This window comes from Scomber scombrus, chromosome 20, assembly GCF_963691925.1.
Source record: "Scomber scombrus chromosome 20, fScoSco1.1, whole genome shotgun sequence".
NCBI lineage: Eukaryota > Metazoa > Chordata > Actinopteri > Scombriformes > Scombridae > Scomber > Scomber scombrus.
The window spans coordinates 6620907-6765085 of NC_084989.1; the positions used below are offsets into that span (position 1 = coordinate 6620907).

A 144179-nucleotide genomic window follows, 5' to 3' on the forward strand; every position below is an offset into this window, starting at 1 on the left:
TACAGAGCCAAAAAGACAACAGTTTTTCTGTTTTCTCGCTTAGCAGCATGACAGACCTGGGTAAAAAAAGTTAAGCGAGCAGGAGTTTTTTTGCTAACTGGACAAATACAGACAGCGAAAAGTTATCAGACACCCTAACTGACCTTCCAAGTTCGTGAGTGGTCACAACAAAATTATTATTCATATTTTTCTTGTTTGCCAGCCAACAAACCCAAGGTTTCTTAACTGCATCCATTGAAGTTCAAGTAAACCAAAGTGATTATTTCTGCCTCCAGAGCAGGAGCTCTGCCTCTAACTAAAACTGGAATCTATAAAAGCTAGAGGGAAAGCTTTTCCTCTCCAAACAGCCAGATCGGGGAGCTTCTCCTGAATTAAGAAGTGGAGCTACAGCAGCCCATACCATTACTGAATGGAAAAGTAATGCCTGTGTGTATTTTAAGAGCAGAGAAAAGGGGGCCTCCATGTTAAGATGGGCAGAGTGTAGACAGTGGAAGCTGTCAAAACAGCCTTTAAGACCATGCTGGGGAGGTTTGAAAGTGCTTTTCCATCTTAGCAGCATTACTAAAAAATATTGTCGGCCCTTTCTGCCAGAAATGCCTTTAATTCAACACCTTGTCAAATATTCCATTTAAAATAATCTAAATATAGGTTATGATGAATGTCATCTTCCAACCCATCCAATGGTAATACCAGCTGAAAACTGTGCTAATATTTTCTTTCTCAAAGGTACATGTATTTCTGGCACCTACCCCACAACAAAAAAAGGAGAGGGTGGTTTGAGAGTACAGGATACATTTTCAAATTGACATTTTCTCAACTCTCCATCAACAAGCAACTGACCTGCATCAACTTGCCTCGCAAAAAATGAAAAAGCCAAATTATTGCCATAAATGCAGCAGAAAATACGATGGGGGAAAATAACTAGGGGTAAGAGAAACAATAACTCATCTAATGAGGGGTTCAGACTTAAGATCATAGCTTCTGTTGAACCATAAGCTGCAGGATGGTTGTATATAACAAAAGATTACTACTTATTCTGTCATGTCCTACTGCGTTTCAGTTGGCTGTGTTAAGGCTCATTTCCCTGACTCCTAAACACAGCCTGCCATCTATTCTTCAGTTCAGCAGAATTACATGAAAGGAGCTTAATGGTAACCTTTCCCATAGCAAACCACGGATCTGCTGGTGACTAATCTGTGAAAACAAATGGAAAAGTTAAAGGTAAATAGGGGTGGAGTTCGGGGGTAAGAATGAGTGATAAGGGAAAGAGATGGGAAACACAAAATTAGGGTTGTGACAATGGTTGTGCAAATAAAGCGTCAATACAGAATGTCATTGTCATGGGTGGAGACCTCAATGCAGGTCAGAGATGTTATAAACAGTATAAATAAGGCCTTGTGGCGCAAAGGTAGCACGTCTGACTCCAGCTCAGAAAGTTGCGTGTTCACGATAAACGATAAACATCTGTCCATTCACATTCCAACAGATCTCAATTCGTATTTTTATCAATATCTGCTAATGTTATGGGACAGACTTCAGGAAATGCTGGATATGGAAGTAGAATGCATGTGCTGTGGAGACCTCGTGGCGCAACGGTAGCGCGTCTGACTCCAGATCAGAAGGTTGCGTGTTCAAATCACGTCGGGGTCAGAGCTTTAAGATACACATCTGTCCTTTGACATTCAAAGATCTCCATACCATTAAAAGCAAATTCTGGGTAATAAATTACACCTAGCTATGTTGTTCATATGCCTGTCTTCCATAAGTGGGTCATTAAAGAATGTGTAAAGTGAATTCAGACATTTTTTCTAAACACATTAAATAGGTCATAAATGTATTTCTAAAAAAGGTGTAAAAAGCATTCCAACCATTTACATTTGAATTTGGAGCTAGGCTTCACAAACTGTGTTTCAAGATTTCTGAGTTCAGGATTTAGTGGGCGGGTCTGAAAATCACTGCCGCGTTACGTAATGCGGCGGTGATTGGCATAAACACGCCCCTACTGCTGTAGAGGTATAAATACATTCAGCGCACACTACTACTACTACTACTACAGTCTACAGTTAGCCAGTTAGCTGAGTTAGCCGCCGAGGTAGCCGCCGGTCTAGCAGCTGGGTTAGCAGCAGAAAGCTCTCAGACGTAGCGTCCATGTTTCTGGTAGAGGTGGTGACTTTGATTGACAGGCGACACTTGGTAGGGGGCGGGGTTTCAGCAAACTCAGGGGGCACTCCCACAGCGTTTGGGAGTAGAGAAAGAGGCTGATTTTTACAGAACTTTGAAGCCTAATTTGGCGATTTTTTTAATCATTCAAATTTGGCAGGGTGGTTAACAACACACTTTTCTGTGGTATGTCAAACTCAGAACACATATTTATTCTTACTTTACACGGACTTTAAGCTCAGTTACCTGGCAAAAACTTCCAATACTCTTCCATCCATTAACAGGACAAATATCAGAACAGATCTCAACTTGTATTGTTATTAATATCGCTTAGACCTCTGAGACTTCGTGGCGCAACGGTAGCGCGTCTGACTCCAGATCAGAAGGTTGCGTGTTCAAATCACGTCGGGGTCAGAGCTTTAAGATACACATCTGTCCTTTGACATTCAAAGATCTCCATACCATTAAAAGCAAATTCTGGGTAATAAATTACACCTAGCTATGTTGTTCATATGCCTGTCTTCCATAAGTGGGTCATTAAAGAATGTGTAAAGTGAATTCAGACATTTTTTCTAAACACATTAAATAGGTCATAAATGTATTTCTAAAAAAGGTGTAAAAAGCATTCCAACCATTTACATTTGAATTTGGAGCTAGGCTTCACAAACTGTGTTTCAAGATTTCTGAGTTCAGGATTTAGTGGGCGGGTCTGAAAATCACTGCCGCGTTACGTAATGCGGCGGTGATTGGCATAAACACGCCCCTACTGCTGTAGAGGTATAAATACATTCAGCGCACACTACTACTACTACTACTACAGTCTACAGTTAGCCAGTTAGCTGAGTTAGCCGCCGAGGTAGCCGCCGGTCTAGCAGCTGGGTTAGCAGCAGAAAGCTCTCAGACGTAGCGTCCATGTTTCTGGTAGAGGTGGTGACTTTGATTGACAGGCGACACTTGGTAGGGGGCGGGGTTTCAGCAAACTCAGGGGGCACTCCCACAGCGTTTGGGAGTAGAGAAAGAGGCTGATTTTTACAGAACTTTGAAGCCTAATTTGGCGATTTTTTTAATCATTCAAATTTGGCAGGGTGGTTAACAACACACTTTTCTGTGGTATGTCAAACTCAGAACACATATTTATTCTTACTTTACACGGACTTTAAGCTCAGTTACCTGGCAAAAACTTCCAATACTCTTCCATCCATTAACAGGACAAATATCAGAACAGATCTCAACTTGTATTGTTATTAATATCGCTTAGACCTCTGAGACTTCGTGGCGCAACGGTAGCGCGTCTGACTCCAGATCAGAAGGTTGCGTGTTCAAATCACGTCGGGGTCAAAGCTTTAAGATACACATCTGTCCTTTGACATTCAAAGATCTCCATACCATTAAAAGCTAATTCTGGTTCCATAAAGCAAGCTCTAGATAGTTCAAGCTCAGTTACCACAGCAACTTATGCTAACCTGGTCCAGACCAGGCTCATTGTCAGGCTTAGCCTGAGTTGCTGCTTATGCTGAAAGAAAAGAGATGATTTAACATATTATATGGCTTCATTAATCACCATAATTTAAAAAAAAATAGTTAACAAAAAGTCAACTTGATAATAGCCTAATCATATAAATATACACACATATAGTCAACTTAATACTCATATACATTCATACATAACCCTATATAGTCGAGTACAAAGTCAACTTAATTATATATATATATATATGTATGTATTTGTGTCTGTGTGTTCATAATATTGAACATTGAGGCCTGACAGAATAACAGCCTCATAAATATTGAACAACTGCAAAGATATTTGGACAAGAGATGTAATATTTAAATCCTTATGTCTTTAACTGGGAGGAAGCGCTGTTTTAAAAGGTATTGGTTATTGATTAGTACATTTAAAATAATGTCTAAAAAGTAAACTAAAACGTGTTTAGTGGATGCATGTCTCGGCGTTTCCCTTTTTCTGTTAATTGATTAAGGTCTAGTCTATATAACGACCTCAACCCATGCACTGTTTCCCTGTTAGTCAAGGCCCGTCCCTTGATTGAGGAGCTTGAACCAGGACAGAGCTGCTATAGTCTGCAGGGCACTGCAACAAGAGCGCACCTTCAGAGACAGATCAGACCCATTCAATTGATCAGCTATTTCCTGCCAGCCTTTCTCTTGGATTTTATTTATTGACAGATCTCAACTTGTATTGTTATTAATGCCTCCTAATTTTATGGGACAGACTTCAGGAAAGGCTGGATATGGAAGTAGAATGCATGAGCTTTGGCGACCTCGTGGCGCAACGGTAGCGCGTCTGACTCCAGATCAGAAGGTTGCGTGTTCAAATCACGTCGGGGTCATAGTTTTAAGAAGCACATCTACATACAAAAAACTGATGTTAGCAAGTGCCTGCCATTTAATATCAAACATGCAGGATTAGGAAAACGAAGCTTCTGATGCACTGATGAAGATCCTTCAGAACTCACGCACATTATTGACTTAAAATCTGCAACAAAACACAACCGAAAATATAAGCAATTCATCCCAGACTGCCTCTCCTAATCATTAACACCTGCCACGTGTCAAAGGATGGGTTCAGGATGGTGCAGATGTTAAATTGTAGCTGTCAAATGTTTCCCAAGCATCACACCAGTGTATCAGTTCATTGGATGGTTAAAATAGAATCTATAAAATGTCCATGCTGTCAGAAAGTCTGTGCCAACCATTAGTTTCAAACAAACCTATGATTTGAGTTTCCTTTCATTTGTCAGGATGGTTAAATCTAGTGTAAATGTGCCTAATAGTACTAAGAGGGCATTTCAAACTGTCAAATATAAATGATGGATAAACAAATAGTTCTTGGTGATATTTGCTTCTTTTTTGGCACAACAGGTATTCACCATCTTGAATAAACATGGACAGCAATGCTATTTCAAGCATTCCAGAAGCTATAAAGAGTAGCCTTTTAACACAAACGTGCATCTAAGTTATGTTAGTTCATGTGTAGTGCATTGGCTCTATTGTCCTGCTTCTAACGGTTCAGGCTAATGATTAGCTGGATTATCTGAACCAGTGGGTTAAGATAACAAAACGGGAGTCCCCACCATCACAAGGCTGTGGCTGGGATAGGAAAACACAAGCTGACAGCTATCAAGAACTCATGTTTGATATGTCCGTTTAGTCACACTGAGCTATGACTGAATGAACACACCTAGAAATTCAATATGTGCTACATTGTATCAATGCCTGCTAAATTTGTGAATGATTTGACAATAAAAGGAATTTCCGTAATTTAGCTTTAGGGCCAGTGGACAACGAAACCAGAAAGAAAACCAAAAGACCTGTACCACATCAGCAGTGACAACAGAAACTGTCCCTGACCCTGAATGCCTCAACATAGGGTATATGTAGCCGGAAAACACCAATCATGCAATGGTTTGGCATGGCAATAGCATATTCAGACTTTGGCAGTTACCATGATGGCATGCAGCCTGCTTGCATTGCTGTGTTTAGCAACAACTGCCAGAAATTCTCCCACTTTTGTATGCAGCACTCAAGCTCTATGCTTTGAATTCAAAATGACTGGTGTTTTGATCTCTGCCGAGTCAGTCTTTGCATGCTTGCATGCGTGTGCCCTCCCTACCATTTACATACCATATATCAGCACCTGTATGTATACCTGAGTGGCATTAAAGCCAGTGGAGAAGCCCTAAGTCATCGACCCTGAAGAGATACACTGTTTGGGAAAGATAAGAGAGTCAGTGTATGATCATTGTCCTTGGTGCCATTCACATGAGAAAGAAAAACTGGCCAGACAGCCATTAAGCCAGACAGCCAGACAGGTTGTTCAGCAGTAGTCTCAATTTCGCTTTGACACTGATTCAAATGCCTGGCCACACAAATGTAGACCACAGTCTATAGTACTAACAGTGCAGTCCTTAAACCTGCAGTGCAAAACTTTTACATATAAATGAATGTCCTCAGGCCCTTGCCAAACGAGTTTTCATAATGCTGATTAAGCCTATGACCACTAGGTGAATCTCTCTGTATTTCACAGTATACCAGGGTTTTTAATCTGGTGTTGGGTTTGGCATTCTCATGCCTGCCAGATGAATGCATAATGCGTATGCTCCATGGGCAGAGCATGCACACTATGCTTCTGCCAGAGGCGGCCAACTTCCAGTTAGCTCTCTTGAGTTGAATGGGGATAAAATTAATAAATTGTGCTGCTGTTCTAGACTTTCCAACCATTTGGTTCTTTTATATGTATTTCGATATTGACAGTTTTTCGTTTTGTTTTGGCTCTCTACTGCACTAATTAGTTTTCAAATGAAGTAACAACTATGACATTAAAGTTGTAACTTTCAGCATGAAATGAAATACAATCAATATGTTCAACATTGAAAATCCTTTGCAATGAATGACTGAAGTCTATGACCCACAGATATCAGCAGGTGCTTGATATATCTAACCTGGTGATATTCTGTCAGGCCTGTACCACAGCCAACATCACTTCTTACTTGTTTTGGGGTTGTGCCACATCATGTGACTGACTTTACCAGTTAAAACAATAATGAGTCATAAAACATCTTACCATGATAATCCATGTATAAATGTATAATGGGTCTATGTGTAAAAGTCTTGCATTGTTCACCCAATACAGACTAACACATTCAAACACCCTAAAAATTGACAGTCAGTACTTAAACGTCATAGTCATTGTGCCTGACTTGCTGAAATAAAGAGCCAAAGCTGCAAACAATGCATCACAGTGCGACAACTCATGGACTGCACTGTATGTTTGTACACTGACCTAACTAAACTTACCCTGCAGTCATTTCTTTGAGGTCTCTTCCAAATTTCTGTAAAGCTAGTATTTAAGTGCTGCTTCTGCATCTGCACTATACAACTAAACATACTGTTATCTCAGTGTGAAATTACAGCCTTTTTGCCCTGCACTGCTGCATGCTCTCTTATTGCTGCAGATTTTTGACATTGCATAAAGCACCTGGTGTGCTTTCAAAATAAACTGTGACATGATTTTAAGTAAAGAGCTGCAGAGAAGGTGAAGTAAATCAAAGTCTTAAACCTCAGTAAACAGATGGTGAAGGAGTGCAGTGCAGGCCGGGGTACTGAATATCTTTTCTGGATGCTTGGGCAAACTGCAACTCGTGACTTTTGGAGCAGCGGGTGTGTGATGTTTTACTCAAAGACCGGTGGGCAACAATTCCCCTGGATGGAGTTAGCACGAAAGCAAGGACAATGCTCAGTCAACTGGAAGACAACACTTTGTCAGCCAGCTGGAGAGAAAAGGATAAAAAAAGACAAGCAATCCAAATACAAAAAGAGATGTAAAACAAATGAAGAATAAACTGAAGTCAGAGGGGAACACAACAAGGAGATGAGGTTATCGAGTTCACACTTCTCTTATTCTACCCCTGCTTTGCTCCCTGCTGTGGTAGAAATGAACTTGAAAATCACTGCCACTTGACCACAGTTGAACCATAGCCCCAATCCTACTCAGTTACCATCAATCACACAGCGTCCCATCATCCTACAGGACCTATAGAGCTCAGCCTTGTACAGTCCACGGACATGATAATCTCCTCAATTATCTTCCACTTCTGTAATATTCCTATGCACATACAGCAGCCCTCTCTATTACATAACCACTGAGCCGCTGAGTGTAGTGAGCTAATGATCTCTGACAACCATTCCTGCGGCAGTTCCCACTTTCTCTTTGCGGTGTATTTCTGTACAGCTGTACTGGCATGAGACTCGTGTTAGATCCTTACCTGAGAGTAGATGGCCATTAAAACCTCTAGTTGTGCCTTGAGTAGAACAGAGAACAGACAAGTTGTGTTTTAAGTGATGCACTTGGAAGCAAATTCAACCGTTATCTATGTTTTTTTCACTTTTTTTCCAACAGTGATAGAGAATCTTTACCTAAGATCACTTAAGAAATGTCAGTACATGCCAAGACAACACTTCACAACTCCCCTCTCAATGTGCCACTATTTTTTTTTAGGCCAACTTCAAGATATGGATTTAGAAAACTTTCTCAGTAACGACATTGGCTGTTCCTGCTCTGAAAATGTCTACAGGCTGGTTTCTACAACAGAAGCCAATGTATCCAACATATGATTTAGAGGCCTTTTTGTCATCCACTTTCCTCACAAATCAACATCTAAACATTGTCTCACAAACAGATACTAGGGTTTCAAACATTGTCCTGCGGCAGGAAAGCAACTATCTTGAGTTCTCCAACTGTGCTGAAGGGAGCAGCTTTACCCTTCTGTGTGTTTGGCTCTCATGAGGTATAAGTTAAAGTTACTCAACTGTCAATTTGCTTTGAACTGACAAGGAGCCAGAGAGACTGGTGGCCCTAAGACAGGGGTCACCAGTACGCAGCTGACTGTGTGTGACTGTGTGTGTATGGGTCCAATGAATTGTATGGCAGATTATCCTATGATTATTATTTAGTATTATTTTTCCAGACCAAGGAGTCAGTTCTGTCCCTGCGTGTAATTCTGCCATCTGGTTCTTCTAAGTGCAATAAACATGTTACATTATCCAGTATTATATGGAACAATATCCACGGCTCCATTAACATGGTTTACAACTTTTCACAGTGGATGAAATTACACTTCTTTGATAATAATTAAAAGATCAAAACATCACGATGAAAACAAAACCATGGTTCAGTGGCATTCGACAGGATTTATGTCCGACCATTAATAAGAACATGTGTGGCCTCTTTTGGAGGAAGCAGAGGGTGAGAAAATAAACCAAAGCACACAAGAGTGGCTTGGTCTAGCATAGTAATCTGTTATAAGACGTCATCATGGTATACTTTCAAATAAACCCATTTAACTGGCACATTGAATTTGCTCTTAAAAGATGCAGTTTGGTTTGACTTTTTAGGAAATGTGCTTTTTTTGGCTTTCTTAGAAGTTAGAGCAAGAAGATAATTAGCTAGCATTAAGTTTAGCATTAAGACTGGAAGCCAGTCTTGTCTCTGTCCGAAACTGGTAAAACATTTTTTTTTTTTTTTTTTTAAATCTAATGAAATAAATCACCTTAATTAACTCATCAACAGCTCAATAATTAACACATTGTAACTTTTTTTGTATTTATACAAAAAGTTGAGTATGAAAAATCATCGCTACCAGTCTTAATGCTAAAGTAAGCTAACAGCTGGCTGATTTACAATATTAAACAGACAGATATGAGAGTGGTATTGATGTTCTTATCTATATCTCAGTAAAAAAAAAAGCAAATAAGCATAGGCCTATTCCCCAAAATGTTAAGGTATATTATCAATCACAATGAAAGTAGGGGATTTCAGCTTAACTGATTTTATGGTGTTATTTGTAGAAAACGTGCAGTTTGGAGCAGTGCAAAGGAGCAACACAGCGACAGCAACAGTACTAGAGACTAAATATTCCTAAGAAATGTTCCCAATCAGTGTGTAGAGCTGCTATTTTGAGTGGTAATGACAGACAATAGTGTACAGTCTCAAATTAGATGGTCCTGTACCTGTTCCCAGTAATACCGCTGTTTATATCATTCGGTTCCAAGACTGAATTTGACAGCAATTTTCATCATTTTCTGCTATGGACATGTCACCGTTATGTCAACAAGCCATTTACCATTTTGTGATTGATGTCCCATGCAGTCTGTATGTATAAAAATAGATATATCATTGAGTTCATGGTCTTCAGACATTCAGGAACCAGAGGACACATACTCATTATATGCCACTGATACTGTATAACCAAACAAGGGGTAATATGGAAATGTGGGGTTTTAACTGTATTGTTCCCTGGGATTACTCTGCATTTGTGTATTTCAACAACTAAGGTATGTTGTGACTTGTCTGCAAGTCTGAATTTGTGGAATTTTGGGAGGAAAAGGGCAATTATGTTAAGCTTTATCCTACATTTAGCTTTCTGTGGGAAAGTAGGAGTCAAATGGGTTCTTGGGATGCATCTCTTCAAAGAGTTGGAGCCACAAATTACGGTTTTAGTGATTGAGTGCTTGAGTATTCTGTTGTTATATATCTATGACAGTGCACCAGATGTGAGTGAAACCAGACTGAAACAAGATGAGCAAAGACCTGAGCCTCCCAGTCACGTCCACGTGGTGTTTTGTATGCCAACGGGAAAGCCCACAAAATATTACTCCTGCTTACATGACTAAAAACGTGGTTAGTACTCAGTTATTATGTGACTGGCCAAGTGCAAAAAACAACAGCTCTGAGAACAAGAAGGCAGGATGAGAAGCGCAACAAGCCAGTTAGCATTAATCCTTCATGACTGTGCATACTGTTAACCAGATTGACTCTGAGGTTAATGGCGCTTGAGTGGGTGATTGATGTATACTTCCTGGTCCCACAGAGACTGTGACAAAGCCCTCAAGAGTCCCCAGAGAAGATCATGTACGCCAGCACCAGCTTGTGACTCTGTCTGATTATTCTGCACCACCGTTACAGCTAATTCAAAGCCTCAACAGAGGCATGAGAATATGTCTAATTTCACAGATCACTGACATTACAGGCAGGTAAGAGCTCAGCATTGCCATGACAATACATCCAACAAATATCTAAGCAATCCAAGGCAGGTCATGTGTATTAAAGAGGTAGATAAAACATTCAAGACGGAAGGTAGGCGGAAAGAGGATCAGCTGTAAGTACTGAGGAGGATGGTAGAGAAGAGGCGGACATGAAGCAGCTGTTGAAGTGATGAGAAAGGAAGGGCTTCCCAGAGAGAGCACATAGGGATGCATTCATACTGCAAGGCCTTTGAATCTTAATTGCATCTGATTCTTGGCTACCAGCACAGTATTAGGGATGGAAATGATGGCTAATCAGTCTACCACTTTGGTCCAGACTGAAATATTGCAACAACTCCTGGAATGACTGACAGCAACCCCCTGACTTTTTATCTAGTGCCATTACCAGGTGATTGTTTTTTATGTGTCCAATACTTGAGGTTTATGATCAAATGCCAGCATCGTGATTATGAGCATGTGAGCACACTGACCTCAAAGTACCTCAGAGTAAAACTATACTAAAGTACAGCCAAGCATAGCGGTAGACTTTTAGTCTTGTTTTAACTTGTTGTCTAGCATGTCGCCCATATTCTATATATGAACTGTCAGTGATGTACCTCCACTCTTCTGTAGCATTTTTTTCAACTCTTATCCCTTACAGAATGTGTCTTTAGAGTCTGAAGTGCCTTTTTCACTTTCACTTTTTACTTTCCTCTTCCTCCTAAATCTGCATCACCCAAGTTGACTTTGTCAGATGAATTATGTATGATTTATGTATTCTTTTATAGCAACAGTAACAAATTCTGATTTGAGTGTTTGAATACATATTGCATGATACAGAGTCTGCATACCTTTGGATACAGTTTTGTGTCAGGTCTTTTCATATTTGTTGCAGTGTCCTGGTGGGCTATGGTTAAGACAAATGCTACATACATTCAACGTCAAGGGTTGGGTTCTTTGTTACATGTCATACTTCTCTCTCGCCTTCCAGTAAGGGAAATAAAGAGCAACTTTTTCACCCAGGAGTTAAGGGTTAAAGCAATGCTTTGCTGCTGTCAGGTGCAGGGATATTATAAAACTTAAGTGTCCAACTGTATATCTGATTACATCTTCCGGTAGTCCAAAGGTCTTGGGTGGCCTGTGATACAGTAGTTAGTGTTGACTCAGATCCAAAGAGTTCTCCAGAGGGGAAGCCTACGCTTCTACATTTACAGTACTTCTGCATGGATCAATGGGCCAGTCGCCTCCATTCTGCTGAACCGTGGAAAACCATCAAGCACTGGTAAACAGAGGAGTCAATGTGTGTGTCATTGCTGGTGTGTGCCTAAGGAGGAAGTTGCTTTTCAAGAATGAGTGTTAATGTTGACTTACTTTGTCACTGTTTGCCTTCAGTGACAACATCTACTACTGAGCTATGATAATGAATATTCATCCTTTTCAGAGTATTTTATCAGTGTCTACGTTGCTGAGCATACAGGTGTGAAGTTACTGCATCTCTGTGAATGCACTGAAAGGGAAAAAGGATTTTGTTAGATCATATTTTACATCTCACCCTCACCCAGGATCTTTCTGAAACCTTTCAAAAGATTACTGGAATTGCATCTCTCTAAAACAGAGAGGATGAAAGGCTCTCTGAAGCTTAAACGCTGAAAAGAAAATACTTGGGAAAAAACAGCTTGGATTCATGAAGGTATCCAGAGCCAATGAAGAAGATCTTCAGCATTAACCTGACTCCAATGATAATACCACCCACTGTCAAATAGGAGAAAGTGCTGTCACTAAGAATGCGTACCAAACTTTCATTCATTCATTAGTCAGTTATTGGGCTTTAAAGCGCAGCCACTCGAAACCCACAAAGGGAAAAGCAATCAGTGTCCTCATTCCAATTTGGCAGAGGGGTTTCACACAGTCATGTGTTCCATCCCTTCATAAATGAAACTTCTATCAACTGTTTTTTACAAGCATGTAATTGAAAAGGCAGTGAGTGCAAAGCCAGGTTTCTCAAAAAACAAGGGAAAAACCCTTTGGAATATTACCACTTATTCCATAAAACAGATTAACTGTGGTGTGTTGTACAGACATGAATCCTGACTACATGTGATAAACAGTTAATTTAGAGTACAGGGAATGGCACTTGTACCTCAGGTGTGACTAAAATTCCTACTAGGATTGATAATATGTGTGTCATAGCCAGTGTTCTATGTTTTAAATTGTATTTTCATTGTTTTGTTATGTTGCACACGTTTTACTGCAATTTTACACTGCAGGTATGAGACACACACACACACACACACACACACACACACACACACACACCGCGGGTTATCCTGTTCCTATATCACCCTCACTGCTCCACACTCTCTCTGGGTGAACTCTGCGCACTCTTGTGCACTTTTCCGCCACTACAGCTATTGACTGGGAACTTTTAATAGTCCTCACACCAGGGTTTTGCCAACTTTTTCTTGGACAACCAAACAGATCCACATCAAACCCCACTTAACCTACTTCAACGCAGAGACACAACTTTATAAACCGCGATCAAAACAATCCCTCTGTAGCCATTCTCTTGAAATAACAATGGAAAGTTTCCCTTAAGTGGACTCCCCCACACTCTTCCCACCAAGGGCCCCTGGGGGTCTTCACTGGCTCTAAATTTTAGGGTCAGCCACCGGCTCTCTTCTATCTCTTCTACCCACTCTCTCCCTCTTTCTCAGCCCGGTGAAAGCGCCATGTTGAGGATCCAGTGTGGGTGCAGCGTGCAGCTCCGCGCTCTCGGGAGGGAATCGTTACAAAAAGCACACCGGAGCAGAGGGACTCACCTTTGCGATCGCCTTCTTATACCTCATGGCAGCTTTCTCCACAAGACTGTGGACTTTTATATTCCCATCTCCACACGGAACGACCACCCGGGTCCTCCCGAAACACACCGTCACTTTCATTTCTCCTCCGCTGCGTTAATTCCAAAGAGGAAAAAGCCGCGTCAAAGCGACAATAACCATCCCCGGCGAGCGAAGGTGAAAAACGAAAATAAATCCCCAGCTGCTGCGTAGAAATCGGAGTGAAGTTGTCTTTGTGTCCTGCGTCCTAGGAGGAGAAGACAGAAGCCCAGCATTGGATCCAGCGGCAGGGCTGGGTGGCGTCCTCCCTGTGCCGTGTTGACTCACTTACAGAAACTTCCCAACACTACGCTTCTCCAGCGAGAGCGCACCACTGGACTGACACTGCGAGCGCGCACACATGTCAGAGCAGGCACTAAGAATGTTTCCAACAGCAATCAACACACTGCAGGTCGTGTCACAATTTACCTGACACGTCTTTGCCTTTTGATCTCCAAAACTTGCGTAATGTTCTGATTTGCAAGTCTGTTACAGTTTAGATTGGAGATATGTGAGTATGGTTGAACTTGAAAAGCCTTTAAAATAAAGTCAACCCAAATATATTTTTGTTATAGTGAAGAAAGAGAGAGATTATGACTAAATAACTTATATTATATTTTTACCTCCCATGTCACCAGTGGCTACAGCATATGGTCTGGGATTTCCAGGAGTCCCTGAAGCCCTAAAGCCAGGGCCAAATTAACCCACTAAATGTGACCCACCCAACCCTCACCCCAAAAACGCACACACTTATGACAAACCCATTTTGATAGTCCCATCTGGAATACTATCCTCACCAATATCAAAGGTAACCACCATATAGGGGTCCTACCATTTTCATATTTACTGTACTTTTATGGTGCATATAACCAAGAAGACTTAATTACGTAATTAATCAATTACCACTAAGTAGTTGCAATGCAGGCAACCTGAGGCCTTCCAGTGCACACAGGGTCTGGGTCAGGCACAGGGTCACTATGCCCAGTAATCCAGTCTCAAATTCACACTCACACATTATCAGCACTGTATCTGCACACTATCCAGTGCAAACATGTGGATCCTTTAGTGATGCGTATCTATCTTATGTTCAATCATCTCATATGGGATTCCCATGGAGTCGGACGTTATCTTATGAAATGGAGATCTTTAAGTATGGTAAGTCTGGGAACTGCTGCACACTTGATATGATTGATCCATTACACAGCAATGACTACCTTGATGATTCAGCACCTGAGACATATGAACCAATGTTGTCCTTGAACACATGAGACAGACTGAATAATGCAGCAGAATGAGCTGCAGTAATCTTATGATCTCAGATGTAGCTGCTGGGAAAGTCAGGTTTGTGTATATCTGTTAAAACCCCCTGTTCCAACCTGCATTTATGCTACTGATTAATGTAGTATACGACTGAATTATTAAACTGCAGTGCAGGATAAGAAATGAGCCTAAGGCTGGATCTACAGTGTGACCCAATTTACCGATAAAAGCTGCAACCTTTCTTTGGAGCTTCACTCTCTCCCTGCAGCTCTTATTCTTTATGAACTAATGTGGTCCGAGTGAATGAACATGAACAGGAGTGCAAGATGGTCAATCTCTTTATCAAACTATCTCAATGCAACACATAGGTGGACTTAATGGAAATAACTCTACTTAGATGCTTTCAGTTGTGTCTTTATAGCTCGATCTGAACATGAGTCTCACTATTCCTTTACTTGTCATTTGCTCAGATGGTGCAAGGATAGTGTGTCTGATTCTGATGTGAGAGGTGGTTTGTTCAAGTCACATTAGGGTCATGCAATAGGCTCATGCAAATCTTTTGATTTATACTGAAGTGACAAAATATTTCAGTAGGAAAGTGAAAAGCAGAACCTATTCTGAACTTTTTGGAGGCCTCTTTTTCACTTTGACAACTGCAGCTGTGACAGATTCCTTCTTTCACACATCTATTACTCCCCCTAGAGGTAAAGAGAAGGAAAAACACTTCCCAAAAGAGGACACTTGAACAGTTTGATGACTTTACACTAATTCTTTCCACATTTTACTGCATCTAAAATATATAAAACAACGCACCCTTGATGCCTGATATCTGTTCTTTAAGGCCGATGGTGTTGGAAATCCAAACCCTCGAGAGCTTTATACAAAAAACATCCATGAGCAAGTCAATGTTATTAACCCCAGCTGCTCCAGTGGAAGTAAGGCTGGATTTTAGTCTGACCACTGCACATCAGGAATGCAGAGAGGAGGAGAGAGAGGCATCGCAGCTTCACTGGGGTCCGTTGCCCACAAGAGCGGGCCCTATGTGTATCACTCACTGTCTCACACAACATTGCTAAAAAAAAATCCATCTAAATACATAACTTCTGTTCTGACATCAAAATGTTCCGTCCGCAATTTACTGCACTGCATAATGAGACTGTGTTTGTGTGGTAAACAAAGGTTTTTGAGGGAAAAGCAGTAAAAGTGCCGGCCATATTTTCTCTGCTACTAATTTTGTTCACATGGAAGGAAATTCTAGACCTAAAAATAAACGTTTCATGCCATATGAGTCTGTTTATTGTCTGTATTGAGTGACAGAAAAGTTATAACATCTGATGAAGTTGCTCCAATTTGGTTATATTCAAATATCAAATGACATAGTAACAAAAACAACACAATAATAACTGGTGGAAAAAAGATGATGAGTGGTTTTGAGTGTCCATAAAGTTTGATTTTAATACTCCTCCAAGACTGTGGTAAAATAAAGCATGTGTATCTGCATCTGTGTGTGTGTGTGTGTGTGTGTATGTGTGTGAATGTTGTCAGTTCACAGGGTGGTGTTTGTTCCATGGCAGGCGTGCTCCAACATGGTCCCCACAGTGTAGGAGGTCATTCCTGACATAGCCCCATGTCAACACATTGTTACTTCACCACTGGATAATACCCCACTCATTCATTAACATACTCAATCTACCGTATCCTTTCTCCGATGCCACTACCAGTCTTTGGTGTGTATCTCAGCATTGATATTGTGATCTTTTATTGGTAAAACTCAGTGTGGATTTGGCTTTATTCATCCATAAAACCTTTTTTTATACAAGGCGGTCCAATGAGAGCAGTTTACTGTCTTTTTGTACGCAAGCCCTGTGTACACAATGCAATAAAAGCAATGGCAAAAATCCAACTTTAAAAACGTACAAAACTGCAAATAAAGAATGAATTATGGAACGGGCAAGAAAGGATCATCAACATGGCCAAGTTAACCTTAAAGATGGATTCTTCATAATTCTAAAAACTGCAGGTACAAGAACATCAATAGTCACCTGCTCCATTGGTGAGCTCTCAATGGTATACACTGTATGTTCATGAGCTGACATACAGACTGGCTAACATATCATTCTACAAAGTGATGACTTGTGTTTATTAGGATTTCTGTCACGTCTCCTTGGTTGGTTCCTTGTCTTGCGTGTCGTGTGAGAACTTGCATGTGGAGGGCAGATCCAAGAAAACAGAGAACATATTGTGTGATATGCTAATGTATTGTGCTGCTGACACTGTGTACTGAGTATTATTAAAATACAACCAAATTTCACTGTTGTTTGGGCTTTGAGTGAAGTGAGAAGAGTAGACGCATTTTTATCAGAGCTGAAACAGAGCCAGGGAGTTATCAGGCTCACTTACTGTGCACATAATCATGAATAATCCACGGCAGTGCTGTGCGACACATAAATTTAATATCATGTATTATAGTTTGAAGTAGACGTGTGGTGCATTGGTAGAGCATCTGATTTTTGAGCAGAAGGTTAAGTGTTCAAATCACATCAAGGTCAAGCCTGCAGTTCTTTTGAAAGACTTGTTAAAGAAATAGTTGAGAATAGTTTCACACTCAGCACCCTGATGGGATGCTTCATGAGACGTGAAAATACAGCTCTTTCTGTGATGACAGCATTGCTAATGTGTTTTTCACAGCTGTCTGATATGATTAAGGCTGACATTTGCACGTTTTGTAACAGATCCATATTCCCTGCCATATCAAGACTCTATGCTGGTAATCATCATTATATCAGGACTTTGGGGGGGGGGGGGGGGGGGGGTGAGTGCATGGTGACATCAGTATTTTGTAACTGCTGACTTGTTTTCTATGTTCTCACCATTATTCATCTTTGCCTAATTCTTGCTCAATTCCCCACCAGGCGGCTTTATCTCAGTCTGTACATGAACATACAGTAATTAGTTGATGTTAGCCAGTTGCCTAGGTTACAGATACAGCTTTAAACACTGCCGTTGTGTAATTGAATTCATGCCGAACAATGCTCACAGACAGATGATTGTGGCACTGCTTACATCACTATTCTGATAGGCAAGAACGATAGTGAGGTTAATTAAATGTCACAGTCGTACATTTGCAATTTTTACTCAAATGCATTGACGTTAAAACCATACAAAGCTCATGTCAATCAGAAACCTGCTTATGGCTTTCACTGTGTCATGTAATAACTTGCAGCAGCCCGTAACTGTTAATAAAATAGCTACTCTATAATTTTAATATTTGCATTTATAATTCACTTAATGTCTCCTTCAGTGACCTGCAGTTAAATGTCCCACAACCTGTAGCTTTAGTGAGCACCACTGCTTTCTGAAAGTTAAAGGGCTCCATCTGCAGACACTAAAGAGTATTACACCTTGTCTTGTCTTCTCTCCAGGAATCTTCTTTGTTTGGATTAAGCGTAGAGCCTTTAATTGCCATGTTTGCGGGGATTGGGCCCAGTGTGTGCTGTGAACACTGAGAATGGTGTTAGCGCAGCTTTAACACTCTGATTTCATGGATTAGCCCGTGCTGCCAGCTGCTGTTTTGCATACACTTTCTGTCTTGCAATGGGGATTCCTTTTAGTCCAACGATAAAACAACACAGATTTAGCTGGAATGAAAACTTCCTGGGGTGCATATTATTCATACCTCAGCCTAGTAATCCTGCTATAGTCCAATAGATAGTCCCATGTGAGATCTGTGAATTAAATCTTGACAGATATCAGAAGGCTAATGCACAACCATCTGCTGAAAATCTACATATTTAGAAAAAAGAAAGAAGGCAACTTTTATTGGTTTGATCAGTATAAATAATGGGATGAGGCTGGAAAATCTTGCCTTGTCTGATCACAGCTCATTTTAGCTCTTATCTGATAATTTTATACATTGACATGTTTTAATACCCAGATATGATATCAGTAACCCACTTATGGTCAGCAACAAGGTTTTATAATTAAAAGTGGGGACAAGAGAAGGCATTTTCATTAATGTGTAATAATAAACATAAGTCCATAACTGTGTCCTTTATTAAAATCATGGTTATGCACATTCTGTAGTTATGGCTGATGAACTGTTTGCCACAAGCTTCCTGTGGAATTTAGAGGAAGAACGCTTGTACGGAGTGTACTTTAGAGAGTATTTTAGGAGAGAGAGGAAACTCAAGACGGCACATTTCAAAAGCATCTTAACTGGACACCTTGTGGGAATGGGACCAGTCAAGTTATGACAGCCTCTGCTGTCCACTTAGTCCATTTTAACAATCTCTGAAAAACATCAATGGGACAAACAAGCCTCCAGCAGGTTATATAGATGATGGGTATTTATTGCACAGTAGCTCCTACAGTCATTACAGATAACACCTCAGCAGCATATTGACAGAACAAAAATGAAGGTGGAGTCAAAATTAAGTGTCTGATGCCTGCTTAAGATTGGTTGATGATTATGTTTATATAGTGGATAATAAATCTATCAGAGAAATACCATTATTGGAAGTAATTTGCTGTGGTAAGGAACAAGGAAATTAATCAAATGATAGGCCAGGTCTAACATTAGTCTCAATATTAGAGATAATACTCTTATGTCACCAGACTGACATGACTCTACTGGTCACTGGTTGACTGTGACAAGTTTCTGGTCTATTTCAAATTATCAAAGACCCAGAAAAACAATCACGATCCAATAAGTAAAGGTGCAGTGTATAGAATTTAGTGGCATCTAGTGGAATGGAAAATAAGAATCACTGTGTTTTTTGTTACCTTTACAACCCTGGGACAGAGGGAGTGGGTCCTCTCCCACATAGCCCACCATGTTGCACTGCCATGTTTCACCACTAGATGCTACTAAATCCTAAACACTGTTCTTTTAATAATTTTTACCTGGTGGGAGCATCCAGTGGGTAAATCTGACACTGCCTGAATGCTGTTGTGTTTGTAGCTTTAGATTTCTTACTTCATTATTCTTCACATAAATGCAAGTGTCATAGGAGACAGATCACTACAGATCAGAAGGTAGTGTGTTTAAATCATGTAAGGGCTATGCATTACAAACTCACTTAAGTAACTGAGACGTGAAACAAATTAACAGATAGGCCTAGATTATCCCACTGCTTCCAGTTATCATCAGATTAGTGTGAAAACAGCAGCTGATGAGACAGATTGGGTGCTTCGCCTGCCTGCGCTTCATGCATAGTAATTCCTTTGTAGAAGCCCTCGATGTGACAATCTTAGCAAAGGCCCTCTTTTGAGTCAATTCACTGAAGTGGCACACTGCCATCTGGTGAATGTACAAACACATTTTTATTACAGCCATTTCTTTAATTGATGTTTAATTTAAATCTATTGCACTTGAATGAGGTTGTCTCGCTTGCTGCTGAGCTCTATCAGTCAATGTGGGGAGTGGAAGTAAGGACTGCTCATTTTGAGATATGGGTGGAAAAACTGTTTATAAGTACTTCACGTTACTGTATATACAACTTAAAGTATTGTCTGAAAAAACATTATTTTAGAGCTGAACTGGCAGCACTAACACACTCTGAACAAAATACAGGATGGAAGAAAATGATATGCTTCAGAAGAGTATGCTAGCATTTATCTGTTATTTGATTTAGATTCGGTTACATTTACGAGAATACCTATTCATGACGCAGTGTTTATTTTGCGTTATATATTAAATGTACCGATACATTAAAATGTTTGACCCCGACGTGATTTGAACACGCAACCTTCTGATCTGGAGTCAGACGCGCTACCGTTGCGCCACGAGGTCTCATCGCCCCTAATTGTGTAATTCAAGGGATTAGAAATTTCTCAGTATGTAAACTATAGTAGGCTACGTTACTCATTTGTTTACTTCTGTGCCGCTATTTGGTATTTGTAATTTTAAGAGGCGATTATGAATTTTCAACTCCTCTTTACTTTCTGAAGCCCACTAAAAAACTGAACCATACTGAATGTTTTCACCTTTACATCGTAATTCATCGTTTTCTCACCTCTCTGCTCCGTTTTGCCTGCGTCAGCACCATGGACAGCTGTCGGCACAACAGCTGGCTCACCTAGCTTTGTACTCAATGCGCATGCGTACTTACTTCTTTCAGTCCCAAGCCAATGCATACAAATATTTGACTATTTACTACTTTATTATTTAACTTACTCTTTATCGTGCCATTATTGAATTCAGTACAATCTGTAGTCCTGTGTGCAATCATTTTACATAAGTGATTTATTTATCCTTTATGTCAATTTGACTAGCACATTTCTTTCAGTAGTTTGAGCTCTGCTTGTGCCTCTGTATTAAAGTCTGTGTGTTTCGACTCTTTCACACTGCCAGATTTGTATATATATACCCGGTGTTAATACCAAACTATAAGTCTTGTTTGTGGCCCAGCCCAGCAGCGTTTGTATGGTTACAGTTGTTCTGTAGCTTCTAATAAATTAATGATAGGTTAAAACCTGCTAGGTGAGCTTCTCCTTATTTCATGCTTTTGTTAGATAATTAGCAGTGTTTCTTCCACTACTTCATCACAACTCTGACAGCACAGTTACAGAGGAGTCATACATTAAATAGCAAGAACATGTAACTAATCAGAATATACATTCATTTTCAAACATGGCGAAATTGTTTATATGGATACACATGACAAACGTTTACATAAAACCCTTCAGTGTTTTTATTTATTTATTTGACAAGCAGCAGGATCATGTTTGTCACCTCATTTTTTCTTTACATTTGAAAGTAGATACAATAGTCAGTATACCAGTTTTATTACAATATTTTTTTTTCCTAACTTCAGTACATTTAACAAAGAAAAAAAATAAACACACAACAACTGCAAACGTGAGAAAAGAAAGCATGTTTTTTTAATGTGTAGCCACCAATGTCTCATTGATGTCATACCTAGACTCCTTCCCACTTTTCTTATTTTTTCCTTTATTTTGGGTTGACTAGTATGTTTATCAGCTCTTTCCTCTCGAACAGCTATAGGCATTTTCTTTTAGTTGTTTGACGCACAGGTGCGTGGCACTGGTGATGTTGTAAACAGCTTAAAATCAGAAGGTGGGTGGGGGGGTTGGGAGGAGGGCCTTATGGATGGTGGTGTCGGCTTGCTGTCTGACGTGACGCGGTGACCTTTCTCGTTTTCAAAGATGGAGGCACCAGTCCTGCTTTAGTCACCGCGTGGGATCACAGCAGACAGCGACAGTCCAAAACCTAAATGGATGAATGAGTCTGTTTTTGTTGTTTACTTTGTTTTAAACCTGTATCTGCCAGTCAGTCACACAGGAGAGTGTTTGTGTGTAGGCGCTCTCTGGCTCTTCTGCCTATGCGACGTAGCTGTACTCGTCTGCAGAGGTCTGGCTTCGCTCGATGTACTGCTTGTCGATGAGGACCTCGATGCACTTCTTGATCATGCTGATACTGGGGTTGAACCTGGCTTTGGACTGATTGATGACCTGCACACATGACGAAGAACAGTTAATGTCATGATACAAACACAGATGTTGTTGAAATTATATCGGCAATATTCATGTTGTTAATTGAGAACATTTGAGTCCAGTTCTGCAAGAGGCTTTGAGGATGAGAACTACTGTTAGTATCAAGGGGAAACTTGTCAAAGTGTTTCATATCTTCTCAAATTATTTTTCCAAAAGAAACAGCTGGAAATGGGGCAGGGGTCATCTTATAACCAGGGTTGCCCTAAAAGTGGGCCAAGCCAGTTACAACTTACCACAAATATTATGAATTTACATTAACAAGAGATACGGACAGAGCAGGGGATTTAACTTTGTGTATATTGCAAATATGACTCTATCGCACATTAGAATCTGCACATATATATGTGTGTGTGTACCAACATGGTCCCAGGAGTAGAGTTGGTCATTCCCCACATCATCCCTCTATCATAGCAGTGTTATGTCACCACTGAAGAACTCACTACTCACATGCGCACCACAGGACTGTCTTTATTTGGATTCATTCATGCACATGCTCAGTTTAATGTGTCCTTCCCTCTACTCTCACCACAGTCTCTCTTTATACCTTTGTTGTTGGTTAACATTAGTTATTCTAAACCTAGAGCATGGTTTACTGCCAAGGCAAATCCCCTGTATATCACTTTCATATGTACATCAATAATAAAGCCTGCTGGATGTTGTGTGTCATGTCACTCACCTCCTGTATGAGGGCGTTGTGTCGGAGCACTTTGCGGGCCTTCATAATTCTCACTATAGCAGCTTGTAAATACATTTTGCGGTCCTCGTCTACGGCGCTCCTCGTCTGCTCTATCTCCTGCACATCAGACACATATGTTAGAAGTTTACCTACACGGTGAGCACAATCTGAGCTACACATTAGTTGACAGCAAAGCTTGAGGAGTGGATTGAGATGGGCGCAGAACAACTTGTCTGACCTGCGGTGTGTCTTTCTGCATTGATGTTGTGATCTTGAACTTTGTCCTTTTACTGGTGAAACTCATATTTAGTGAAAACGTGGACTCGGCTTCAATCTCCTCCTGTGGGCAGAGGTTAGAAAAGAGATCACCACATATTCTACATACATTTTACAAACTCAGAAACTCCTGGCTCAGTCCATAAATACTGTCCTGTTCATATTTACGTATGCTTAATCTTCAATTCTGTAATCGCCAGCTCCAACCTGCAGCTGGATTGTTATTCTGACAGTTTCCAGTGCGGCCAGTCACATGTTCAACCCTCAGGTCAACCAGTGGATGTTTTTCCAGTGGGCGGATTTCCAGCGCACTGCGAGCATTGTTACAAAGTTTCTGTGGCCGCATTGTCTCAAGTTACTGTGTTGGAGTCTCTCTGCGATGTTTTCAGTTTAAATTTTTCACACAAGCAAAATAATTGCCACAAATAGTCCACAGGAGAAGGAAAAGTGAGGCAGGACTGTCCACTAGTTAATCAGAAAGAGAGCTGTGTATTAGGGAAAGACTAAATGTGACATTTTTCATTGGTGAACCATAAAGTCCTCATATCACTGTCAGACACAATAACAAAAAAGTTCATGATTCACTAGTATTTCCAACATAAACCACACTGAATAAAAACTTGTATATCAGGTGAAAGTTGTGGGCTCTTTATCTTGTTCCTCAGACCTTTTGTGAGTCGTGGTTGAGCATCTTCACGTCCAGCAGGGACTTGATGGTCTTCTGTAGCTCCTTCTCGTTCATCTGGGTGCCGTCCTGCAGCTCCTTGCAGGTCACCGTCTGGCTGTTGTTGAAGGCCAGCAGCACGGCCATCTGGTAGGTGGTCACCATGGCGACGTAGGGCTTGGACAGGTAGTTCATCTTCACCTCACCTGTTGTTGTGCATAAAATTATACTGTCTCTCCCAAAAACAAACATGATTCTGTGTGGTAGCATTCATTTTATTGGCTATTTTAATACAGTGCTCTGCAGCTATAGTCACACACAAGCTTTTTTTACATTTAAATCTGCCAGAATTCAGCTTATGTGTGTGTGTGTGTGTGTGTGTGTGTGTGTGTGTGTGTGTGTGTGTGTGTGTGTGTGTGTGTGTGTGTGTGTGTGTGTGTGTGTGTGTGTGTGCGCGTGTGTGTGTATTAGTGTTACCTGTGCAGAGATAATGCAGCCAGGTCAACTTCCTCCCACTGAAGTGCTGATTATAGAACAACTCAAACTGTAAAAAGGAAGGTGAAAGCAAAGGTTAATCCACAGCTCCTTTAATGAACACAATAAAAAAGAAAAACTGCTGCGCTCACATGAGAGCAACTCACCATCTGCACGCTCTTCTCTAGTTCTTGAGGGATGGCGAATGTGGAGGAGGGGACGTGTGTGAGAGGCCATGCTCCAGCCTGCAATCACATGACATATCATATAAATTACACATATATACAGAAAATATTGGAACATAAACTGGTTGGTTAACAGAACAAATAGTGCTTACTTTTACTTGTTGGGCATGGATTAGGATGATTTATAAGGCAAATAGTCATGGTCAATCCAACTCTAATAAATGTGCTGTTAAAGTGTGTCATATTAGATAAGAACATATCCACAGTAGTTGTAGCTTTAATCTAGTTCAGTTCATTCTGTTAAACTGAGTCTTTATAATCATTAACCTTGCATTGTTCCTGCAGTTGGTTCAGATCACTTATCAGTATGAACCAATAAAAGGGGAGGAAGAATCAAGACTTCTTGGGGCATTTAAGTCTTATTTTGTGCTGCCTCAGTTGGAACACAAACATGCTTGAGTGCACAAACACACACTTAAAGAATTTAGCATTCCTACACTGTTGATTTAAAAAAAAAAAAAAAAAAAAGTCATTACAGTTTGGCTGATGTGGAGGAAAGCATAGTCTGTGCGTGTTATAAATTCAATTTCTATGACCCACAAATACACAAATGCCAGTTTTTGTAGGGTTTTGATAATCAGAGATAACCTAGCCAATGGTCAGCTCCTTGTGAATTTAGTCCTATGGTTTTAAGGTATAGCTGAGGCAGGTCAACCATCCCAGAGTCATCCTCACCTGTAATACATAGATCTGGAAGCTGATGCCCAGGTCCACCACGGTCTCCTGCGTCTTGATGAAATTGTTGAACTTGTTGTTGAGGTCGGCGCTCACGCTCATGTCTGTGTACATTCTGTGGAGTTTGCTCGTGAACTCATAGCCACAAGCTTGCTGCAGGATTGAGAGTGTTGGGACGCAGAGGGAAAAGAGAGAGATGTGGGAGATTTAATAAATAAAAAAGTGACAGGATATTGAAAGATTCAGACGCTGCAGCATTAAGATGAAGCGTCAGGGTCAAACCAGTCTTTTTTATGTTTACCTTTAGTTTGTTGATCATGGCTTCTTCTGAGTCCATTGACAATGATAACCCGTGTATTAACCTCTTTGCTAGCATTCTGGCATAAAACTGTGGAAATCAGACAAAAACAAGACTTAAAACAAACCAAATGATTAATGCAGGGTTTGATGGACAAAGATTATTCTTAAACTGGGTATTTTGGGACAACTGAGGATACTGAAAAGGACACAGTGAGGATAATATTTCTATTACATAACTGTTTTAAGCTCAAAACTACCCTGCTAGTCCAGACTTGTGCATCAGAATGTCATAAGATATCATCTGAGGAAACATTTGTGGTTTTGTTTAATTCCAGCACAAAAAGAGTTGTGGTCACCTTTTGAAAGATGTCCTTGTCGTCTATGTACTTGAAGACTGTGATGAAGCTGGTCAGCTTGTCTTCCACCTCGTTCTCTGTCATTCCCTTCGCAGACTTCTTCAGCAGATTGTCACAGTATTTTGCCAGCTGCACAGACACACCGGGGGAGACATGACCTGGTCAAGGCACTGTGTATAATACTCTGAGTGTGTGAGTGTGTGAGTGTGTGTGTGTTTACTCACCAGTTCAGGGGCTTTACAGATGGACTTAGGCTCCCTGAAGTTCACCACAGACGTCAAAGCCTGAGAAAGAGACACAACATAAAAACATTCACTCAGACCATTTAAATGAAAAGGCAATGACATTTTACTTTTAACATGTTTAACTGTAGCTCTACAGTAAAAGGAAGTGCACTACTCTGTTATGACTATGCTCTTCAGTGAGGCACCATCCATTAAAGTCTAGTGTTTAATACCTTATCGAGTGCACTCATGAAGTGCTGATCTCCATTTAGAACTGTGTTAATGAGCTGAACAAATTTACTGTGAACCTCCAGCACTGACTCCACAAACAGGGTTGGCATCTAGAGGAGAAAGATAAAGATGTATTAGTAGAGGAACGATTTGCAAGTGAAGCTTAATAGACCAAAATAACATTTTACAACAGTTGAGATGATCAACATATGTCTATTTATAGCAATTATTCACAACAGACAGGATGCTGCAGCAACCAATAATAACACTTTACAAATATAAGACACAGTTTCACTTAAAATGTGTTCTCATAAAAATATCTAACTCATTAGTCAAATCAAGATTTTTTAGCTGTGCAGGAAGCCATGATGAAACTAAAATAAATAAAGGAAATGAGAGTAACAGTAATTTATACCACTTACAGGTATCAAGTCAAAAAGGGAAATGCACTTTAAAAGAAGCTCGTATCCACAAAAACAGGCCAACATGAAAATCACCTGAACTGTAGCTGCAAGTACAGGCATGCAAGTGAGGGCACACACACGCACGCACGCATACACACAAATATACACAGTGTTGTATCACTAACGTTTTCCTGAGAGAGATTACTGGTGCCTCGGATGCCCTCGCTGTTGATATGGGCTTGCAGCTCCTGGATCATGTGGGGTAAGCCACTGGCCACGGCCCGCAACAGGGTGTACATGTTGGCCATGTCTAGACAAAACAACACAATAACACAGTTTTACTCCAGTTCAACACCAGCATGCACGCGCTTTATGTATGCTTCATTAGAATTATAAACAGATAATGAGTTACAGTACTGACCGTCTCTCTTCTCCTGTCGAATAATGCTCTGGCACTCTCCGTGGAGGAACTGCAGATGATCTGCCACCATCCTCTGCTGGCATTCATGGATGACTTTGGCGTAGGAGCTGGGGTGCAGGTACTTCCGACATCTCACCTCTTCGTCTTTCAACCGACCCAAAACCTGGAGGAAGAGAAAGGTGGGAAGAGAAGGGCAGGAGGGTCAGTTTTACTATTTTAGTTTCATGAAACTTAAAAAAAAAAAAAAAGCCCAATAGCCAAAATGAATTTAGGATCAAACTGAGATTAAACGTGTTGCATATACAGAGTGGACACAGGTACATGTGGGTTAAATTAATCACTGTAACCAAAGCAAGTAGTAAAACACAATAGAGGAGAATAAAAATAAATGCCACTATTCAAGTCTCTCTCTTTTTTGGAGATAATTATTTTTATTTGCACATTTATATTAGTTGATGAGACATGAAGGGCCAAAAGCCTGTTTTTTCTCCCTTCCAAAAAAATACACAATATTTCTATCATTTTTGAAAACCACAGGTATCTTAAACAAACTCTGTTGTATAGAACACACACACAAACACACACATAAGCACATACACACGTAGAGCACGTAAGATAACTAAGAAAAAAGGACAAAAAAAAACCCCTCCCACCAGCTGTAAACTGGGTCAGATAAACAACGGTGACTGAGCCTGTCCAGACAGGAGAGGACTTCATTGTGCTGTTTCTCTTTCTCAGTCATATCACATATCAATCTTTATATTAACTTGGCGGCACGGTCACAGATCAAACAGGAGGGCAAGCCACACTTCATTAATGCCTGGTAAAGCTTTAATGATGATCCTGTTTAGAGGCAGGGGGGATAAATCTATCGGAGAAATCTGATTATTGCCGAACGAATGAATGAGAGCGAGAGAGAGAGAGAGAGAGAGAGACACAGTTGCCCGGAGGTCTGTGATCTCTGCCTTAGCGGGTTAATGGTAGAGCTAATACTCAGATTAAAACTCTTATGTCACCACACTGACGTGACCTGACAGTTCACACACACAGATACACACAGGCCCGGGGTGAACATGCAGCACACACACATATAAACACACACTCATCTCTAGCTGCACACACAGAGTTAGTCATCAGAAACCAAACACTGACTGGAAGCAAAGGAGCTGTCTTATTATTTGCAGGTTCTTTAATCTGTGCTGCACAAAAACCCAACTGAATAAAAAAAAATCAGAAAGGTGAAACAGGGTCACGTGGCAGCATTCACATACTTGCATAATCTGTCCGTTTCTCTTACCTTCTCCATATACTGTGAGCAGTTGGATTCTTGCAGTAGATTGGAGGCTTCCTGTTTGTAATACTCTCCTGTTCTTGTCAGAAATGGCCCTTCGAAGATTTCCTGATAAAACTGCAACACAGGAAGAGAATGTGGCCAGAGGAGGATTTAGCATATGTGCAGTTACACTATATGAACGCCTGCTGAGCATCTTGTGGTCAAATGCAAAATAATCAGAGGACGCTGCACGTTAATCACTGGAGTGATCAGAACAACACACAAACAGGAGATTCAAAGATTAAGCAGGGAAATAGTAGTTATATGCACTAAAACTACAACATGAGATACACACCCGGAGTCTCACCTTTAGTGGAAACTTCTTCTTGTACTGTTCAACATGAACAAAGGAGTTGATGACCCCGTGGATTACCTTCTGGTTGGGGTTCTCACCGCAACGATCACTGCATGACAAGAGGAAGTTGTTGTTAGGTCTGACGCTTCTACAGTACTGCTGCAGTGACAGTATTACCCTGGATGGATGGGTTTTTTAAAGTGTAGGGATTTCAGATTGTGTGTTTCATTTTAACATTTGTGTGAGAAACATACTTTTTGATTTCATTCAGCAACATCCGGATCAGGACAGCCTGAAGAGGCTCAATCATGAGCTTCCTCCACATATCTAGCGCCAACTGCAATGACAAATAAAACAGATTATATTATCACAAAAGTACAGACAGTGCTGACTCTTGAGCTGGATACTGGATCACAGATCATCTCTTTATCATTCTGTGCATGAGCTGTCCTCCCTCGCTTCTTATAACCCTTGTGGATGTGCGGGAGAATAATGTTGATACAAGTACGTATGAATCAGTCAGTACCTCTCCGATCTCCATGAGCGGCTCATTCATGTCCACTCCCCCGTAGCCGTACTGTAGGTCTGCTTCTGTAAGTTTGTTCTTCTTGATGAACTGAGTGTTGAGATACCTGTACAAATCAGAGAGGGAAGGGGGGGAGAAGGGGTAAAGATGTTAAGATAACAAATACATCTCATATAATGTCTAATGGGAGTGTGTCAAGCAGCACAACACTGCTGCTGCCAAGCTGAGTCATTAATTCACGGAGGTCATGTGAGAGGGTCGTTCTGTGGTTACCCTGGCCTACAGGTCACTCACCTCCCTCTCCCTATGTGGTTATTTAGTATCAGGTTAGCCAATGAAAACCAACACTGTCCAGCAGTTTTTGACCCATTAATGAGGCAGTGGCAGATATGAATGTTTTATTTATGAATATTGTGAAAAGACCCTCTGAGGAGCTGCATGTTAAGTGTTGTCTGGTAAATTCCTTTTTGTTTCAATGGTTTTAAGCCTGTTTTTCACTAGTGAAAATGAGCATTAGCATGATCACAGACTGTATTGTGCTAACTAAGATAGCTAGCATTAGGGTCAGCTCCACACTCAGCTCCAAATATGTTCACTTCTGGCTCCAAAAAGCCAAGATGGTAACAGTCATAAATCAAAGTCAAGGCTTCAAAACAGGAGTCCGTAAATCAGTGGGTGATATTACAGTGGCTACGTCTTTTATCTTTTATAGTCTATGTTTTTAGGTAACACAGAGTACACAAGCTGATATCTGAACTCTTTTATCTGAAGAATACAACTACAAATGTTTTCATCTGGCATTCCAGGCAATAGGAGGTTAATCAACATACACCATCTATAGTTTATGGGTTTATGAGTGCAATATTCCTTTCAGCCAACTTTATGGCTCATAGTTTAAAAACATAATTCAGAATCATTTACCTTTGTTGCATTCATGTTTTAGACCCAACACTAGTACTGAAAGAGTATATAGCTCTGCAAAGCATTTTAGGTCAACATTTCAGTTAAACTGTGTGTATATTTACTGTATGGTAGTGTCTTACTGCTATTCAGCCCTCTGCAGCCAGCAGCTTGTAGCAAATCTCAGCTACACAGTCAAAAATCCACACATAAATCTCAATGATTTAGAGGTGTGAGTGTATACGATGGTGAAACGATCTGATAGTAACAGTACTGCCAGCTATTTTTAATATCGTCATTACTGTGGCTTCATTAGCAAGCTTCATTACTACCAACTAAAGAGAGACAGAGACACCACGGCAGGGTCAGTAAAGTCTTGTCTATGTAGTTCTAGCTGCAGTTACTGTGGTCATGGCTATGCTAATTTTAGCTGTTCCATGTGCTGGAGTACAGCTACTTTATGAGCCATGAGTTGTAATATTAAGCGAGAAAGAGGGCCCTCTGTCAACAACAAAACTTGCTGCCTTATAATTGTGGACATGATGTCTGTATGGGGCAGCTTCAGCTCAGATACCCATTGCTATTTGTTGGTAGTAAAGTGGGAGGTTACAAGTCCATCTCCAAATAGCTTGATGTTCCTGTGACCACTGCTGCCAATACTATTAAGAAGTTTAAGCCCATGTAACTGTAGCCAACATCCCTGGACGTGATTGCAAGAGAATATCAGGCCAAGATTGAACAGGATTGCTCCAATGATAGAGAAAGAACCAAGGAAAATGGTTCTCTGCTGCTGTCTGAATGAAAATGGGCTCCAAGGTAGGAGACCCAGGAAGACCCCACTTCTAAGAGGGAGAAACAAAAGCCAGACTGGACTTTGCCAAAATGCGTGTTGACAAGCAACAGTCCTTGCAGAATGTGCTTTGGACAAATGAAACTAAATGAGAGCTTTTTGGTAAATTAGCCCAACCCTGTATTTACAAAAGAAAAAATGAAGCCTTCAAAGAAAAGAACCATGCCCAGCATGAAACATGAAGGAAGCTCCGTGATGTTTTGGGGTTGCTTTGTTGCTTCAGGCACTGGGTGCCTTGAATCTATGCACAGCTCAATTAAATCAGAAGACTATTAAGGCATTTTGAGGCGAAAACATACAGAACGTTGTCTTAGTCACAGGTCATGTGTCTTCCAGCAGTATAATGACTACAAACATACATCAAAAAGCACCCAAGAGTGGATGAGAAGAAAATGTTGGACTATTCTAAAGTGGCCTCCCATGATCTGAATCCCATTGAACATCCCTGGAAAGAGCTGAAAGTTGTAGTTGGGAGACAGCACCCATCAAACCTTAGAGAACTGGAGCAGTTTGCTGAGGAAAAGTTGGCAAAACTACCAGTGGAGAAGTGTAGAAACCTGATTCAGAGTTACAGAAAGCGCTTGACTGCAGTTAATTACCTGAGCTACAAAATATGAAATTAAGGGTACCAATATTATAGGCCATGTCATTTTCATTTGTTTTATTGTATTAAATAATATGTAGAGTTGTAAATCAAAGCAAAGGTTCAGTTATAGTCATTGTGAAATAAAGAACGATGAATACCATACACTTCGATCAGTTTTAACTTAATACAGAGAAAATGTTGTTGTTGGGTTTTTTTTAAGATGGAAGGATACCAATATTTTCAGTCACGTCTGTAACTGTGCCACGGCCCATCACTTTATGTGTATGTTTACACGTGTTCTACCTTTTCAAAATGACTTTAATATAAACACACAAAGGAAATCAAAATGTTGGCCACAATGATCACAGTATGAAAATGTGATACGAGCACATCCGTAGTAGTCATTAAAACTTTATAAAGCTGGTACTGTGGTAGCTGGGTATCTGTCAGTTTGTTTCAATGCCTTTATGCATCAGATTGGGCAAAACTCAGTTAATGCAGCTTTAATATAAATTACATTTTGACTGCATTGCTCCTCTTATGTACCACAGGCTAAATGTAAAACGGCACTATTTTAGCATTTTTACATCAGGAGTCATTTTCCTCTGACTGGGAAAGTTTTATATTGCACAAAACAGTGCTGAAGAAGATTAATTTATCAATCAAAGAGGAAGTGCTTAAAAGTGCCACTAATTCATGACAGACACTCTGATGTTGAAATGCATAAACTGAAAGTGTATTACAACACACGTCTAATGTGTTTCAAAATTCTAAGAAGGCAAAGACAAAGTTAATAGCAGAACAGCAACGAGAACACTGACAGACAATGCTCACAATATGATGGCCATCATCAAGCTGTGATCTATGTTGACTGATTCTAGCTTAAATGACATGCCATTTTCACAGCTGTGCTATTTGCCTGTATCAGCAGTATAATGATGCCACTCCACCTGACTTCTGTCATACACTCCGGCTCGGACAGGCGTCAAACACCCGCATGACAAGTTAAAGATCTGCTAATATAACAAGCGAGTGTTGAGTACTGATAAACACTAGACTGAGAGTGTGAGATGGTGACTGAAGGTGTAAACAGTCTGTCTCCATTCTGTTGGCACTTCAAGTCCAGCCGCCAATGCATGATGATGTTTGTTTGACAGCATCTATATTCACATAGAGATCTGTTGAGGATAATAAGCCACCCTCCTCTATATAAAGAACTGAACTTTACGATGGCACTACTAAAGTCTTGAGCCTCACATTCTCTTTCTGTTTCACTCTGACATAATAAATGACAAAGGCATACGTATGCACAGGCAGTCTAGTGGGAAGTACACATAAAAATAGATCTGAAATCTCTCCAAGGGGGGTATTGATTTAGAATGAATCAGGACACGCCAAATGTCTGTTGGCACTTCACAAGCTTTTCAAGGTAATATTTTAAATGTGAAAAAAAAAACACTGTAGGCTGGCACATTGTAGCTTGTGGTAGAATTGGTATGCTCTGTATTTAAGGACCCTCACACACACACACACACACACACACACACACACACACACACACACACACACACACACACACACACACACACACACACACACACACACACACACACACACACACGAATTAGCCCTGACGAAGCCACCTCACATCTTCTGTTAGAGTTGTACTTGAACTCACCACAGTGACTACATCCAACTGTTAGCTGACACATTCTTAACACATGCACATGTTAGGTTTTACTTGTACTTGAAAAAGCATTACAGAGACAGAAAACAAACTAGTCGACAGTCTCAATATCAAATGCTTAGAACACAAACTGAGAAAAAAAAAACTGGTGCCGAAAAAAGGAGAAAAGGTGAAGGAGCAAAAAGGACAGACCTCATCAAATGGTGAGTCTGCAAATACTACATCAGTCTAATATCAAGTGGAAACAAATGACGTCGAAGGCAACAGCGTTACCTGTACAAGCAGTCCATGTAGTCAGCTCCTTTGCTGTACTCATCCCAGTATCTGTGGTACATGACTAAAACCTTCTCCTCTGATTCCAGGACTTTCTACAATACACACAGGTATGACAGGTGTTATGGAAAGCAGCACAATGCAGTTACATCTGAAAATGCATTCTACAGGTGAGCTTTTGGGAGTGCTTACCTTGTACAACTGCCGAACATGATTCTCAAGAAATATCTTGGTCTCTGTGTATAATTTTTCACCCAAAGGCTCTGGGTATGCAACACACAAGGCATAAATGTCGCTGGTGTCAAAGTTCAGGAATCAAAAATGTGGAAAACATGATTACATTATGTGACATTATGTGTTATGAAAATGATGGTAATATAAATACATTTAATAAAAACGTAGTAAGGCTGTAAGGATTTTGCTCAGTGATTCTCTATGAATGAATAAAAGGTTTTAGGTGAATTTGATGTTTAGTAATGCTTTTCTATTTTGAGCGAGTTGGCAAAGGATACGAGAACCGATCATTCCACGTTGCTCTCTCCACATAGTCAAGCATCACAACAGCCTTGATTGTCGTCAGTAACTTGTTCCATGTCTCGTCAAAATCCACCACCCGCGGCTTCAAGGACATTGTACAGTTTCTCTTCTAGCCTGATGGAAAAAACATAAACACAAAAATACAAGAGTGAGTAACAGAATTTAAGAATGAACTTGGCTGAGGTATAATTTAATTTTTCCACATTTTATGATATACCTTTCTACCAAAAACAATACTCCCTAAGTGAAGGGATAACATTTGAGTGTGTAAACCAGACCTATGTAGCAGTATTAGTCATTACACACAAATGAAAAACACAGGTATATGTTGTAAGGAGGCAGAATAAATATGAGAAAACACATTTTTGAGAGTATTTTTTATAAACCTATATTCTAAGTATACATTACTAACACAATCTAGGGATTTCAATCTGTAATCATTTGTAAAACAAAACACATCATTATAAGAATTTGGACTTAGCATTGACAATAGGTATCAAGCTTAACCATATTACACAGCTGTCAGAATGCATGGACATCAACAGCAGTTAGTTTTATGATAAATAGTCAGATTCAAATGTGGCACTGCTGGCCTACAATGACAGCAACAGATGAGATAAACACTGTGCTCAAGTTCATGGGGGCAGTAACACTAACGCTGATCGACACATTGAGTTAACCATCAGTCACCGATTGTACACTATTGTAACTGAGCTAATAGGCCAGGCGATTCTACTGCATGTAACCACATGCATACTTTCATATCACTGGCTTAAGAATGATAGATCACCTGGAAGTAAAAGACACAAGGGCCCTAGTGTTGTTTCTCGTCATTATTACCAGTTGATTTCACGTCAGAGAAAACATTGCAACATCATCATCCTCATCATGCACAGCTTTTCACGCTCGCCACTTCACATCAACCGATTTCAGTTTTTTAATAAAAGGAGGTGTTGACGTGACTTAATAAACACTCTTTTTACAGTCACGATAACGGCAGCTAAGTTAAGGTTACTAGCTAGCGGAATGCCAATCCCAAAATAGGATGGGCAAGCTAAAAAAAGGCTAACTAGCATCTATCTACCTAGCATGCTACTTCTTCCTGCTCCAGTCCCGTTCTGTGTAATCAGCTAGCAGCTAGCCTATAGCAGCTAGCAGGAAGCTACCGCTAGCAAGTGGTTATCTTCTTTGCAATTTTCTCCCCCACATTTGCACTGACAGCTCGGCAAAACATGGCGCTGCTGTTAAAAAAAACATGTTACCGAGGTCAAACCGTGGACTTTTGAATAGTACGTACCTCTGTACAGTATTTACTTGTTATAAAAGTCAAGTTTGTCCGCTGTCACAGGCTTGATTTGTCTCACTTACAGGGCTTTCCTACCTCTTGGACTCTACCATTGTGTTACCTGGGGGTGTATTATGAAGTAGCGTAAATGAGTCTAGTTCTTTAGCTTTTAACCTCAGTAACCCGTCTCCGAGATATTTCATTATATCAAGCATTGTGTTCTGTATTTATATAAACTGATGAAAATAAGACCAAAGTCACTTGTATTTAAGTCATAAGAACATCCATGTATTCATGGTATCGCCTGAAACTACGGGAAGCTCTAAGGAATCGAATATTTTAAAATGACAACCAAAGACAATCTGTACAATGTATTTTAATGCTTGTTATGATAAAATTATGATAAAAAATGTTTTTCTTATCAGTAAGTAGGCCAACATTTCATTTAATCTCGTATATATTTACAGTGATCCACCAAGCAGCACTTTTAATGATCATAACGCCTCCAGACTCTTGAATACAGTGAATGACAGTTGTGAGAGCGAATATATATATATATTTGTTATATTTGAAACGTTTTTGGGTTTTTTGTTTGAGTTTTTTCAACAGGACCTGATTTAAAATATGAATCCACACAATATTGTATCATATTACCTAAGAAAGTAAGAAAATAAGAAAAAACAACCAATCAGAATCCAGTAAAAAATATCCTAACGGTTAAGATTCTTCAATAAAAAAACAAAAACTAATTTTCAGTTGACGTTTTTAACTGAAGATATACTTTTTTCTGACTTTCTGGACGTCGCTCCAGCTCATGAAGTTTCACAGCATAATAATTATAATTTAATGTGAGTACACTGCTAATTCAAATAAATACGTTAGCTTACTTTACTGACTGATTTTACCAGGCTAACGTTAAACAGTAACGATAGCTAAAATGTCAGTTTAGGTAACGCTAAGTTGTGATTTATAGTGATTTTATATCCATTGCAATACTGAAAATAGTTAGGACATCTTTATTAGCAAATGAGTTATCAATTAGCTAAGTTGTCAACATGAGGGTATTGAACATTTCATGGTTATCAAACAGGAAACTTTGCGTTTGGTTAAAGCTAATCTCAATGAACGAGAGATGACCTGATTTAACCAGCAGAGGGGGCACCGCTGTCAAACTGGAAATGTCCCTTTCACTAATACATTATTGAAATGATTTTGATATCATTACAATACGTTCATTGTAATCAGCATTAGGTTAGTGTCTGCCATTTCTTGGACTTAATCATTCAAGCCACAGAAAGCAGGAAAGAAGTTGACAGCAGCTTGTGTATAGCTTTGATGTTTGTACATTCAGATATTGAAGACATTTATTGTTTATGGATTATATTTGGGGGGTTTTTGCGTAAGAATTTGGATTTGTGAATGTAAAATGTGGTTAAAACAGTAAGCAAATGAATCAAATAACTGCAAACAGAGATGGTCAGATTCAGTGAATCTAAACAATACATATGAGGGTAAATACAAGCAATAAATTCTGACAATTTATTCCACAGTTGTTTTGTATGTGGGCAAGACCAAAATAAATGTTGTACCAGCGTTTCTCTGAGCTCCCTACAAAAGGTACAACTTACACAAATGTCCTTTTTGAGGTTCTGTTAATAATAATTAGTTGGATAAATCCTGTGAAGCATTTTAAAGTCTTGTTGACTTTGGTAGTCAAAAAAACACATGTGGCAATAGCTAAACCCTTTCGCAACAAATATCTCCAACACATGTGGACCAGCACGATAAGGCGGACAGTGCACTTATGATGTCCTGTTGAAAAATGGAAAAAGAGTGTGTCACAAACTCCAGTAACTGGTTGAGTCAGCATGTCTGAGTAATTGCTTTACTTTATTGATTAAGTTATTAATTTACTGCAATCCTTTACCTTTAAGTTTCTATTACCTGCCATATGCTGACATACATTTGCATTGTCTTACCTAACATTGTGTTACATCTCAACCATTTAGGTCTGAACGAAAAGAATGTTGATCTCCAGTCACTAAGGAGATCTCAGGCTGAACACCACTCAGCAGTAGCCACAATCAGTGCCTGTCAGGATGAACCGAGCAAAGAGAGGAGGGAAAAATCAGCCATGTGCTTCTCCGCCGTACACACAAGTCCCTGTGTATCACCCCGGCCAAAACCAACACTGTAAGCATGTCTGAAAACACATGTACATTACACACCTTCAACCTCTGCTATTAACAGTAACACCACTTCTACAGCTGATAGAACTTTGACCCTTATGTTTCTCTATTTTGGCCGTCACCAACTCTTTGGGTAAAATAGCTGGGTCTTTAGCTTACTACATATACAAATGTGATCATTCCACACTACAGCTAAATTATTTTGTATGAAATATTGACAAATGTGTAAAATAGACAACTTGCATCAGAAAAGTGGTCCCAAGGTGATGCATACAAACAAAGATAAAGTATAATGGACACAACACGATGTTGACATATACTGCTAAATGTGTTTTTGTTTGCTATGTTGATGTAATTATTTCGAAGTCATTTGAATCATTTATTATCTCTTCTTATTTAGCCTTGTGTATTTTAGAAAGTTGTATTTTAACACATGAATAAACAGGGTTACATTAAGTAAATTATGGCATAATGTATAATAAAATAAAATAAACTTTATCGGTGCCATAATCACCACAGTGTTATGTAAGTAAATAACCTGATCTGTCTTTTCTTTTATCATTTCACCCCTCTTAGATGGGTATATTCAAAGAGGTCCCATGAACTTCATGCCTGAGGAGATAGAGAGGAGTCAAATACAGCCCTCACCAAACACTTTTCATTACTATGAGGAAACAGCGCGCTGCCAGCAGCATTTTTGTGTATCCACACTGCCAGGTGACACCTAATTTCCAGACTTGTGTGTATTATGGATACATGGAGCCTCTTCTTATGTCTGTGTTGTTTTCTTTGGGTGCTCCAGTTTCTTCCCCATCAAAAGAACAGTAGTCCAGCTGTATCTTACAGTTAATAAATGAATATTATATCAGGCTAATTATTATTGGTATGTATAAAAATAGAAACGAGGAGTAGATACTTTATTGTTGCCATAATCACAACCAGGCTGTATAATGAAATTACCATATCTGTTTTTGTTTTTTTTAAAGAGGGTCCTGTCCAGTTCCAGCCTGGGGTCACACAGAACCTGCCGTCTATGCCAGGCACCCATCCATACTACAACGAGAATGTGGATGTCCCGCAGATGCATAGTAATCCAACATTGTCAGGTAACACTTGATTTGCAGACCACTGTCATTAAATAGTCTGGACCATCAGGAAAAAGACAAGCTAAGGTACTAACTCACAAAACAAAGGACGTATATCCAAGGATCAGATGCTGAAAATGCATCTGAAACTGCTTCCGTCATCACAGCTTACCACTCCTCTAACAAATATCCTGTTGTCTGATAGAGATGTCAGATATCTATTTCATAAAATATATTTGATCAAATATTTTATAGTCTCATAAATGTATTAATGCTATATGAAACGTGCTGTATGTATGACTTTTGTGGCAGGACAACAGCATATAGGAGTGAATACAATCTATTAAAGTGCCAATATCTTACAAAATGCACGCTAAAAATAGATAAAATATAAACCAAATCACCAAGAAGAAAGAACCAAGTAAAATGTTTTCATAATTGGTCAAAAATCCAATATGCCAAATGTTACACTAACAGGTTCAGTCAGTGCTTCATGTAGCTTTGTAACACCTGCAGAGGGAGCCAGCTCCCTTCGTTTTGAGCGTGAGATGATTCAGTTGAGGGTTCATGTTTTGCAGTGACAGTGAGTACATGAATAACTTGGTTATATTCTGTAGGTCGTATTTGGGTCCATGTATTTACACAAGCTTTGACAACCAATTAGTCTTCGCTTTGCATATTACAGGACTTCGCTTCTGCCTTTTAAAAAGCAACAATCATGACGTGTCTAGTCCCGCTGTGACGTTAATTCAAATATACCATTTTTGAATTATAGCGATAAAAATATACTGTGTGTTAACAAATGTTATTGCTGGCATACAAAAAAATAGTTTTTCTTTGTTTGTTTGTTCAAAGTCCAAAATGATGAAAGTCTCCACTAACTGTAGAAGAAAAAATCCTCCCCAAAGACAAACAGCAGAGCCCCTGACTCATAGCGCTGTGTCAGGGAGAGAGCAAACCATACTGTTGACATCAGGAGGCCAATGATGTCATGGTGATGTCAATGCCTCTAATTGTAAATTGCACACATAGCGTCGGCTGTTGGTTGTGGTAACATTTCAGTCAGAGAGAAGACTCTGAAGGGGACAAGTCTCTCTTGGAGAAAAAAGCCTGGGAGTTAATACAGTATGGCTGTAACTGGGGATGAAACAGAAACAGGTATGTTTTGATATCTTCTTTTTTATTGACAGATCTAAAAACAAACCAAAAAAAAGAAAAAATGTGTCTTTTTCACTTTGTTGCTCAGTTGTAGAATTCATTTAGTCTCAATCATTGTAGTGGATACTTAATGTCAGCAATCAAAGTGGACAAATTCAGACTTAATTTGTCACAACTGAAATAGAAATTGAATGAGCATTGTGAGCTTTTGCTTTTCAAACATGACATTGTTTACATTTGTCAGTGGGTATATCCCATCAGAAAGCTCAATAATTCCCTAAAATAATATCACAAGCTGTCTTTTGTAAAATGAAAGAAAGCCGCTGTTGAAATATTTCATTTTTCCACAGTCAGTTGCAACAAGCTCACTTAGATAAGCAGCTTGTATCCTCAGTCATGCTCTCTCTCTCTCTTTTTATTTCTCACTCTCCCTTCACTACTGCTCCCTCTCTCCCTCCCTCTCTCTTTCTCCCTCGGTGAGATGCTTCAATGCTCTGCCCACTCAAAGCACATAGCAGCAGTGGTTGACGTCACTGCTCTTCCTGGAACAGGCCCCCAGCAGCGACATGTAAATGCAAACCGGCGAATAAGATGCACACTGACGTCAGTCACCGGTCATGCTGTGATTATAAGCAGTTCCCTTTTTTTACCAGATCACATGATAAGAAGGGCAGTGAGTAAGTTCTGGCACGAGCGTGCAATGAACAGAAGGATAAGGTGTCACTCATCCATTTAATTTCCTTTTTGTGTCAAGGATTATTACATTGGGAAGACCTTGATTTAGCTTGAACTTTGACCTTCTCTGTGTGGTGGTGTTGAAAGAAGAGAAGAGAACATGTGTGATGAGTCACTTATACTTTCAAGAAGATGGTATTTTTTATTATCACTTACTGTTGTAACCGAAGCGGACATTTACGAAATACTAATGTAGAAATGATCAAATATCATTCATTAGAACTACGTGTGTACTTCTTACTCTAAAACAAATATTACTCAAAATATGAATTATAAAAAAATGAGGTAATATCTGCATTCACAAAGAATTGGCATTTACAGATCCCCATCACACATGTTTCATGATATATAAAAATACTCTGCTGTGTCTGCTATTTTTGCACTACTGTACTTCTGCATTGTCTTGCCAGTCATGTATTATATTGACTATTTATAAGTATTGTCGTGCATTGCTTGACTGCAACTCTGTGTAGCAATTTTGCTCAAGACAAATTTCCCTTGGGACATTAAAGTTTATCTTATCTTAGAAGAATTAAATGACCTAGTTCCCTTTCTTTTAAAGTCTTTAATTGACATCTAATGACATCTACTCCTTCTCCCTCCCTGAACAATCCAGTGAATGATAACAAGCTTAAATTGCATATCGGGCCACGTGTGGTTCCCAAACTAGTTGTGATGTTGCAAATCATGCTCGATGTAGGTAAATGGCTCAAACTCAGGTTTTAGCTGAGCACACACTTTCTGCAGATGAAAGTGAAAACAGCCATCTAGTGTCAAACAACAATAAAATGTTGTTACAAAATAACAATAAGGAAAACACATTTTTGAGTGGATGCAGACTTTAAGTCGAATATGTGTGCACACTAAGAACCAATGAAGCTTAGTGATGGATATCCCAAATAGCTGATGAAACCCAGTCCTGTTGTTTGACATTTTTTGTGTCTCTGCAGCCTCCACGGGTGACCTGACTGCCTGTCAGCTGCGGAACAGCAGCTCCAGCCTCCTGCAGGCTGCGGTGGAGTCCAGCGCTCGCAGCTCCCACACACCCACGGGGGACGCCGTACAAAAGAGAGAGCTCCGCCTGATGAGGAACAGGTAGAGAGGAATACTCACAGTCATCAGCCTGGATATTAGAACCCTGACGATAAATTGGCCACATCAATATTATTAGATTACCACAGATATATTGGTGTTAGTGATTGTCAGCTGTTACTTAAAGGCCAGGTCACACCAGAAGCTCTTTCCTGCATGTCTTCACTATATATTTGATTGTAGAAGCTTGGCAGTGTAGTGACTCACAGGATTACAATTTTAAAAGCTGGCTTGACAGGGACACTAGAAACATTTGCAGTATAGGAATGCCGAAGATACGTTCGAAGAGCACAGAGAACAGTGTCTCTGATACATGCTTAAATCTTCATGGTATTGGCCTAAAAATCTTGGATCAGTCTGGCTCTTGTGGACATATTCACTGCCTAATACACCACCACCTAGCAATTGACAGTGGATGACAATAACTGCACGTAATGATAAGATCCACAAACCTATCATCACCTCACCGCATGATTCTCCTCCATCCAGGCCGTTTAGCTGATAATTCTTAGGTTGCCTGCTCATAATCTGCACTGTAACATACATTATGTTTGGAGCGAAGAGTGACTGCGAGGATGTGTGTTTTAAGACTGATGACCCTCTGTTTTTTTTTAATGTGCTCTTTTTGCTTGCTGTCTGTAGAAAGCTCTGAATTGACAGTCTGTTTCCTGTAAACAACTGCTGGTGCTGACTCCCACTTTCTCATTTGCATTCTTGCATAATTTTTTACTACTATCAATCACTGGTCTATTGTGTGAAGTCCTCTCCCCAAAACGATCTAATATCACAAACATGCTCGACTTTGCTCGTAATCCTCCTGAATATGCTGCACCCTCATGAGAAATTGTGAGCTCTATTTGTCCCTTGGCATAAACTGATTCATGTCCAGAATGAGTTGCTTGTTGTATCTGGGAGAAAAGCCAAGATGTCAAGGCTTCCTTTTTTTTTTCATGCAAACTGTGATTGTTGCTTTTAGGGAAGCTGCCCGCGAGTGTCGACGAAAGAAGAAGGAATACGTCAAATGCCTGGAGAATCGCGTGGACGTGCTCGAGAATCAAAACAAGACTCTGATTGAGGAGCTCAGAGCCTTAAAAGACATCTATCGACACAAAGCCGAGTGATTCCTCCGGCGAGAGGAGGGACCGTATTGGTCGGCTTGAGGACTCCGCTCACACTCGCGTACAAACACCCGCGTACACACACATGCTCACACAAAACACTCCTTGTCCTTTCTGTTAAATGTGTTTACATGATGATGTCAATGTTTCTGGCTCTGAGTTATCCACGCGCTGCCACAGCCAAAACAAGAACCCTTTTTCACGTTGGGGTTATTATCAGCGAAGACCTTTTGCACTGGGCAGCTGAAGGAAGGAATATATGGACCACCTGCAGACTTCCAAAGCCTTACTAGAGATGGAGAATCAGATGCTGAAGGCTCATCTGCCTCTATATGTCACTAACACCTTCTCTGAACTGCATTTTACATTCCTTGATGCTCAGTTTTGTCTTTCAGCTCTATTAAAAGACACAACTTGATAGTCTTTGTGATGGTCTATTTTTCTACAGATTTTCATCAGGCTGCCAGAAGCTAAATGTTCAAAGGGAATCGGAGCATAAGGGCCTCTATCTGTGTATTTAATTTGACTCCACATCAAAAAGGAACTAACACCGCCTGCATTTATCACGCGTCTTCCTTCATATTTAATGTAGAGACCTACCAGCATCTGTTGCGCATCACTTTGAGGATTTTTCTTGCTTCTGTCCTTTGGCGTTCATATTTATTTAGAAGGAATACCCTGAGTTTTTGGATGTTTGGAATACCAGTGCTTGATTTGTGTAAAAAAAAAAAAAAAAAAAAAGTATTAATATGAACAAATGTATATTTAGTTAACAAAAACACATTTGTGAAAATGTTATGAACTTACACACTTAGTAATTTGCTGTTTCGTCTTATTATAATTGGCTAAATTGAGAAGTTATTTATTTATGTTTATTTTTGAATAGAGTAATGTTACATGATGAGTTGTATGTAGAAATGCTGCCTTTTGACTGTCTTCTCTGTTGGTGCTTTTACTATTGTCTTGTTATGATCACACTATATTTGTAAGTTGTATACACATTTTCAATATTTATTTGCTTCAATAAAGTACTTTCTCAGTCTCTTTTGGTTGTTTTCACACACACTATAAGACCTACATATGATATACAGCACATTCTTCAGTGTTAAGCAGTGGCTGGACTGCAAAAACTACTGTAAGAAAGATGGAAAAGTTCTATACTGTAAGGCTTATTATCACCATGCTGAGTCTCAACCTTGGAATTGTGCTCAGAACATGGTGTGCTGTCCTTTAGATGATGAGTCAACTTGATCGTACCTCCATTAATGTGAGGACACGTAAAGCAAAGCAATACTTCGCCTCGTACATCTTTTGTTGCCTCTCGTAGATGACAGATGTGCTGTGGGAAGGCCACACTGTCATTACGCAGTACACGCTGGAAGAAAAGAGGGAAGTAAGATGAGCATTTAAAAACATTTTCCATAAATCACATCCTAAGGAATGTGCACGTGCTCAAAGGGAAGGAACGATTGGCCATTCTTTGATTTAGTGGATGAAGTTCCTGAAATGAAACAAATACTTAAGAATGTGCTGCTGTAAAAGGAAAAGCCAAAGATGTCAGCCAACTTACAGTAGGGAGCAGGAAAGACTAGCAAAGAAAAAAAGGAAAGACTTTCTAGAGAGTTTTTGGAAGAGAGTATATGATTATGGGAATAGGATTTTGTTTTCCTTTTCCATCCTTTTCCATGTTTTAAGTTGACTGGCTTAAAATGTCTACACTACTTTTTAAAAATGTATTTGCTGCTCAATGTTTGGTTTCAATGATGTTAAATTTCCTGCTCTGTCACTCCCATGTGCAATTTGTTAAGGAGACAGCATGGAAACAAAACAACTGAGGAAAGAATCCAATACCACAGTGACTTATCCTGCACCTGGGCCTATTGTGAAACATTATTCCTGTCCAGTCTTTAGCAAAACACAGTCAACTTCCACCCTGATACAGACAAAACTACACTGTGGAATGCCCCAAGAGGGAACAGGAAATGCTGAAAGTTTTCGGTCAAACTGCGTATTGGTACCATAGACTACACTACAATGAAAGCAGAAATGATTTGTACCAATAGACTATGGATTTTGCCCACGTGTCATTTTGAAATCTTTAGAGGTTTTAAAATATGAATCAGCAAGTTCATGTGAGGTAGACATAACATCTTACTCTGCAGAATGTGTGTTTGACATTTGATGACTGATTTCATATTTGTCTGCTGTCAGTGGAAAGTTTAAAACAAATTTGAGTTTAAGGCTTGGGCCAACAAGCATCAATAATTTGTGTATGTGTATTCATAGATTCTGGAATTTCTAATGAGGAAGAAAACATTTGAATGATTTTGATGAGATTTATACTTTTTTGTGTTAAAGAAACATTGGCTACCAGATACACATTATTGTTTCAAGCAGAGTATTGTCTTAATATATGTCTGGGGGGGATATTTAAGGATCAGGAGAGATATTAACCCCACTTGAGTGAAAAAACATCTTTCTGATCTAAAATGTGTTTATTTAACACCTGAGGCAGGCAGTGATGTTACAAGTCTTAGCCTTCTTCTTTTATTAAATGCAATGCAGCTACAGTACCAGCAGGCTGCACTACAGCACCATGTCTGATTATGGAATGCAGCATGTCAACCAGTGTAATAATTCAAAAGACATCTCTATCACCACACATCCTCTTGTCTCCATCATCATTAATGATAGTCTGAGGCATCAACATGTGCACATTGTCTCACATTGTCCAGGAACATCTTAAAGGATTAGGCTATTCTTCAGGACTCCGCTTTGTTTGCGTTGACCTTTACTGATCCGGCCTAATCCTGCAGTGAGATTTAGTATGAGAAGCTATTTTACTCTGTCACAAGCAATGCAAAGCCCCTATGGATTTGTCAGTCATCAGTCAAGATCAAATAATTAAATGGGGAAACAGGGGAATTGGTAAGAGGGAGATGACAGATCTTTAGGTCCATAACAGGTCATAAAGAGGGCTAGACAGCAGTAGAGCTCATCCACCTGATACAACAAGAAGAATATAATCTATATGTTATATATTCTTAGGTTATTGGTATTATACTAACTATAAAGCTTAATAATTGGTGTCTATGACTGACTCCAGCAACCCTATTCAATCATTAAGAGGTTTCATTGTATTGTATTGTATTGTATTGTATTGCGTTGTGTTGTATTGTATTGTATTGTATTGTATTCCATGTTTTTTTTTCTTATTTAACTATATTCCCCAAGAGACAGTCACAATTGTCCATTTATTACACAGTTGTACCCACCCACTTGAACCGGAACCTTTTTCATTACAGCCACAGTGCTGTGGGTTTTTAAGACCCATTTACGTGCTGCCAAAAAAGTAGTAATTCAGATAAGCTATATGTTTGAACTTTCATTCACAATGTGGTAAAACACGCTATGACAAATAAACAGCAGGAATATGGAGTCAATGACTGAAAGAATAAAGAACGCTTTTTTAAATTGCTACGTATCATTTCTGTGCAACTTGTTTGTGTTAGGCTAATATAGGACAAACAGAGTGCAAGGTTATTACTCCCAACGCTGTAGTAGGCTACGTATCGTTGTTTTCTTCTCCTAAAATATAATGAATCTGCGTTATGAACGCGTGCACATCAAGGATTTGGTGAGTGTAAAACAAAGGTAGCGCATTAAAAAAAAGAAGTGGCGATCCGTTTCTAAAATATCGGAGCTTTCGCGATGCATGTGAAAGCAACACGGCAGCGGATGTAGCAGCAGCGGCAGTCTACAGTACATCGGCAACCATGTAGCGCCGAGAGCAGAAAATATCGTTCCCAGACTAGCTAAAGTATCATGTCCTCAAATTCATTCATGTCGCCATAACGTAACAGTGTATCACAATGTGTTTGAGAAGATAACTGGACGCTTGGACGGGAAACACAAGGCGGGGGAGTCGACAGTGAAACGAAGCCTGTTAAATTCAGTTATATAGAGGCACATACGTTGGGTTACTCTACTTATTTATTATCCTACCTTAGCTTTTATTTTTATTTTTTTTATCAGCCTTTTAAATGGCTCCGCTTGACCAGCTAAGCCTATTTTAGACTAGGGGAAGGGCGTGTAACGCTAACGGATACCGGGGCCAGTTTGTAGTTTTGCACCAGGTCTTGTCTATCTGCGTTACCGCCCCGTTTTCTCTCTCTCTTGTAGTAACGTTAAGAGCAAGGAGAAGGCTAGAGATTTTTTTTAAAGTGTCTTGCGAGGAATATCGCAACAACCTTCTTTCACCATGGGGAATACGACCTCTTGCTGCGTGTCGTCGAGCCCCAAACACCGGAGGAACAACCACTCCAGGCTGGAGCCCTATCGGCCAGAGCCTGAGCTGAGCCGGGAGGACACAGGCTGCAACCTCCAGCACATCAGCGACAGAGAAAATATAGACGGTAAGATACAGACATGGCTTATTCCTCATGACTGACGAGGCTGAATGCGATTTAAATAATAGTAACGCCAACACACAGGCTGCCAATTTACACAATGTTTGTTATTATGTTGCAAAGTAGCTGAAGACGGTGATTTATTGTCCTCTGAAGAGTTAGGCTGGTATTAACAGATAATGAGAGCTTGCAACATCTGTGCAAAGGACCCACCCACCCGCTCCAGCACTAACTACAGTAGGTTTCCCTTTTATTGGATCTAGAGCAGTGGTTCTCTAACTTTTTCACGTCAAGGACCCCTAAACTGACACAAATTACACTAGGGACCCCCCACCTGATGAGATTTTTTTCTCTTAAGATGTTTTATTAAAGGAAATGTATGAAAGCAATGGCCAAAATAGTAATAAATTATGTCATTGTGGTTCTTGGTGAAAATAAATCATTCCTCTTTTTGCTGGAGACCGATTAAAACCCCTTAAAAGACCCCTTCAAATTGGGAGCCACTGATCTAGCTCATATTGGAAATCAACCTTAAGATTGTAGTAGATTGTAATTGTCCAAACTGGGGTGTCAGGGTACCATTCGCTGCAGGTCTGCTGTGGGAAATGATCATATGTTTCTGTTAACTTCCATCCTTATTATTAAGAGCTTACAGGTTGGTGCTGCATAGGATAAAACCTGGTAATTTGGCCATCTGTGGTCAAGCTTTTTTTATCCCTTGCTGGGCTCTTTTACTCAAAAGGAAAAGAAAAAGGGGAATCCCTGTCTGATCAGCTTGGACGTCGTCTTCGTTTTTTCTTACAAAAGTCCCGAAGGCAGTTTGAATGAGTCTGCTGATGCAGGAGTGACTCAATGTAGGATCTCAAGCTTGTGTCATCTCGACCACGTGTCTGTATGTGAATGCGCTTGTGTGTGTGTGCGTGTGTGTGTGTGAGGTGGTGACAGTGTATAGAAGGGTGAGTGTGAATCTGTATTATAGTGGGAGGTGTTGTGAGAATGACGGACGGTGTTTATGGCAATGGTGGTGGAGGTTCATCTACTTCCTCCGGGGAGTTGGATAGGAAATGTACAGCAACACATTTCAGCTTTCCATTAACACCACAGCACAGTCACACTCGACTGTACATTTGAGTGGATGGCCTGTTGGGAGGTTTTAGAGAGTGTCCCAGCAGATTGAAGACTAGTTATTTTCCCCAAAACAAATACAACCTTTTATCCAACATCACAGAACCTTAATGAGATTCTCTAGTGCACAATTTTTGTATCATTTTCGTCAGGGTATAATGAAATCTTAAGTGTCTAATTAAGTATTCTTGATACAAAAAAAATCTAAATGCCAGTAATTAGCAAAGAAATAGGAAGGAGAGAGACAAGGAGGGAATACAAGACAGACAATTACCTGTAATGCTGGAGAAAATAAACGCCACACAGGTCGTAGCATAACACCCACCTTGGCATTGCATCCTCTAAGATTGGATTCTTATTGAGTACAAACAGCCCTTCACAGGATGGAACGATGTCAGCCAAAAACAGGTCAAAATGCCACTTGGAACCATGTCTGTCTCACTTTCTCTGACACGACAGGTTTCTTCCCAAAGCTATGTTGCTCAGTGGAAATGATGCGCCGCAAAAAAAAGGGCCAGTCGACCTCACTGTACTCCTCTCTGTCATGATTAGGCTCCCTAGAGTGAGTAATCAGGAATGCCTCAGGCCTCTGAGCTGTGCCTCCTTCAGGAGCTCTGTTTTCGTTGTGGAATGGGTGACTTCACCAGGATGGGTTTTGAAGACGGATCGTATATTGGTGCTTTCTTTTTGGACTGAAGCTGCTGAAATATAGACATTTTGAGTCCATCTGTCCACCCATCCGTCAATCCATCCATTTCCTGTCACCTGGGTCACTGTAGTAGCAGCCTCTAGACATTCCAAAGCATGGTGAGATATATAATCCCTCCAGCATGCTCTGGCTTTGCCCTGAGGTCTCCTACTAGTTGGGCGTACCTGAAATACCTCCACAGGGACAATCAGATGTTAGAACCACCTTTTCCAGGTGAGCCAGACACACTAGAGATTTAATCCAGTTTGGTTTCTTGTGTCAGTGATATGATTGTTTTGATAGTCACCCACATTTGGAACAATCAGTTCATCATTTTTGAACCCTTTCATGCCAGAAAAAGGTTCCAAAATTAGTATTAATGAACCCATGAGACAGGATTTATTTCAGATCATCATTTAATACTAAAAGTCTCATCATGACCTCTTGATAAAGGGTTTGTAGGTTAGTGAGAAGTTTCTTTTGATAAGTCTCATTGCAGTTTTTAGTTGGAGCTTTCAGTTATATTAGGTATGAACATTCACCGACTCACTGGTATTGAGTGTTGACTGACAGGCAAATATCAGCTTAACATACTAGTTAACATATCCTTGTAGTCAGTGCATGTAACAGGAGGTTAGTCTAAAGGTTAATTCTTCTCTCATCAACTGGTTCAAAATCTTGTGAATTGTTTCTTTTAGGATAAATGTGATCATTAAATAGCTGTTTTTTTTTAGTATTTGTCCTAAGCTAAGGAAGCAAGTCTTTAAGTAACGACCCTTTGACCCTGTCACCAGACCTCTAATTGCATTCCAGAGGCAGACTCCTGCACATATCCCCGCCACAGCTCGGTCCAGGCGAAATGAGGACATGGGAAAGTTACATATAGGCCACCGTGCCCGAGCCTCCCTATAGTAAAGATCTGGTTGTAATCTTGACTTTGCGAACAGTAAATATGGAAATCATGCGGTGCGGAGAGATTGGATATCTGTCCTATGAAAGAGTGAGGAAATAGACGCTCCGGTGTTTAAACTAGCTCTTGTAGTTTCTCACTTTTATTTGATTTGGCTTTAACAGAACAAATAAGAAAATTTTTTAAACTGCGTGTTTCGTGACTCTGCATTAATTTGAGTGTTTTAATGTGTGTGACCTCGGCTGCGTTGAAAAGGCGAGAAAAAAAAAAAGACAAAATGAGCCATGAAAACTGCTGACTGCGGTGACCAAACACACCACTCACACACTTTACATTACATGTGCACAAACTAAACACACACAGTGGTCAGTGAACATATGAGCGTTGAATAGATATGAGAAATGACCCCTTGCATAAATCAGCAGTGTAATGATGTAGTGATTTGCTCTCTATACGTTCCTCTGTGTGTTCTCATCAGATTTATGCTTCTCCCCGACAGCTTCTTTATCTCCATTTATGCCTTTTTGTTGTCAGTCTGTCATGCTACATAGATTTTACTTCACAGCATGTATATCTAGTTGTAAGTACACGCCAATACCATGAGACAGGTCTCTCTGGGTCAAGCCCATCACTTGTCTTTGACTAGAATATAAAGATTACACAGGCGTTAAGGGTAGTTAAGTTTTACAGCTGTTCTCAACAAAAAGGTTAAGTAATTGATTCTCAAAGGAAGGGGGCGGAAATCACTTGTGAAATACTCCCTCTCTCTCCCCGGCTAGTGTCTCATTTCTGAGCAGATGCCACAGTTAAGATGCTTTCCACTCTGTGTTTGATATATAAAAAATGTATAAGAAGTTAGATAGAAAGTGTTTTCTAAAGTCTATGAAAGGTGGCTCTTGTAGATATTGGATGTTAGTGGGTATAAAGGTTTCAGCATGGCTTCACAAGGCATAAAATACCTTTTGACACTTTTATTAAAACAATCACAATCTAACAACTAGGGACCGACCGATACTGGATTTTTGGGGCTGATGCCGATACTGATATTAAGGAGTTAAAAAATTCCGATAATTTTATATATAAAGAATTATGTACATGAATATACTTTTTTTGTAATGATCCCTTAAAAACACTTGTGAGAAGATATGTAATGAAGGCATGATGTTTTACCATTTATCATTAACCTTTATTGCATAAAATGGCATCAGTGCACTGAAACAGTAAAGTTCAAAGGGAATTTAATAATTATAAATAACTATAACTAGCGAAACTAACTAAATAAAAAACACATAAAACAAAAAAAAACATGTACATATATATAAAATTTGAATTAAGAAAAAGAATCAAATATACATGAAATGCTGCCTATATGACTTCGGCACATATCGGACAACATATTCGCCGATACCAATGTATCTGTGATATGTCAATATCGGCCGATAATGTCAGCTGACTGATATGACTGATATATCTGTCGGGCTCTACTCAAAACAATGAATAGCATCATATTTTGTCATTTAAATAGAAAGAAAATGCAGAATAATCGCTTCTTTTCTTGATCACACACATATTTTCAACTGAGTGATCTGCTGTGTTTATATTTTTGGTAGAAAATCAAAAAAACAACTCTGTCCTTTATCTTCTCTTGAGAGAAATAAGCTGTCTGAAAAGACTCTTGCTGAGATGGAGATTTTAAGTCGGGATGCAGAAGAAGAAGGCTCGTTCTGGAAGATGAGGAGGAGAGGATGACGGAGGTGTGTGATGCTCAAAGATGAAGATTAAAGCTCATCACACATGGAAGTCATGAAGCTCAACACTGCAGCGCTCAATGGAGAAAGGGACATTCTTTGCAATTCCCAGAGCTTCCAAACCAACAGCCGAGCTATTTTTATCCTAATTCGATCAGAGGGCATTATATTGTGCTATCGCCACACAGCATCGCTAAGTAAAGATAAACCGAGGCCGCTCATGATGCTCAGAAACAACAGAGAACGGGATGAAGACGAAACAGATGGATCTCTCACCCTGTTTGGGTTTTACTTAACACAGACATCTGTAAATGAGCAATGGCTCCAGGCTCAGCATTTGTCTCTGTCTCATCGGTGTTAAAGTTAGTTATTTCTGGAGCGCGCAGACACACTCACACACACACACACGCACGCACATGCACACACACATATTGATGAGTCTTGCTTGCAGGCTAATTGAAATCTGGACATGGATTATTCATGCCTGGTTGATGAGCCTGGGGAGTCTCCGAAGTATGAATTCCAGACAAGTTGACCTAGATGTGCGCTATATGATACTATGCTGTTTTGATTGACGGCGAAGTGAAAAAAAGCTTGAGTTTTGTACACATTTAGATTGAGATTTAGGTGACAGCATTCTCCTGCATGCTTCATAAATAAATCACTGCAATACATTTCTTATTTATGTATCATCTCTTGTGCTCAAACACAGTAAAGTTAGTGAAATAGACTTGGGGGGGGCGGGGGGACTCAAGCAACGTCAAATAGATCTAAAAATAGGATTTCCACCCACACGGTGTAACCAGGGCAAAAGAGGTGAAGAAGAACTTGTTCAACCACAGTATGAACCAAGTCAGCTGTGTTCCTTTTCATCCTTTCATGCATTAATAAATGAAGATCCAGGAAAACTCTAAAGCATGTGAGCAAATTGGATTTCAAACAAGTTATGTACTAAATGTTCGTCACGCTCAAGATGTTCATTAATAAAGGCGTCAACAGCTAAATACGAGAAAAATAAGAGAAAACTTGAACTTTTCAACCTGCTGCCGTTTTCCATCAATAACACAGCTCCACCTCACATAGCAGGTGCCACATTTGGCTCAAGCATCTGGCTTTTTTTTTTGTAAATGACCTATCATGTCTGAATAAAGCCATAAAAAATGCTGTCTAGGTGTCAAATACACCGCGTTCCAAATTATTATGCAAATTGGTTTTAAGTGTCATAAACATTTCATTTTTCATTTTTCAATTAAACTCATGGATGGTATTGTGTCTCAGGGCTGTATGGATCACTGAAATCAATCTCAGACACCTGTGATAATTAGTTTGCCAGGTGAGCCCAATTAAAGGAAAACTATTTAAGAAGGACGTTCCACTTTATTAAGCAGGCAACAGGTTTCAAGCAATATGGGAAAGAAAAAGGATCTCTCTGCTGCCGAAAAGCGTCAAATAGTGCAATGCCTTGGACAAGGTATGAAAACATTAGATATTTCACGACAACTTAAGCGTGATCATCGTACTGTGAAGAGGTTTGTGGCTGATTCAGAGCACAGACGGGTTCGTGCAGATAAAGGCATAATGAGGAAGATTTCTATCAGACAAATTCATCGGATCAAGAGAGCAGCTGCTAAAATGCCATTACGAAGCAGCAAACAGATATTTGAAGCTGCTGGTGCGTCTGGAGTCCCACGAACCTCAAGGTGTAGGATCCTCCAGAGGCTTGCAGTTGTGCATAAACCTTCTATTTGGCCACCCTTAACCAATGCTCACAAGCAGAAACGGTTGCAGTGGGCCCAGAACTACATGAAGACTAATTTTCAAACAGTCTTGTTTACTGATGAGTGCCGTGCAACCCTGGATGGTCCAGATGGATGGAGTAGTGGATGGTTGGTGAATGGCCACCATGTCCCAACAAGGCTGCGACGTCAACAAGGAGGTGGGGGAGTCATGTTTTTGGCCGGAATCATGGGGAGAGAGCTGGTAGGCCCCTTTAGGGTCCCTGAAGGTGTGAAAATGACCTCGGCAAAGTATGTAGAGTTTCTGACTGACCACTTTCTTCCATGGTACAAAAAGAAGAACCGTGCCTTCCGTAGCAAAATCATCTTCATGCATGACAATGCACCATCTCATGCTGCAAAGAATACCTCTGTGTCACTGGCTGCTATGGGCATAAAAGGAAAGAAACTCATGGTGTGGCCCCCATCCTCCCCAGACCTCAACCCTATTGAGAACCTTTGGAGCATCCTCAAGCAAAAGATCTATGAGGGTTGGAGGCAGTTCACATCAAAACAGCAGCTCTGGGAGGCTATTCTGACATCCTGCAAAGACATTCAAGCAGAAACTGTCAAGAAACTCACAAGTTCAATGGATGCAAGAATTGTGAAGGTGATATCACAGAAGGGGTCCTATGTTAACATGTAACTTGGCCTGTTAAGATGGTTTTTTTTATTGAAATAGATTTTGATTTCAGTAATTATGACCTCCTAATGCTGCAAATTCAACAAATGACCATTTTCAGTTCTTTACAACCTATAAAATGTTTTGAAACTGTGGTGCATAATAATTTGGAACAGTGCATTTTGAGTTTTTTATTTTTGAAAAAAATACTGTTATCATTGGGATGTTTGTTCAATAAAATTCGAGTTATACACTAACGGTTGATGACTTGAAAATTATACTGACTGTCATTCTCATTGACTATTTAGGAAAATCTGAGAAAAATATCATTTGCATAATAATTTGGAACGCGGTGTAATGGCCGTAAAGCTATTATTTGACTGAAGCGAGGCCAATAACGCTGGAGATGAAATGTTTGGCTCAGTCGTGAATGGTTCCTCTAAACACTCAGCCTCTCTGCTATGATTTCCTCTCTTCTCGTTGCACTTAGCTTTATCAGCTGCATTTATATGAACTGTGCAGGTGTATGAGACCGGAATGCTTCGCTCCACGGCCAGGTCTTACTTCAGTGTGGATACCTTTGGTTGTACTACCTGTCTGCTATTTACCACGTCAGGTTGTATTTGTGTTCATGGCTGTGTCTGCACTTGTCTGCAAACCCATTATGCAAAAAAAAGCATTGAATAGTAGATAGCAGAAGAGGTTACGGTTGTTTGTGAGATTGTAAATCATATCAGGTTAAGTGACTCTCAACCATCTCCCAAAACAATACATCTATTTTACCCCATCTCATCTTTGGCTCGCAAAATCCAGCAATCACCCCCCCCCCAGAAGGAATAACCAATCATTTCAGAGGGAGCAGCTTCTATTGTAAAAACAAATCAACTGATTCTACTACGTGTTAATGAAAATGAAATTGCCTGTGACGATCTCATTCTGCTGCATGTGGGAAGATGCATCCACAGCTCCCAAATCACCTGCTCGCGCGTTCACTCGTAGCGCCGCTGTCTCCCGAGAAATAGATGTTGTAATGTAATGGTCCGCTGCCACGTCTGATGAAGAGAAGGGATGAAGGCTGTGAATCACTGACGGGGAACATTCATTCAAATAAGAGAACGTATCTCTGTTTGGAGCTGTCGAGTTGTTCCAGCTACCCGCGCTTCACACTAATCCTGAAATCATTTCAAAGTGATGCCTTGTGTTTGGGGATCATAGTGGAGCGTGACTGTGGCTGATCACTTGGGTTCATGATTCACAGTCAAGTTCAACAGTTGACAGTCTATATTTGTAAAAACAAATAATGCTGCCATTGTGCTTAATACCAGGAATAGGAAGAAGAGTGATAAAAAGAAGTCAACACAGTGTTTCCCCGAAGATTTGTTTCAGCAGCGGGGGCTGAAGGGTTTTTTTGTGCCTGGGTGTTGCAATATGTCAGCAGTCAGAGTAAACAGCAAACTAAAGAATATCTTTATTTACATTTTATATACATAATATATACCCACAGTTTTAGAGGGAAATTGTAATATTTTAGTTTAAAATGTCCAAAAATGAACAAAAATGACTTTGTAGGCTATAATTGTATAATTCGTAACATTAATAATTAGTTGTGGATATAACCAATTTTAATAAAACATAGCAAAAGACTATTTAACTGTAAAATACATCAAAACTTACATTAGCTGGCTAAATCTATTCTTTTCTCTCTTCTCTTCTCTTTCTTTTTCTTCTTTTTTCCCCCTATCCAAGCTGTATACTGAAGGTCAGATGTTACCACTCCATCCAGCTGCCACCTCATTTACATTTTTGGAGTAAATGAGGATGTGTCATAGTGATGAATCCTCATTTTAACTAAATGAATCAGCTGTTTTTCCTCCATGACACGCTGCTACTGAATGAATGTATCGGAAACACTGCAACATGGAAAGGATGTTTTCTTTCCCTCAAATTGATCACAATTTGACATTTTGGAGATGAACAGTAGATTATATGTTTTTATAAGGTTGAGGTCCATCCATGTTCATAACAGCTATTAATATGTGTGTTTGAAATCAGTCCTCTCTACTGGGACTAAGAAGAGCTTGGAAAAGGGCTTCCCCTCATTATTCTGAATATTTTAGCTCCCCCTCTCTGATGGTTGGAGAAGGCTGACACTGCTTCAGAGAAAAAAAAAACAACCTCAGGGATTTGTACTGTAAAATTGTTTAACCTCTTTGTTTGTTTTGGTTCTTTGCTGTCTAAGTGTTAAGCTTAGGCTTTGGCAAGATGGCCGAGTAGTACAGCGTGGGAATGCCAGTAGACTCAGTGATCCAAGCCTTCACCTCATCGTTTGGACTTCATTCCCCAGATCCAGTTTGTTTAGATTGTGTTGCTTCTTGGATGCAGGAAGAGAACAAAACACAGTGAATGCCCTTCTGTTTAGCGTCTAAGTAAATTCCCACTTGTGCTCTTGAATAGTGTAATCAGAAATCAGCTTACATAATGCAATCTGTCAGTTTGCTCGCTGAAGTGATGCTTTTTCAGCTACGTGCACGCTTGGGAACGGGATTCGGTGGCAATTAGATGTGGTGTTTGGCGGCTTAAGAGATCATTTGGGCACAGCTGTTAGGAGGTCACTCACATTACCGACAAATTTGTGTTGTGAAACGATAGAGAAGACTATGTGTTGCTTTTGAGCTAAGAGGACAGAGGGGTTATTTTTGCGACCGTGTTTGACCTCAAGCTTTGTATTTATTACTTTAGAGCCAATTCTGACCAAGTGAAACAGACAGTGTGGGTAGCTTGTAGGTACTGGTTGCCTAAAAGTCATCTGTTAAATCCTGGATCAGGCAGGTAGATCTGGATGAGAAAGTAGACAAGCAGCTCTTTCTCTCACCCCCATTAACCCAATGTGGTGATGCCCTCGTGCCAGGCACCTAAGCCCTAAATTAAGCCGATGGCACCAATATGTGGTTAACAGATTGGTGTGGTTAACCGGACCAACTGTACATACAGGAACAGTGTGACAACTGTGGTTGATTGTAACGATAGAATAGGATGAATGTGTCTCTGTTTTGTGGTTTAACCTGACTTAAGAAAAAAATAAATTGTCTGCTCCATTTTTTCCTTTTCTAAAGTTTCAAACTGTCTGAAGGAAAGAAAATACTGTACACGGAGGCGGAAATGTGCAGATTCACACATTCATTCTTTTGACATGACATCAGCCCTACAGCTGCTGCTGCTGGACTCGCTACATAAAAACAGCTATGTGTGGATGAAGATTCATATATTAGTTCAAACAGGAACATGTAAGTCACAGGATGAACTCAAACAGTTTCTTCACATTAAAATCTATATTTTTTAAAGGAAATCTATATCTTTTAAAGGAAATCTATATTTTTTAAAGGAAATCTATATTTTTTAAAGGAGGCATTGTGTTTAAAAATCTATTGGAATATTTTATCATTTTACAAAAGGAAACTGACACAAATATACACATTAACAAACTCACACCTCCACAAATGAACACCAACATGTGCTTTAACACGTGGGCTTTTTCATATGGTTAACTTGAATCACATGCAGCTCCCCCCTATAGAAAAACACATGAAGCTTGGATAGATCATTGTGATGCAGTTTGTGTGGTGTCAGGGCTAATTTAGCATGCATCCATCCAATGGTACCACTGCATTTGCTCGTGGTGTTTCGGTGAGCAGGTGCAGAGCTAATTACCATCACTGCTGATTGGCTGTTGGAACTGACCTGGGCCCACATGGCGCCATAACACCTGACAGACGATACAGTCAACAACAGGCAGTTAGACTGGACATAATGGTTCATTGAAATGACTTGCCTCAGTGTGATTATGGCGCAGCAAATGCTACACTTGATCTTTGAGGGTATACTGAAACCATCCCAGCATGGATAATGTGAGAGGTTGTCAACCTGTGTCAACTATTCAAATATCTATGGTACATGTGTGTGTGTAGCAGTGGTTTTATGCATCATTGATAAAAAGCTGTTGTTATTCCAGAGTGTTTATTTGTATAAGTGGGCATGTGTGTGTGTGCCAGTATTTGCGTGTGTGTACTCGTCGTGTGTGGAAATGTCAACACAGACAGAGTATGACAGAGCTTGGCACAGATGGCCTTCCTGTCATCCTCGGCTCCTTCCACAGCTTGACACCGGATGAATCTCACACACACAGCAAGAGAAAGAGAGAGAGAGAGAGAGAAAGAGAGAGAGATTAAAGAAGTAGTTGTGAGGGGACGATACAGGGTGGTGTCAGGCTAATGCATCATAGGGCAATCAAAGCTTTAACTGGCAAACACTTGTCTTAATATTTGTGTATCTTAACCTTTAAGGGCCAGAAAGCACTGTTTTGTCTATAGGCACAGAAGCAGCTGTATTCAGAAGAGCTGAGAAAAGAGTGTTTAAGGATAGAAGCAATGAGAAAAGAGTGTTTGAGGATAGCAGCAATTTTTCTGGTTTAATTCCTTTACATCTCAGCTTGTACAGCAATAGGAATATCATTGAATGTTGGAAAGACGAAACTAAAAGCCAAAGTAGATTAGAATGTCATCTGACCGTAAAAAGAGATTATGAATTGGCAGAATATTTCTGTACTGTCAGAGATAGAAAGCAGAGACACATCTCAAACAAATACCCACAAAATAAAATAATGGCAACCAATAGAAAACACAATATGTGGTCATTTTTCGGCAGGCTGAGACAGAGATGCACTTCCTCCCACAGTATAAAACATGCTCTAAAATTTTTGATTTCAAAGAGCTTAATGACCTCTCATAATTAAAAAATACTCTTAGGAGAAGGAGACAGGGCTTATTTTGCTGCCCAATAACATGCTGCAACCTGAGGGACGGCGAATGACCAACACATACACACACACACAAACTAATTTAGCATAGGATATACTGTACATACATATATGTATACAATATTTAGTGAATATATGTCAATCTTAATGTTATGTTAATGCTATTTTGATGCTTTGGCAATATTGTTGTTGTGACATTTTTGCCTAATAAAGCTAATTAGAACTTGAACTCATGCTCTCTCCCTCCCTGCAGACACAGTGATATTTTCAGACTTTTCTCACAGACGTAACTCATGTAGATCCCCACGTGTGGTGCGTGGATCGTGTTCTGCAGGGACAGATGGTCAGTGGCAGGAGAGGAACACAGAGGGGGTCATGTTGCCTTTTTAAGCATTACATGTCTGTTATAATGACACATGCATCTTTATTACCCTCATGTTAACTACGATGCCAGGAATGAAGCGTAATCTGAATGTGTACATATATGTAATGTAACTTTGTAATGCACATGCTACTCATAACTCTTGTTCCTGTCTCATTTCTTTATTTTTAAATCTCCTTATTTTTTTCCTCTAATTGGCCATTTCCCCCCTATGTGCCAGCGCCCTGCTGTCTGTCCACCCATTTTTTACCATAATTGCTGTCCCCCAGTGTGTCCACAGTCACACTCAGCTCCCACACATTAATTCAAACTGTAAAATTTGATGTTTTTCCTACTTTAATCTCTGTCATTTCACCCTGAAAAAAATGACTTCCCTTCTCCATCAGTGAAGCATTGAGTTAAGGTGTGCACACTGCATAAAAAGGCATTCATTGTCCTCTTTAGTAGTGCTCCGTGTAATACATTGGCACTACTTTATCAGGCTTGGTAAGACTCAGCAGCAATTAGCACGGCGTAGTGTACAAGCAGGTGGGAGAAGCAGAGCAATAGAGCGATAGAAAGGAAGAAGAAAAAAAAGATAGCAAGGCCCAGGCTGTCTGTCTTTGCCTTTGATGGGCCTGCCTCTACCATCTGAATCGTTTCAAGCCAGCGTTGCCTAGTTACAGCGAGCAGAGGATGCAGGGATGGGAGGAAAGAGAGAGCGAGAGAGAGGGAGAGAGAGAGCAGGAGGGTGGGTGGGTGGGTTTATGGCTCTCAGTGGGGTGCACAGTAAATGAGTCCTCTCCCTTCCCCTGGACTCTCCAAGCCCCTCACATCCTTCTGTTCTAAGCTCTCTCTTTATCTCACTCTCACTTTTTCTCGCTCTTCTTTTTCAGCAATTTTTTTTCTTCTTTTTTACATGTCAGTACACCACAAATTATGCTCACAGATGTACAGGAAAAAAATAAAGACGCAGCAAGAACTTTTTTAAAGTTTCCCAAACAAACTGTTGTTTCTTGCCAAAAGGAAGCACAGCACTTTTTCTTTCTTTCTTTCTTTGTGGAAAACAGGACGGCAAATATCAATGCTTACATGGACAGAGTGTAGGCTGAGTGACTGTAGTGTTATATCAGCAGACAAGACAGAATAGCACAGTCCACATTTAAGTGGGGCAACTTGAAATCTCATCATCATCAATCACCGTGTAGCCTTTGAACACAGCCTCGATAATCAGATGGAAGAGTAATGGCTGATGTAACAATGCTGCGAGATTAAACTTGAATGAGACTTAAGTGCCTGCATGAAGGAAATGTCAATAACTATTTGGAGCCACCATTTTACTTGCCTTTAGAATATTTCTTTATATCTCCATTTCTCTCTGTGTATTTAGTTGTATGTGTTCCATCAGCAGCTTTTTTGGGAGAACAGTCCTCCTTCTCTCCTCTGTGCTGCTTCATGTCAACTTCACCTAATTACAGCCATCCGTCAAGTTTGAAAGTAATCAACAACAGCGCTCCAGCTCCATGTCTGACACATCAGTACACAGGGCCAGGTACACTGTGACACGTCACTCTGATGGATGGGTAGACATTCTTTTTTTTGGGGGGGGGGGGCTGGGTGGATGTTTTAATGTAGTCCCTCCAGCACCGGTGCCTCCAGGCTGTACTTTTATTGTAGTTCCTCGTGAGGTTTTTCCTCATGTGATACCAGGATGTCTTCCCCGTTACAGAACAGGATATGGCTTGCACAGGCAGATAGGAGGTGTGCTGTTTGTTTAGTACATCATGTGTAAAAAGTTCACCTACCTGATGCAAGTGTGTGTGTCTGTGTGTAAATAGGAGGGCTCCCTCAGAACCTTGAACCAACATGGCAAAAGCAAGTGCAGATATTTTAGATTCATGTGACTCACCTTTGTGAAATTGATACATTATTTAGATGAATACTGAATACTTTAGATGAACTGTCATAACTCTTGATCGCATTGTCCAATTGCAAGCATATTTGGGAATACTGTACAGACATGGATACTGATAATTCTGTGCAGTCGGATCCTTTTTCAATCATTGGTGTCATTACAGTAAAAATAAAATTGCAGCAGCTGGCAGCAATCAAATGCATTTCTTCTAGAAATGTACATTGTACTTTGGTCGAGTGTTGTGTAGGCATCTTTTGGTGTTTTTTTGTGGGCACTTTTTAATTCAGAAATACCCTTGAAAATAAACTGAAATCACTTATTGTAATCTTGTACACATATGCTTCAGTTTGAGACACATTGAAGTGATGAAAAGACAGACTTATGCTCCTTGAAGGAAAGCACAAACCATATGATATCCCATACTATATGTGTCGTAATGCACCGAGAAGTGAACTGACTGAAAGGGAACAAAATGTCATGACAGACTTTTTTAAGGTGGAGTTTTTTCAGTGTGTAAAGTCAGAGGCATAACTTATTACTTAGTACATCCTGTAAGAGAGGAAATGTGTTTTTTGTTGAATTCAGGTGAAATGCCCTCAACTAATTCCCCTCCCCTCTTTTTGTCCTTGTTGTTTTGTTTTTTAATAAATAGCTCAGCTCTTTCCCTCTGATGAGTCTGCGTCATTGCGCTGAGTTTGGCAGATGTTGCCGATCAATGATTCAAGCTTAATGGTGGTTTAAGCTGTTTGGAAGAGCTGTGATGATGCTGCTGGGGTTTTGCTCACTTGTTTTGTGTGTGTGTGTGTGTGTGTGTGTGTGTGTGTGTGTGTGTGTGTGTGTGTGTGTGTGTGTGTGTGTGTGTGTGTGTGTGTGTGCGTGCGTGCGTGCGTGCGTGCGTGCGTGTGTGTAAAGCAGAAAGGACGATGAGTCATTAAGCATTTCATTCATGTGGTTTCTCTAACCACCTTTACATTTGTCTCTTTGGAATTTCAGAAACCTGGATTTTTTTAAACTTCAGCGTGCGACAGGAAGTGAGAATGTTTATTTTGATTTGTCAGAGAGGTATTCAAAACAGAATTATCATATTGTATCTTTCATGATAATATCAGTATCATTTTTAATATGATAAAAAAAAACTATCAAATATCATGATAATGTCAGTGTTCCAACTTGTTAATGTCATGACATCATACCATTGTGCACAGTAACAACAAGCATGGCTGAAAGTGAAAGTAGCAGTTGCTCTGCGGTGGGGGAGTTAGTTCTAAACAGGGGAGCAACTTCAGTCATGTGGAAGTGGTTTTGTCATAGAAGTACAGATGCACAACAAATCACAGTAATGTATAACAAGTGCAGGAAGACTGGACCATTAAAAAGGAGCAATACAACAAACTTATTTCACCACCAAAAGTAGAAGCACCTTGTTGAGTATGAAGAGTTTGTGATTATCGCAAAAATACCCTGAAAAGTAGCCAATTTGTTTTAAAGCCATATCCCTCATCCCTAATTAAGGTGTTTTTTTTCATAATAAATCTTCTAATCTCATCTCATAAATCTCACCAGTGCAGCTTTAATTCGGGCTTATCACACACACACACTGCTCAAATAAAAACACAGCAGTGGTATCATAAAGTAATATAGTGATAAATGCCGTAGCACTGATAACACACGCATAGTTAGTAGAGTGGAGTTAATAGAACAGCAGAGCCAGTAATGAGTTCCTTTGTTATCCAAGGTGAGAGACACTTAACTGTCAATATCTGCCCTTATTCACTAACAATGACCACTGAGCATGTTGTAAGCTGTGTTTGTCCATCACTGACTCACACAGCGTTTCATACACAGTCCAACCATAGACCAGGTTGTGACCTTGCTTTTTTTTTTTTCTCACTTTTCTCTGTTCTCACATTACAACACATACACAGGTGTGTTATCAGGTTTCAAATCACAGCATCATGCGGTGCAAGCGGTCATAAAGTTTGCGCTTTGATAAGCATCAGATGAAAATTGTTTGGCTTCTTTCTGCTCTGCACTGCACTCAGGAGGCTGTTTTACACCACAAAGCATCTGGCTGACATTCAAGGTGAGACAAAGAGAGGCAAACAGGAGGCAAATAGGGCAAGAGCTTCTGTCATTGAAGGTAAATTCAGACAACAGCATGACGCTCCAACATACTTCATGGATAAACTGAGGGATGGTTTGTTGTTGCTTTGCCGCATTCGCTTCACTAGAATTTACACTGACTCCTCATGATAAAAAAAGTTAGGTAAAATCCTGATAGAGTGAATTTAAAAGGCCAAATAAATCAAGTATGAGCGGTTGAACCAGATTGCATCATTTCAAAACAGCAACAGAACACTTTTTAGCTGACGTTTTAAAAATAGCATCCAGTGTGACACTTAACTAGAACCACGCAAACGCTGTGTCCCTTTTAACGCGTCTATTTTCAAACACCAGCTTACATCTTGTGCTATTTTCTCAAACGCTCCCATTACAAGACGTGCTGTGTGCTTCTTATCTCCACCATGTGGGCGTACTGTTTGATAGCATGCTGTTGACAGCCGGGCAGCGCCTGGCTCGCACCATCTGGATTCCTTCAGGCTCGCACCTCTCGGAAGGGCGGCCAAAAAACCAGTAAAGGGTCTTCCTTTTTGGGGCTGATGTCGCACCCCCCCGGCAGCCAACCTCATTACAGACTACGAGGGGCAAGAAGACAGAGTGCCAGCGAACTGTTCACTACAGTCATACAGCTATTCTTGTTCCCTGTATGACCACGGGCATCAGTTTCTTTTTTAGGTCAATCTTACAGAGTTTCTCATGGCTCAAAGGTGGTATGTACTGTATGCGACCTACTGAACTTTGATTCATTCTTTTTAATGAACAGAGTTAGAAGACAACTTATACCTATCTGTCATGAGTCTTTATAACATGACATCTTAACATGCTGTGCTACCAGAATATAAAAGATGGAGTCATGCTGGAAACTACATCTGCTTACTATGAAGCTATGGAGGAGGATAAATGAATTCAACCAGCTTGATCATCTATGAAGGCAAACAACTGGATTCATTTTCTGTACTATTAATCTTCTGGAGAAGACAGCATGGATGCAATATGAAATGTAGCTCAAAATTAAGCCAACAATTAGTTATGACAGAAGTGGCTGATGAGATGCATGCAGGAGTACATAGTTCTTATTTAAAAAAGTTTAAAGTACCTCCCCTGTGTATTATGAGCTGTCATTACCAACACTTATTAGAGGCTGTGACACATATTGTTCATTTGAAATTAATTTAAAATCATCAGTCATTAAAAGACAATCAAGTGTGTGACCATACTCTGTAACCTATTTAAATACCCTGAAGCCTGCTTTGCCACACATATTGCTGTTGCCATTTTAATGTCTTTTATGTGTATTTTGTAGCTGTCATTACACCTGCACATGGACTGCAGTTGAAAATATGTATGAAAAATGTCAACTTTCCACTGATTAAGCTGATCAAGCTATAAACTCACTCAGATTCCCACCTTAAAGGAAAATAATTAAATATATGTACAGTGATGATATAAAAATTCATCAATCAGCCCTACTCATTGATTTGCATCATTGCCCACAGTTGCCTAATACAAGCAGAGATATTACAGGGAGCGCTATTGGTATAAACAGAATATTAAAGTCTCTGACAGTTGACAAATAAATATTGTCTGATAGTATACATCATCATATCACCCAGCTTCTTCTCTGTATTTATTATTGTATGATTGTGCAGTCTTACATCATCGTCGCTGACAAGACAATGCCTGGGTGATAGATTTATATTCCTTTTAATGGAACGCTGGCAGAAGTGTATTCATTTATCAGAGAATTTAGTAGAGCAACGAGACAGAGCCGTTTTAGCGTCGTCCATCTTTCCCATACTGTAGGTGTGTTGGCGTGTACTCTGCAGGGGGATTCGGCAGGAGCGTAAATCCCTCCACTCTTTGTTCTTAACGCGCACCTCCCTAACAATGCGTAACCCCGCCAACCCCCTACTTCATTTCCTCTCCGCTTCCTGAAACGCAGGAAGTTGGGTGCTTTCGCCCACCCTCCGATGAAGTTGGAGTAAAAAAAGTCTGAAAAAATATGGCAGGGTGGAACCACACCAAAGGTCACTGACACCATCTCCGAAGAGGGACGCTGCTTCCTGTCTTGAAAATGTTACATTATGAGGAAGTTATTTAAATGCATGTTTAAAAAAAAAAGTTACCTAATATCCTGCCTCTCAAGATTGGAGAAATTTCAGCTTTCAAGTGATGTGCTGCAGACGACTGTGTGTGTGTGTGTGTGTGTGTGTGTGTGTGTGTGTGTGTGTGTGTGTGTGTGTGTGTGTGTGTATAGCATCATTAAACCACCTTCAGTTCTTCTTCACTACTCTTCGCTTCTTCCCACACAGCCGTTTTGTATTCATCATCGTATGTTACTTCCTCCTACATCGTGACAGCGTGCGTGTGTCCTTTGAGGCTCTTCAAGTGGCTCTCAAACACAAAAAAGACAGTAGTTCAAAAGAGTTGTGGACACAATAGCTGTGGCTCACATGCACGACCTGCTGTGTAGTGAGAGAGAGGCTCTGTGAATGTGATCTCAGGTATGCTCTCTACTTATAAGCACTTAGTTTGTTTTAATGATGCACTGAAACTCGAGTTCAACTCATTTCCAGGAGGTTTCACACTGTAGCTGCACTCATCCCCCTTCTTTCGTTTCTCCTCATCTTTGCTCTCATCTCTTATTCTCCTTTTCTCATATCCTCTCCACCTCTACATCCCCACTCTCCCTATTATCTCACTTTTTTTTTATCTCCCCTCTTCTCCTCTCTCTCCCTGTCAATCACATTTCAAATATATCACTCTCATCACTTCATTTTCTGCTGCCTCGCCCCCTTTGCCCCTTCCTCCCTTATTATCAGTCCCTCTCTCTCTCTCTCTGCATCAGTTTCTCACACTCTCTGTATGAGTAAATCTGGGTGTTGGTCTTTTCTGGCCCTTCCTGTTTCAATGACATCATCTAAGAAACCAGGAAGCTGCTGATGGGGTCACCACCCCCACGCTGCTTGTCTGTGTTGAATTTTAGTTCAGTTTCCTCCCCCTTTATTTCATTTTTTTCTCCTTTTATAATGAGATTTTAGGAAGTTAGGATTACAAGTTGAGAGTTAATGCTTAACTTAGACTGGAACACGATAATTATCATTACCTTATGTCAACAAATGTTTCATAGAAGGTTGTTCAGGATATTAAATCCCCTCACTAGAGCACCATAAAATTCAAGCAACCTTGAGTACATAGGCGGTGCTATTAAGAGGCTAGGGGAGGCAATGCCTGTCCAAAGTGATCATGGAAATATTATGCTGAAACATTTAATGAATTACTTGGCCTGCAATTTGGTATTTGGAGGCAATAGGTAGCAGGTTATTTTAGTGATAGAGCGCTGAGAGGAGAGACAGAAGCCTTTAGTTACTGATTATAACGATCGACGCAAGCAGCGCTCTGATTGTTTCCTGAATTTGTTTTGCTTGTCTGTGTGTTTTGGTGCCAAGCACAGGCGTGCACAGGTGGGAGGAGAGGAACAAACAGGTGTGTAAAGGAGGAAGGGGGGCGGGGGTATTCAGGTGAAGCAGTGCAAAGCGAGTTTTAGCAAATGCACAGAACTAACTGAATAATGCTTCAAATATAAAGAAAGTATATCAAATCAAACACTCCACAGCCAATAGGCATGTTTAAATCAGCCTATAGAATATGATGTTTAATGTGGTTAAAGCTGTAAAGTAATGATTTCTAAATGAATATGATTGTGACAGCATCTGTTGTCCACAGTTGCTTCATACTGTATGTGAAACTTCTCCTTCAGGTCATTAAATCCCTGCAGACGACTGAAGGCACCAGCAGAGATATGCTAATTAATCTTCAGCCTCATTATACTTCAGACTGGTCAGTCTGGACTCGGCATTGTGCCTGTTATGCTGGAGACATCAAATCATCCGAGCTCTTAAATCCTGTGTGTCATGAAACTTCTATTCCAACTTTGAAATCTTGTTGAAATGCCTCACAATGCTAATACTGCTGCGTCATATTTTGTGATATATTGTGACAATTTACAGCATTAGAGTAGAATTAAGACTGAAAAAGCATTAGATTGATGCAAGCATATAAACAGCTTCATTAAAGTATTTTTTCATTTTTTATATCTTTAATTAATTGTAAAAAAAACAACAACAAAAAAACAACAACTCATTATGTTGCTGACTTTCAGCTTCACCAAGCATGATGTCCTGGTGCCGCCTGTGCTTCAGGGTATAATACTAATCCACTGTTCAAACACTGGTTCTCTGTTTCTGCAACCACAGCTATGAAAAACTACTGACTCACAACTGCTCTTTGTAAATTTCTTCTTTTTCAACTAAATAATAAGACAGCTCAGCAGCATGTTGTGTCCTATGGGATTTAATCAGGGCAAAGAACAAGGACACAAGATTGATAGTGATGTATTCAGTGATTTCTACATAGCAGGCATCTGCCAGGCAGCAGTGTCTATGACTGGTTCTGGTTTGGCACGTACACATCAAACAACGGAAGGGAAGTGTGTTACAGGACACATTGAAAGTTGAAAGGTGATTTTTTAAAATAGATATCCGTGTTGTAATGTAGAAGTTCAGGTGAATATAGCAACAACCACCTTTACCTGGAAAACAAAAAAAGAAAGGAAGGCCTTGACAAGTCCCTGAGTTAGTTCAGAATGTGAAAATATTGTTCACATGCTTTTATATCATCGTAAATTTGGTATTGTCGGTTGGACAAAACAAGCAATTTGAATGCCTCTCAAAACTATTTAGTGATCAATTTCTTTTCAATAGCTGCCATGAGCCCCCAATTCATGGAGTCAGTTTCTTGATCCGTTCATGATCAGCTTCGGCTGAAGCAGTAACCACAGCCTCCCAAATGGTGTTCAAACAGGTGTATTGTCCTTTGAGAAGGGCCCAAATGTTCTCAATAGGATTTAAGCCAGGCTAGGAAGCGGGCCAGGTCATTATTTGATCATCTTTTAGGCCTTTGCTGGCTAGCCAAGCAGTTTAGTACTTGGATGCATGTGTTGGAGCTTCGTCCTGCATAAAGATCAAGGCCTTCTTGAATGCTGAGGACCTTTTCCTGTACAACTGCTTGAAGAAAGTATCTTCCAAAAACTGGCAGTAGGTTTGGGAATTGATTTTCAGTCCATCCATGAAAGTAGCCCATACCAGTACCCCTTCTTCATCTTGCTGGCACCTGACTCGAAGCGGTGTCGTATCCATTAGTGAACCCGGTCTCAGCCCATCCATCTGGTCCTCTCATTTTCACATTTTGAAAAATCTGCAATCAGGTATTTCTTGGCCCAATGTTGACACTTGTGAATCTTAGTCAGTGGCGGTCATGTTTCACCCTTCTTAACCTAAGCCTTGTACCTGAGCACTTCTACTGTACTTCAGGGCAGTCCATAGAAGTTGCAGTGCCAGTGTTGGTACTGGAGGATTAATTTTGATTGTCCGGTTGTCATACCTCAATTGTTTAGTTTAGTTTATTTCAACAGTGTTGAATCCGTCTTAATGGCTTTTTACGATTTTTGACTTTTCAGTGTCACTTCAATATTTTTTTTTGGCATTTTTTGTAACCTGAGGTAATCAAGCTGCCTCATAATTATGCACACCTCAATACCTTAAGATGTTAATCACTTTAGGCCACACCCTTCCTCATTACACAACCAGAAAACGATTAAATCCAACAAGCATTCAAGTTTATATGGTTTGGAGTTGGAAAATGTTCATAGGAATAATGGTAAGGTCAGAATCATAAGACAGAAATTGTACAATAAAGGCTGTCGTCAAGTTCATCAGCTATTCAATGTTCAGATCTTTTTACCTTTGATTTATTGCTATTTGTGCCAGTTGCTGTTTAATCTGGTGGTTGATCCTAGGTGGTACGTGTGTGTACAGACAGTGATCTAAAACAAATCTATACCTTTCTGCTTTGTTTGCTTAGCACATCGATTTACAAACTGTTGTTTACACAGTGCTGGTGCAGCTTTACTGTCAGCTGACTGATTGTTTTTCCATTTAGCTAAGAGAGGTGGTTAACCCCTAAAGCCAGTCCCACACATTTAACCTCAAATTAGAAAAAAGAAAAAACCCACCATGTGTTGTACTGTAGTTATTGTGGTAAAACATGATGGCCTGATGTTCATTGCTTAGTATAGCAGAGCTCTGCACATCTGCTGCTGCTGTAAAGACATTAAGAACATCAAGAACTTGTTCGGTACGCTGACTCACACTCAAACTGATTTTATACGAGAAGTGTAGCCTGGTTGTCCTCATTTTTCATAAGATGTAGAAATCCATTTGAGCTGAAAAACAGGCGCTACTTGTGAGAATTACATTTTCTTTCCTCTATTTTCAGATCTGCCCATGGAGTACAATCCCTCGGATCATCCCCGGGCCAGCACCATCTTCCTCAGCAAGTCACAGACAGACGGTGAGCACCTCGCCCTTTCTCTCAAACCTCTGCATCTTTAAAAACGTCACACGTCTCGGCTTGCAATAAGATCAGTACGAGGACTGTGATCTGCTATTCATCTTGTTTGGCTGATGAAATTCTTATAGCTTATATCTGATGGCTCTTAGATCAGTATGTGCATTCCATCTGAAGTCTGGAGAAGAATGCTCTGTGCAAATTTAAAGCGCTGTGCAATTATGCATGCTTTATACATTTTTAATACCTTGATGAAATGGCACGCAACCAGCACCAGTCTATTATAAAATAAGTAAGCAAACTCAAATGTCAAACGACTTAATTGATTGTACTTTGTAATATTTGTCATTGATCTTCTAAAATGTGAGAGGTCATTCAAAGTGCAGCTCTTCCATATGTGGAAGATTATGCATCAAACAATCAAGCACTCTGTGTAAAATCATTTCTAAGTATCTTTTTCTTTTAAACTCAAGTCAAGTGATGTCATGTGCAGCTTAATTTTGTGTGAAAGCGATCTTCAGCATGGATGCAGGGATTTCAGAGCACAATACAATTGACCCACACCTTTCATCCACCATAAAGGCGCTGCAGACTCCAGTGAAAACTTCACACCGGCAGCCTTCAACAGTGGTGTTTTGATCATTTTTGTCTATCTACTGTCAGGCAGCGAGACTGATCCTGTAGCAGTCAGCACCCCACAGAGTGGCAGTAACATCATAGTTTAATCAACTGAAATGTGATGAAGTTGTTTTTTGAGATTAATTTTCAGTTTGGACGTAATCTCTTTACTGTGACGATAAGAGGCTTAATATTGTTGCATTTGCACACACTGTAGAAAAGCTGCTTCAACTGAAGAGTTCGTAGCCTGAAGGCTGATGTATTGATCTGATATTAAGTGCTCTTTTATTAAACTTATCAAGCTTGTGTGTGAATGCCTGCAGGCCTATTTTCTCAGCATATTATACATAGACCCGACAAGACCTGATTCTAAAGCTGAAAATATTAAACTGAGTAAGGGTGTAATGCTTCTAAAACTGAGACCGAAACCTTTACACACGACTGTCTGACTGGTCTGGAGACACGGTTAAGTCTTCCGTGTTGTGGTCCACTCAAACCACAGTCATCTTGTTAACCTCTCATTACCTTAGTAACAAGTGCATTGCCCTTTTCAAAACACCTGTCCATTTTGCATGTCTGTATATGTTAAAAAAACAAACATAGAGACAACTTGGACTTTGTGTTTTTTCAGTTCCGGTCTCCAACAAGAGAGGTAAGCATGAATGTGTGTGCTGTCAGCAGGCAGGTAGCGTTATGTCGTCTCCAGCTGTATCGTATGCTTGTACTTGATATCTATTTTGTCTTCTGTTCTCAGGCGATGTGTCTTCGCTGCTGATATCAGTGTGTTTGTGTTTGTGCTTACGTGCATGTCGGTCTATGAGGTGTATCATTATGTATAAGACTATGTAGTCTTGACCCAAAAACTGTGTTTTGGTTACTAAAATGTCAGCCTTTTATCTTGCTCATTAGCAGTACTTGAGAAGTCTTTTCTATTGAGGCCGTGTGAATAATTGATTTGACAGGAGCATCACAGCACATTGTCTAGACAGATGTTATTATTAATATTTTTATTGATTGTTTGTGATGTTTGTGTTATTTTTGCACTAAATTATACAGCCCTAATTATGTCATAAGAGACTGCTGCTCTTTGCTAGAAAGCAATACACACAGTCACAACTGCTAAGTGGGAAAAAAACGAGTCCATTAGGGTGTGTGTGTGTGTGTGTGTGTGTGTGTCAGATAGGTGAGAGACAGACAGCACCAGGTTGATAAGTGCCAAACAGCACACTACGTCACAGTCTGTGTGTGTGTGTGTGTGTGTTTGTGTGTGTGTGTGTGTGTGTGCGCGATGCCGTGTGCTCTGCATCTGCTCCAGTTTGCTTTGCCAGCGATCTTTTCCCCCCCGTTGTGTGTTCTCCTACATCAGAGCGAACATATACACACACACATAAACACATATGGATACACAGACAGGCGCTGTCACATTGGCGCTGTCACACAGCTGCACTCGTGTGTCGTGCCATATTTAGCCTGACACAACACTGCACTCAGTGAAGTGAGCTCCACAGCATAAAACCAACAAATCATTACGTCCGTTAAGCTGAATTAGCCTTGCAAATGACCAGATTTGTGTGAGCAGAAAGAAAAGTGAAACCAGACAATCTCCACTTAAATTAAAACAGTCACTATACTTGATTTAATTTGGACTCATGTAGGCCAAAAATGATGAATGGATAAATTCATTAGCCACATACTCATTCCCACACATTAAGACCAATTTTTCAATTGAAGAGGAGAGGAAAAAACATTTACAGGCTTTGAAATGTTCTTTTTTCCATAAAAAAAAGCTATTTGCTGAAACTGGTTTGCTGTGTGTAATGTAGTGTTGAATCAGAGGGAAAAAATTGGGACGCCCTCCCAATATTTGCTCAAAATCTATAATGAAAGAAACTTATGAACCCTGGATAAATGCTGCTCCCTGTCTGTCAGGGTGTGGTATTGCACTGGGACTGAACTTGAAGCATTTGTTGCCTGGCAGCACTGACACCTGTCTCTCCATCTTTCCTTTTCAGTCCGAGAAAAAAGGAAGAGCCTTTACATCAACCATGTGAGTAAAATGAAAGACACATCAGAGGATACAAAGGCTAAAAAAGTACATTTAATTATGCAACTTTTAGTATATTTAACCTCTTATCTTTTAGTGTAATACATTTGTGACTATCACGAGCGTGCAAATGGTAATTTTTTAATGTGTTATGTTTTTTGCAAGTTCACACACATTTCGGAGAACAAGGTAAAGTCCTTAAAAAGTAACCCATCACTTTTTAAAAAAAATCATTGTGCTTCACTCTTTCAAACCTATAACTCCATTTATAGTCTCACTCATCATGTGTGTGAGTTAGATGTCATTATTTAGACGTAGCAGTAGTTTCATCACATTATGGTGCAGCTCATCTTTGTTCACCTCTCCCTCAGGAATTTGGTGCAATTTTTAGAATAAACATACATTTACTTCCTGAAGGAAAGAATGATCTTATCAATAGTTCTAAATGAGCAAAACATTTCTCTAAATGATAGAAGAAGCACTGGAAGACAGAAAATGAACAGGAATTAAATGCTCTTGACTGGTTTAATAATAGAAAGAGATTTAGAATGAAATGAGCCACTAAATGGAAGTTTGGGGGTTGTTTAAAGATGCACTCCACCATAAATTATCCACCATTACTACATTCAACCATATCAGACACTGACAGAGGACGGACAGAATTAGTTTGTGGGCTTACAGGTGCCCTACTTTCCATAGCTGTTAACAGGCCTTTTGGCTGGTCTAAGTATGACAGAAATAGAGATTGATATGTGTGTGTGTATTTGTTTTGATGTTTGTGTGTCAACTCCAGCATCATCTGGGCCCAGTGAGACGGAAATACAGCTCATGTTCCACTATATTCCTCGATGACAGCACTGTCAGTCAGCCCAACCTCAAATACACCATCAAGTGGTAACTAAAAGCGTCTCATTTAAAATATCTTATTATTTAATGTTTAATCTCACATTGAAGAGTGGTTTAAATGTAGTTTGTAATTCTATTTTTATGTCTTTTTTTTGTCTTAACAGTGTATCCCTCGCAATATACTACCACATAAAGAACAGGTATGATAACTAGTTTCCACAGTTCTGCATCAAATCAACATCAGAGGTCAGCAGATAAAGCTAAAGCTCTCATGCAGGGCTCCAAGCTTCAGTTAAATGCCCATATATGGCTTATTGAACAGGCGATATCTCAGGAGTACGTTATTATAGTCATATCTTACATTTTTTCAAATTTATAATTCAGACTGATGTTCTCTCTGTTTGTCATTCCAGAGAGGTCGACGGAAGAATGGTGTTAGACATTTTCGACGAGAAGCTGCATCCGCTCTCGGTAAGGCCTGAGCCCGAGATACATTTCCATTCCGGGAAAAGCTGCAGAGCTGTCAGGATTCATCAGCGCGGCGAATCACACAGGCTGATGAACAGCAAATAAGCCCGCGTGGATCAAGTAGTGGGGGGGGGGGAAATCTGTCTGTCTCTGGAGCCATCTGGAGCTTTCACATGTGTTTTCACTTCGATTCTCCCACTTAACAATTACGCAGCTTCACTCAAAAAATCGACCGCAGTGCCTTTTAATGCTCATCGCGCCATATCCAAAATTTGCAATTACTCAGTTTAAAAATAAGACTGATTTGTAAGAACTGTTGTGAAAGCCTGTTTCTATTTTGACTAATGATGTTTTTGTTGTTGTCTTCTATTCACTGCAGAAGACTGAGATTCCTCCTGATTATGAAAAACACGATCCTGAGCAGAAGCAGATCTATCGCTTCGTCAGGACGCTGTTCAGCGCCGCGCAGCTCACTGCTGAGTGTGCCATTGTCACATTGGTGAGTGTGTGTGTGTGTGTTTTTGTGTGTGTGTGTGTGTGTGTGTGTGCTGACACTAGGAGGGAGTGTTGCTTCCTTATTCTCTCGTGTCATGCGCTGCCATCTTCTTGTTTGCCTTTTCTCGCTCTCTCATTTTATTTTTGGAACACGCTTCCTCTCTTGAAGCATATGAAACGCTCAGTGGATCCCTCTGGAGAATTTTTCCCAGAAATGTTTAACAGTGAGCTAATTCTCTAGAAAATTGGAAGGTATCTCTCAAGACTTGTGACGAGATCAGTTTGAGCCGTGCAATTTCCTTTCGGGATTACTTTGGTGTGAAGTATGTCTGTGCCTGTAGCAAGGATAATGATACTTCTCTATCAGTAGGTTCACTCTACACAACTTCCATCTCATTACTTTCTTCGGACTTTTTATTTTTATAGTAGTCACAGTTTCATCTAACACATTAAACCTGCCAGCAATAGAAATATTAAAGCATATAAATGGAACAAATGTTATTTATATATTTATATCTAGTTTTACAATTGCAGTATATTTGAGGGATGACTGAAATAAAATATAGCACTGTCTAGCACTGTCTAGCACTTTCTAGCACTATACTGTATTTTCATTCACTTGATTCAGAAAAACATGCACATACACTCTTAAATTACTTAAATTTACTTCTTATAAATACGCAGTAGTTTCCCAACTTTAATCAGCCATGTTCAGTTGGAAATAAACTCCTCTGCCCAGAAACATCTCTTTCCACACCTTATCGCTCTGGCTGACACGCCTCACGTCTCTGGAGACTGGGAAGTGCAGGGTTAATATGTCCGGCCTGATAGCCTGGTATTGGGTTGCTCTGCTTCCTGACAGATGCACAGATGTGTGAACTACATATATATATATATATATAAATGTGGGTGTGTCCAGACATGTACAGGAAAGCAAATACACTGATATACTGTGTGTGTGTCTGTGTCTTTATCCATGTACAGGTGTCCTTAAGCTCAAATATGTCAGACTTAGAGAAGCACACCCACACACACACACACACACACACCACCTGGCACATGGCCTGACTCTTCCAGTCCCCCCTGAGTAAAGTTTGGCATGCAATCAGTAATTGAATCGGGCTGGTGGCTGGTGGTTATGGGCTTAGCTTAGCTGATGCAGCTAACTTTAGACAAGGGGAGGGGTGCAAATTGAAGCTGGGTGGCTTTCTTCTCATTCCCAGTCATTACATCATAGGATAGGAAAGAGAATGTCTCTGTTGAGGATGTGAGGATGGAGGAAGTCTTCTGAAGTCAGAGAACCAGAACATGTCTTCTTTTGTTAATCATCACTCAGATGTTTGAGCAGAAGGCACAGAGAACATGACACACAAAGGAACATGGTAACAGGTGAAGCTAAAGCTCCTCTAGAGCCATTTCCATGGGTGGCAAAGGTCATTCATCGGCGTGTCACATACTATTAGTTTAGAAACATTTATACCTATATTAAGATAATTATAGATGTTCCATTTTAGACCTTTGTTTTAAAAGAAGGACTGCTGCATTTAGTTCACCATCTGCTCTAACTGAATAGTCCTGCACTGGTAATAGAGTGTAGATGAATAGTACAAAGAGAGTTACTACATTGTATGCTATTATTACTGGATCAGTCTCATTCTCAGTGATCTCAGCAGAAGATAGGTCAGAAAGTGATTCATAGTGGTTCATTGTTGAAATGAAGAAAAAAACTGCATGTACAAAAAAGGATATGAAGCCATGACAGCAGTGTATATATGAAAGATGGTGTGTTATTTAATGTTCCAGAGCTCCACGGAGTCCCCGCTGCTATGCCCAGTCCCAAACCTCATCTGTGGCATTGCCCTGAGAAACACAACATTAAATCATTTGGGTTTCATCTGGTTGCTTAGGGCTCCTGTTTACCGACCACAGCGCCTCTGGATTCTTTGTTGTGCTTGTTTGTATAGTTTTTTCTCTCTGTACTGTTGCATTCATAACACTCAGCATGTGGTCCAGCTCTCATTTCATGCAGGCTTTTTTTTCTTTTTTTTTCTCAGTGTTTTCTGCCTGCTGCCAGATGAGTGTATATGTGGTGTCTGTTGGCAGGCTTAGAGCCACAACAGCGATAGGTTAACATTGCCTTCAGGCACAAAGCCCAACCCAGCATGACTTGTCCAATTAGCCACCTGAGCTGTGCTAGTGGGCAAGTCAAACCAGGTTGAAAAAAATAAAAAGGATAAAAGAATATTTCACTCCCTTCTCTTTGACTTTGTGTTTGTCCAAACCACAAGCTACCAGTACAGTGTAATAATTAGATGCTAATGATCGTCCAGCAGATGACCGTATACTCTCCAGCACTGTTCTAAGTTTAGGGTTTTGGTTTTTTTTTAAGTTACTTAAATCTGACAGTTCTGACACGGTGCATAGTCAGCCAGAATGATAAAAAGTGAGATGTGCAGTACATTCCCCCGCTGGAAAAAAAAAAAAAAGTACAGCATCTCTGCAAACCAGATTTATTTGTCAAACTTGTCATTTGAGATGACAGACTTCAAATCTCAAGGCTATTTTAACTGGTCTGAATTCAGATTCCTGTCAAGCCTGCAGTTCATTTCACTTGTGGAAAATTTAAAAAATGCAGGATGCAGGGGAAAATCACAAACTTTGAAAAACTTGTTATAATATTTGAAATAGTTTAAATATAAAAAACAAAAGTGGACTGAGGTATAAACAACTAATTAACTCTGAAGTCAACTAAAGTGAAATTGAAATAAAAAATATATAGAAAAAGGGGGAAAAAAGCCTAAGAAGATTAAACATTATGAGCAGCATGTTTGTGTCTCCAGGTGGGATAACTTAACACTTAACTGCACAACAGAAGAAAAGCATTTTATTATTTGGGAATATGTACTGTGACATATGTGAGCTGTTATGAGAAAACAGTGAGGTGTCGCTTCCATTAGCAAACTAGACATTTAGTTGTCCCCATTGTAGCAAATCACTACAGCTTCAGAGCTCGACAACAGCTATAAAATCTAATAGGGTACACTCTCTCTTAGATTCCAACAAAATGATGATCAATGGATAAAAAGCATCAGTACAAGTACTCCGACATGTGAGGAGCAGGTGCCCGCGGGCTCGGTACGCTTTGTAATCTGTAGACTGTGGGAATTTTGGCTACTGAGAGACAGAGGAATGGAAATGCTGAGAAAGGCAGAGAGACGGAGGGGTTCTATCGACATGGATATTTTATGAGGGAGCTCCAGGGAAGTTGGATTTCATCAGCCTTTGACATCTTGTTATTGTGGTTTTTACCTGGAGGAGGACTAGCCAGGAGACTGCAAAACAATAAAGCAGCACAATAACTATACAAATAAATGAAGACTTTTAGAGCACAGGGTAAATAAACACAGAGAAAAATGCTGATTACTTAGAGAATGGAGGAAACATTACCATTTGTTTATGTATTTTAATGTTAGTACCAGCATGATGGCATTAGAAATTTAAAGGAGGCAGGCCAAATGTTAACGATAATGCCATCTGAACCCATGTGTAAGACATTTTAATGTATTTAAATGAAATGCTGCTGAGCTATAATCATCTTGTTCTGTAGATGTTGAGATTTTGTATGTTCTTATGAGTGGAAAAAATACATATTTACATGTTCTACATTTCTTTATCTAAGGTGTATTTGGAGAGGCTCCTGACCTACGCTGAGATCGACATTTGCCCCTCCAACTGGAAGCGTATCGTGTTGGGAGCAATCCTCCTGGCATCCAAGGTCTGGGACGACCAGGCGGTCTGGAACGTCGACTACTGCCAAATTCTCAAGGATATCACTGTGGAGGACATGTGAGTTGTGGGAAACGCACCCAAAACACTGCACTTTATTGATATGAAGGCAGTCAAAACTACACGTGAATGCAGTGAACACACACAACAGAAAGACTAGACGGGGAGGAGACATTTATAATGTTTTGTTTTCTATGTTGAAGATGTCAGGAGATTTGTTCTATCATGCAAATATATTTTTATTCACAATAAGTAACTGGCCAGGTTTTACTTAGATTCCATAAAATGTTGTTTTTTAATGCAGATTTCACTTAAGTTTATGTAAGCCAAGAAGATTTGAAGTGTTAAATGCTATTAACACGCATTTTAAAAAACAAAGATCTAAAAGATATAATGGAAAAAAAGAGAAAATATCTGATGGGGTTTACTGACAAAACAGATGCATTATACACTATCACTGCTGTGTGGAAGCAGCTGGCAGCACCAATCAGCTGACTTCTCTCTCCTCTATGAAAGTGCTGCTCTGAGACACCGCGCAGCAATGATCTTATGATTGCGAGAACAGTCTGGACCGCTTCCACTGCAACAGCTTCTCTCAAAAGGGAAGCTGGTGTCCTCTGTGTGGGAGGCGCACAGTCACATGACAGAATATACCATACGACGGCTTCAATAAAAGTAGCACGGGAGCACAGACTATAGCATATTTTCACTGCCTGTTTCTCTGGCTGCTGGTGAATGTAAGAGACACTTCACACAGTCATATTATAGCTGACACTGAAGGACCAAATGAAAGATGTTTTTGATATCACATACACAAGATAGATGTGACAAGAACAGATCCTATCTCCATTTCTCTGCCACTCTCATTCACCTTTATTTGTAGCTACAGTACTTGCCTTAACCCACATTTATTGACAACAATCACATTCCTTATTTGCTGGGAATAGCTTGTGTTTAAGAGGTCATCCTGAGTTCAAGAGGTGTTAAGAGGCACATACACGGACCTTCTTTTACAATCACAGTGCTCGTGTTAAGGTATGAAGCATCTTGAGCATGAGGACTCCCCACGCTGCCCTATATTCCACATCCGTCCTCAAAACGTCAGGAATTTGGGGCGGGATTATTCCGAGGAGGAACACGACGCCTCAGACGTGTTGCCACTGCTACGACCTCTCACCCCCCTCTGCCTTCACCCTCTTTCTACACCGGTGGCTTTGTATAAACCCTGTCCTTGGGCTCAGAATTCACACAGCCATGACTGCAATCCACCTGTTTGGGACTCTTTCCCAGTGAGAGGAGCCCAGCATGCAGCTCTGAATGTGCTATGCTATGCTGCCCATATGACACAATTTCCCGGACAGTGACTCAGTATTTGACCACAGATATTTTTTTTTTAGAAGATCAATTTTAAACCCCTTCTTGGAAGCATCGTCTGCTGAATTCCCCCCACATTAAAAAACAAAAAAGAAGTGGATGAGAATAGCTGGGCGGGTTGCCGTGGCGAGATAAAAAAGCAGCAGCTAGTTATAAGGCAGAGTTTGGCTACAGCGGAGTCTAAATTTAGCCCGTGTGTTACTGCATGTAGGAGCGTGCGTAGGAGGCGAACTAAAAGCTAAGAAAGAGGAGATGGATGGTGCTTCTTATGCAGGTAACAAGGCAAAATGAAATGGTCATGAGCGCAGAGGAGCAGATGAAAGCGCCTGTCACCACACTGAATAAGGGATCACAGGGCTGTCGAGCACGAGGCAACTCATCACAATGTTATATTCATGGTGCGGGATTAATATTTTCTTACACATAAAGCTCAGAGCCGCATTACTTACATATCACTCCCTTTCAGTATGAGGGGAGGCTTATGTTTAGTGGGTGCACTGGGGATTTATTTTAGTGTATGTGTGTTGGTGCTGTACATGTGATGGAGGTGATGGATTTGCCAGGATGCTCTCATGTGGTCTAACGCTAACTAACTCCACTACTTTTGTCTTTCCTCTGCATTTTCTCAATTCAGCATTTCATTGCAGACAGAAATGAAATTTTAATGGTCTCAGTAACTTTATTTCAGTCTCAGGTCTCAGCTGTGCCTGCTCCCCCAGCTTAAAATCAGTTTTTTACTTTGCCTCTCACTTCACATTCTCTATTTCTAATACAGGAATGAGCTGGAGCGTCAGTTTCTGGAGCTGCTGCAGTTCAACATCAACGTGCCGTCCAGCGTCTACGCCAAGTACTACTTTGACCTGCGCTCCATGGCTGAGGCCAACAACCTCAGCTTCCCCCTGGAACCCCTCAGCAGGGATAAAGCCCAGAAACTAGAGGTGAGTAGTACACAGGAATACTGCAGACAGGTTTTTCTGATTTTTGGAGTTCAGATCATACAAAAAAAGAGAAAGGGATGAGAAATAAACCTTGCATGTGTCATATTTAATGTATCTGATCTGAATCTAATTTATCGTGAGTCCATGTGGGTAATTAGTATTTTGAAGTGCCTCGGCTTAACGCGCATGCGCACCAAACACGTCCTCTGCTGGGTGAAGGACAGGATGTAGGGCCGTGTTGCTGTGTAATTAGCTTCCCTGCCTCATCATCTGTCTCTCCTTTTGTCCTTATGCCTTACTGCAGCTCATTTCAAACAATTCTCAGCAGCAGCAATGATGTGTCATTGACCATTTTTCTCTCCTTTGAAAATACTCCATCAAAATTGCATTTAAGTCTGTTTTTCAATAAGAGATATTTGCATGTAGAACTAATAACATTACAAATGGCTGAGGAGCTATTGGTAATGTTATTAGTTCCACCTGTGCTTTTCTTTTCTCTTTTAGTGTATTTCAGTTTTGCCAACAAGCAGAATTGAATATAGTGTTGTCAGTGCAGGGAACAGAGGCACTCAAACATTTTGCCAACAACATCTAAAAGAATAAGATGAGGTCATTGGTTAATGTGTTTGTTACATACAGTAAAAGTAGCTCCAGCCGGGGGTTTAATGTACTAACAGTGCAGTCTTTGTTTGATATGCCAACAGTAAAGACGGCACTTTGTTGAGACCTGTACCTTTCTTATGTTGATAAGTCAGAGTTTCAGCAGTGAAAAAGGTGTGATTATTTATCCAGTAAGTGTGTTACTAGAGTAATGGTGTTTACTAGGTCATTTTGGTCCTGATGATTTTTAGATTCATATCTGAATTTCTAACAGCCATGCTGTTTATCCTCGAGGGCAAAGAAAGATGTCCAACAGAGATTGATTGATGTTTGTTTGTGTTCTTCAAAAGAGGATCAACAAGGATTTAAGTTCATTTTCTTTTAATATATTTTTTTTTTTTGCTTTTGGCTGTTTAGGTTTTGCTCACCCTCACTTTATGTGGTTAGCACTTGAATCTTAAACAGTGATATCAGATAACAGTATTAGTCTCCTTATAAAGGTTTGTCTCACTAATGTCAAGTTATATTGAAAAAAAGATTCAGGAGAGAAAAATCACTCACACATTTAGATGAAAGAAAGAAAGTAAGAAAGAAAATGATAAAAGTTCATGGCAAATAAATGACATGCCTGGTATAAACCCAGTCCATATCTCAACTGTGGTGTCATGAGCATACTATTGATTTACTGCACACATACTGACAAAAAATGTACCTGATTGTTTTAAGTCAAACAAGGATAAAACTTCATTTTTGTTGTGTTTTGACTTTCAGGCCATCTCACGGTTGTGTGAAGACACATACAAGGACTTGAGGAAACTAGCCAAGAAGCGGTCAGTGAGTGCAGACAACCTGACGGTGGTGCGGTGGTGTCCAGCCATCATTTCCTAACACTGGCCGCCGGCAGTAGATAGACCTGTCAGACGTACTGCATTTCTGCCTGTTAAGCAGGCAGACCAGGTGGGCAGCAGTCCTGTGGATCAGTGGGTCTGTCTGCCTGATAAAACAGGAAAAACACACACAATCTGGCACTTTTTCAAGTGTGATCGCCCCCTCGTTGGTTGTTGTACATAAAAGAGGTCCCACTGGCTACCTGCACTGAACCAAACAGAGCTGAGCTGAACCAAACTGAGGTGTGTGTGAGTGAAAGATGTTGCAATGAAGACTGCGGAAGAGAAGAAGACGCCAAGTGGAAATACAGCTGGCCGTATGAAAGCCTGCTTCATATTAAGGAAAGAAAATAGGAACAAGCTTAATAAACGTAACGGAACACACACGACAGCGGTAGCAGCATTATGATATCCCCTCTGAGGCTCAACTGGCTTGAATGGTTGACTGAGGGAGGCCGTGTACATTCCTTTAATTTTAATCTTCTGGCTCAGTGAGTTTCTTAGCGGAAACATGAGCTGATTTTTTTTTTTTTTTTTTGACAGCTTACAGGCACATTGAACATTTTCAATGCTCAATTCCTCAATTTGTTTCAGTGTTTTTGTTGATGTTTCTTTTTTCTGTTCATGTGCATTCCCATCCAGCAGAAACCTCTGCTAGCAGATCCAAGCAAACGCAAAGAAAAATACATGTACATTCCACTGTTAGCCTGAGTGTACAGTTGACACATTAGACTGCATATTATAAGCCCTCCCTGATAAAATATTCATTTACATTACAGCCATTTAACTGAAGTTTTCATTCAGAGAACCAACAATGAAGCAAGTCAGTGTTTGAGTGTGTTAGACTCGAGGGCGCTTTGACAGGACCTGGGAATTCACTCTGTCTTCATTCAGATTCAGCCGTTCACTTAAAGCAATATTCATGCACCGCTTCCTTGTTGCGATCAGATACAATGAAGCCTGCATACTTGGGAAAAAAAGACCGAGTGGAAGATGAGGGTCCACCACTCTCAGTCAGACGTGAGACATACTGTAGAGCTTATGTTGTACTTTATTCACTGCCATTGTCCTGACCTGTGGTGCCTGTAATAAGCTAGTTTAACACTTCTTCTCCCCCTCTCTTCAGGAGGAATAGAACAAATGACTGAAGTATTTTTTCCACAACGTTTTGTATGGTTCTTCCAGCTTACAAAGAAACAGCACAAATGGAATATCAACATTTACAAGCCACTAAAAAAAGCATGATTCTTCAGGGTTGTTTTTGTTGTTGTTGTTGTTGTTCTGGAGAGGACCTAAATGAATGGAAAAGCATTATGTGATGATTCAAAACACTGCTTACGAAAAGATAGATTGTATACATTTTGCTAAATTGTCTCTGTATAGTGTAAATACAGTGCCAGTGTGCAAAATGTGTAGACTGAAGTCGTACTGTAAAAAAACCCCATAAAAACAAACTAACAAAAAAAAAAGAAACAGAATGATGTTAGGATATTTATATTGGATCAGTTTTTACTGTACATGAGCAAGAAGGTAAATATGTTTGATTCCTTCTTCCTATGACAAATCATTTAAAGAAAGGTGAAGTATTAAGATTTCAATGGGAGACACCACTTAAGATTTCTTGTCTCTTCTCTTGTTACAATGTTTTCGCACTGCAGGAAATGCCAAGTTTGTATGTGTTACATACTGTATATGATATAAAAACAGTACAAGACAATTCAGGCTTATTGTATTTGTTTTAGAATTTTTAAAAAGATTTCTAACTCCACTCTGAGGAAACATTGACTGATTCATACCTTTTTGATGTACAGTAAGCGAAGAAGCTTATTTCTATGGAGTCCCGAAACTGACAAAATGCAGTAAAAGGTTATCAGGCAAGAAAATGAATGGGATCCATCAATAAATGGTATAGTTGGTTAAATAATTATAATGTGGTGTAAAAAGAAATGTCAAACTTTAACCTCAAATCATTTGTTAATAAATCAAAACTTATTTTACTTGTTTATCATTTTATTTTTCAACTCCCTTATCTATGTTCCCCTCATTCCTTTTCTTTACCACCAATTTTCTTATTTCCAATTTAGTGTTTATACAGTGATGCTACAGCAGTATGCAGGTCAGTACATGGATCATTAACATTATAGTGGCTGGTAGCTTTTTTTTAGACAAGTCGAAGCTAACCACAGAATCAGCCACACATTGCTCTAGCATGATGTAACACACAAAAACCCTGAACCAATGACTGCTCTGGACATTCACAACCAAAAAAAATATGAACATTAAGGGAGTTAAAAAATGAAAACAAACTAATGCAAGTCAAAAGAGGAAAAATATAACAAAGTTAGTTGTCAGTTTTGGGCTTCCATAGATTCTGGCATTTACAGGAAACAAGTGAAACTATCAACTGTTTTTTTTTTTCTCAACATTTAAGGCAAGAAGTCGGAAATCTACAGGGATGCAGTAATCTGTATTCCACTAAAATAACTGAGTTTAATTCATTCTAGTTTTTACACTTTAATGGGAGGATTAAAGCACAATGATGCTTTTAATACATAGACTATAATATTGGTTGTATGCCTTATGATAATCAATTCACATTAATTAATTAATAAACTGAACACTCACTTAAAACTATCATGACATCTGGGAATCTGAAGTTTTCTTCATAAAAACAAATTTCATAAAGAACTTTCAATTCCAATGTGAGATCAAGTGATCCTCCACCACAATGTACTCGAGTTTCAGGCTTATTTTGTGCATTTTAGTGGCGACTTCCACATCTGTGATATAATTTACGTTGTCAGGCTACGAGAGAATCGGAGTCAGATCAGTGATATTTCTCACTCTGACAAGTAGGTGTAAAGGAAGGACAGAAGCGTACCAAAGTCGTGGAGAAATGAAGGACGATCCTGCTGGATGTGTTGATCTGACCCAGCACCCTTACACATGAAGTACATGAAAAAGGGTGTCTGGATTCAGAAAGTGAACTGTTTCCCCGGTGCTTTGAATGAGTGGAAAGTAAAAGTGCAAAAATGTGTCTTTTTAGGAAAAGTAATGTTACTGGAGTTGCTGTTGTAAGTTCAAACTGTTAGAGGTTATTCAAAAGATTGTATATCCTATTTATTGTATGTGTGTGTGCATACAGCCCAGTCTGGTGTTCTCTAGACAGTCTCTAGTTTTAATGCCATGTGGTCAACTATGGTGAGTCCTGAGGTGGAAAATGCAAAGACGTTTGGCCTGTGGCGTCCTGTCGGCTGGTGACAGTAGGTGTGTGTGTCATAGCCTCGTGCACTGAACTCTACCTCTGCATAGAGTTTTACTTTTCTCTCTCTATTCGACTGCAATTTTTCGGATTCAGCTTTGGTCATGACGATTTCCCGTGCTAACGTCAGTCATTGCTGTAGCTGTGACCTTTTTTTTTCTGTTGTTTTTTTTCATTGATTGCCATTTTCAACAAATTGTACTGTATTCTGTTGTTATTGTCACTGTCAGTGTATTATTCCTTTTCAGTGAGTCGCAACGTTCTTGTTCTCAGTTTGCCAAACTCAGATCTCTCTTTCTCTTTGTTCCCTCTGTATGTTCTCAACTATGATTTTAAAAGAAACTGCTCCCAGTTCTTCTCTTCTGAAGCAATGTTTAGAAAAACCTGTGCGAGAATTAAACTTTAAAACCTTGCAATAAATCCAGTGTGTGTTTCTTGTCCATTTTAAACTCATTTTGGATGGGATGTAGTATGAGACATCAAAGCATCGGTCATGGTCTTATCACTAGTGCTTTCCACTTGGTATCACAATATTTCGATATGTTCTGTATTGTGCTACTGATGTGACTCGGAGGGCTTTCTTCTCCCAGAAAGAACCATTTAAATGGCTTAGAGCAAGTGTTAATACAGAGATTACACTCTGCCATATTGTCACGGAGGGACACATTTAATCCTCCGTATTAGCCTTGATTTGCATTTCAATCGCCGCTCTGGTAATTGCTATACAAGTCAATTCAATGCAATGAAGAGGTGCTGTGAGCTTGAGCGAAAGCAATAGCCAAACATCTCTTCTGAACTACATCAAACATGGAAAATTGATGCACATACACACCAAACATACAAACTCACTTTTGAAACTGTTTCACTTGGATGGCAAACACACGGTTGAATAAAGCATGGGAGCGCTGTCAGTTCATTCAAGTACAGCTTCATTTTTTATAAAGGCTCCTCGCTGTCTACATAAATTACACGCCCACAGCCTCTCCTGAAGTTCAAAGTTATATGTATGTGTGGATAATACAGTTTTAATGCAGAAACAGGACACCATGCAAGGTATCTCCGAACGGCTCATTGCTTCTTTGCTCCTAACCATCCCTGAAACTGTGTATTTCTATAAGAAGACTGACTAATTATCAGCTTCATGTGCTAGAAATTGGAGGAACACATCTAAAACGTATGGATTGCTTAAATATTCAGTTTAAAAAAACAATTTTTTTAGATTCAAGAAATAACCCTAGAATTATTAGGTGTTTTCTATGTGAAAAATTATACATGCATTTTTAAAAATCAAACTTAAAATCTACACAGTTTAACTTGTTTATACTGTTTTATCATGGTCTGATTGTATTGCTTGTTTAATATAGTTAGGACAAAGAATTGTGAGACATTTTCTCCTTTTATTTTCATAGCAAATTTACTATGTATTAAGTTTTTTTTAATCCATTTGTCAATTCTTTTTGCTGTGCTGGTAATTCAGGTGAAAATTATCTGTTGAGCTAACCCTGGCACATTTTTCATGGACTCATAATTTTCCCTGTAAACAAATAATCAAATAAGTAAATATATTCTCTCAGCAATGGTTAGGAGTAAATCTGAGGACTTTCACCATTCTCATGGAAGCTATCAGACGTTTGTGTAAAATCCTTTACTCAAGAAAAGCCTCATTTATCAAGGCTGTTCTCCTGCATCTCCTTTTCATAAATCCCATGTAAGACATTTTAATTGATTGGTTTCAATGCCCACCAGACCTTTGGTTCATCTTCACAGGTGTTTTTTATTTTATTTTGGCTGATTAAAGCTCCTCTCATGACTATGTGGGCTTGTATAATAAGCCTTCACTTTCCTTGTGTTTGGTTGGGACAGCCTTAACATATGTTTTTTTAGGAGATTAGGTTTGGTAGCATTATGTTCCCAAAATGTAAATGTCCACCTATGATCAATCTGAACAGAAGTCCAATCAGCAAAATAAACAGAAAACACTTGTGTGGTTAATAAACAGCACAGGCTTTATGGGAACAACAGAATCTTAACTTGTGCTTATGCTAATGTTCCCACTGCTAATGAGGAACAGCTGCGGGATCAGGTGTCTGTAGTCAACGAGAAACGGAAAGAGGGCAGAAAACTCCTTTCGAAAGTTTTGATATTGCCAGTATATCCTTGATCATGGCTGTGAAGGGCAGTCACACTCCATTACATGCATAGTAATCCATGAGCTGAAAGGCATCTATTCCTCCCCGAAAATAAACCTGGCTCAGATGCTGTAGGGGAACTGTGATTACACTTCTGGTGACCTTTATCTGTGATGAAAATGAGCAGAAGCAGATGAGACAGAAGAAATCTCATTGTGTTGTGTAACAATGTGGATTACAGATCAGTCACTATTTTAACTCCATTATTACAAACTGTAGAAAGAATCTCTAACCAGTCACAACAGGAAGTATATAATCCAAACTTGGCTAAGGACACACATATGTTTAAAACTGGAAAACAGAAAAGCACACATTTTAATAAATGTAAAGAACATAGTATCCAAACATACTGTATGAAAATAAAATTGGGTGTACATAATCATAAATACACCAGTTCAATTTTAAATGAATTAAAAAGCAGTAGCCGTGTATGGAGAAGGATTTACATATAAAATGGTTTGGCGTGTAGTTTCAGGTCATCTGCTCCATCAGTGAAATTGAAAACAGGTGTGCCTCATTATCCAGTAAACAGTGACTGGGCACTCTCAAGTAGTTGTGTGAATGGGTCAAACTGTTTGTCAATGTATTAAAGTTGCTTGTATGTGAGATTGGTTGTGTTAATAGCCAACTTTAAATATATTATTAAGTATATTATTAAGTATCTTACGTTAGTGTTTTATTTCTTATTGAGCATTCCTAGAATGTTTGCACCTGTTTGGATAACCCTGTCCCAACCTGAGCAGATGGTATGTTCCGGTTTAAATGTAGCCCAGAAAGTAGGGAAGTCAGTCATTTCTCTGTGGAGGGGAATTAGGGCTGATGTGGTTTTTTGTTGTTGTTGTTGTTGTTGTTGTTGTTGTTGTTGTTGTTGTTGTTGTTGTTGATAATAAACTTTTGCATTCAGTTGTTGCATTATCATCATCCCTTTCAAAGTTTCCCAATGCTAAACACTCAACTGCCCCACTATATCAGCTCTACAGTGTAAATGTATTAGACATGAAAATTCTTCTCTATCTTATATTACCCTGTCAAAAATTCATTTTCACTTACTATTTATTTTCAGCTATACTCCTCATCCTACCCTTGTAATACTTCAAAATGATTCATGTGGGAATTTGACTGTGTCAGCATTGAAGTGCTAATGACCATTGATCTGTAGTGGTTAAAAGCCAAGCCAACTCTTAACCATGTGGACACAGCAGGTCAAAAAGAATCTGATTAGTTCTCTGTAGAATTGAATTGAGATCTGGACTATATGATATATACTAGTATATCACAGAACCTGTTTAGAATTGATCTCATTTGATTTGAAATTGAAAGTGTTCATTTGATCATTTCTCTCACATTAAATGACCATACAAGAGTTCCTTATCAAAGTAGCATCAGTTGTGGGAAAATACAGTTTACCACCTACTTAACATTTCATGAGAGCTAATCCATTGTCTGCATGTCTACAAATGATGATTTATCACTAGCGTGGTAGTTTGCTTGTTTGAACATGCTTGCTTCCGTGCTTGAGAACTTAATACAGCAATTTAGAGTAAGTCAGGAGGCTTGTTGTTCTCCTGTAAGGATGACCATCAGCACCAAAATATCTCTGCAATGCCAGGATAGCAACGTGCCTTTGGAAGTGTGTTAAGAATAGACCCACAATGGGGCTCGCTCCCGTCTTCTGTTGTCTGAGGACAGACAGTTGTCTGCAGTGGACAGAGAGAGAAGTAAGACATGATTTCACACACAGTCTTCCAAAGACTTGGGTGACTCAAAAGGATCAGATTGGATGTTACCCACCGGGATCTGGCACATGTTCTTCCTAGATGAAGATTGGAGAGTCAGATTGCAGTTGGAAACGTTGTGTCATCCTGGAGGTTACTGTGCTATTGGAGGTTGCTGTGGTCCTTGGTAGAGAGGGCAGAGGTGGAAACAGGAGAAGAACAGGGGCGGCTGGACAGAGAGTGGGGTGCTGGCTTAAGGATTTAGGACTAGAAGATTTTGGAGGGCCTTGAGCACAGCAAGCATGGCATTATCAAGTGCTTCCGAGGTCATCTTTATCTCTGTCAATCACAGCATCACCTTGATGGGTGAGTTGACTTCAATGACATAGGAGATTAATTGGTTTCTGGTTTCTGATTTAATTACATGTTTAAAAATATTCTTGTATCATGATATGATGATTTTTTTTTTTGGATGATTTTTTGACTGATTTCTACAGCCTTGAGTTCTTTGCAAAGTCTGCAAAATGTGCTACACCACACACACTCAACTCAGCACATTTTAAATTCCAATGTGCTTATATTTCAGGAAAGGTGTGGTTCATTGTGATGATCTTCCTTCGTGTCCTGATCCTCCTCTTTGCTGGTTATCCTCTCTACCAGGATGAGCAGGAACGATTTGTATGCAACACCATTCAGCCTGGCTGCGCTAACGTATGCTACGATCTGTTTTCCCCCATCTCACCTTTCCGCTTCTGGCTGGTTCAGCTCATCACTTTAAGTCTCCCCTACATCATTTTTATCATCTACGTGGTCCATAAGGTCTCAAATGGGCTCACCCTGGACCTGAACTCCTCAGGTCCAATCAAAACTATGCAGGTGTGCAAGATTCACCAGGAGCTGTTCAGCAATACGTCTGAAAACAAGATGCCTCTCTGGGCTGAACGAGAGTGGGCCCGGTGCTTCACAGGAGCCTATATCCTCCATTTGATGTTCAGGACGTTGTTAGAGGCAGGGTTTGGGGCAGCTCACTATTATCTTTTTGGTTTCTACATCCCCAGGAGGTTCCTGTGCCAGCACACTCCCTGCACTACCCAGGTGGACTGCTACATCTCCAGGCCCACTGAGAAGACTGTGATGCTAAACTTCATGCTTGGTGGGGCCGCTCTGTCTCTTTTTCTAAATGTGCTGGATTTCATCTGTGCCATCAAGCGCTCTGTGAGGCAGAAGAGCAAAAGGAAGATGATAGTGGAGAAGATATATGAGGAAGAGCAATGTTTCCTTTCAGCTGTTGGAGGTTCCAGGGGTATAGATCCAAATGCCTGTCTGACTCAACAGGATCTAGAAGTAGAGGCTTCTCAAACAGGGAGTTTCCGGAAGAGGCAAGGTAGCAAGGGTTCTAGCAGAGGGGGATCACTTGTTTTAGGTCAGGGGGCACCCTGTCTGGAGCGCTCCTCTCTCCGTTGCTCTCCAGTACCTCTGGGCTGCAACACAAACGGGAACAACGGCTGCTCTGCTTCCCAAGAGGAGGCTTTGGACAGGAATGGCAGCGAGCAGGCTCTCTGTCCCCCAGAACCCATGGGCACACCTAGATCCATTCGTGTTAGTAAACGCAGCCGACTCAAACCACCGCCACCGCCCAGACGGGACCTTGGTGTGCTCCCTGGGGTGCCAGCAAGACCCACCAGGGAAGTTTCCACAGCAACAGCAGTCTCTACCAGGCGGATGGGTCAATACACACTGGTTGAGTTAGGTAGTGGGGCAGAGCTCCAGACCAATGATGAAGGGCAGGATAAAAGATCAGAGTGGGTGTGACTTTAGAATGTTGGATTGCTTTATTTCCGGGTTATTTTGGAACACGGATGGGGCAAATAGATGTGAGAGCAATATGAGAAAGCGATACACTAAAGGTTGCACAGTGGCAGCAACTGTTGGAGCCATACCATGCTCTCTACATCATTTTACAATGCAGACTGTACAGTCAGATGAAGAGAATCCAAGCCAGCAATATATTCATCATATGCTGCAGAATCATGAGGGGTAAGCATATTAGCTGTGATTTTGTCACGCCATCAGATCACATTTCCTTTGAGGAGCGTGCAAAGTGACAGAAAGTAGTGAAAAGAAACTCTTAACAAAACGTGTCAGAAAAACCAGGACACACTAGCATTTAGCGTCCTTGGGCAAACCTCAACCTTGAGAAAGTCTAAAAGAGTGCAACCCACCTGTTTTGTTGCCGTGCTGGCTTTACCCCCCACCTCCCGTCACACACTGTCCATAAACAAAAGGCAGGCCTTGACCTGTCCCCGATATACAACCCATTAACCCCCACCAGTCATCTATATGATACCACCATCCAGCTCCTCCATTGTGTGTGGGTCACTGGGGTCAAAGTGGACATGTAGCCTCTGGCTTGCCACGCCCACTGTCTAGCCTCCTTTTGGGCTGGGTCAGATTGAAATGAAAGGCAGTAATATTTCCAAGGTATGTTATCAAGCTCATAGAGCGGAATGGGATCCCTCTATCAGAACTGAAGGACACTGTGAAGGCCCCTAAAGCTGACATAGGCTCACAAAGCAATTATGTTCCCCCATAGGGGCTTTGTATTTATGGAGACGGCTTGTCACTCTATTTCAGGGCCTAGCAGAGCTTAGGAGGAATACAAGCCTAAACATATACTGTCACTGGAAATAGAGCACAGCGGAGCTCTGCAAAGGAGCAGCATTGCCTGTTGCCCTTCAGGATATCTGCACTTTGGTTTCACCTTGATCAAAGCTCAGATTGTGACACATGTCAGTCATAGACAATATAATAACCTTCGCTGAAACGTGTTCAGGTTTTTGACTACAGCGTAACCTGCCAACCTAGTTTCTCGAAATACCAGGATGACTTTATACTGATATACTGGCTGTGAGACTCCCGCAGTGAATCAGCAGCATCACTGTTGCATCTGCCGCTCTATAGCTGAGGGGCCGGTCTCTGTGTAAACGGATAGCTCTTGATCTTCCTCCTCTTGCGGTCTCTTTGAAGGTGACAACAAAAGGTCTGGCCTCGTATCTCACCTATCTACAGAGCGCTCCACTCTGACTGTCATAGGGGTGACCACAGGGTTTTTCAAGTCTACAGTATACGCACAAGTGTTGAGTGTATAGAAGCTCAGTGGACTCAGTTGTATTTGTTTTTATTAGTATTTTATTGTCTGTTAAACTTTATGTTGATGGTTAAAATGCTAAAATGGAACCATAACCACCCATTCTTATTGTAAATTACATATTTTGTGAAGGACAATTTTTGTTATACCTTTTTAAGAAAATCTATGTTGTATGCATTTACTATTGAAAACACATTTTATTTAAAAAAAAAATATATATATAATTTTATCATGTCTTGTACTTGAAGTTTTCCAATTTTTGTGTGTATATTTTTACCCGTTGACTCTAAAATGTGAAGTGATCTCAGTGTTTAACAGTGACGGCTGATCATGGCTTTGTTATTCACATTATAAACTATAATGATATTAAGATCATGTACATTTTCAAAGCACTTTACAATACTGACACAATGTATTTCTGCAGGATCAGTTTGTTCCAGTCCATTGTGTGGTAGATGCTTCACTGATACTTTGAAATCATGCTGCCCTCAAGTGGCAGGAAATGTGTAATGCGGCAATATGATGAAGCCAACACTTGAAATCTTCCCAGCTGCTGTCTGGCATTGTGATGACTTTTTTTTCAAATGTCAATATTTGTATCTTCATAATATGTTGTTGTGACACTGTTTTTTTTCTTTTAATAAATCTAGTATATAAGGTGTCTGTAATAGATTCACTTCAATGTTTCATTCAATTTACCTGAATTTTCAAACTGTAGATTTTTCATAAATGTTAGTCTGACTCCACACTGACTACAAAAAGAGCAATGTCCCTCACTTGTTCCATTAAGATATTATTTTAATTTATTTCAGTCCATGAGGAGTGATACTTTGTCAGATACAGCAGTAGAATGAATTAGGTTCCATGTTGGATAACAATCTACAGCTCAGGGGATATTACAGAGAGGTTTTGGTGCTAAAATCTGATTTTGAATTGCAGATTTACTGGTCAGTGTGACAAGTAGGACAAGACTAACCAGGAGGTCCGGAGTAAAAATGAGATGTGGGCCCCTTTTGAGCCCCACCAACACATACAAAAACAACACATTCATGTGCCCTTGTCAAGCAAATTAGGTGAGTCTGTTTGTTTGTTCTCTTACTGTCATATTCATAGTGTTGGGATGCACAGGTTTGCATGACCACTGACGGTGGTTAAAGTCCGCCCTTAGCAATCACAGCCATTTAAATATGACAGGTTTTTTTTTAAGGCACTGTGCGTCTTACTGCAGGTAAACTGGAATCCAAATAAATAAAGCATGCTTGTTTTGTTATGTAATCAAAACCTTTCAGAACTTGCTCTGTTGGGTCTTTCCACATGTCCCAACTGCTGTCTGCTCATTTACATTTCAAAAGTGTTACGAACATGCTCAGAGTCCGCAGCAAAAATGGGATTCACACATGAATAAAGCTTTAAAATGACATTAATTATCAACTTAAAATATAATAATGTTAGTCTGCAAAGTCAGTAATGAATGCAATGTGTGGATGAGTGAAATGTAACCCATCTGGCTGGTGGAGGTCCGGAAGGAAGAGAAGAAAGATTGGTTAGAGAAGCTAACTAAACAGGCTGAGGCCTAAACTACCCAGGTGCAGGTGGTTTCCTGACATACCTATGGTCCCGCCCAATGGCTCCTGGGCCAGGAAGCCAAAGCAACTTCTTAAACAAAGGGAGAGAGGGCTGTTACAACAGCTACAAGAGGCAGGGCTTCTAGTTTTACCACTTTCTTTTTTTTAAGCCAGTCAAAAAGCTAGCCTCTTCAGATCAGCCTAATCCATTCCACCATGTTTGTTTCTTTCATCCTACTATGTCTCTGTGTTTTCATCTTTGTCCTCTGTCTCAAATGTCAAAGACCAGAGAACTTTCCTCCAGGACCTCCTCCACTGCCATTCCTGGGGAACCTGTTGGACCTCAGCCTCGACAACCCTGTAAAGGACTTTGAGAGGGTATGACGCACACTGAAATATGACTTTTGTTCTACTGGATGGACAGTCCTATATACAAAGCAGTTGTGAATGATTGGTTATTGGAAGCAAATCCTTTCTCCATTGTTTGTACAGTAAGAACAGATTTATTGCTCTCTGTACAGAGTTGCATAGTCTGCTTCCTTAACCTGCTGAACACATGCATAGTTTCAAGGTGGATTGCAGCTGTGAAAGCATGCAAGTGAGAGTACCATGACTGTTCAAGAGTTTCAGTCCTGAAATGAGAAGGGCTCAAAAAGAAATCTTCTTGTTTACGTGTGAATGAAAAACAAAGCTTTTGCATTTTGAGCATTAACTGATTCATGATCACTTCAAGAACATCTTACTTTGCTCTACCTTAGCTGAGAAAGTGCTATGGAAACATCTACACTCTGTTCATTGGGCCCAAACCAGCCATAGTCATCAATGGGGTGCAGGCCATGAAGGAGGCTATGATCACCAAGGCTGTTGATTTTGCTGGACGACCCCAAGACATCTTTGTCACTCACCTCACTAAGAACGGTATGACTAAATTGAGGTGTCATAAACAGTGGATGCAAAGGTAGAAGATATATAGTATAGTTCCATATGATAAAGTGTCATATGCTACATGTTATAGGAATGGTTCTGGCAGACTACGGCTCTAGTTGGAAGGAGCACCGTCGCTTCGCTTTGATGACCATGAGGAATTTTGGTCTGGGAAAACATTCCATGGAGCAGAGGATTCTGGGAGAGTTACACTATACAATAGAAACACTGGAAAAGAGCATTGGTATGACATCTCTAGGTCAATTCGCATAATGTTCTGTTAAAATGATATGAATTAGACTTTGAGGAGCTAAACTTGTGTGATTGTTACATCTTTCACAGGTAAAACCTTGAGCCCTCAAGTTATGTTTCATAATGCAGCCTCCAACATCATCTGCCAAATTCTGTTTGGTACACGTTATGACTATGATGATGACTTTATCAAAGTAATTGTTCAGTGCTTCAAGGAAAACTCCAAAATAGCTAATGGACCCTGGGCTATGGTGAGTCACAACTTGTTTGAAAGGTAAAAACAGACAGAAATATCAGACATTGTGCTATTAAGGGTGGTATTTGAAGTACACAAAGTTATGATACCATTCTACTATTCTGTCTGAAGGAAAACTGGAATCTGAAAAAACTGTTCCGATTTTTCCTTACAGCTGTATGACTCCATTCCTATGATTCGAAACCTGCCGCTGCCCTTCATGAAGGCCTTTAAAAACATTAAGGTAGTTATGTTGATTGGACCTGGTGAACTTTTTATTTTGCCTTCATATCACTGTTAACGAACCCTGCTGTCCTTCCTGTTTCCACTGGGAGTTGCCATAGTCCAAAGCATAGGGGCTTTAAGCAAGACTTTTGGCATTGCATCTCTCTTTCCTTATTTGAAAAGTAAAAATTCATACATTTACAGAAAGATTTTACAAAATGTTTTGTTTCAGACATGTAACAAATTTGCAAGTCATCTGATCGCTGAGCACAAGGAGACCAGAGTCCCTGGGCAACCACGAGACTTTCTAGACTGCTACTTGGATGAAATGGAAAAGGTGTTTGCGCGTGTGTGTCCTGCATGTAAAACATATTAGAATGATGAAAAATAGAGAAAGAGACAATCAAAAAGGCCCAGCTGCTCATACTTCAATACTTAAAACATCGACTGAGGATATAAACGGCTCTTTGAAAACTTTGTGTTATCTTTCCAGAGAGCATATGATGGCTCTTCTTTTTCAGAAGATCGACTCATCATGTTCGTGTTAGATCTTCACTTTGCTGGGACTGACACTACCTCCAACACCCTGCTAACTGGTTTCCTCTACCTCATGACCCACCCACATATACAAGGTGCCCCTGCAAAATCTGTCATTCTTACATTCCGGCATGTTTTGCTCAATTCTTTCACATGTATGTATAATTTTCCACTAATTATTTGACATTATAATGTATTGTTTAATGGTTCTTCCTGTTATTCCTCTCTTAACTATCAGAGAGATGTCAGCAGGAAATAGACCAGGTGTTGGAAGAGAAGGACCATGCCAGTTATGATGACAGACACAGCATGCCTTACATGCAGGTACATTGTAAGACACCTCTGAATGGTTTTGTTTTGATATTGCACGTGCAGATATAAATCTGAGTAGCATATTTGGTATTATACATTTGGTAGTATAGTACAAACTCTCCTACTGAGAGGCCTTATTCACTCTTGGTGAAATGACTAAAAACTTTAACTAGATTTTTTCACAGTCCGACTATGCACAACAACATGGCTTCTAATCTCTTTCCATCCAGGCTGTGATCCACGAAGTCCAGAGGATAGCCAACACTGTTCCTCTCAGCATCTACCACTCTACAACTAAAGACACAGAGCTCATGGGATATTCTCTACCAAGGGTAACAGGAATGATGATGCTTTCTTTGGAACATTTTACCATGCCATGTAAAAGCTTTGGACACGGTCAAGTACAATGTCGCCAAAACACAGACTGAAAGCCTGTTGATGTTGTCCCATTTTCTCCTCAGGGAACACTGATCATCCAAAACCTGAATTCAGTGCTGAATGAGGAGGGACAGTGGAAATCCCCTCATGAATTCAACCCAGAAAACTTCCTGAATGAGCAGGGAGAGTTTGTTAAGCCGGAGGCCTTCATGCCTTTCTCTGCAGGTATTAAAACTCAAGCCTTGGTGTTCATGTCTATCTTGTATTCTAAGAGTTATACATGACTAACTAATACAAAATATCTCAGGTCCACGCATGTGTCTGGGAGAGGGTCTGGCCCGTATGGAGCTCTTCCTCATCATGGTGACTCTGCTGAGGAAGTTCCAGTTCATCTGGCCCGAGGACGCAGGACAGCCAGACTACACTCCAGTCTATGGGGTCACTCTGTCTCCCAAACCTTACCTTATGAAGGTCCAACTCAGGGCTGCACAGTAGAACTGCAGGTACACAGGAGACACAATTAAGTTGGATCCAAATTGGACACAAATGGCCAGAAACTCACGATAACACAACAAATGCAATGAAAATAATTTTTTTTTGAATATCAAAACTACATGCAAATGATGTAATATGATATACTAGTCTCTTTGTGTGTGTTGCAGGTTTGACCTCGTCTCTGTAAACAGCCTGAGTGGAATTTCACAGTGTTTCCTTTGCAAACTTGTTACACCTAACCTCATATCCTGTCATCCGTCTCCTAAAATAGAAGATAAAGACTATCTGCACTCAGTGTGCAAGGTAGAGAATTTAAAATACTGGTGCAAGGAAGAGAAATTGAAATACTGGTTGAACTTTTTATTCTGGATTATATAGAGACTACTAATAAACTCTGGTGTGGTAGACTTTATTAGGCTTAGTTCTACCATGTGTTCATTTTCAGTTCAACAAATACAGACAAAATTTAGGAATGTTTTTTTTTTTTTTTTAACCATTTTAGTACAAGCTATGTACTCTATGATGTTCATGTCCATCTGGGAGAGAAAATGGAATATCTGGTTTAAGGCTCCCTCAAGTGGATAGAATTGGGAACTACATTTTTGAACGTGATATGTGGCACAACTTCACATGGGAAAAAAAAGTATTAAGCTGAGTTTTGATATAATAGTACACCATTGTATTTTATCAGATAGTTGGATTGGATGTGTTTGATATGTAAGTAACAATAATTTATATTAAATATATGCTATGTCTACCATAATTACACGCTTTTATAAATTATATCACAGATACCATATCACGTGACTTTAAGCATACATTCAACATTTTTCAAATGTTTGTGAATAATGTTCAATTAAAACATTTATATATAAAAAGCTGTCAGTTGTTTGTGTCTTTATTTTTTTTTTTACATTGTCTTCTTGCTGTCATTCTGCAGCAGGTGACCTATTGAGGCTGCAGATAACTAATGGCCATGTTTTGCATAGATAATAATTCACCCTGAAAAATGCCAAAGATTTAGTTATAAATAATTTCCATTTCACTTGGCATATACTGAAATAAAGCACACTGCACATTGCTATTATCTTTCACCAGAGCTGAAGTTACAGTTTGCATTACATCCTCCTATAAAGATCCCTGTAGTCCCTCTTTCAGACATCACCAATCTGGAAAAACACTCAGCGCTTCAGATGAAAGAAGTTTTCCTTTTGTGTACATGTCAGTCAGTCAGTCAGTGTAGAAGTGAGGGAACACTCTGTTCTGCGTGTGTGTGTGTGTGTGTGTGTGTGTGTGTGTGTGTGTGTGTGTGTGTGTGTGTGTGTGTGTGTGTGTGTGTGTGTGTGTGTGTGTGTGTGTGTGTGTGTGTGTGTGTGTGTGTGTGTGTGTGTGTGTGTGTGTGTGTGTGTGTGAGTGAAGAGGTGGAGGTGGGGGGTCCCAGGATTGGAAGAGGCAGCAGGGGTGCACTGTAAGGACTACTAAACCACAGAGCCATTATTACTGTGCCAATGGGGAGTCGGCCATTTATGCGGATATCTTTGTTAGGCTCAGTTATAGTGCTAACCCCAACGTAACACACATTTGTTACTTAAAAACAGCATAACAAAGTATTAATTTGACCTCTGAATTAAACCCTTATTAATCAGACTAGCTGTGTTTAAATCAAGGATCATTACCCTCAGAATAAAAAAAGGCATTGACTTAAACCACCTTCTTTAACTCACCTTTTGACTTCAGCTTCGATGACGTCCACGTCCCCTAGAAACTATAACCACGCAGCCTGACGGAGCTCAGGATGCAGAGCCCCTCTATTTTCCAACATCTGGTGTCTCAAATGGCCAGCTGGGAACATTGCGCCTGAGCTGGGGGTCAGGAGCTTCAACATTAATCTAAATGGGTCACACAAACCCCCGAGGTCACTGTTATGCTTTAAGTTTCGGAGAATACACCCACAGTAACTCTGGGTCTTTTACTGCTATTGTTCTCTTTCCACTGACAAATGCAATCTTGAAAATGAGGAGAAATTACAGTAACTGAGTGATGGTCTGCATATTGTAAATGTCATAGTTAAAAAAAGAAAAGTAATGATGTATTAAGGCCTTTTTTATGTACATGTTTAAGGGTGTAAAACAGTGTAAAACCAACTTATGATTGGAGCTTTTTTTTGCACTTTTTATTCTTAATATCACTGTTAAATCACATTTTAAGTATCTTATGTTGTCATCCAAAACTCTTATGCAAACCAAATTTCCCAACACTCAAATACTTCCACTGAAAAACAACATGTAAGATTTCACTGAAGATTTAGAGTCTCATAACGGTCTAGATGCTGTTTATACACTGCAATCCAAATTAAATATACCAAATATGAATTGAGTTGTCTGTCATAATATTTAGTTAAAAAACAAGCATCGAAAATGACAACATGCTGTCTACAGCTGCAACATCTTCTCTCATGTACTAAGAGATGAAAAAAAACACCAGCATTTACCCAGGTGTACCAGTTGGATCAATAGTAATAAAAAAGCATGACCTGCCTATCACCCCTCCATTCTCCTCTGTGTCTGCCTCTCATCAAACGCTACCATTAATATTTGATAGGCAGCAATGTCTGAACGCTCCTCCTGGCCCCTAAAATAAGGCTTCAACAGCTGGCTGTGGAGAGCGATCGACTGTGAAGACAATTCAATCAGAGAGAGGCTGAATGAAGTTTCTTGGGTTGCTGCTCAGGTTTTGTTTGATGCTGTATGTTGGTTAGAAATATCTGCATGTTTATAATGTGGCAGTAGTGAACACACCCAAAAAGCCCTGGCAAGATCAGATAAGTATCTTTAACATACCTCCCCATAAACAACAACAACAACCCCATAAACTCAGACTTGACCTAGGCTATTACCATTTAATACATGGCTATTGTGAGAGCCCTGCCCTGTCTGTGTGAAGCATCTCTTAACAACACTCCCAGCACCACTCGTACTTTCTGCTGTAAACTGCACCTACATGGGTTGGTGACCCCTATAGAGGAAATAGGCTGTTCCCTGATAATTACAGTGTGTGTGTTTAACAGCCAAGCCAGGACCTGCTGCTTTAAGTGTCCAAACAGTTGGTTCATGGAGCCAGCAGGTAGTTAAAACTGTGAGTTCAGCAGTGGATGTTAGACGAGGGGCAAAGAAATCCAGTGTGCATTGCTGCCTTTGGCACTAGGTGGTGCTGCACATTCATGTCACCTCCATGAGGATGTGCAGTCAGAGCTGGAGATGCACGCTGGCTTGCCTGACTGAGGTTTTTGAGGTAAACACTAGAAAAACAAGCTGCGAGGTTGAGAGTAAATGTGACTATTTGATAGAAAAAGATTCAGACCATGAACTCAAACGCAAGGTCTTCACCAAGGAGAGAATAGTGTGATGTTACATTTTATGGATTCATTTCAAAGATGCAACTCAACAATAACTCCCAAACTTGATCTTCAGTAGCATCGCGCAGATGTTTAAAACTCCTCAACTGCTGAAAAGCGACGTGGAAGCAAAATGCTCTTTTTGATCTTAAGAAAAGTAGATTTTTTTGTGACTGTACAGTGGTGATACAAGACTTATATGGCTGATTTACACTCCCTGCAGATGCATGTCTACATTGAACAGAGGCTTTTGGGTTCTACATCTACAGCTTCCAGAGTGTAAAGGAACAAAGCAGTCACTACAAAGCAAACTGTCACCATTGACCAGTAAATCAAAGGCATTTCTAGTCTGAGTTACAGTGTATCATCTTATGCCAGCGCATTGGGTTAATTGGGACCGAACCAGATACATTTGTTGCAAAAATGCCTCGATTAGGGGGCCCTAAGATGTGAGATCATGTGGAACAGACCACCTGTGGGGCTTTCATTGCTATTTCAATATCATTCATGTCAAGGCCCCTGCACTCGCTGACACAGCTTGAGCCGAGAGTAGGGATGTTTCAATTCAGGCCCCGGCGAAAAAACCCAAACACAAGACGCAGGGGCTCTGGCAGGTTTCGGCTCTGACAACCAACTCCCCCCCAAAATGCCAACCCCCACCCATCAAAAAAAAAAAGAAAGAAAAAGTGAGGGTTCCAAAATGCTCTTTCAATTGTAGGACGTCCATCAAAGCATCCAAATGGGGACGTTTAGGAGAAACTTGGCACATCAGACAGACACTCCTAATACACACCACCTTTATTCTAGGCTGTTAAAAAAGAAAGATCAAAGTTTCTGCAGATGAAAAGGGTCCCTTCCCTGCATTTATACCCCATTCACCCAGTCCCCCCTTTTTTACTAAATTAAGAAAGCGGGCTTCGGCAGGCATGTGAAGAGGACTTTAACAATTATGGAGATGCTCCAACTCAACCCCTGCCTCTAATTACCGGTCTCTGATGGTTAAAAGGGCTTCCTTCTTAGCCGTGACTCTCAAAAGCTGCTATTGCTGCTGCTACCATCCTCAACACGGTGGAAGGAGCCACAAAAAACATGCCTGCATGGGCTGGGAAGAAACACACAAGAACCCCCTACCCCCTCCCACCACCACTACCACCTCCCCCTCCCCCCACCCAACCGTCTCTGCATGGGAAAACACTGCAAAGTTACACAAATCTTTGAGATTTATCAAATGTTTTATTGTCAAAATAGAGATCATATTTGCTTTTTTGCTTTCTCACAAAAAAGACATCTACACTTTGTACAAATTTACAATAGCTTATAAAGTTTTTTTCTTTTATACACAAATTTACACATTTGTACATAAGCTTTATATAAATACATTTGAAATTACAAAATGAAGACCCGTAAAATACTTGGGCACTATTAAGGCTTAATTTAAACCATCTTTGATGTGATTGACATTATACAATGTTATCTGGCACTATGTAGATAAAATGGTAATAAAAACCCAAATGCTCTTTGTATGAAGCTAGTTAGGAACAAAACTGACTCTGCCTACAACAAGTAATGCCCAGTTTGCTTAAAAGCCTCAGTCTGTACCTCTAATACATATGACAGGGAGGAATTAACCTGTGTGAATGCCAGCTGCATTGTTCCAACCAGTTCTCCTCACAGAGGTGTGTGTGGATGTTTGGGAGGAAGGAGGGGAACACCTCAGCAGCAGTTCATTACTATGCAAATTGCTTAAGACAGGGAGTGATGGGTTATCTCCCAAACAATTAGCAGTCCTCATAAGCTGCTTTTGTTTTTTTCTCATTCAAACCTGCGACAATGGCATCTGCTTGGGGCAAGACACGGAGCTGGCCGTGCCTGACCTCCACGTCAGTCCGGTGCTCACGTCGCTGTACATGGAGCCGCTGGTGCCTTTACTGCCCCAACAGCACCTGGTACAAAAAGTCCTCCAAGAGTCTAAAGTCTTTCCCGACCAGATCCAAACCCCTGACGTGATGCCCACCAGAAGGCACATAAAGTACTTTAACATAAAAACTGCATAGTCCGGACTCCTGCGGTCCCGCTCCAGTAAACAGTTGGAGCAGTTGTGCGTGATCTCCCAGCTCTGCCTGTTGTGCTGCTCGTAAAAGTAACAGGCGACTATAATAGTGGCAGGTACTGTGTAAAGCACCGTGAAGATGCCTATTCTAATCATCAGCTTCTCCAGCTTGTCAGTCTTGGTGCCACCTTGTTTGATGACGCTGCGGATCCTGAACAGGGACACAAATCCGGCCAGGAGGAACATAGTGCCTATGAATAAATAAATAACCAAAGGGGCGAGGACGAAACCCCGCAGGTTGTCCAAGTTCTGGTTCCCCACGTAGCAGATGCCAGCGACAGAGTCCCCGTCCACAGAGCTTAACGCAAGGACGGCGATGGACTTCATGCTGGGGATGAGCCAGGCAGCCAGGTGGAAGTACTGAGAGTAACTGGCGATCGCCTCGTTGCCCCACTTCATCCCGGCTGCGAGGAACCAAGTCAGAGACAGGATGACCCACCAGATGGAGCTGGCCATGCCGAAAAAGTAAATAAGGAGGAAGACCACTGTGCACAGTGCGGGGCCGGTGGTCTCGTAGTGGATGTGCTCCAGGTCGAACTCCCGGTTACAGGCCACCTTCTCGTGTCCCGCGATCAGTCTGACGATGTAGCCGATAGAAACAAACATGTAACACGCTGAGAGGAAGATGATGGGTCTCTCTGGGTACTTGAAACGCTCCATGTCGATGAGGAAAGTGGCGACGGTGGCAAAAGTTGACACGAAGCACAACACGGACCAAAGTCCTATCCAAAAGGCTGTGAATGCTCTCTCGTCGTGCGTAAAATAGGGATTGTGGCACGGCATGGCGCAGTTGGTGATCTGTCCAGTTTTGACACGGTTGTAAAGAGGGTGACGGTCCGTGTTCACCGGCACCATGGGCTCCAAACACTTGCAGCCCGGCTCGCACGGTGCGGCGGGCGGCTTGTATTTCCCAGGCGCGGCGGGTCGGACAGGCTTATTTTTAGGTGGATTGTAGCCCTTGCCGGGGTGGTTCGTGGGTTTGGACAGCACAGGGGAAACTGTGGTGGAGTCAGTCCTGTTATAGTCCATACACAGCATGTCCGGATTGCCCTGCACCGGCAGCAGGTCACACTTCATCCTGTCCGGCCAAGGAAAGCCATACTGCCTCATGAGAGGCGCACAGCCTGCCCGGGCTCTCTCACATACGCTCCGGCACGGCGGGAGAGGCTTTTTGTAGTCCTCCAGGCAGATCGGGGTGTACATGCTGCACAGGAAGAACTTCAGGTCCGGTGAACACTGGATCTCCACCAGAGGCCAGAACTGGTGCACCTCCAGTCCCGCCTCGTCCTGCGTGTCGTGGTTAAACTGGTTGGGCATGTAGGTGTAGTTGTAGCCGATCCCCTTACACAGAGGTACGGCTATCTCCTGGCACTGGAGCTCCTTGGCCGTGGTGCGGCTGGATCGGGGCAGGAGAGCGAGTGAGAGAAGCAGGTAAATCCCAAACAGGTCGTACTCCATCCCTCCGGCGCGTCTCGTCCCCCCTCTACTGCTCTGGTACTAAACGCGTAAATCCTCTCAGTCCAGTTAGATTTTGCGCAGCGAGCCCATCTCGCTTCTCTCAGTGTCTTGCACGGAGTTGCAAGCAATGTGCAAGCCGTGTTTACTTTCAGCTGAGCAGGAGGAGGAGGAGGAGGAGGAGAGGAGAAAGCAGCCTTCAGGGCGGCGAGCAGCAGTCAAGATGGCTGAGAGGAGAATCCACCTTCTTCTGGAGCTTGCGTTCAGTATCCTCAGACAGTCTGATGATGTAAAAAACCCAAGTGCTGATGTCCGATCGCTACAAACAGGGAATGTGGGCCTCCTTTCTTTCTTCAAAACACAGCGACTACATTCAGTCGGCACGTCCCACCTTAGTCCTGGTTCCCATACAAATCATCGGCTTGGAGACGAAGCGGTGCATATATATACCAAAGCATGGCAGGCTACACCCCCGGAGCCTTTCCTCCAATCACAGAGCGGCAGGGGCGGTGCCTCTCAAGAGTCAATCAAGTTGTTTTCTTTACTAAAATATGTTTTGATATATAGCTCATGAGCATAGTAGTTTTGCCAGTGTCTGTGACAGCAGGATAGAGGAACTATGATGTGGATGACACATAGACAATGATAACACATGAGTTTATATCCAGCTGATGATGACTACAAATCAATCAGCCACACATTTAGACAAAATAAGAACTTTTATGAATTTTCATTTCGAAATATAAATATTCAATGTTAAACTTCTGACTGTAAGTAATGTGTGAATGAAAAGAAAACTCATTTTAACACCATAAACATCATTATGAAGTACATATAAAGAGGCTATAAAGTATCTTAGACGCATCTACTATTTTATAATCTTACTCCGTGTCTAAACTTCTGACTTCCGTTAACACACAATCTTTGATAGTGTCACAACAGTGATAACACGCACACTAGGCAGAGCGAGAACTAGTCTTGCTCCAGATGATTGTTACACTGTGCTTGTGTGTATGAGGGAGGGAGACAGAGAGAGAGAGAGAAGGAGAGAGAGAGAGGCCAGTTTGGTAAATTGGCTAATTTGCGCATGATAAGACTACCCAGGGAGCTGTCTGTCCTTGTGAAAAGCTGTTTTATTTTTTAAATGAGGTGCTAATGTTTCGTTTAACGCTTGCATAGAGCTCCGCGGGAGGCGTAATTGCGCGAGGCAGAGACCAAGCAGCACAACACGCTGAAACACTGGCAGAGAACCCATATCAGTGTTAACATGCTTACAGAGTGTGTCTGGGGATCTGTGTAGTGGTTTGACAGCACTCTTATTGTACCAAATGGCTTTTTAAAAATATAGATAATTTCTGATATGGTCAGTTAATTTTTCTTCTAACTTCTTTATAAAGACTGGCTGCATGGTGTGCCTTTATTAACTTTATGACATTTTTATCTCCTGTGCTATAACTACATCACTTCTACAATATACTCAGCAGTAAAGTTAAACAGACCTGATCATACTTTATGGATATATGTTATTTGCAGCAGTGGAACATAACTAAGTACATTTACTCGATTACTATACATGTTCAACTACGTTATAATCATATGAAAATGTAGTACTTTATATTACAATACATTTATCTGACTGCTTGAGTTACTGCATACTGCACACATATGATGAGCTCTTATAAAATACAGTGCATTGCTACAGATTAAACTGCCCACCAGTGTACAAGGCCAATAAACTTAGCTTCACCAACCATAACATTAAATATTTCTGACACATTAATGCATCAAATAATGGAAATCTAACCATAAAACATAGATACAAATATAACTGAGGAGCCATTCTGCTACGTGCATTACAGACTACTTTTACTTTTGATATTCCAAAGACATTTTCCTCATCATATTTGATCTTTTAACTTAAGTACAGTTTTGCATGCAGGACGTATTTTTGTAGTGTGGTACTGATACATTAACTCAAGTAAGGGTTACTTCTTACACCACTGGTCTAGAATGCCTCTAAATTATGTAACACAAACACTAAAGCTTTTTCTTAAATGAGTGGAACTAGTAATTATCGGATTTAGCTACAAAAGCTATTCTGTTTCTTTAAAATAAATAACAAATGCAATGAAATAATGAACATAATAGTAATAATTTAACCTCAAGGTGAACTTAGAATGAGTAATTGATACACTGCACATAATAATCTTTGTCTGAGCTGTTAAAACGTAGCTTTTACAGACCGAACATCCCAATAAACTCATAAAGGATGTGTAATTGATATTGTATTGTTGCCTGTATGATTATTATCATTATCACACTGTTCTCAGGATGTAAAATCATGCAGTTCCTGGTAAAACGAGGCAAGAGAAGCCCGACATGTGATCGTCACATCTGTTCGAAACCCAATATTCATCTCACCAACAAGAGGGATGTGTTTTTGAATGGACATTTTGTTCTCCGCTGTTCACAGACGGGCACACACACACGCACACACACACACGCACACATGCACACACACACACAGATCTTGTTAAATTTGTGTGCTAGGAGGTCAATGTGTGGTCTTACAGTATAAGCAGGGTGTTAAAAAAAAATCATCTTCCTCCTGGTTTCCCATCCAAGCATAATGCAACATTGTGTGTGTGGGGGCAGGGGTGTGGTGTTGGAGTTTAACTTTAGTGGTATTGTGTTTGGAAAAGGGCCAGGTCTTTATCATGTTAGGCGGCTATTTTTTTTTTTTTTTTTTTTTTTTACAGCCTCAACCCACTGAACGAATAAAAAAACCCAGACTGAGCTCGGCGGTGGCTGAGCATCAGGAGAACACAGATTGATTAAGTGACTCGCCGGTGTGAGATAACAAGGAAGGAGCTCTGTTAATGGCTGTTTGCCTTTGATTAGGAAACAAGAGTTCGGCTAGCCGGTGCCGTGTGGAGCCATGTGTGTCCGTGCGGGCGTATGTTTGTGCACGCGATGGATGGTGTGATATTCTCCCAATAATAAACCCTGGTATTTGAGATGTGTGGAAAAAGGACACATAATAAAAAGGGAGTGAGGGTAAGGTGGTCAGTGTGAGAGAGTGATGGAAGGAGGATACATGAGGCCAAGAGGTCTGCTCTATGCTGAGATAATGATTTACTCGAAAAAGTCCACTCATCTTCTGTTTGTAACACAGAGTCGCACGCTGTGAGAAAATATCTCCCCATACCAAAGCCTTAAAAAAAACCCACCACTCTGTAAGCAATGAATAAAATCTACCATCACATCAACATCCAAAGTTAATATGTTCCATTTAAAACCCCATTCTGTCCGTCAGAATCAAGTGCTCCCTCTGCAAAAAAGAAAACCCATCAAGTGTGACTGCTTGCCAGATCCCCGACTTTACCTCTGAGATGGTGAGACAGAGATATGCTAATGCAACTTTATCTTGTAAAGGAAAGCTTCGAGGAGATTTAGCCAATCTGCTGGACACAATTCCAAGAGCCTCGGTGGCATTTAGCGGGCTCGCGCTAACCCGGGGCTGCTTGTTAAGACTTCATTAGCTGTGTTTGCTCAGGCCTCTTCTCTCCAAAGAGGTGGAGGAAGGCTCCCCAGGCTCCAGCCTCAGCCCCACTATAGACACTCCATATGGGGCTTGTTTGCTTACGGCTGGCCTGGTAATCACTTTCAGGTGGAGCTGGAGGAGACAGAGCAAGGCTGAGGGGATTTTGGGAGAGCTGGAGAGCTCTACCCCCAACCCCAGCCCCCGCTGGCAACCCCCTTTTCCACGAGGTGCTCCTGAGGTGACAGAGCGTGGAGCGTGTACCCTGTGAATTAGCTCACCTAGGGCCCATTACCTTAACAAACACAGCCGGCCCCTCCAATCAGCCTACTGCTGGGAGGACAGGCGGCCCCTGTAAATCCTTCCTCACAGCCACTGTCCCTCTCTGTGTGACCAGTCAGGGCTTGTGTGTGTGTTTGCATGTAGAGTAAAAACTATGAACTAAGTGAGACAATCAAGACTAGTTGACAATGCCTTGTCTCCAAGCAGCACAAGTCAGCCTTACATGATAACTGCTTGAGCAAGCTGAACTTAATTACACAGAGGTCATCCCTGCACAAAGCGTGCTCATGTTTGCATACCCTAACAGTCTGTGAGGCTGCATACCAAAGTGCTCCAACGATTGAAGAGAATTATCACCTGAAACCAGAATTCATTTGACCAAGTGGGGGGGGAAAAAATCCTCCATATCAAAATTCAGTTGGATGATACTCTCTGATGCAGCTCTTTGTGATTAAAGGGTTGATTCACCCAAATTGCAAAAAGCCGGATTTTCTCACGCACCTATCGTGGCATCTAGCCATGCAGACAGTTTTGGTTTAGAGATATTCATCTCTGAGATTTCTGCCTCCACCTCACAGACCTGGCTGTGAACTACTTTCCACTGAAGAAACAGAGCATAGTTTTCACAGCAATGTCTGGGTTATTCAGCATGACAGGAGCAATGATTGTGGAAAGATATGTTTTAAATATAATTGTTTTAATGCTGTGAGCACCCTGAACAAAATCCAGTACCACTTTCTAGTATTAATGGCTATTTATTATATATAATGACTATTTATAAAAGCTTTATAACTTGTAACATCAGAAATGGTTCACACGATTTACTGATGCTTTGTAGATGAGTTATAAGCCATTAATAACAAAACCTTTTGGGTCGACTACAAAAACCCAGGTTGGACTGACTACTTACTCGAACTAAAATGTTTTTAGCTGCAAAGAAGATGGTTTATTAGAAAGTGAGACTCCCATAAGCATTTATTACTGGTTTACCAACATTTATAGCCTATATACGTTATTACAAAACAGAAAGGTTAACACCAGCCAAAGGGATTTTTCTCAAGCTAGCAACCCAAAAGTTGATAAAACAGTTAATTAAAATGAAACCTTTTATACAGGGCGCTTTATTTGAAAGTGGCACCCCAAATTCATTGGCATTGGGTTGAATTCAACCACAACTATCTGCATGGATAGATGCCCCTATGTAAGTGAAGAAATACACCTTTTTGATTTGGTGGGAACCAACCCTTTAATACTGATTATAAATACTTCATTGTGCCTATTAATTCCATTTTAATCCTGTGAGAATGTACTGTATATAGTTTTCAATGAGCTACTATTCCTTTCAGACAAACAGTAGCACTTAATATAAATTCCTAAGTAGCAATGAGAATCAGTTACATGTCACAAGCATGTGTAGGGGAGGGGGGGCTTATTCCTAAAATCTTGAGGACAACAGACTCACTTTTAAAACTAATTAAAAACAACATTGCATCCACAAGGAGAATCTGAACCATTCTCATGCAGCCAAAGAACTGAGTGTTGTTGGCTGCCGTCCCTAAGCCATAAGTGAGTGTGTGTGTGTGTGTGTGTGTGTGTGTGTGTGTGTGTGTGTGTGTGTGTGTGTGTGTGTGTGTGTGTGTGTGTGTGTGTGTGTGTGTGTGTGTGTGTGTGTGTGTGTGTGTGTGTGTGTGTGTTATCGTGTGATTGTTTGGAGTTTTCAGCCATCTGATGCCACAAGAATCTGGCCAGCCAGCAGAGGTCTGCTTTTGGCTGCTATGACGCCTGCTACTTGACACTCCCGTCAGATTTATCTCCCCTCTTGTAAAACAGCATGCAACTTGTTCTCTGCGTCCAGAAAGGTAAGCGAGCCCGCAGAGATTTCTTTTGCTCAGGAAACACACACACACACACACACACACACACACACACACACACACACACACACACACACACACACACACACACACACACACACTCGCTAACCCATATAATAGCAGGAGTCAATTTTTTTTAACCCCTGCATGTAATCGGAGATGAGGCCTGCGTGCCTGGAACGACACATGGGCGGCTCTTCAGCAGGTAGACTTGCCATCTGGTTTCAACACATGAGCTGGAACACTTGTCTTTGGGTCGTGAAGGTGGTAATTTCATTTTTCGTGCTTTGCTGCCTGTCGTCGTTGTAGCGTACAGTGGCGCGAGACTGCGGAAGGGTCAGCCTGGTTGTTTCTGGGTTCATTCTGACCAGACCGTAGAGGGTCACAAGGGGTCACAAGGTGCCTGCATTCATTTCTATAGTACAAGGAGGGATGAGAAAGCGAGTCCTGCTATTGCACCTCTACCTGTACTCCTTTAACCTCTTCTCAAGGTATTACTAGCTGCTATAAGCGAATAATCCCTTATTTAGACCATGCATTGTCAGCTGAGACTCCTGGAATGTCTATTAAGTTGAATCACATACTGCTCTATTAATGGAGCGACCGATGAATTATTACAGCTGTCTCAAACAAAATCTGCAGGTTTGGAAATGTTTTGCTAGCTAAAATGGGAGGTTTATTAGGTGTTTTCGTTCAGTTGGAATAGGAGACTGGTAAATGATTTATCTATGTAGTTGATTTAGCTCACATTTCCCTAATCTCACAGATAGTGAGTGCAAAGTTAGCTTGACCCAGTCAGAACAGCCAAAATTATGACCCAGATTGAAAAATACAAGAGAAAGAATCTCGTGATGACGACAACAGATGGCTGGCTTCACAAAGATATATGTGAAACTGGTCTATAAAGTCAAGTTTTAGTTTTGTCCTTAGAAGGTTGAGTTGATTCCTACAACTCAGTCCAAATCAAACTACTCTGACGCCTGAGAATGTTTCAACTTGAGTGAAAAACTTGTGTGTATTCCAGGGTTTAAGTCTACCTCATTAACGTACAGAGACGAGAGGGATTGGAGGGAAATAACAGAAAGAATCGGAGTCTTTAAAGAGTTCTGAGTTCAGCAGTTTACTAAAAGAGTAAACCATAGTTCAGTTTTTGGGTATCTAACCGTATGAATTTTTAGAGACAGCAATAGCCACTTTATTGCCTCAAGTTTACCAAGTAAATTGTCCTTTATAAATGTTAAAATCTTCCACAAAACATACATTTTCTGCTATAGAGAATGGAGTTTAGCAGAGTTTAGAAGCTGTAAACCATTCAGCCATTTGAAATGAGTCTTAATGTATCCAGACTTCATGGCAAATTAGTTGTTGATAGTCTAGAACTAGATAACTTAGACGCCAGTGTGAAGTCTATTTTGTGATATCTCAGTGAAAGCAGGCCCAGAACGTGGCTCCACTTCTACGTCTATAAATGTCTACAGAAGCGTGCCTATCATTCTGGTTTTTCCTTTCCTTACTTATTCTCTCTTTAGCACCATCTCCCTTTCTCTCTCTCTCCACCTCCCTCTGTCTCTGTGTGTGGCGTACTGTGAAACAGATGGCGAGGGCAAGGATGACCGCCAGACAGAAGGAGGGAGAGACCAAGAGGCAGAAAAACGACAAGGTAGGGAAGCGGGAAACCATAACCAGAAGGTGAGAGAAAGAGAAGCAGAGAGGTAGCAGATGTGTTAAACACAAAACGACCTTGTGGAGTTTTGCGACTCGTTCTTGGCGGGCTCCGATCAAACCCCCCCCCCCCCCCCCCGATCGCTCTTACTGAGCACATCAGAGGCTGAGCGACACCCCTAGTGAGCTACCCTGGGCATCCTATACTGCTCATTAGCAGTCCGATTAAGACGTGTTTATGTATGTAAACAAAGTGGTATCTTACAGTATTAATCACACAGCCTTCATACTGGCAGACTTAATTTGGGAAACAGTTCCAGACGTACAGAATATTATTTGAAGCTCTCTGGCAAACATCTGCGACAAGCTGGGGGCATGAGGAGACTCTTGGGTGGGTGGTATTTGTGTAAATGTGTGTGAATGAGGGAAAACTCAGGTTCCCCAAGGCCAGATTGTGGGACACTGATGACCTTATCTGTTACAGACTTCCCGCCCCACCATCTCTCCACGGACTGGAACGCCTCCGAATCTTGACAAGCTTTACCCGCCCTCTTCGTATAAACACTGACAGCAATGTCGTTTCTGGCTAAATAATTAATAGGAATTGATAATGAACATTGTAGTTACCAACATATGATGCTCATACAGTGTCACAAACACTATAGGCATTTCATTACGCTCTAATGACATGTGTACACTGAACAGAGGTGCACCCACATCAATAAGACCAGACTGGAAGTGCATGTGCTCCAAATGTATTCTAGACCTTTACTTCTGGGTGCCATTTGAAGGAATGCAACAACTATGTCAAGAAAAATATAATGAATGGACCCTCTGAACTCCTGTGGTAGTCCTTCTGGGCAAAAGGAAAGATCACATCTCTGTAGTCTTTAGATCACTTCATCCACATTCTTCATCATGCTTTTACCGTAGCTGCAAATGTATCTTGTTAGCTATTCTGTAATTTTCAGGGAAAGGATGGTGAGAGTAGCCTGATAAACAGACTGAATTGCCATTTAGTTTCATGTCATTCATTTGGTCTCAAACTCTGTTCATGGCAGCTGATTTCTGTTTCTTGTAGACGGGTTAGTTTGTCTTGACCTCACCAATCAGGACGGAGAGATATATCAGTCCAGCTAACATCACTCTTATTTGACACAGGAGTTGTGTTAGTGGTTGCTGGGTGCAAATAATATCAAAGAAATATGTGGATTTAAGAGTTGTTATAGTTGTAAGTCCACTTACAACAAATCTGTCTTTTCTATGGTTGTCACCATTTTTATGTTTCTACTTTAATGTGGGAAGGCCACATGGGAAGATCACAACCCTATTCTTTATCCTGCCTACTAAGATCTGATAGTGTAATTGGTTCTCTAACTGAAGGAAACAGCTATCAATGAATGCAACACCCAAAAAGAAAGAAAAGACCTCTCTGTATAATGAACAGATTGTAAATCTTGTAATGCTGTCATTTTTGATGTAAACTCAGGTGTATAGATTACACGGAATGAAAGCATTCGTCCTCTATGTCCTTTTTTTCTTCTGGAACTAACAGCAATGTTCTTGTGATTACCTTTCCTCACAGGAAATGCATCCACACTATTAATGTTGTGTAGTTTCTATCTGATTTAACCGTTGTACCTTTCCATCCGCTCCTGATCGGACTGTGCAATGAGCAACAACACCGAGAGATAAAACCTCACTCCTGACACTCTCTTCCACCTCTAACATTATGGGGCCTCCACTCCAGCAAACAGTAATTGGATCAATTGAAATCATAGTGTTGCTGAAATGAGGTTAGCGGGCTTGACTGAGTTCCTTTGAGGGCACTTTGTTTTATTTTCACTGATTGCATTAGGCAGGTATAAGGCACGGCATAATAATGCTTCGACTCTCCAACCGGTGATGTTATCTGCCCTTATATAGACTGAGGACATCTTTATCAACCAATGACACCATTAAGATTGGGATCTCCAGACAATGCAAGTGTGTTTAGTTGGCTGCTAGGCTAATTGTGCAATCATGGAGGATCAACATGAGGATTGTGACCACATTCTTATTGAGCTTTTACACTTATTATGGTGCTGCCTTACAGCTTGTTTAATGTGACCTGTGAGTTAGCGTTTCCTGCTATTTTAGCTAATGATTACATTCTAAAACTCCCATTGGGATTGTGTTAACACAGTCTGTTGCTGCTACAACAAACTGCTTTCCAAGACTGTAATTCATTGTAAAGTATTGTATTTGACATATAACTATTGCCAATGTCAACATAGCATATTCAGCTATTGTCATTGGCTATAGGTCTGAGACTATATAGGAAAAATCTGGTGTCACACTGAAGATGTGTGTGTACGTCGTCAACTTGGACACAAAATAATATTGGCACAAAAACTGTAATAAATCCATCTGACGAAATATCTGTAGATTGCGTAAGTGTGCATATGTGTGTATGTAAGAAACTACAATTTTGGAAGAATCGGAGTTCTTCTCAATGTGCCGTGAAAGACATAAAACAGTGAAAAGGGCAGCAAAGGTTGAGGGTAGGTGGACTGAAGTGGAAGGGAAAGCCTCCCCTGAGCTACACCGTATGATGTCTGATTGACAGGCTACACGCTAAGCTCACCTGAGCCTCTGACCTCTCTTTTTACATCTCTCTGTCGCTCTCCTTCTCCCTCCTCCTCTTCTTTTTTCTAGTTTTCTGAGAGGGGGAAACCTGAGGAGGGCCGGATTCAGGGTGGAATGGCTTCAGGCTGCGACCTGCTCTAAGGGGGGTCACTGGGAAACAAAGGCCATTCAGGTAAACCGCTCTGAGCGGCCCTGAGACAGTCAGGCTCCCAGGATAGATAACACTGAGGCTAATGTACTAGCGTTTGCACAATCAACGCCACCAGACTCAACTGCAGTGAGTGCTAAGGGTGGGTGAAGTGTGTGTATGTGGTTTGTTTCAATCAGTGAAAGAAGAGGTAAAACAGACTGACAGGTGAGTAAACACAATGCTGTGAAAGCCCCACTGAACATTCCTGAAATGACTACGCCAGTGTTGAAAATATTCCGCACAAAAGTGGTAATCCTCTTTATGGAGGCTAATCTTGGGCAAATTCAGAACTTACAAACCACATAAGAGGACTTGAAAAGCTCTCCCCACGCTCGCTCACTCACTCCTAACTGCATATATGGACCGTACGACTCTGCGAGGAATCAATATCCTTTGTGTTTGATTAGTACCTCTTCAGCAAAGTGCTGCAGACGGAATGTTGATGAGTGACTGAGACGTCTGCGTTAATTGCAGGAGTGGGAGGAACGTTTCCTTATCTCATCTTCTTAAATGGTCCACTCTTGTTTAGGGGCTGAATAACTACAGCAGATACAGCAGATACAGCTGATACAGTCATATTTACAGAGCTGATGACAGCACTTCTGTCTCACTGCAAGAAGGTTCCACTGCCACCAGGGCCAAGTGAGGCCTCTGGGATTTGATTTCACATGCTTGCCCTGTATTTCTGTTTTGAAACTGGATTTTCTGGTTTCTGGTCTTTTTCCCAACCCAAAAAGATATTTTGGGTATTAGGAATGCTTCTGACATTGCTTTTTACTCAAGGTCTCAGAAATTGAGTTTGTCTGCTTTTGCTAAGTAGTTATGATGAGCCAGATGCAGTGTGCACATTTCTCTGTTGGGAATGAAGAAAAATGAACTCCAAGAATAAACACAGATTCTTTCCTCCTTTTACCTTTATTCCTTGCAGTCATCATTACCCCTGGATTATGTCACAGTAAATGGACTCCATTTTCACCTATTTTTAACTTTAACTTAACAACGTTAGATAAAGCTTAGGTAACAATAAAAGCTACTTTGCTTAAGTTTATTATAGTACTTTTTTAGCTGTGCTTTGCTGTCCAACAACTTTATTGGGAAATATGTGGCTCTTTTGCTACTAAATATGTTCACCTTTTAAGTCAGTAACTTTGCCTGTCTGCTATTTGGTGCTTCACTGAAAACATCTGCCTGCTGCATCTGGAAACAACTTTGATGACAGCAGAGAGAGTGATCAAAACAGTAAAGTTGTGGTCCATGAAATGAGCTGAAAGATGCTAAAAAGCTCCATAGAGTTGAGGGGAACTGGGAAGTCCAATGATCATTCTTCGCCAATTTGTCACTATAACCAGCATAGTAAGTTATAGCAGCTTCAAGGGTAGGGCAAGGTTTAAAGGGGACATATTATGCTTTTTCTGGCTTTCAGTTAATTTATATACCGTTATGATGTTAAGAGTTCCAAAACTTGACGTTAATGTAATTAGAGTTGATCCCTGCAAGCCATAAGCCAGGGCGTCAACCTGCTCTGAATGCTTTCTTTGCTAAGTGCATGCCTACAAACAGCCATCCATTCCATAGCCTTTGTTACTAAGGTTGTTGCTAAGTTTTTTCGACGCTGTTCACTCATATTTCGGACCAGATTTCAGCTCGAACATGTACGGATGTATTTGAGAAGTTGACAGTAAAAAATGAGAAAAGTAGTGAAACCCTGTTACTATAGTTTGTTTCGTCGTCTGTTTACGTAGCCTACTGAGCCACGAGAAGTCGGCTTCCAGGCGCTAACCAATCAGAACAGACTGGGCCCATCGGGAGGGAGGCCTTTAAGAGACAGGAGCTAACTGAGGGGCTGTGTAAAGGATCAGTATGACTTACATTTTTTATTTTTTTTAAAACTGTAAATCATGCAAAGATATTCCAGCAGAGCCCCAGATTCAAAATATAGACCTGGAAATGTGCATAATATGTCCCCTTTAAATGAAAACTAGCTGTGGGGAAATGTATCCATCCACCCACCACCCCCGACCTCCGCACCTTCACTTTTTGATGTCAGAACGCTGCCTGTTTGCAGTCACACTTTGTCCACGCTCTCTTTATGCTGGGGAAACCAATTTTTCTCATTTACTCTCATGCACAGGTAAATGAGAGACTCTAGATTGCCCGGAGGTATGAACGTGAGTGTGAATGTGCATCTGTCATTTTGTGTTAGCCCTGTGATGGACTGGCAGCCTGTGCAGAATGTTTCTGTGTTCTGCCCGCTGGGAGACCGACGAAACATTAAACTACTCACCGCAATGAATTTAAAACTGTAACTTCTGTTTCTCAAATTGGCAGCTTTTTCCTAGTCTGTCAGTTTTACTAATGACAGAAACCTACTGAGGACGTTTGCTATGGTGACACTTTGTAGATTATTATTTCCCCTATGACCTATCCTGCTAATCTGAAAAAAGAAAAGAAAAAAGAAACGACTTCATAATTGCTGCAGTGTGTGTGCCAGGAGTGTATAAAAAGTGAGAGGTCTCTAGAAAGAGCTCTCCTTCATTTGTGCCTGTAAATCCTGTGTTGGCTCCGAGCAATAACACTCAGCTCCCCTGTGGATGGGACTCAGGGGTCCACTGTCCCATCGCAAAGGTTTTTTAGAGTGTCACCGTGGACTAATAGCATAGACCGAGCAATCACCTCGGGCTGCTTCCATATTTTAGACTTCCAACAAAGCCACGCTGATGATAAGTTAACTGTAGCCAAACTGTAGATTTGAAACTGCATCTGAACCACCACCACCCATCTCTTCCGTCTCCCTCCTCCTCATTTCTCCGAGCAGGTTTCACTCTTGTGCCTGTCATTCTTCTGCCTTTTGTATCTGTGGGCCTTTTTGCTATTGAATGCTGCTTTCTCTCCCACCCCCACCATCCTCCTCTCCTTCTCCCCTCTCCTCACCCACTCACTCATTCACTCTAGGGCCTAATTATGAGATAGCTTCGAATAAATACATGTATTTTTTTTTTTTTTTTTGCTGTGAGGGGGGAAAAAACCTTGTGCTCCACTTTTTTTTTTTGACAGTAGGTTGAATTCTAGACTCAAGGAGGTTTTATTCAGCAAGGTCCCTCTGCAGATCGGAGTGGTCGCTGGGACTGGAGATTTCCTGGGTGCAGTAATTGTGTCTCATTAATTCTTACTGTAATGCCGGGTAGCTAAACAGGCTACGCAATTAGGGGGCTGAGCTTTGAATAGACTGGCTAATCAGAGGACAAAAGCTGTGGCTCAGAGGCCATTAGGCCGGGAGGAAGTGCTTCCATTGTAAGGAGTGGTCTATGATGCCTTCATCTTCCACCGGTCCAGGTTCGGAAGAAAGCTTGTGGGGTTTGGGGGGGGGGGGGGGGGGGGGGAACCTGCTCAGTTCATAATAATGTGCTAGTAATACCTTCAGCTTTTAACAAAGGTTGCATCCTGCTTGGGTTTTTGCAAGATCAACAGTGGATTTCCTTGCCATAACTGAACAAAACTTTAAAGACATTTATCCTACACCTTGGTGGGCCTCCTGGATCATCCTCAAGTTTGTATAAACCATAAGTAGCCAGTTTAGATCCAGATAAACTTAGGGTGCTGTAATGCCTCTTTTTTTATGAGAATATCCTGATTGGTTGCTCTCAGAGACGTCAAGTGGACCCAGAGAGACTTTCTCCCTCCCCCTCCCATTCGGTATCTGCCCCGGTAGCACACGTGCTCCTCCAAACTGTCGACTCAGGAGTCTGGGAGACCTTTCTGCCATGTGGGAAGGGTGGAGGAAGGAAGAGAATAGAAGATCCTAACATTATCTATCCCATGCCTTTCTCCTTTTCCTTTCTCCCCCTCTCCCTCCGCAGCTTTATCTTTCATCCCTATTAATCACATCGTCAGGCAGCCTCGACGGAGAATAAATGAACTCTCCTGGTCATTAAAATTAAGCATTGAATTATTGACATGCAATTAGCCTGCCTTTTTGTAGGGAGACACTGAAAACTTTCTCCCTGCGGTGAGAGGGGAGAAATAATATGACTGCTGTAGTCATCAGAACTAAAAAAAAAAAATTGTGAAATTGTGGAAAAAAAAAAAAAACATGCCAGAAAATTCTAACTTGGAAAATCCTATTTATCACATAATAAGAGCACTAAGCCTGGTTCCATCTCATTTAGCCGAGTTTTATTCCCATAAGGAGTGGTGTCTTGTGCTCGTTATCTGCTTCGTTATGGAGAGGCCTGTGCAGCCGCCTCTGGATTATACTGTGGATTATGTTAATGTTGCAGAGACGCACGGTCACACTAACATTTGGGTGATCTCTCCCTGCTGTACATTCCTATGGGCTAAACTTGTTTATCTGTTTTCATTTAGCATTATGCAGATTCTATTATTATAATAACTAAACAGATTGATTCCTAACTCTATTTGCCGTAATCCCCTATCACTCAAAAACACAGTGACAGTTTGAAGGAGGGGAAAAAAAAGACAGTAAACAATATTTTTGGGGAGACGCGCCTACATACACTCTATTTTCACAATCTCTTCCAATTACAGTGACAATTGCCTCGGTAATTTTATAAATAGCAAGAAACACTTACTGTGCTTGTTAGTCAAATACACATTCTGCAGCCTTTTCATAGCAGCAGAGCAGGAGTTTGACAAGCTGTTTACGCTAAACCTGAGTAAATCAAATTCAGAGTTTGCCTTCCCTCCCCAGTAATCTCATTTTGTTTACCGCTAACACTAAGTACATTAGCATCTGCAAGGCCTGTCTGTATTTACTCTATTTACCCCTACTGTACTGGCTTTAAGCCAAACAGGGACTAATGTTACGAAATGAGGGTAACCAGCTGTATATTCATGAACAACTCGCTCCTAATCTGACACAGAGGCAGGGATCCAGAGCAGGCAGCGCCGCAGTCGGAGAATAAACTGACAGAAGATGTAGTTTTTCGCTTAAGTGAATGGAGATATTAACTGCTTTTAAGCCGTAATATTTTCTCTCTCTCTCGCTCCTCTTGGGTGTTTATATGGGAAAGTGAGGCATGGCAGGAAGGGAAATAGCAAACCTCCCTCTCAGGAAACCAAAATATACACACAAGGAAGTAATGGTTTGGGTTAGATCATTCCAGAGAAGTTTGAGGTTTGAGGTTTACTTAGGAAGTAAGGGTAATTTGAACTTTTAAGTAAGGAAGGAGTGACATCAGGGTCAAAGATCGTCAGGTTTCCGTGCCTCTGCGGTCGTGTCTCTCCTGGCTATTCAGAATGAATGGGGTCAGATCTCACCTGTTGTATTTGTCCTCTTGTTTGTCCACAGTTCCAGGGTCTGACCACAGCCCGTGTTCCCATAACCTACAACCTGGCCTCCACGCCTCATTAGGCAGCCGCACCACTGATGAGCACTGCCCTGGGTTGCAAACAGATGCTGTGATTACACTGTGGCCTGATGAAAAGCCAGACGTTCTGGGATCTCAATTAAAGCAGAAGTCTGGTAATATTTTAGATTTTGTTAACAAATCTCATGAAAAGCCAATTCAAACAATGAATTGATCCTACTAAAAAGTATTTTGTGTGTATCCAGAGCCTGATATATCTTATTCTTCTGTACTGTAGAGATCCAAAAACTATTAAAAACACATTAGTGAGCCACACCTTTGCACTTGATGATACGTTCAATCATTACTATGAAATAGTTTGGCACAGGGGCATAATGCAATTTTCACCTTCACACCAGAAAGTAAAAGTCAGGGAAATATCCTGTAGCTTAAAATACATGGCATGTCTAAAAAAAGAAAAGCATCTACAGGTTTAGAGCTTGATCCATGGTTTTGAGCAGTCCATTTACGTAGGAAGACTGATACTTTAAAAAACATTTGCATATTAGTCTTTTCAGAATTGTTCCACCTCACTGCTGTTGATATTTTGGTAAATATGCTAATATAACTCTCATGTCTATACACCAAAAATTAAGCTACAGTAGGTATATAGTTAGCAGCAGATTAGCTTAGCTTAGCATAAGGAATGAAAACAGGAGGAAAACGGTTAGCCTGGCTCTGTCCAAAGGTTTAAAAAAAGAAACATTTGGCCACTAGCAATGGTAAAGATCACTATTGAGTTATATATTGTTTGATCCAGTCGATAACCAAAATGTAAAAACTACAAAAGGTTTTAGGTGGTTACATGCCGGCCGATTTTTTTTGGCCTCGAGCAGTTACTTCCTGGAGTCTCAGCTAGTTGGAAGAGCTTTACAGGTGCTGATAACAAGCCAGGCTAGTTTTCCCACCTGCTTCCAGTCTTAACGTATGCTAAGCTAATCAGGTGCTAGTTGTAGCTTCTTTTTAGTGTACAGACATGACAATGCTCAAGCAAATTACACATAAATAAGCACATTTCCCATTTTTTAAACACTTGGAAATGTGACAACCTGTTCAATAACGAGCTTAGCATTAAAATAATTATACTTTTACCTTATCACTGGTGGTGATTGTTTGACTACCATTGCAAACAAATGATTAGCAAGAGTGTTAACGAATTCCTTTGTTTGACACTACTTCATGTGACCCATTGTCTTGCTAATGTTGTTGCTCAGTATGAACAGATTACCTGGCACATTTCACATCTCCATAGACAGTCTAACACTTAATTAGCACGAGGCACAAACTATATGTCGTACCACCCTGCTAAATAGTTGCCAATTTTTTGGATAACACCTCCCGCACTGCTCTGTTTAAGAGGTTCCTCACTGGAAACAAAAATGCTGATTCCAGAGAGTAAACAGAAAAAAAGCTGTTTTAATTTCAGCTTCCCAATTAAAGGTGGAAAGTGTTTTTTTCGGTGTTGTTAAAAAGAGTCGATCTGCACTATGTTCACATTTATAGAAGCCAAAAATCTTCATTCTCAGTAGTTTCGAATGGTTTTAGATTGGCCTTTAGGTAAATTCAAGCAGTTATTTCTTATGAATTGGTATGTACACATGCCTGCCCGGCTCAAATGTTCTCGAGCGATGAAAGCTTGAATAGGATTTCAGCACTTCATGCCCGTGCTTGATTTTCTACCATTTACGAGGATCAAACACAGTCCAACTGTAGCCAGCTTGCCAGCCTCATTGAGTCTGCTGCAGCGCTGAGAAGTTTTAGCGATGGGAGTATTTTAGCCCTGCGGCAACACAATCTCTATATCCCAATGTAATTATCAGGATAAGACATTTTCCCTCAGTGGTGAAGGCCAAAGTTTCCTGCCATGGTGCGTGGAGATTTGATTTGATTGAAAAGGCTGTGCTGCATGGTGCGTTCTTGTGGGCTCCAGGGCTTCTGCAGCTCATGCATTAAGCCTCCATGTCCATACAATAGTTGTTGAATACATGGCTATTTTCTCTTCCTCTGAATTATATCTGCATAGAATTGTGAGAGGAAGTGGAGTAAAAACCTTTGCGCGATTGCGGCAGATGTGGGCTGAAAAATGTCCAATAAAATTAAATGAATATGGAATTTTTAAAATCTAAATCTAACCTTCATAGTGGAGCTTTTTTATTTTTTTGTTTTTGTTTTAGATCTCTCTCGAGCCAGTTGAATCATCTCTGCTTGGGTCACCTGCTTGTCAGTGGCTGCTACACATGACAGCACGGTCAGGTATCTCGTGACATCAGCTTGAGGCATTTTTGCACAAATGTGTGTAAAAACAAAACATCTAAGCGAGGAGGGACAGTGTCACACTTGGGGTCACTGGAATATCTTCTGGTTCATTGGCCCCTGGGGTCTTACGCACACAAACACACGCACGCACGCACGCACGCACGCACGCACGCACGCACACACGCACACACACACACACACACACACACACACCAGGAGCTGACATCCCTCAAAACAACTAACTTTGCGTATTGAGAAACTGATAAATACTGTAATGTAACTGTAGCAGTATTACACACACAGTTGATGACATGTCCATTTGGATGTGTGATTAATTTTTAAATTTCCCTACTTTCATGTTGCATCCTAATTCTATATGCAAAACTGATTCCAGAGAACACACCGCCTGCTCAGCTGGTTAAAAATTAATAGGAATGTCAATGCCTGAGCATTGTGTTACTTTTTAACCATGCGCTTCGTTAAATATTCAATCTCAGGAAGACAAATATTACATTCCTTTACCCTTAGTTGTGTTTTTGCCTTGTTGTGTCTTGTCGCTCCCTTTCTTTCTCTCCCTTTCTTTCCTGTTGACTCTGATGCCCAGGCTTCCACTTAATTGGTATTTTTCCGAGTGTGAAACAACAGAGCCTCACACCTCAAATACAGTATTTATTCATTATTTTGCACACAGTTGCCTGACAGCAGGAAACCTTATTAGCCAAGCTAAATTAAGGGGTGACTAGGTGACAATTAGGTCTAATTGGAGGCTGATATAACAGTCTTCAGAGGTAACCTGCACTGACTCTGGCCACCGCTGCATCTTTACATCCCTGGACGCCTTCTTCCTCCCTGCATGAACATCACTGGCGCCTTGCAGAGGTCTGGCTCTGAGTCAAACGTCCGCAATCAGGTAATAATGAGATTGTTACATTATGCAGTGCAACAATGAAGATCTATTCATGGTGGTTTAGAGGAGCAGAGGGGGCTGTGAGAGGTGGCAGAGGCTAATTCAGCGAGGCCTTCTTACAAAGCCTGGGACAATGTCTTGGGTATAGAGTTGTTGTCTCAGGGCCTAGACCACCCCGATAAACCTTCACTCACGCACACACACACAATGGACACTTGGTGGCCTTTTGGTCAGCTCTTTGGAAACGTGACCTATAGACAAACATTTCACAGACATCATAAGACCATAAACGTACGTCTTAAAAATAATAGATAGTATTCCTTAAGTGGAGCTTCAGTGTGCCTTTTGTTAGATAGCTGAGCTGTGAAATTCAATTATGACGTGTGAAAATCACTTTGCACAAACTGTATATGATATAATATTATCAACATACGAAGCAAAGGTGTTTCTCTGAAAGCCTTACCTATGGCCATACTATTCTTCATGCTCAAATTAGTTTCGACAACATCTAATCGCAAAAGGACTCTAGTTTTTTTTTGTCCATTAGTTTGCATCTACTGCTGCAATATCATAATACATACTCTTAAATTAGTGCTTTTTAGGTACTGTGTCTTTGCGATTATATGAATCACTTTGAACTCTTGAAACTCTACTTGGTACCACTAAAGTGTTAGTAGGTAGGCAGGTAAAACACTGTTGTTCTAAATAACATATCATTAGCTTGTTCACATGCTGCCACATTAAAAAGAAAATCACAAATCATTAACATACAGTAAGTCCTGGTATTTGTATGTACTTTGTCCTGATCAGTTAATGAACAAACATTTCTTCTGTGGAGGCCCGTTGAGGTTCTTCTGCTTTAAAAGTTCTCAGAAAAATGTCTGAAATGAGCTCAGATTCTTTGCCATCTGCTAAAACTATTAAATATGTCTTTCAATATCATGCAACAGTAAAAAAAATACAGCCTTAAAAATGAGCGCAGTTGAATCAACTCCTCTCCAACACAGAACATTAAGCTTCACATTATTGCTGTTGGACTGGTCAGCACTGCGTTGTACAGCTGTTCATGAGGTTGTATCCACCTGTGTGTCATTATTATATTGATCTGCACCAGTTCTGTTTGGATTAGTTGGATATTCTCTATATAAATTTGCACAAAACTTTGTGGAAAGGTTCATCGTGAGGCAAAGATGAACTGTTCATGTTTTTTTGGTTTATTGATTGAATATTTTACAAAACACCACAAGATTCACTTGGTAGCTGTTCTGCAGCTTTTGATCGTACCAGAGTTTGCTTAGTTGTCATGGAATTGCATGTAGATGTTAAATTTTGCATTTTACTGAACACTTTAAGGACTTTTCATCCATGTTGGCTTGAAAGTTGAGATTGAAAGGTCATTCTTCAACAGCAGTTGACAAAATAATCTAAAAAAAAAGGTCCATTTAGTGGCTTTTTTGGAGCTTTCACCTGCATCATAATCGTCCTCACAATAAATCCATCTTTCAATCTCAAATTTGAAGAGAACTCCAAAAAACTAAGTAATGTATCCAGTTTCATGGCAAGTGGGCAAATTCATATGCTGATGAAGCTCGTATGGCACAGTCGAAAGCTCCACAACAGCTATGGACCTTGTTGTGACATTGTTTTGGCATTTGGTTCGAATCCATAGTAACATAATGATATTATTAATTAATTGTGTTTTAAATCTCATCTTACATGCTTATATCGTGCATTTTGCACATTATAATTCCTGAAAGCAAAATATTTCTTGCATCCTATCAATCACCCAGCATTTGTTGGCCTAGCCTTACTTTGATTATATCCACTGAAACAACAATGATCTTGGGTGACACACTGGGTGCATTTGCCAATCTGTATGAACAGTAGAGGGGATAAAAACACATGAAAGTGTATGAGACTAGCTTCAGGTGCCCAGGGAAATACACACTAGCTGCATATTTGAGCCTAACATTTCCTCTTTGGAGGAATCCAATGTGTGTGTGTGTGTATGTGTGTGTGTGTGTGTGTGTGTGTGTGTGTGTGTGTGTGTGTGTGATCAAGAAGCAAGTTAAATGGGGATATTCCCCAATCTGATTGGCCACTGGATGGGTTTGGAACGTGATGCAAGTAAACACAGGCTCCCTTTGAAATACCTAACACACCATTTGCAATTCTAAACATCTCGCTTTACATTTCCTCATTGCAATCTGACTGTGTGTGCGAGTGTGTGTGTGTGTGTGTATGAGTTTGCTCTGTGCAGTCAAATCAGTTTGTTTCCATAGAAGCAAAAAAAAAAAAAAGAAAGTTGCAATTCAAAATCAGGAACATGTGGCCTTTAAAGAGACCTGAGGAGAAAGACAGACGTGGGATCTTTTGCAGAGATATGCTGTTTAAAAGAACTGTCATCATAATTCACCTCACATTGTGAATTGACAGGAAGCTGTAAAGTGTCGAGTACATTCTCAGAGCAGAACCATGAATCAAAAGAGCTGTTGTAGTGAGTTCTTGCAGAATTTTACAACACCGAGGGTGGACACCTGTCATTCTCTAAGTATAGCTCTTACACAGGAGTATATCACCTGTGGCAACCCCCCCCCCCTCCCTATAGAATGATATAGGAGGGGATAGGCATGTGAAAAGTTGAGGATTTTTTTTTTGGTACAGTATGAGAATTTTTCATTGCTTACGTTTCTGTTTTGGGGTAAACTTGTTATTTTTGGGTTTTTATTCCTTATGATATATGAGTATAATGAACCAGTGCCCGGCACATCAACTTATCATGTTTACTAGACTAGGAATAGAGATATTAGCAATTTAGATTCATTAAAATGGCTTCTGGGAATGCAATTACCAATGCAAACAGTCTTCGGACCGCGCTCATTGGAATTCCCGCCGTATAGACACAGGCGGCTCCTTCTCACTTCGGCAGGCAGATAGCAGACAGACAAGCTGTCAGAATCGTTATCGTTGGGACTTCATCTCGTTAATTTGGTAGATGGGAGCGCGGGTATTTGCCCTGTGGAAAACTAAACACACTTGCAGGGTTCCCCCCACCGCGCCTACCACCACCCCCTTGTGTCCGCGGAGAAACCAGCCAGGCAGCCAGGCCCACACATAGCCTGCAGTCATATCAGACCCAACAGCCTGGCTGGAGTCAATATGGCTGCAGGCGAAAAAATGGTGGTGGAGCTGGTCCCCCTCAAATCTGAGACCCTGGCTCGACAGAAAACAGCGAGCGTGGCACTCATTCAGTATGAGTCTCCCCTCCATCTACCCCTCATACACACCAATGTGGATTTCAAAACTTGCTCTTGCTCAGCCCCTGTCAACCCCCCAACCCCCCTTCCACACACACACACACACACACACACACACACACACAAAACCACCCACCCCTGAACCACCACTACATCTTTCCAGCCCTTCTCTCCCACTTCACCAGCTCAAACTCTCTGGCTCTCACTCAACCTCTCCTTGTTTTTGTTGTAAGTTGTACATGACTTTTTTTCATTATTTTTTGAGAGCGAGTGGTGATGTGTGTGTGTGTGGCACAGCTTTCTGACAAGCAGATTTGATTTGACAGCAGATGCCTCTCTTTTTCCCTTCTCTGCTGACCCTGCAGACAAGAGTTGGATTTGGGCTAAAATTACTTAAAAAAAAAAAAACAATAACTGGAATTTGGCAGTTGTTACGTGCCTCAGTTGTTGCTCCTCAACATGAAGGTTTACCCATCACTCTCTCCCTCTTTCTTTCTTTCTTTCTTGGATAAGTGTTCAAAGTTGGGTCGTGTCAATTTTTGGAGAGGAATAATGATTAGAAATAAATTGCGGAGTCGGAGTGTCTCATCTTAACATCCACCTCACATTATGCAGACACACACACACTTCTACTCTGCTTGGTGAAGCAGGGGGGGAAAAAAACTATTGGTGTCTAAAGCGTGAACATTCCAGGGAGCAGGTGAGTCATAGGTGACATAAAGAAAAGCTAAATGAAACCTGATATTAAAAAAACAACACACACACACACACACACTCACACACACAAAAATAAATTTCACCACATTTATAAGCAGTAACTCAATAATTAAACACTGCAAGACTAGTATCACTCATTATTTTGCAGAGGTCACCCATAAGGTCACACAGAATCCCATCTCTTTTTGTGTATCTAACCCTATTGTTATTCATTTTGTCAACTGAATATTTATGAATAAAACACACATATCTCAAGCAAAACTGTATATGCAAAAAAAAATCCCCACGTCGAGCCCTGCTTAGACATCTCAAAGAGAATACGCGAACACAAACTGCTTTATTGCGGTGTGTGTGTGTGTGTGTGTGAACAGCCCTGTCAAACGTCTGTTTACCACGTTCCCAGAGGCACAAACCTCTCGACAGAGGCTACATCTATTTTTCCTGCTGAAAGATGTCTTTAAAACAACAGCGTTTGCAGTTTGTGCTTTTTCAGCTTGAAACACAGCAGCGATGTCAGTGTTACAACCTCAGAGGACAAATTAGTCAAAGTATATTGCCTTGTAAGAGGCTGTGTATGGGTTTTTCTGCTAAACAAAAACCTCAATCCTTACAGTAGGCTTGCTGAGTCTAGGTTTAAATATTTATTCACTTCCTCAGCTGAATAAGAGGTTATGTTAGGGGAATAGTTAAATATTTTTGGGGAAGATATATCACTAGTTTAATCTGTGTAATCTGTATAAAGTGTAAAAATGACAAGTTGTGGCTTTACAGGATGAGATGAGGGGGCTATATATATAAAAGGGGGAGCATTTCTTGGAGAGGAGGTTCAAGGATATAACTACAGCTAAAATATAGTTGGTCTGCCTCTCCATCACTTTATCTAGCCTTAATATCTATATATAACAGTTAATAGGATGGATTGCCATGAAATTTTGCACAAACATTCATGGTACCCACAGCATGAATCCTCATGATTTTGTTGATCCCCTGATTTTCCTTGATTGAGCTATTAGATGGACTGTCAGGATGAATTATAATAACTTTGGTTATCTCTTGACTTTCCAAATAGGGCCAACATCAGGCCAAACCTTTTTATAGTGCTAATTAGTAATTGTTACCATGCTTGTATGCTAAATTAAGATGGTGAACAGGGAAAACATTCTACCTGGCTGCTAAATGTCAGCATGTTAAGATTATAATTATAATTGTAAGCCTGGTAGAATGCTTACAATTATAGCTACATTAACTAAATTAGCATGTAGCTCAAAGCACTGGCTATAAGCTCTCTGTCTTTATGCTGGGCTAACAGTCTACTGGCTCCAGCTTTATATTGAATATGCAGATATGAGCAGTCTGATCCCACAGAAACATGTGAAATGACCGCAACCTCTTAACACTGTATTAAGTAGTGGTGGCACGTACATAGATTATTCCCTTTACTTTACATTATTAAATAGGTAATTATATTCCTCCTCTATCATTTCCCCCCCTAATAATGATAATTCAAAAAACTGAAGATGATGATAATGATTGTGAAGACCACCCACCCCCACAATGGAATGACAAATTTGTTAATGCTCACCTGTGGTTAATGTGAATTTGCATATAAATTAGTTCAATATGATTCAAAATCAAGGTTATACTATATATACTAGAGCTCCAACACCATCTGTGTTAAATAAATATTTGTGGTTGCCTGCACATCATTGCAAGGCTGGTATCTTATGTTTTAAGAAAAGATGATTTCATATTTAATATCTTTAGCCAAATATTCTTAGAGCTCTAAAATTAAATTAGCATCTTCCCATTTTACAGTCAAGTATAAAATGCCTTTTGTTAACAGAGATAGTGGTGTTTGGATTCAGATCGTTGTGATTGTGGCCAGTTGGCTGCAATTTTAAAATGGAATGAAGCCCACCCACGGCACACAACCCAAAAACCAGAGTCAAATGTGCCAAGTCCACCCACAACACAATGCCCTCCCCTGACCCTAACCTGCAGTTGCACTGAATTGCATCAAATCTTGTACCATGGCCACATAGACGGGGTGAAGACGGGGTTGAATGTGTTATGTCATGCTGTCACATAATCCCAAAGCCAAGAATCATAATGATTCAAAAAATTTCCAGGGTTGTGTAAATAGTAGCCTGGACTTGCTTATATTTCTGGATAGCTTTGAAGCCTGGTTTTTCTTCCCCTTGAGGATAATTAAAGGTGACCTCAGAGAGCAACACAGGCTGTAAACAACAAATTACAAATAAGTTAACTAGCTGCCATCACTTCCCTTTATACACATCTGGAACACAATATGTGCAATTAAAATACAAATGTGACTCTTACATCTTGTTATAAGCAACATACTGCATTTATAATGTTACAACACGTGAGGATCCACAGGCATTATATTTATATATGATGTTTTTCTTTATGTAACCAGTAACTGTGTGTGAATAAACAAGCGTAAGCATGAATCTTGAATCATCATGAATGAATGATTTAAGCATGAACTTTTTATTCAAATCTTTTTGCATAAATAAAGCAGCCACATGTCAATTAAATAACAATACCATTACGTTTTTTACACTAGAACAACATTAACCACAGCCTATTGTGTCACGTTGTTACATTAGGACATTTGTGTGTCTATACCACAACAAAGGATCCTAATTGACTTTACACTGGCATTGTTTCTTTGGTACTGGCATGGTAATTTTAACACATTATGTGCCACTACCACATGATGTGGTGTTAAGAGGTTGAGGTCATTTCACATATTTCTGTGATATCAGGTTGGATATGAGAGTGGTATCAATTTTCTCATGCAACTTTCAAACAGTGAATAAGCATATTTTGGAAAAGTTTAAAAGTGGCTACAATTAATATGGTTCTAATAGCAATATATCAAATGACAGTGTTTAATGTCAGAGGCGTCACTCATTGTGATGAACCTGCAGAGAATCATCAGTGACTCTGCTGTAGACTAGCTAGTGAACATAGTGGAGCATGTAGCAGCTAAAGAACAAAATATTTCTCTCAGGAGTTGGTAGAGAGTAAAAAAACAGCTAAAAGAGATTGAATAGTGGACTTATATTTACCAGCTGGACAGAAACACAACTCCAAATGAATGATAATGTTGCTCCATAACTGCTGTGTGTGGAATTAAGCAACTGTTTGCCAAGTTTCCCATGTTAAATTTATGTCAATGCGGTGTTCAAAACTTGAGTGTTATAAAAAAAAAAAAAATCCACAACAGCAGGGTTATAGTCAGATGAATTGAAACAGGAAGTGAAGAGATTTAAGGTGTTCTGTGCATAATCTGTACATGGATGCAAGTTAAACAGTGACTTTGTTTATATGCCCAGCTCAGTTGTTGGTCTCACTCCAAATGAGCAAAGCAGACACCCGGCAGATCACTGCTTCATAGCCCAGCATCCCAAATATAGATTTCACTGTCATTTTTAAGTATGCAAACGATCTGTCTGTCTGTTAGTAGATGGACGGCTCATGACTGGATTCCAAGGCCTCTCATTTTAATACCCAAACTGATGTTGCGCTCCGTCGTCCTTTTGTTACCGCGCCGCTCTCAGCCTCTCGCTGGCCAGGAAAACAAAAAAGTCAGTTATACAGCGACAATTGATGCGACAGGCATTTAGTAAGGCGATTTCTATGGTAACAATCCACAGGAACATTTTCATTTTCAGCATCAAATGGTTAAAAAACGTAGCCGTGATAATTAGCACTGTGTCTGTAGCTTAATGTGTGTGTGTGGAACCTGCTTTAAAGGACTTCAAAAAGCCTGGAGGAAAAAAACACAGTTTGGTGTTCTACGACATCTCACCACTCTCTCTTCTGTCAGTCAGCATTAGGGGCTGTTTTTGCCTGTTGTATTTTCCTTTTGTAATCTAAAGCACCATCCTTTTAAAACGACTCTGCTAATTACTTTATTTAATCGGGCGCCGGCCGAGGAATTATTTTTGTAGCCCGAAGCCAATTTTGAACCTGTAACAATAGCTTTTGGAATATCAGTTTAAGATAAAAAGCTTTTAAAGTTAATCCTGGGGGCTCTTATATCTACACATTTCGAGTCACACTTTCATGTGGACCCTTCAAGATCATGAGGACTCTGATATAGTTGAATTGCACCTGAGGATAATCCGAAAACCAATGCAATTAGTGTGACTGTGCATAAAACAAGGATGGGTATAATATTTAAGAAAACAAGTTACAGTAGATGAATCTTAACAATGATAGCATGTGTGGGTTTTTTTTCTTTATGTCCCCGAAATCACGCTGTCCTCTCCCTTTTCGATCCACACCTGTTCCTTTTCCCAACACCCCCGTACCCCACTCTTCTTTTTTCCGTTTTGAATTAGAGGAACCAAGCACAGGGCAGCAAATGGTGTTTGAAAGACCCCAAAAAAAAGACAGGGTTGGGGGTCTGGGGTTGGTGGAGGGGGGTAAAAAAAAAATCAAAGCGAAATCGGCAGAATGCGTACTTTCAGAGGCTGCGGCACAGTTGAACTGAGCAGGCCCAAGTCCTGTGAAAAGAAATGGAGACAGCTTGAATGCAAATTAAATCCCCCTCATTCCTGCAAATATTGTCTTAGCCATTAGTGCGGGCCTGACTAGAAAGGAGTGGTCCCACTCATTGTCGCTCGGCCAGGGAGAAGTCAGGGGAAGAATTCTATTCAGTGGCCGTCTTGGGGGCTCGGTGCACTTGGGCACTTGTTTGGTACCATTCAAACGCCACAGACCGTGGCAACAAAGAGAGCTTTCAGCGTACCTCACTGTAAAAGCATGTGAAAAAGAAGAAAGGAGGTGGATGGGAGGGGAGAGAGAAGGAGGAGAGGGAGGGAGGGAGGGTAGGATTGGTGGTGGGTGGTGGGGGGGAGTGAGAGGGGCAGCAGCACTGGAAAAGTTTAGGTGTAGGTCCTCAGTATGTTGTTCTTTAATCTCCCGGTTTATTTTGCTAGGATGGATATTGGAGCGCTTCATGCTCCTTGCACATGTAACCGGTGGGTTTCTACGTTGTGCTGGAAAGACACTCTGACACCAAGATGTCTTTATGGTTGATCTTCGTTTATTCTGACAAACAAATAAGACAGAACCTCCAAGTTACTACTGCCTGCTCCAGCTCCTCAACCACAGTGGAAATTATACAAAAAGGGCCTGTGGCAAGATATTACTCATGGAATAAAACCAAATATACAATACAAAGTCAATAACATACCTAACAAACCAATAGGAAAACAAAACCTCATGTAGCATGTTAATTCCACTGCCAGCTCCAACTCTTACACAAATACGAAAAATATACAAATCAGAAGTTAGCTTATTTTTTTTTAAGCTAGTAGCACTTACTCTTAAAACAACTATTTTTAATTGCTAGTTCGATGTAATCAATATATTGACAGGTGACACACATTATAGCAGGAAAGAAAAATATGTTTCCATGTTAATTCCACTGCCTTCTCTAACTCCTACACGAATAGAATAAATACACAAAATAGAAGTTAGCTTAGTTTGTAGCAACTTTAAGCTAGCAGCACTCACTTCTAAAACAACTATTTTTAGGTGCCAGTGTGTTGGAATCAATATATTGACAGGTGAAGACACACATTATAACAGGAAACTAGAAAAATGGGCCAAAAGAAAATGACATCCACCTCTCCCAAAGGGGAACTGTACAAAAAGGGGGGAGAGGAGCAAAAGGAATTTATAGTAGGGACCACTGAAGAAATAATGAAGGAGGAGGGCTGGAATTTGGACATCCTACCAGTAAAAAAGAAGACTGTAACCAGATAGATTTTGTGTAATTATAATGACAAGAGATAAAGGTACTTATGACCCTGTTAGACACAGTTGGCTCTATTGGGTGAGGAGCTGTGCACACAAACACACACACACACATACACACACACACACACACACACACACACACACACTCACACATACATAAAGCCTTTGAATGGCCCGTCCTTTCTTTAAGTAGCACCCACGAGAGACAAAAAGAGCTGTTTCAGCATAAAACCATACCTGTCTTGGCTCCTCTAAAGCTGTTTGTGTATATTTATGTATTTACAGACATTTTTACAGCTGGGCTCTGCTTTGTGCATTATCTCCTTTTGCTGTTTTGCTGTCAAACTTCATCATCAGGCAGCTCTGAAGTGTGCTATTGACCTGAAGTGGCTTTAACGCACGCTGACGACAGGTAATTTTTTAAGGCAGAGCACATCTATTTGAATGGAGACCTCCGCCCCCCCCCCTTTTCAAATTCCAAAGCCTTCTGCTGTATCCATCGGCTCTTAAACCAAACATGACTGTTCACGAACGGATTATTTGTGTTTGAATCCACATGAGAAAGTTCAATCTGCAGTGCACAATTGGATGAACACTCACTGAGCCAGCAAGGTTATATTCTGCCACAGGCCTCGGGTTCAAATCAAGCCGTTCTATGAAGGGCTATCATGGAGAGATAACTCATACACAAGTCAGTAACGAAATACTGCACAGGTTGGTGTTTGTGTGTAAAGGTGGAGCCGGGTGTGTGCAGAAAGCAGAATAGCCCTTGGCATCCCAGATTTGTTTTGACTGGTGCGTTTACAGCTGCTGCATAGCATGGGCGAGGAAGGGCCTGGCCGAAGTAAAACAACCAAATTCTTACTTTTCTCCGTCTTTTATTTCACTCGTTCTCCACTCCTGTCTTCGCAGAGATGGCTCCCGGCCAGCCAGCTGTATAATCAAGCCCTTCATTTATACTTTATTGACAGATGCTACTTCTAGCCTTGGTTGGGGGAATACGGTTTGTTTTTCAAACCTCTGGGAAAGATTGAATTCCGTGGCAGGGTGATATATGCTTCGGAAGGCTTTGTTAATGTTGGACTACAGCTGCACGGTAGAAGTGGTGGAATGCTTTCGTCCATTTTGTCAAGTGGGTGAAACCTCAAGACTTGGACAGTTTGTGAGAAAATCAGTATAGAAGTTTAGTTAGAAACAGTCAGCTGCAACTCATACTGCCAGGGCTTATTTCCCCTTCCTAAGACACCAGATTTACTCATGTAAATTATTGTATTTGCTGCATTCATTTATTACTGTCACTGTCAAGAAAGCACACTGTTTTGAAAGTACTGACAATTTTGCAAAAATGCTCATTTTCTGTCTGTGAAATGTGGCAAAAGCTCAAAATTCAACCAAGTCTCCCATCACTTCTCATTCCAGTTTATTCTCCTTTGTAAAACAGCACCTCAATAGTTTCCCATGTGCTCCCTTGCACTAAAAAAACAAGCTAGACGACTCTGAATTACTGCATGTGCTCTTTAGTTTAGATTTTGGCTAACACATGTCAGCCAAGAAATCCTCACTCACACGAAGAGAGGAAGGCAGAGGGTGCCAAGACAATCTGAGGCAGGGGAGACGGCAGGTTGGTGTCGGTGACAGATGGGATGGAGAGGCTGACTTCTTTATTTTAAGGATGTTAAAATCTATCTCTTCCTGCCAGCCTGTCTCTCTATCAGTGCCTCAGTGTTGTTGGAGGGGGGTGGGAGTGATTCTCAAACTCGGTGCAGTAGTTAGGAAGGATGATAACGTGTTTGTGGCACACATAGTGACAGCCAGTCATGGACAAAACTTACATTTATGCTGTTTTCCATATGCACAAATGCTATCACAGGAATGTTGCTGCACTAAATTCGCAAGATTTGGGGTAAAATCACATCCTGCTCATGAGTGTTTCTTTCCCAGTTACTTAGTGAGATACTTTAAGTGAAGCAGATTATCATGGGATGAAAAACATTAAAAACACATCATCTGGACTACAGCTGTATAAAAATATTCTCAGACACTCCTCGCCTTGTTTTCATACAACATTTGCAGGTGTTCATTAACTCATCATATAATAGAATTTTATTCTTATATAGAATATAAAACACATTTATTTTCATTTATCAGTGATGATTTGTTTTACCAGTTCAAAGAGGTCACTACAAAATTACTTAAAGGGTAATAGGTTTAAGTTTACAACTAGGGTTTTATTATAGTTTTTCTGTCAATAATAATACGACTGCACTTACTAATATGTGGGAATTCAGTGTAATTACTAAAGAGACATAAAAAGGGTGGTTAGCCTAACTTGTTGGAAGACAAAACAAAGGCGAAAGGTCACATTTTTGCCCAAAGAGTCTGAGGTAAACATCCTCAACAGCTGTCCGCCAGTCTTTCCTTCCACAGGGATTTGGTTTTTTTTAAACCTGCTGAAAAATATATCGCACATCATGTTATTAGGAATAAATTTAAAGCACTACAATGCCACAATACAACAGTCAAGACATATTTATGTTGTCTTATGTGGGCATATTCGTGAATGGATGGTCATGAATAAACCAGGTTACCTTATCTTGACAAATCATTTGACCATTGTATTTGTTGGACTTAACCTATTAGTAACATGTTTTAATTTACTTGACCAACTGGTGTAAAAAAAAAAAAAAGGTAAGACAGCCAATCAAAAAAAGGTTGAACAAACCCAAGTAAATACTCCAATGACCCATTCTAACACCTTTAAAGCATTAATTATGATTGGATCAAGTAAACATACAAAAATCTGACCTTTTTGGCCATCTGAAAAAAAAAAGAAAAAAACCCCAAACAGCTGGAAAAGAAGACAAAGGAAAGAAAATAAGGAAAGGCTGTGGAATGAAGTTGAAATGTTATTTGGTGGAGCAAAGATGAGGAGGTCATAGATATTTTCAGCATGACAAAAAGGACCTAGTGTTATGAGGTATACAGGTTTTTATTGCTGGTTGATTGCACACTCACATTTTCCTTGTGCAATGAGGGATTATTACTGACATTTTAGGTGAGCTCACTTACAGTTTTGCCATCATATAATCTGGCGGCTTGCTAACAACCTGTCTGATAATATTGTCCCTTTTTCCTCCCCCACTGGACTGTCACTCTGTTCCCAGACTTGCAGAGCATAATTTTATCATATCTGGTAGAAGTTATTTTCAAAACTACAAACATAAAACCCAATTTATGATAAACCAGACTTATCCTTTAACTCTGCACACTTTTGGTGACTAATTCTGACTTGAACCCAGTTTTAAAATTGTGACCAAAGTGTGCAAGAAAAAGGAATTGGGTGCAAGTTTCGGGGAAAGGCTTGTTGACATTTGTGTTTTTCCACTTAGGGAGAAACTCTGCCAAAAGACAGGAACACCTCAAACCCACATCCACTATTCACTGCTACTGTGGCTTTGTGTTTTTAAAAATATAACTATACTTGCTCCGTAAATGTTAGCAGAGATTGGGTTTGGAGAGGATGGATTATTTGCTTGTTTCTATATATATATCTTTGGTACAGGTGTGTGGTGGAAACAACCACACCTGGACATATAACCTGGACTATTTATCATCTATCTCTCTCTTTCTTTCTCTGTCTGTCTCTTTCTCTCCGGCTTGCTTGCCTGCCGGCCTCAACTATTTCCCCTCCAGCAATGACAGGATTATGTCTGACATGTTTAAGGAAGTGGCTTTGGCAGGCAGTGTGGAGGAGGCAAGCAACACACACACACACACACACACGCACATGCATGCACACACACATGCAGGTGCACACACATTCCTGATGCCAGCCTTGACTCAGTAACCTTGTATAGTGGGGCAGGTTTCGACGATGTGTCTGTCTGTCAAACTGGAGCTGAAATTAATCTGCGTGTAAAGAGAACGGTGGAGATGAGGCAGGGAGGCTTTAGCATTAACTCTGTTATCATTACAGATGTCAGGCGGGATGACAGGAGAGCGCTGATGCTGTTGGTAAACCGATAGCCGCCGCTTGATTCGAGCGAGGAATTAGCCTCGCTTCGTTAAATGGAAGTGTTGGGACAGGTGAGCAATTTTTTACACTGCCGCTGCTCCTGCTGGCGATGATCACGGTTGTGTGAGTGAGGAGACCATCACGTGTCTTCTCCGGTGCTGCGTTCGTCTGTCAAGAGCATGACAAATGACACTTTGGAGGAAGAGGAGAGTAAATACACTCTCCAGCTCTGGCCTTGCACAGCCCAACCAGACCGGCTCCTTCTAACGTTTCAAGGCCGCAGAGCCAAATTCCTGGAAAATGACTTAATTGTGGGGTAGATTTCCAAATGATGATTTGAGGCGAAATGACAGCAGGAAAAGAAAAGAAAAGAAAAGGCCAAGGCAGGGTAGGAGTCTCATCTGATTGTTCTCCCTTTTCCCAACAGGTGAATTCACAGAGAAAGGCATGCTGTAAGAGAGGATAGAGGAAATAAAGAGGAAGTAGGGATACCTTCACAGGTTCCCGCAGCAAAAACTCAGACGATAATTGCAGACAAATGTGTCCAAAACGAGGGGAGCTGTCTACATCCGACATCCTGTGCTTTCAGCCAGGTTTTTATCCCAGAGACCGAGAACAAATGGCAGGAACTGGAGTGCCAGGACGTGCTGAGGGGCTCCTTATACCTGCTTTTAAGTCGACAAGCCCGAACTTGTCGACCCCTCCGTTAACCCGGAGGTTTGCTTTTTCCACAGACTCACTGTTGATGCAGACAGGACGCGTTCTATCTCTCTGTGCCCACAACCCCGCAATTCATCAAGTTTTATATGAAGTCATGGGCTGTAAATCAATGTTCCAAGAAGGGGAGATAGAGAGAGAGGAGTGAGGTGTTCAAAGAAGTTCAGAGCGTCTTTGAAAAATATTGCGTAGTCACTAACAGGTGTTTTGATTTATGGTGTTTGTGTTTAATTGGGGCATTTCTCACATTCACATGAAAGGGAAGGTGAATTGATATTTTTCAGGGTGAGAGTGACTCAGTTTGGGCAGTGAGAATACAGTCAATGCCGTCTTTTTTTCTTCTTCTTGAAGCCCCCCACTCCACCACCCACCCTCACCCCCTACAATGTGCACCTGGGAGAAAACAGTGTAAACGTTCCCTTGTGGTATTTGAGGAGTTAATCAATTGTGTAGTCTTATAAATACCGTTTCAGGGATGAATTAGCAAGTTACATTGTGGGGCTTTTTGCACTCTTTTGAGTGTGTTTTAGATGTTTTGAAGGTTTTAGCCACACTACTAGCATGGTTCTATTGCTAATAATGATGCTCAGAGGATGAATGCTAATGTTTTTTGTGATCCCCTTCCTTTCCTTATTTTAGTGGTATTTCTCAATAACTATTTGACTATTTGTAACCCTACAACTTCACATCTAGTGCAGTAATTACTTCACAATTGGTCCAGTACTATTGTTTTTGACCAGATACCTGCAAATCTAATATTCCTATCAGCCTCAGCTATATTTTTGGTTTAATGCTAATTAGCAAATGTTAGCATTCTTACCGACTAAACTACGGTAAATAATAAACAAGATAAATTGTACACCTACACCTGGGTGTTAGCATTGTTATTGTGAGCATGTTAGCATGCTGACGTTATCATTTATCTCAAGGTGCTGCTGTGCCTTAGTACAACTGTCTCACAAAGACACTAGTATAGACTCTATGCCTTGTTATATTAGGCATAAGCTAGGTTTATGCTCGATGCTAGGTGTTACTAGGAATGCAGAAGTAGCTTAAGTGCAATTCCTCATTGATAGCATTTTGATTTTAATCATTTTAATAGTGATAAACAGATCAATTCTTCCTCAGCAACAACCGGCTCCAGTGTGTAGCCATGTTGGATAATGCTACAAAAAACAAAACATGAAGCATAAACGTCTCTGTGCATGCTCGTAGCTTGCGCTTCATTTGCGAAGGCCTGCGCCACGGTGTCATGTGCGAGTATAAACAAGGCTTTACTCCCACATACTCCTCAGGGCTTGAGTAGTTACTGTATGACATAAGACAAGTAACAAAAGGGGGCCATGCGGCTTTCTACAGCTACACCACAGCAGCACACCCACATTGTAACCACTAGTGGATGATGAAAAATGCTGAGGAGAACAGAATTTAGATGATGTCCAAAAATGTCTAAATGTATGGCTCTAAGATCAAACACACTCCTAGTTTAAGTAAAGAAAGGACATCAGTCCTGTATGATCAGTGCTCCCTGATTGCTTATTTCTCCTATTTTACTTTTGAAAATTTTCCTCTCGCTCATTCTGCTGTATGAACTGTATGCCATATAAAATAAAAACTAATTGCACACTCTCAAAGTGAGTTATGTTGTTATGGGGTGATCTTTTTCTATTTTATGGCTGTTATTCTTGGCATTGTCCTTTATTTTTGATTTATTATCTAATGGTAATAGATTGTGGTTCTGGTAAATACTGCAGCTGTCCGTTCAGAAGTGTGTGTCCTCTGGCCTGCTCACCAGCGAGGCTAAAATAAGTCGCGGTTTGTTATGCTTGTTTGAACAGAAGCTGTGGCCTCTTCATTTTGTGGTTTCCAGCAGAACTCTCTTTTTTTTTTTTCTCTCTCTCTAAATATAATCCTGAACACCACTACCTCATCCCACTCTCCTTGTGCCATTGTAATAACTGACCAACCCAAACACATACATTTTTACATTTTAATTTACTAGGGAAAAAAAGACCATGGAAACTTCTCCAGGACATTAGTAACTGGCTGATTTTATGTTCTCAAAACCAGACGCCACCGAGCAAGTGGGGCAATTCATCATAGAAATCAACTTTTGCCAGCTTTTCCTCAGCTCACACACATACGGGAATTGTCCAGTATGTCACTAACTCCATTGCTTAAGCCATTAACATCAAGAGAGACCGCTAGAAATGGCCAGAAACAACACATATTGTTTCATTCCCATGAAGTGCTTATGGTAGGACGGAGCAGGACAGCGAGGAAAGATGTCTGAACACTTGAATGTTGAAATCTGTGAACAGTTTCACATGAAAATATACTTCACTGGTGAAAAGCTGCGATAAAATGAAGTGAAGCGGCAACTAATACCTTCAGCTGTCAGCCTAATAACGCATTGCTCCGAAGTCGGTGCTACTTTAATGACCTGAAGCGTGGACAGATTATATGCAAAAAAAGAGTTCGCTGTCAAAACTGTGCCCGAGCGAGCGTATCAGCAGCACCTCATCTGTTTTCCACTAACACGCCGAAAGAGAAATCACAAGTCCATGTGTCTATTGGAGCAGATTGAACTTGGCGGATGTGTGTTAAACGGCCGGGCCCCTGGAGTACTAAATAATGATTCCCAGTCGCCTCTTGCTCGGTGTGGGAGTGCAGCGCAGGAGAAGACTGAATGGAAAAATCTTCTGTCCAAACAACGGCCTGCTGCTGTCTCCGCCGCGCGCCCTGAGCGTCTGTCATCAGCCGTCCACATTGTTTTTGAACAATTGGCACTAATTTGCCATCTGGTTGAGGGAGCCTTTGTTGCACGGGAAGGGAAGCATTGTGCAATTATCAATAGCGAGTCCACTTAGGGAGCCACCGGTGGACAGAGACAAATGAGGAGACAATGGTCTTTATCTCGGCTCTGCTCTGGTTCACTTTATTGGCTTTGAATGTTTATCTGACAATATTACAAAAGTAGGGTATGTAAATTTCATATTCATACTAGACTGACATGATTATTAGTCGGTTTTACAACATGTCATATACCAAACATTACATCAGCTTCAATTAGTTATACATGATGAACGTGAGAGCTCAACGTCCTGCAGCTGAAGAAAACACATGCAAGTAGACCTAATCAACTTCACTCTACACATAAGCAGCAAAATGAAACACACTGAAAATACAGAACACAAAACCAAATATAGAAATGCATTGCAAAAACAGATATTACAATCAAATACAGAAATGCACTGCAAAAACAGATATTACAACCAAATGCAGAAATGCATTGCAAATACAGACAACACAACCGAATACAGAAATGCAGTGCAAAAACAGAAAATATGATCAAATACAGAAATACACTGCAGAAACAGAAAATATGACCAAATACAGAAATACACAGCAAAAACAGAAAATATGACCAAACACAGAAATGCATTGCAAGTACACTGCAAAGCCAAATAAAGAAACATGCTGCAAATAGACAACGCAAACAAGTTGAGAAAACACAAGTTTACTTATTCCATGATGTTGTGCAGCCTGTTAACCTGCACATTGTGAAGAGACAAAACATGCACATGCTATATAGTAAATATTAATATAATCTCTAAATCATGCAATCAGAATATTAAACTGAGATCAACTTAAATCTTTAGCCCATTTTCCAACACACCTCTCTTAATGCTGTGCATGTTTTGCTGTCATTCATCATTATTATATATTTGCTTGAATTTGCAAATGATTTCTTATGATGTAACGTTATGCATTAAACTGTCGGTCACTGCAGGTTGAAGATGTGTTGAATAAGTTAATAGTCTCTTTGGTAAAAGTAAAAATCATGTTACACTTGGGTGTGAAAAGCTCTGAGATTAACTGATACAATATTACAGGATATGATGGGTTAAAACTCTCTCTGTTGCAGTATGCCCATGAGGTTAAGAAGACCGAGAAAATAGCTTCTTAGAGTAACAGCCACTTCTCTCCTCTCCTCACCTCCAACTTTTCTATTTTTCTTTCCTCCTCCTCCTCCTCCTTTTCATTCTGCCCTCCTCTCTGCTCCATCCTCGGGGGGAGAAATGCACAGTGATGTCACTGTGGCTGAAAGAGTAACAAAGCACCGGTGCCTCTCTTATTTTTCCAGTTTGTTTCTCTCTCTGTCTCATTCGACCCCCACCACACCAACACCCATACACCCCCTTCTCTGCCCTCTCCATCTCCCTCAAGTTTTTGTTGTGTATTACCCCTACTCCCACCCCCTGCACCACCACCACCACCCTCTTCACTCCAATACATTTTGCAGCTGGGCCCAGAGAAGATGAGAAGTGGTGCTTTCTGTCCACAAATCAATAGGCCTTACTCACCTTTGAGTCAGGCTGCAGAGGCAACATCATCACTGTATTCGGCTGTACAGTACGTACAAGGGAGTGGGGTAGGGGTGGTGGAGGGAGCGAGGGGACCCAGGGGTGCTAGCCTGCCTGTCTAATGCATTATTGAGGAGTGCATCTCAGCCATCAGTTGCAGGTAGAGGGCTGAAATAGTCTTATTAGCTGCTGCAGACAGAAGTGTGGTGGAAAACACAGCTGAAATCCAGCGTCTGTGAGGTAGAAGCCTATATTACTGTTTTCGGGGGCTGCTCGGGGATTTGTCTGACGGGAATCTGGAAAACTTGACTTGCATTGAAATATTCTGACAAATGATCAGATTCCCTCATCAAGTTGTAAATATTATTAAAGGCCACGAGGCAATATATCTTTGTTTTACTGTCTTTGTCTGAGAGGAAATTTTTGGCCTTTCTTGACATTTAAGAAAAGTTTCCAAATCCTCGAAGATAGCAGAGCATTCTTTGGTCAAAATAATAACTTCATTGTTTTCTGTATATGTATCTATGTTTGATAAAACCCCTTCTGAGTATAGATTAGATTCATATCAGTATCTAATTAATTCGTAATGTGTTGGAGGCTGTTTTGACTCCATAAGCCAGGGTCCTTTTCATTGAATTTTCAATAAACATCTTGCCCTGAGGTTGCACTCTCGGAAAAATAATCTCTTCAGCCCCTGTCAGCATTGGAGATCCAACAGCATAGTTAAATATTCTCAACCAAAAAACCCAGAAAGCAAGTTTAATTTGGAAAGTTAATTCACACCCCAGTGGGTCTGTAAATGATATGAAAAACCAATGAGCATTGACGAGCTATTAAAAATGCATGTCCCCAATAGGAGCATTTGATTCAGTCATCTATGAACAAAATATGTTTGATTAACTTATTCATATCATTTTTTTGAAATGTATTTAAATTGCATCATGCTGATACGATTGAAAACATTGCTAGGCTGGTATTTAAAGTGAAATAAATGACAGCTACATTCGATATACTGTAAGATTTGAAAATTAAAATTCAGAAATATTACTATGGTCTGCCTTCTCTCTTCTGTGTTTTACAGAGAGTGAACAAACCGCAGCAAAGCTTTGACAAACACAGGCTTCTCCTGCCATAGTTAATATTAATGGCTTACACTCATAAAACAAATACACACACTTTGTGAATAATCCAAACAATGACAGTATTGCTTGTAAAATAATCCCATGCAGAGCGTGGAGAGGGGAAGAGAGGAGCGACAAATCAGACTGGTTTGAACAATCCTGTCAGGTTCGTTTAATTGGTTTGTGGTGTGTGCTGGAGCGGGTGACAGCATTCAGCAAATGGCATTTCACAGATCTAAATCCTGACATCCCTCCATAGATAATGAACAGAGCTGCATCTGTTGATATGCATAGGTCTCTTTTGTCAAAGAAGGATACAGTCCCTCCTTGTTAAAATATGAATATGCAACTTTGATCAGTAATAAAGATGACGGTGTTGCACCATCTTCCAAAGCTACGTTGAGTATACAGTGAATGATCCCCGTGTGCACGCTCTGTCCGATGAGAGCCTCGGTGGAACCTCAGTAATGTTAGACTGATAAGACTTACAGGATGGAGCTGTTTTTGTCTAATTAGGCAGAGCAGCGAGGGAACTTTAACTAGGGCAAAGAGAAACCAGGCCAAACCCTATTATATTTAAAATACCTGATGCTGTGAGACAGCACTGTAATTGCACCAGCTAGCTAGCTAGCCTCGGGACTTGCTGCGCAGACCCACCTATCAAATAATCACCCAACTGGGTCTGGGAAGAGCAGCTAAATAATGTTGCTTAATTACGTCTAGGAGACTAACTTAATTAAATCTTCTCTGCCTCTCATGGTGGATGGTTAGGCCTAAAAGCTGATGATCCAGAGCCAGAGTAAAGTGTGAGAAATGTTGCTATTGTTGCTAAATGCTGCTAACAACCATCCATTCAACCATGATTAGATGGTACAATAGTCATATTTTAATCACTATTACTGTCGTGTTCAAATCTTGAGAAAGGCGATACTTTATTAACAAAGCAAAGAACTTCGACAAAACAAAGAACTGCCAAAACGAGGAAACACTGCAGCGGACTTGGTCTACTTCACCCTAGAGTTCCATAGAAGAAGCCCTGAATGTACATTTACTACTCCTTATATTCAACTGTAGTTTGGGTGTTGTTCTGATTCTGAAATTTTATTGGTTAGTCCTTGTTGCTATGGTTATTTTAGTGGTTCAACTAATCAGCCATGGGCTGATTGTAAATTTCGGCGATTTTCCAAGTAGAAGTTCAGAATTCTTGTCATCCTATCTTTTTGTTTTTTGCCTTCAAAAATAGCTATATATTCTGGAGCCACTTCCTGCAGGGGCGCTTGAGTTTCCTGTTGCGTAGTCTCTTCGCACCTGCAGCTCCGTGCTTGCTCCAGTCAAGACGGTATTTTGTCCTCTTGCACTTTCGATTGCTTGATATTTACACTTTTG

At 40.6% G+C, this 144179-nt stretch overlaps 7 protein-coding genes and 5 non-coding genes across 15 annotated transcripts in view; 8 read left to right on the forward strand and 4 right to left on the reverse strand.

Annotated features, from left to right (window-relative positions):
• LOC134002407 (partitioning defective 3 homolog) overlaps window positions 1-13829 on the reverse strand; it is a 348507-nt gene extending 334678 nt beyond the window's left edge. For both annotated transcript variants that reach the window (XM_062441750.1, XM_062441749.1), the window contains exon 1: window positions 13521-13829. In XM_062441750.1, coding sequence (XP_062297734.1) covers window positions 13521-13640 — 120 coding nt within the window. In that variant the 5' untranslated portion in view covers window positions 13641-13829. The remainder of the gene's footprint in view (window positions 1-13520) is intronic.
• On the forward strand, window positions 1579-1650 carry trnaw-cca (transfer RNA tryptophan (anticodon CCA)). The gene has a single exon. It is a non-coding gene; the product is annotated as a tRNA-Trp (tRNA).
• Window positions 2503-2574, forward strand: trnaw-cca (transfer RNA tryptophan (anticodon CCA)). The gene has a single exon. It is a non-coding gene; the product is annotated as a tRNA-Trp (tRNA).
• Window positions 3427-3498, forward strand: trnaw-cca (transfer RNA tryptophan (anticodon CCA)). The gene has a single exon. It is a non-coding gene; the product is annotated as a tRNA-Trp (tRNA).
• trnaw-cca (transfer RNA tryptophan (anticodon CCA)) lies at window positions 4437-4508 on the forward strand. The gene has a single exon. It is a non-coding gene; the product is annotated as a tRNA-Trp (tRNA).
• A 6727-nt stretch (window positions 13830-20556) lies between the features above and the next one.
• Window positions 20557-20628, reverse strand: trnaw-cca (transfer RNA tryptophan (anticodon CCA)). The gene has a single exon. It is a non-coding gene; the product is annotated as a tRNA-Trp (tRNA).
• Window positions 20629-21505: 877 nt separating this feature from the next.
• On the reverse strand, window positions 21506-35678 carry cul2 (cullin 2). Its single transcript, XM_062441145.1, has 21 exons — window positions 35583-35678; window positions 34261-34399; window positions 33941-34043; window positions 33749-33843; window positions 29453-29558; window positions 29181-29263; window positions 28939-29035; window positions 28596-28706; window positions 27299-27461; window positions 27063-27187; window positions 26476-26583; window positions 26243-26302; window positions 26019-26147; window positions 25664-25750; window positions 25363-25515; window positions 24610-24687; window positions 24446-24512; window positions 23972-24174; window positions 23267-23368; window positions 23029-23145; window positions 21506-22310 (listed from the first exon to the last, which is right to left on the reverse strand). Exons 2-21 carry the CDS (start codon window positions 34377-34379, stop codon window positions 22179-22181), a joined length of 2238 nt encoding a protein of 745 aa, XP_062297129.1. The 5' UTR covers window positions 34380-34399; window positions 35583-35678; the 3' UTR covers window positions 21506-22178.
• A 1665-nt stretch (window positions 35679-37343) lies between these two features.
• LOC134001944 (cAMP-responsive element modulator-like) lies at window positions 37344-43989 on the forward strand. Of its 2 annotated transcripts, XM_062441146.1 has the most exons (6): window positions 37344-37446; window positions 37580-37763; window positions 38336-38476; window positions 38746-38865; window positions 41688-41832; window positions 42806-43989. In XM_062441146.1, the coding sequence occupies exons 2-6, from the start codon at window positions 37670-37672 to the stop codon at window positions 42948-42950; spliced, it is 645 nt and encodes a 214-aa protein (XP_062297130.1). In that variant the 5' UTR covers window positions 37344-37446; window positions 37580-37669; the 3' UTR covers window positions 42951-43989. The 2 variants fall into 2 exon arrangements, with proteins under 2 accessions (XP_062297130.1, XP_062297131.1); XM_062441147.1 differs by lacking the exons at window positions 37344-37446; window positions 37580-37763; window positions 38336-38476 and having other exon boundaries at window positions 38783-40002.
• A 2765-nt stretch (window positions 43990-46754) lies between these two features.
• Window positions 46755-83340, forward strand: ccny (cyclin Y). Of its 2 annotated transcripts, XM_062441148.1 has the most exons (11): window positions 46755-47362; window positions 69771-69845; window positions 72473-72507; window positions 72670-72693; window positions 73298-73398; window positions 73515-73550; window positions 73764-73821; window positions 74198-74317; window positions 77993-78159; window positions 80249-80411; window positions 81783-83340. In XM_062441148.1, exons 1-11 carry the CDS (start codon window positions 47209-47211, stop codon window positions 81897-81899), a joined length of 1050 nt encoding a protein of 349 aa, XP_062297132.1. In that variant the 5' UTR covers window positions 46755-47208; the 3' UTR covers window positions 81900-83340. The 2 variants fall into 2 exon arrangements, with proteins under 2 accessions (XP_062297132.1, XP_062297134.1); XM_062441150.1 differs by lacking the exon at window positions 72670-72693.
• Window positions 83341-89366: 6026 nt separating this feature from the next.
• On the forward strand, window positions 89367-90876 carry gjd4 (gap junction protein delta 4). Its single transcript, XM_062441913.1, has 2 exons — window positions 89367-89430; window positions 89651-90876. Exons 1-2 carry the CDS (start codon window positions 89367-89369, stop codon window positions 90874-90876), a joined length of 1290 nt encoding a protein of 429 aa, XP_062297897.1.
• Window positions 90877-93969: 3093 nt separating this feature from the next.
• On the forward strand, window positions 93970-97135 carry LOC134002098 (cytochrome P450 2F2-like). Its single transcript, XM_062441371.1, has 11 exons — window positions 93970-94155; window positions 94536-94695; window positions 94793-94945; window positions 95044-95204; window positions 95364-95432; window positions 95646-95750; window positions 95907-96045; window positions 96189-96274; window positions 96493-96594; window positions 96724-96865; window positions 96948-97135. Exons 1-11 carry the CDS (start codon window positions 93994-93996, stop codon window positions 97133-97135), a joined length of 1467 nt encoding a protein of 488 aa, XP_062297355.1. The 5' UTR covers window positions 93970-93993.
• Window positions 97136-101748: 4613 nt separating this feature from the next.
• fzd8a (frizzled class receptor 8a) lies at window positions 101749-104497 on the reverse strand. The gene has a single exon (XM_062441581.1). The coding sequence runs from the start codon at window positions 104095-104097 to the stop codon at window positions 102346-102348; it is 1752 nt and encodes a 583-aa protein (XP_062297565.1). The 5' UTR covers window positions 104098-104497; the 3' UTR covers window positions 101749-102345.
• Window positions 104498-144179: the final 39682 nt, after the last annotated feature.

Coding starts and splice junctions, on each gene's coding strand:
- LOC134001944 (XM_062441146.1), top strand. CDS start 37,670: ATGAACCGAGCAAAGAGAGGAGGGAAAAATCAGCCATGTGCTTCTCCG. Junction 38,477..38,745: donor TTGTGTATCCACACTGCCAG/GTGACACCTAAT, acceptor TTTTTTTTAAAG/AGGGTCCTGTCCAGTTCCAG. Junction 38,866..41,687: donor TAGTAATCCAACATTGTCAG/GTAACACTTGAT, acceptor GTGTCTCTGCAG/CCTCCACGGGTGACCTGACT.
- ccny (XM_062441148.1), top strand. CDS start 47,209: ATGGGGAATACGACCTCTTGCTGCGTGTCGTCGAGCCCCAAACACCGG. Junction 72,694..73,297: donor CACACATTTCGGAGAACAAG/GTAAAGTCCTTA, acceptor TGTCAACTCCAG/CATCATCTGGGCCCAGTGAG. Junction 78,160..80,248: donor GATATCACTGTGGAGGACAT/GTGAGTTGTGGG, acceptor TTTCTAATACAG/GAATGAGCTGGAGCGTCAGT.
- fzd8a (XM_062441581.1), bottom strand. CDS start 104,097: ATGGAGTACGACCTGTTTGGGATTTACCTGCTTCTCTCACTCGCTCTC.
- cul2 (XM_062441145.1), bottom strand. CDS start 34,379: ATGTCCTTGAAGCCGCGGGTGGTGGATTTTGACGAGACATGGAACAAG. Junction 27,188..27,298: donor TCGACAGGAGAAGAGAGACG/GTCAGTACTGTA, acceptor TGTTTTGTCTAG/ACATGGCCAACATGTACACC. Junction 26,584..27,062: donor GTAATCTCTCTCAGGAAAAC/GTTAGTGATACA, acceptor TTTCTCCTCTAG/ATGCCAACCCTGTTTGTGGA.
- gjd4 (XM_062441913.1), top strand. CDS start 89,367: ATGGCATTATCAAGTGCTTCCGAGGTCATCTTTATCTCTGTCAATCAC. Junction 89,431..89,650: donor TCACAGCATCACCTTGATGG/GTGAGTTGACTT, acceptor CTTATATTTCAG/GAAAGGTGTGGTTCATTGTG.
- LOC134002098 (XM_062441371.1), top strand. CDS start 93,994: ATGTTTGTTTCTTTCATCCTACTATGTCTCTGTGTTTTCATCTTTGTC. Junction 94,156..94,535: donor CTGTAAAGGACTTTGAGAGG/GTATGACGCACA, acceptor GCTCTACCTTAG/CTGAGAAAGTGCTATGGAAA. Junction 96,595..96,723: donor TGGGATATTCTCTACCAAGG/GTAACAGGAATG, acceptor TTTTCTCCTCAG/GGAACACTGATCATCCAAAA.